This window comes from Cibotium barometz, chromosome 12, assembly GCF_041138505.1.
Source record: "Cibotium barometz isolate CiBa-2024 chromosome 12, ASM4113850v1, whole genome shotgun sequence".
Classification (NCBI taxonomy): Eukaryota; Viridiplantae; Streptophyta; class Polypodiopsida; order Cyatheales; family Cibotiaceae; genus Cibotium; species Cibotium barometz.
The window spans coordinates 8054306-8198484 of record NC_141057.1 but is presented as its reverse complement, the minus strand read 5'-3'; the positions used below and the strand labels follow the sequence as shown (position 1 = coordinate 8198484).

The window sequence follows — 144179 nt, the reverse complement described above, 5'->3', positions numbered from 1 at the left end:
GAAAAAAGCGTTGTCTCTAGGAATCAAAGACTAGTAGTTGCCCAAATTATGATCAATTACCCTATGGGTGATTTGATTTTTAGAAGACCATGCTCCCCCTGCGGGATAGAACTAGGTCTTACCTATGAATCGTATCCTTGAATCTCTGTATGGTCAAGGTGTCGATGAGTAGGAAATTTTCTCTAAGATAAGACTTAGTAGACTATCTTAAGTGTTTTCCCTATTTGTGGAAGGGGGGAACCTTACAAGTGGTATCAGAGCCGATCTTAGTTCCTAGGATTTATTTTTCAAAGGTTAACTATCAAGGGATTAAAACAAGTGATTGTTTATCATATGAGGACGAATCAATCATCTCTACTGGCCATAGAAGTGATTCGAATATCCTCACATGTTGAGACAATCATCCTATGAAATTGTGCTTGTATCTTGGGGGTGCACACGCAAGATATTTGTACAATAAATTTAAGAAATGAGATTGGGGAGAAAACCTTTTATGAGAAAAAAAAAATAGGGTGATCAAATTAAGAAACTAGTGAGAGATTGAATGACTAGAAGGATAGACCGAAACTTGTTTAGAGAAAATTTCAGGATATATCTCATCAACTTACATATTATAAATTATTAAGATTATAACTCCATTAAGGTTTGAATAGTTGACGTGTGAATGCCATCCATTGGATGCTTTACACTCCAAGATCTTGAATCCATCTCAGACAATGGGTCTAACTTCGGATGTGTAATTCCCAGAGGATCATGCTCTTAGATGTGTTAATCCCTAGATACTAGGTGTGTAATTTTCAGAAAACTAATCATCTCAGATATGTCAATCCTGATAATCTTTGGATGTGTCAATCCCAAGGCACCAGACGTGTAATTCTCAAAAAAATGAAGATCTCAGATGTATTAATCCTGACTGCCTTCAAATGTGGTGCTATGATAAGTATTTGATAGTTTTGAACTTTTAATGGATACAATGAAAGAAGCAAGCTCACCCTTGCTCGCGTCTACAAATCGTAAGAAATGCCAAATTAGTTGGAAGCATTGTTGTCAATCTAACCATTGGAGCTAAAAAGTTAGAAGCATTGTTGTCAATCTAACCACTGGAGCTAGAATCAGTTATGAGATGCCATGAAAGTACACCTTCGTGAAAGGTTTTGTCCTCTAGGATTTCGAGAGGATAAAATGAACGAATTTTTGGAGCTAACCCAAGAAGGAAAGACCCTAAAAGAATACCACCAATAAACTTCTCCGATTTGCTCTAGATGGATGAGGTAACTCTTCTCTCCATCGATTCATTTAGAAGCTTAATCTATCTTTGAATAACCTCATCAAGAATGTGAAACCATCCTCTATATCAGAAGCCATAATTATAGCCAGAGACTGTGATAAAGTTTTTTTATAGAAAGTATCGAGAAGGTCATGAGTCCTTCCATGTTAATCAAGAAGAGGTCTCCTAATTCAAGAGAAATTCCAAGCCCACCCCTGGCTACAAGGAATCATGAGCTAGAGCAAAAATTAGGTCAAGAAATAGGAATAGCAGGGTTAAAGATAACTGAATTTAACAAGTATTTCTATGAGTAAATAGAAGAGGATTGGTGTAAGATTCATGTGAAGTAATGTGCATGATGAATAGAGGTATTCTACAAGACGATACTAAGATTATGAAATTGCTATCATAGATTAGATTGCGTAAAGGATTGATTCTCTTATATTTTTCCATGACAATTTGTTAAGTACTATATTACATGGGGGTATAGAATAAGGATTTCGAAGGTTCATATCATATGAGAGGTATATGGATGCATGAATTTAGGATAATAAGGCCTATTAACTTTAGAATGATAGACATTTTGGAGGCACAACAAAACAAGCCAAACACATAAAATAAGGGTCTCGGAACAGTGTTTAGATAAAAGAAGATTTCTACCTAGTGGGGACACCAATTTTGAAGAGACAGGAGGATTTACTTAGATACTACCCTGGCTCGCGAGATGAGGACATCTCGAATCTTTTAAGTGGGGGAGATTGTAACGGCCCTCCCAAGCCATGTATGTATGTGTCTCTTTTAATATAGATTTCAATAAGAAAAGAGAGTGTGATTAGAAAGAGTGAGACAATAAGGCTAGAAACATTAGAAAAGTGTTAGAATAAAAATATTAGCTCCAAAAATCCTAAAAGAAATAAGAACATAAGAATAGTTCTATTAAGAGATAAGTATCCCCAAAAATAGAATTTCGAGTTTAGGTGATAAGAGGTCATATTTAGAGTACTTTTACACATTTAGAGTCCATGCATACTAAAAATGTGAAAAAACAACGCGTTTCTAAAGATGGTGCGTTTGTGGCTATATACAGACGTTTTTGCCTATTCTGCCCGCGATGGCTTGTAGACCAGATGTCTTCCCGTTCTTTTGACTGGCTACATGACCATATTCTGAGTTTTTATCAGAGAGTTATGACCGAAACAGTTTGCTGTTTCTGTCAGGGCCTCTACATAGAGAAAACTGTGAGAAGACAGCAAGTAGCCTCAAGGTAATCCTAGAGTTTGAGATGCATATATCCCTTCATTCTTATCTAATATCTCAGAAAAGAAGCTTAGATTGCTATAGTCTTTTGGAGGAAGAGACCAAAACTCCATAGCTTTTCTTTTAGAGAAAGAATAGTATGCCGGAGCCCTGTAAGAGAAGGCTATTTTGCCATAGATCTTAGAAAGAGAGAAGAGTCACAGTATGAGTAAGAGGAGATAAAGCTTGGGGATGATTGGATGATTTCAATCATAAGACAAGGTATGAGAAGACTCTATTCTCATATGTCAAGTTCTAAAGCTCTTGTACGAGCAAAGGTAACGATAAACGATAAATTTCTATAAGGTATATACATATTTTGTTTTTCAATTATATATCATTCTTAGGGGTTGAGGTATGGCCCCGGCTTCTCTATTGATTGTTACAGTGATCTATTTGATTGATTTACCATTTAAAGTTTGTATTCTTTAACATATGTCTTAATAAAGAATGTCTTATCTGGCAATCTCAAGTCGAAATGCTAAAATCTTTGTGAAAAGGATTGTTTTCTTAAAAAGGTGACATGGATTCTAGTCCTATGGTTCAGTTGGGTAAATGGATTGCTATCTTGGTTAAATTAAGGTACAGGTACAACTTCTCCCTGCCTTGACGCTGCCCCGTTCTTGTGCTTGTGTAGCCGGACGGCGGAGACGTTAGTAAGGCCCGGAGTTGGCCCATGGTATCCCTCATACCATCGGGAGAATGAGGTTTTCCGATTGAGGCAAGTGATTGTGATGATGCTGCCTAGTTCTGAGGGCCCAGGCTAGTGCGGTAAATTAGCCCACCCTAGTGCGCAGACATCCCTCTGAGGGGCGGGAGGATCGAGCGATGGAGCCTGAGAGGGCGACAGGCCGGCTTGAGTCCTCGCCAGCGGCCGACGATGAGGTGTATGGTCCCGTAGGGTTTTGCCCAGCATGTGGAGGCTAGAAGGCCGAATTCTAGATCATCGACGGTATAAAGGAAAAGAATAAGAGAGCTAGTTTGGCTTGTATGAAATTGATTCACACCATGGGGGCAATCTACCCCACTTGGCCAGTTGGGGCCTCGACCACGCCTTTGATAGGCATGGGGCCGAGTGGTACATGCCTATCACGATATGGTTGTGATGAGACTACACCACATTCCTTGACTAGACCCACCTTGGTCCCTCTCACATCTGTCTTCACAAAATGATGACGACATAGTAGGGAGTCTGAGGGCATAGTAGACGTGCTAGCGGGGCGGTGCAGGCTGCTTTTACTTTGGCAAGAAGCAGCAGAAGGTCTTCGATGTGTCACCCCCATAGGGGGCCTCTTCATCTATACATTATGTGCTAGCCCCTAGGAGACCCATTCCACCATTCAATCCACGCACCCTACCATACAAAGTGGATGCGGATGGTGCCCTCTTAAATGGAGTTGCTGAGTGGAAAAATAAGAACATTGCAGAGATAGCACAAGCATTGATGGTGGCAAAGAAGAATATGCCACATAGCTATTGGGTTGAGGCTATGTCTATAGTAGTTTATATCATGAACATGACTCTTGATGCAGCCATACATGATGTAATGCCAAAGGAGAAGTTTATTGGCAAGAAACTTGATCTGTCTCACTTGAAAGCTTTTGGATGTATTGCATATATGCATGTGCCAGATGAGTTGCATAATAAGCTAGATCCAAAAGTAGAAAAATGTGTGTTTATTGGGTATTCCCTTGACCAACAGGGATATAGATATTATAATCCTACTACACATGAATTGAGGGTAAGAAAGGATGATGTATTTGATGAGATCAGTAGCTGGGATGCTGCTAAAAAAGATGTTGTTGGGGTTGATGTAAGTGAAAATGTGGTTGCACAGAATGCAACTCAGCAATCATAGTCATTGAGTGGACTAGGAGAGTCCTCATCTAGCGGTTCCATTGATAGAACATGGAGTGCTTATAATACCAATCCTAAAAATGTAGTTGGCACATCACATAAAGGCAAAGAGAAAGTGGTTGAGCCTTGAAAGATCCCTGTCCCCTCCGCGCGCAATGAATTCCAAGGTGCTAGCAGCGGAAGTAGCACTTCTTGCGTAGAATAGAGCCTCTCACTCGAGGCCTCGCCCATGGATATCCAGACAAGAGACTAATCCCTCGATTTTTCCAAAACCCAACCCGAAAAAACTTCCCTCGCCCAGCAGACAGGCGATTCCTCCAAGATATTTTATTTTAACATAGTCAAGGTCTTAACTAACCAAACTAATCCAGCGACCGAACCCGTAAGTCACGTAGTCAGATCAAGGAAAAGACTTGCACTTGGATCATAGAGACCAACACGTTTTTTCTCATCAAGAGGCATATCCGTTGATTCTTTTCCATAGAACAAGGATTATCCGGGATTTACTTTAACTATTGTAACTTAACAGAATTGAGTCTCATTTTTGGGATCCATCAGTCCAGCCTAGCCCCATCCAATCCCATGGGTTAGCCAACTGCCCAACCACTATAGTGATAGGATCCATTTAAAATTTGGTTATTTTTTACCCTGGGTACAAGGGAAAAGAGTTCCCAGGCCCCCTAGCCAGCACTTTAAGCAAACTTCAAGATAGTCACACCACTTACAGACCCAATATGAAATTGCCTGTTTCACAGATTCAGTTGTCTTTAAAACAATCGTCTAAATGAAACAATAGTATCACTGATCATAATCCTCCAAAATATCTAGCTTGAATTCTAATTTTCAATCCATTAGGACCTCAATGGAGTCTTCTTGGGCCCTTTTATTTGGCAGTTTAAGGAGTCAAACCTTTTCTCTTAAGAAGAAACGTTTTCTAATTAGAAGCTTCAAAACGGCTACTTTATTCGAATTTGAATTTTGGGGGAAAAATGGAATTTAAAATCTAGCGGATAAAACCATATCATGTAACATATCTATGGAAAGCTCTTGATGCGTAGATCATGGATCTATAATGTCCGCTCAAATCGGAGCTTGTATGTAGAAGTTATGGAGGTCCGAAAATTGTAAAATTGCCTCCCCTCTTTTTGGGGGGAAAAGTGCACCCTTTGACCACTCTTACACCTCTCTTACAAACCCAACATTTCAGTCCACATGGCAACTCCCCATTTGGCTATTCCTTAATCACCTTGATTAGGCTTGGGCAAATTAAAGGGCCCAAGAAGACCCCATTCACTTCCTAATGATTCCTTCATCGGTGTACTTATGGCATCATTGGAAACTAGAACGCTCACCACCTGTTCACTCCGGGGACTTGTCAATAGTTCTTAGCTCATAATATCCAAAAATATAATCACATATGAAAAATCTAGATGGACTCTCCGTTGAAGATCAGCAAGATCAACCAACAGATCCATATAAAGAGTCATGGACTCATCCATTGAGGACCAGCAAGGCTGTTGCAACTTTATCACTTAGGTCTCCACGATCTCATTCCCAAGATGATCAAAATGCTTCCCCAACATTCTTGACATAAAACAATAATTTAAAAATAGGGTACATAAATACAGTTTCTAACGAAATCTCATCTTTCCACATTGTTCCACATCATTTCTTGTTATTCCACATTATTCTACATCAATTCACATTACTTATTCCACATTATTTTACATCAATTCACATTACTTATTCCACATCCAGTTATGTATTCCCATCGTCCTCCTTCATCCATTCTCATCCAATCACAGCATATTACATCTCATCACATCACATCACAACATATCCACATCACATCTCATCCATTTATATCACATCACATCCATCTACATTCATTCAGATCCACATCACATCCATATATCATTACATCACGTTCACATCTATTTACATCACTTCACATCCATTCACATCTACCCAAGTCCACATCACATCACATCTCATCTATCCACATCATATCTCATCCATTCAATCCACATTACATCACATCCACATCTATCCATATCACACCACATCCATTCATAGCTCATCACATTCATCCACATCCATTCATTCATTCACATTCACATCTATCCACATCCATTCATTCATTCACATGCATATCTATCACATCACATCTCATCCTCATCCATTTACATCACATCACATCCTTTCACATATCATCACATCTCATTCTCATCCATTTCTATCACATCACATCTTTTCACATCTCATTCTCATCCAATTACATCACGTCACTTCCTTTGACATATCATCACATCTCATTCTCATCCATTTACATCACATCACATCCTTGAACATATCATCACATTCACATCCACATCCATTTACATAACATCGCATCTCATCCACATCTCATCACATTCACATCCTCATCCATTTACATCATATCACATCTCATCACATTCATATCCACATCCATTTACATCACATCACATCTCATCACATCACATTCACATCTTATCACATTCCACTTTTAGTACCGTTTTCTACTTTCGATACTGATAGGACTTTTCTTACTTGGTGCCAATTGCTTAGCCTAGTTTAAAGGTACTTTTTCTCGATCCCATGGAATCTACGTATTAGAGTGTTGTTGAAGGTTTAAAAAAGAAAAATAAACCTTATCAAAATTAAATAGTAAAAACTCAGAAAGAGCATTTACGTATTGTATTTTCATTCCTTAAGCTTTGTAAGATTCCTCCCCCAACCCCTTTTTGATGTCTAGTATCTTCCCCTGTAATCAACCCTCTTCATAAATATAAAGATCCTGTTGCTAACTATTTTAGCCTAGAGAGAGAAAAATTATTCTAGAAAGAGAATATTCAAATTTTGAATATTTTTGGATAGAAAAATATCTCTTATAATTCAGATGAGTTCCCCTGAAACAGAAATTCAAAAAGAATTTTCCAATGTGCAATTGGAATTAATTGGAAATAGGTATAAAGAACCTTAGTCTAAGGGTTTAGATTTTCAGAAATCTTTAGACTATGGTCCAATTAAGGTTCCTATGGGCCAATAGCATCAATCCATGTGTAGGGAAGAGATAAATCCAAATTTGTAAAAAGAAGATACCCAAAAATGAGTAAATGCTCACATAAGATGAAGAGTTGAAAATGTACAAGGTTTATTAGTAAAAAACTATGAGCAATATTAAAAATATGAGATATTTTGGGTATCCAAAAATGAGTAAATGCTCACATAAGATGAAGAGTTGAAAATGTACAAGGTTTATTAGTAAAAAACTATGAGCAATATTAAAATGATTCCATTATGACACATATGTAAGGAAGGGGAATTCTTTAAAGGAGGTGCATATTTCACATAAGATGAAGAGTTGAAAATGTACAAGGTTTATTAGTAAAAAAACTATGAGCAATATTAAAATGATTCCATTATGACACATATGTAAGGAAGGGGAGTTCTTTAAAGGAGGTGCATATTTCACATGCTTGAATGAGTTTTAAACTCATAAAAATTGAGATATTTCATCTCTCCTCTCTCCTCATTCAAGTCTAGTTCCAAAAAGTTAGCTTAACTGACCTAAAAATGGTCAAATATTGACCAAACTGATTTAGAAAATTCTAGAATCAGTTGTTTGGTTAGGAGCTCAATTTTTCCTATAAATAGAAGCCTCCCCCTTGTTGAAAAATAGATAGTGTTTATGCATCGTTACTCTACTCCACCTAAGCCAAGAACTGTGAATTCATTTAATAATTCACTAGTTTTTGGAGCTTCCCTCTTTCTTCAATCCCCATTAGTGGCTCCATCAACATACTTAACCAATTGATTGGTTGGGGGCCTCTACCGTGAACAAAGAATCAAGCAATTTGTAAGGTAATTAGTGAATATTGATCTTTCTATAATTTCTCAATGTTTCTCTCTTCTCAACCCCTCTCAAGCTTGAGAAGTTTAATTGGTATGGTTTTTTTTAAATGCTAATGAAGTTTGAATAGTAGTGAAGAGTTACATAATGCTATTGAAGTTAATTTTTATTTATGTTTAAATTCTAATGATTTTTATGTAAATTCCCTCTCTCACTCAAGAAATGGTCATACTCATGACCCATTCTCAATCCAAATCAAGCTTTTCATAAAGCTTTTCCTTAACCCAAGATTAAGCTATGCTTGAGGCCAAATTATTGGCTTTTTTCTATGCTTTTAGTTTATGTATATTAATGATTCAATCCATTATGGATTAATAATCCAATTAGAGATTATTTTAATTATTCCTTAATGATAAGCATTATCCCTTAGAAAAATTGAGATTTATCAGTCATAGCAGCGGAGCTATGGCAAAATTTTTATAAAAATTATGCATAAAATAATCTCATTCAAAGCATAAAAAGAGGACTTCCTACCATATTCTAGGAATTATCATCCTAGATTAATTGAAAGAATTTCATTACAATCATGGAGAAATTGAATTTTAATATCATGCATAAAGGATAAGTTTTTATATCAAAAGTGTTATTTTTACCATTTTTATTTCATGCATAGAAGTATGCATAATGGATAAATTTTTATATCAAAAGTGTTATTTTTATCATTTTTAATTTTCATGCATAGAAGTATGCATAAAGGAAAAATTTTTATGTCAAAAGTGTTACTTTTATCATTTTTAATTTTCATGCATAGAAGTATGCATAAAGGAAAAATTTTTATATCAAAAGTGTTACTTTTATCATTTTTAATTTTCATGTATAAAAGTATGCATAAAGAAAAATTTTTATATCAAAAGTGTTACTTTTATCATTTTTAATTTTCATGCATAGAAGTATGCATAAAGGAAAAAATTTTATATCAAAAGTGTTACTTTTATCATTTTTAATTTTCATGCATAGAAGTATGCATAAAGGAAAAAAATTTTATATCAAAAGTGTTACTTTTATCATTTTTAATTTTCATGCATAGAAGTATGCATAAAGGAAAAATTTTTATATCAAAAGTGTTACTTTTATCATATTGGATTTCATGCATATGGGTATGCATAAAAGATATTCTTTTTATACTAAAAGTGTGATTTTCCTCATAAATGGATTTTATGCTTAACTTAGTTGCATAAGAGAAATTCTTTTATTCTAAAAGTGTAATTTCCTACCAAACTGAATTTATGCATAAGAAGATGCATAAAAGATTGATTTTAATTTCGAAAGTGTTAGTCTCCTTAAATGGAATTTTTGTATAAATAAATGTGTAGAGAAATCTTATATTAAATATAAGAATTCTCTTTTAAAAAAAAAGATATGAAATGTGATAAGATGTGATAAGAGGTGTATGAGATGTGATAAGAATTGATAAGATGCATATGGAAAGTGATAGGATGTGATAAGATGTGTATGGGATGAGGTAAGAAGTGTATGTGATAGAATAGGATGTATATGGTTGTGATAGGGTGAGAATGGATGTGATGTAAAAGATTAGATGTGAATACATATGGGGTTACATGAATGGGAATGTGGAAATGGATGTATGTATGTGGATGTGTGGATGTGGAGATGGGAGTATGGATGTATGAATGTGAAAGTGGATATATGAATGTGAAAATGGATGTATGCATGAAGATGTATATGCATAGATGTGAATGTGGATGTAGATGTGGATGTATAGATGTGAATGGGAATGTGGATGTGGATGTATGTATGTGGATGTGTGGATGTGGAGATGGGAGTATGGATGTATGAATGTGAAAGTGGATGTATGAATGTGAAAATGGATGTATGCATGAAGATGTATATGCATAGATGTGAATGTGGATGTAGATGTGGATGTATAGATGTGAATGGGAATGTGGATGTGGATGTATATGAATGTGGATGTAGATGTGGATGTATAGATGTGAATGGGAATGTGGATGTGGATGTATGTATGTATGTGGATGTAGATGTGGATGTATAGATGTGAATGGGAATGTGGATGTGGATGTATGTATGTATGTGGATGTGGATGTATGTATGTATGTGGATGTGGATGTATGAATGAGGACGTGATAATGGATGTATGCATGTAGATGTGGATATATGGATGTGAATATGAATGTGGATGTGGATGTGGATGTATGGATGTGGATATGGATGTGTATGTATGAATGTAGATAAGGGACGTGGATGTATAAATGAGGATGTGAAAATGGAGGTATGCATGTAGATGTGGATGTATGGATGTGAATATGGATGTGGATGTGGATGTATAAATGAGGATGTGAAAATGGATGTATCCATGTAAATGTGGATGTATGAATGTGAATGTGAATTAATGTGTCGTCGATATGAGGAAATGGATGAGAATGAGTACACATTGAATGGAATGTGGAATAAGTAATGTGGACTAAGGAGGGATAATGTGGAAAGACGAGAGTTTGATTTAGAAACTGTATTTTGTGACTGTTTGTAAATGACTGTTTTATGTCAAGAATGCTGGGGAAGCATTTTGACCATCTTGTGGATTAAGGTCATGAAGACCTAACTGTTAAAGTTGCAGCTGCTGACGGAGAGTCAATGGAGGACGTCTCGCGTAGCAAGGTCGACCGAGGTCTTGACCAGCCTCGGTTCGATTTAAATGGTGAGCTTCCGTTACGGTGGATGAGGGACCAAGGAAGCGGCCTATGAGTGAAGCGCTAGGTCACCTGCGAAGGATCCTAGAGGGTGCTGACCATACGGTGCTCGGGCTCTGGGTCGCCCAGGATACCCACGCGTGCGTCGAGGAAGATATTGGAACAAGGAGTAAGAGTTGTTTTGTGAAACCGGGCATGGATCTGGTTGATTGACCTTGCTGGTCTTCAATGGATGAGTCCATGGCTCTTTATATGGATCTGTTGGTTGATCTTGCTGATCTTCAACGAGAGTCCATCTTGATTTTTATAAGTGATTATATTGCCGAGTATTATGGGCTAGGAACTATTGAAAAGGCCCCCTGTGTGGACAGGTGGTGAGCGTTCTAGTTGCCAATGATGCCATAGATACTCTGATGAAGGAATGATGGGAAATTATGAATCAACCGGATAAATTGGAAGATTATGATCAGTAGTACTATGGTTTCATTAAAGGATTGTTTTAAAGTTAGTTGATGCTAAGAAAAAGGCAATTTCATATTGGGTGTGTAAGTGGTGTGGCTAGTTCTATGTTTGCATGAACTTCCGGCTAGGGGGCCTTGGAACTTTTTTCCTTGGTACCCGGGACAAAACCTAACCAAATTCCAAAATTGGATCCCATCACTACAGTGGTTGGGCGGTTGGCTAACCCATGGGATCGGATGGGGTTAGGCTGGACTGATGGATCCGTAAATCGAGATTTAATTTCTATTATTACGATAGATGAAGTAAATCCCGGATAGAAATTGTTCTATGGATAGGAATCAACGGCTGTGCCTCTTGATGGGGAAAAAAGCGTTGATCCCAATGATCCAAGTGCAAGTTCTTCCTTGATTTGACCAAGTACCGTTAAAGGTGCAGTCAGATCAGTTTGATCAGTAATGATCTTGACTACGTTAGAGTAAAGAGTTATCCTGGTGGAATCGCCCGTGCTTTCCGGGTAAAGGAAGTTTTTCCGGTTTCGGTTTTGGACAAACCGACGGATTAGTCTCTTGTCCGGATATCCGTGGGCGAGGCCCCGAGTGTTGGACCCCTGTCCCGCGCGAGAAGTGCTACTTCCGCTGCTAGTACCCCGAATCCGTTGCTCGGTGGGAATAGGGATCTTACAGTTGGTATCAGAGCGAAATTGAAAGCTAATAAAGATAATTAAATTCTTATCTGAAATTGGTAAAAAGAATTCAGAAATAGCATTTTCATAATGTATTTTCATTCCGTAAGCTTCTTTAATGAAGAAATTTTAATCAAAAAGAAAATTTGTTTTTATAGATGAAAGTTCCCCATTTATCTGGTATTCCCGACCTCACCCAGTCTCAAGATATGATTGCGTTTGCCTTCGAGCATCTCATCTCTTCCGCTTCAACTCAAACAAGCCGAGCAAGACTCGCATGCCATTTCGCAGATTTATGTTTTCCTACCCCAGCGGAGAGAATACAACATAAGTGGTTTGCAGGGCAATATGTCCACGCCCATTGCAACCGCCATACAATGCTGTGGCAGAATCTTTCATTGACTATGATCCTGTTAAAGCTAAAAATGGTGCGTGGTGTCATTCTATATCATTCGACACCTCGAAATTTCAGACTTATGCTAATGAAGTTTGAATAGTAGTGAAGAGTTACATAATGCTATTGAAGTTAATTTTCATTTATGTTTAAATTCTAATGATTTTTATGTAAATTCCCTCTCTCACTCAAGAAATGGTCATACTCATGACCCATTCTCAATCCAAATCAAGCTTTTCATAAAGCTTTTTCTTAACCCAAGATTAAGCTATGCTTGAGGCCAAATTATTGGCTTTTTTCTATGCTTTTAGTTTATGTATATTAATGATTCAATCCATTATGGATTAATAATCCAATTAGAGATTATTTTAATTATTCCTTAATGATAAGCATTATCCCTTAGAAAAATTGAGATTTATCAGTCATAGCAGCGGAGCTATGGCAAAATTTTTATAAAAATTATGCATAAAATAATCTCATTCAAAGCATAAAAAGAGGACTTCCTACCATATTCTAGGAATTATCATCCTAGATTAATTGAAAGAATTTCATTACAATCATGGAGAAATTGAATTTTAATATCATGCATAAAGGATAAGTTTTTATATCAAAAGTGTTATTTTTACCATTTTTATTTCATGCATAGAAGTATGCATAATGGATAAATTTTTATATCAAAAGTGTTATTTTTATCATTTTTAATTTTCATGCATAGAAGTATGCATAAAGGAAAAAATTTTATGTCAAAAGTGTTACTTTTATCATTTTTAATTTTCATGCATAGAAGTATGCATAAAGGAAAAATTTTTATATCAAAAGTGTTACTTTTATCATTTTTAATTTTCATGTATAAAAGTATGCATAAAGAAAAATTTTTATATCAAAAGTGTTACTTTTATCATTTTTAATTTTCATGCATAGAAGTATGCATAAAGGAAAAAATTTTATATCAAAAGTGTTACTTTTATCATTTTTAATTTTCATGCATAGAAGTATGCATAAAGGAAAATTTTTTTATATCAAAAGTGTTACTTTTATCATTTTCTAGGAAGTATGCATAATGAATGGATGTGAATATGAATGTGGATGTGGATGTGGATGTATGGATGTGGATATGGATGTGTATGTATGAATGTAGATAAGGGATGTGGATGTATAAATGAGGATGTGAATGTGGATGTGAATGTGAAGGTGGATGTGAATGTGGATGTAGATGTGGATGTATAGATGTGAATGGGAATGTGGATGTGGATGTATGTATGTATGTGGATGTAGATGTGGATGTATAGATGTGAATGGGAATGTGGATGTGGATGTATGTATGTATGTGGATGTGGATGTATGTATGCATGTGGATGTGGATGTATGAATGAGGACGTGATAATGGATGTATGCATGTAGATGTGGATATATGGATGTGAATATGAATGTGGATGTGGATGTGGATGTATGGATGTGGATGTATGGATGTGGATATGGATGTGTATGTATGAATGTAGATAAGGGATGTGGATGTATAAATGAGGATGTGAAAATGGAGGTATGCATGTAGATGTGGACGTATGGATGTGAATATGGATGTGGATGTGGATGTATAAATGAGGATGTGAATGTGGATGTGAATGTGAAGGTGAATGTGAATGTGGATGTATGGATGTGGATATGGATGTGTATGTATGAATGTGGATATGGGATGTGGATGTATAAATGAGGATGTGAAAATGGATGTATCCATGTAAATGTGGATTTATGAATGTGAATGTGAATTAATGTGTCGTCGATATGAGGAAATGGATGAGAATGAGTACACATATAAATGGAATGAGGAATAAGTAATGTGGATTATATGAGGGATAATGTGGAAAAATTAGAGTTAATATAGAAATTGTATTTGTAAACTGCTTGTAAATGCTGTTTGTAAATGGCTGTTTTATGTCAAGAATGCTGGGAAAGCATTTTGACCATCTTGTGATTAAGGTAGAATGAATAAAGTTTAAATCTTGTTCTTATCTTGAATCTTGCTCTCTTTGAGACTTTTTCTTGGTGGTTAATCTTGATTAAAATTTTTCTCTAAGTCTCATATTCGTGAATCTTGCGAAATTATCACAAGTTGCGAGATGAGGACATCTCGCGTTTTTTTAAGTGGGGTAGAATGTAAGATTCCTCCACCAAACCCCTTTTTGATGTCTAGTATCTTCTTCTATAATCAATCCCTCTTCAGAAATATAATATCAAAAGTGTTACTTTTATCATTTTTAATTTTCATGCATAGAAGTATGCATAAAGGAAAATTTTTTTATATCAAAAGTGTTACATTTATGCATAGAAGTATGCATAAAGGAAAATTTTTTTATATCAAAAGTGTTACTTTTATCATTTTTAATTTTCATGCATAGAAGTATGCATAAAGGAAAAATTTTTATATCAAAAGTGTTACTTTTATCATATTGGATTTCATGCATATGGGTATGCATAAAAGATATTCTTTTTATACTAAAACTGTGATTTTCCTCATAAATGGATTTTATGCTTAACTTAGTTGCATAAGAGAAATTCTTTTATTCTAAAAGTGTAATTTCCTACCAAACTGAATTTATGCATAAGAAGATGCATAAAAGATTGATTTTAATTTCGAAAGTGTTAGTCTCCTTAAATGGAATTTTTGTATAAATAAATGTGTAGAGAAATCTTATATTAAATATAAGAATTCTCTTTTAAAAAAAAAGATATGAAATGTGATAAGATGTGATAAGAGGTGTATGAGATGTGATAAGAATTGATAAGATGCGTATGGAAAGTGATAGGATGTGATAAGATGTGTATGGGATGAGGTAAGAAGTGTATGTGATAGAATAGGATGTATATGGTTGTGATAGGGTGAGAATGGATGTGATGTAAAAGATTAGATGTGAATACATATGGGGTTACATGAATGGGAATGTGGAAATGGATGTATGTATGTGGATGTGTGGTTGTGGAGATGGGAGTATGGATGTATGAATGTGAAAGTGGATGTATGAATGTGAAAATGGATGTATGCATGAAGATGTATATGCATAGATGTGAATGTGGATGTAGATGTGGATGTATAGATGTGAATGGGAATGTGGATGTGGATGTATGTATGTGGATGTGTGGATGTGGAGATGGGAGTATGGATGTATGAATGTGAAAGTGGATGTATGAATGTGAAAATGGATGTATGCATGAAGATGTATATGCATAGATGTGAATGTGGATGTAGATGTGGATGTATAGATGTGAATGGGAATGTGGATGTGGATGTATATGAATGTGGATGTAGATGTGGATGTATAGATGTGAATGGGAATGTGGATGTGGATGTATGTATGTATGTGGATGTAGATGTGGATGTATAGATGTGAATGGGAATGTGGATGTGGATGTATGTATGTATGTGGATGTGGATGTATGTATGTATGTGGATGTGGATGTATGAATGAGGACGTGATAATGGATGTATGCATGTAGATGTGGATATATGGATGTGAATATGAATGTGGATGTGGATGTGGATGTATGGATGTGGATATGGATGTGTATGTATGAATGTAGATAAGGGATGTGGATGTATAAATGAGGATGTGAAAATGGAGGTATGCATGTAGATGTGGATGTATGGATGTGAATATGGATGTGGATGTGGATGTATAAATGAGGATGTGAAAATGGATGTATCCATGTAAATGTGGATGTATGAATGTGAATGTGAATTAATGTGTCGTCGATATGAGGAAATGGATGAGAATGAGTACACATTGAATGGAATGTGGAATAAGTAATGTGGACTAAGGAGGGATAATGTGGAAAGACGAGAGTTTGATTTAGAAACTGTATTTTGTGACTGTTTGTAAATGACTGTTTTATGTCAAGAATGCTGGGGAAGCATTTTGACCATCTTGTGGATTAAGGTCATGAAGACCTAACTGTTAAAGTTGCAACTGCTGACGGAGAGTCAATGGAGGACGTCTCGCGTAGCAAGGTCGACCGAGGTCTTGACCAGCCTCGGTTCGATTTAAATGGTGAGCTTCCGGTACGGTGGATGAGGGACCAAGGAAGCGGCCTATGAGTGAAGCGCTAGGTCACCTGCGAAGGATCCTAGAGGGTGCTGACCATACGGTGCTCGGGCTCTGGGTCGCCCAGGATACCCACGCGTGCGTCGAGGAAGATATTGGAACAAGGAGTAAGAGTTGTTTTGTGAAACCGGGCATGGATCTGGTTGATTGACCTTGCTGGTCTTCAATGGATGAGTCCATGGCTCTTTATATGGATCTGTTGGTTGATCTTGCTGATCTTCAACGAGAGTCCATCTTGATTTTTATAAGTGATTATATTGCCGAGTATTATGGGCTAGGAACTATTGAAAAGGCCCCCTGTGTGGACAGGTGGTGAGCGTTCTAGTTGCCAATGATGCCATAGATACTCTGATGAAGGAATGATGGGAAATTATGAATCAACCGGATAAATTGGAAGATTATGATCAATAGTACTATGGTTTCATTAAAGGATTGTTTTAAAGTTAGTTGATGCTAAGAAAAAGGCAATTTCATATTGGGTGTGTAAGTGGTGTGGCTAGTTCTATGTTTGCATGAACTTCCGGCTAGGGGGCCTTGGAACTTTTTTCCTTGGTACCCGGGACAAAACCTAACCAAATTCCAAAATTGGATCCCATCACTACAGTGGTTGGGCGGTTGGCTAACCCATGGGATCGGATGGGGTTAGGCTGGACTGATGGATCCGTAAATCGAGATTTAATTTCTATTATTACGATAGATGAAGTAAATCCCGGATAGAAATTGTTCTATGGATAGGAATCAACGGCTGTGCCTCTTGATGGGGAAAAAAGCGTTGATCCCAATGATCCAAGTGCAAGTTCTTCCTTGATTTGACCAAGTACCGTTAAAGGTGCAGTCAGATCAGTTTGATCAGTAATGATCTTGACTACGTTAGAGTAAAGAGTTATCCTGGTGGAATCGCCCGTGCTTTCCGGGTAAAGGAAGTTTTTCCGGTTTCGGTTTTGGACAAACCGACGGATTAGTCTCTTGTCCGGATATCCGTGGGCGAGGCCCCGAGTGTTGGACCCCTGTCCCGCGCGAGAAGTGCTACTTCCGCTGCTAGTACCCCGAATCCGTTGCTCGGTGGGAATAGGGATCTTACAGTTGGTATCAGAGCGAAATTGAAAGCTAATAAAGATAATTAAATTCTTATCTGAAATTGGTAAAAAGAATTCAGAAATAGCATTTTCATAATGTATTTTCATTCCGTAAGCTTCTTTAATGAAGAAATTTTAATCAAAAAGAAAATTTGTTTTTTATAGATGGAAGTTCCCCATTTATCTGGTATTCCCGACCTCACCCAGTCTCAAGATATGATTGCGTTTGCCTTCGAGCATCTCATCTCTTCCGCTTCAACTCAAACAAGCCGAGCAAGACTCGCATGCCATTTCGCAGATTTATGTTTTCCTACCCCAGCGGAGAGAATACAACATAAGTGGTTTGCAGGGCAATATGTCCACGCCCATTGCAACCGCCATACAATGCTGTGGCAGAATCTTTCATTGACTATGATCCTGTTAAAGCTAAAAATGGTGCGTGGTGTCATTCTATATCATTCGACACCTCGAAATTTCAGACTTTCATGTCGAATTTATAGACTCCTTAGTTGATTTATCCCTAAGGAGAAAATAATAACTCCCTTCGCAGTTAGAGAACTTATGTAACAGGGCATGACTATGGCCCAGTACCATCGTCTTATGCGTCTCTCGAAGAGATTTTGAATTTTGGAGCCGAGCCACTCTATGTAATTATTGCAACTTGTATATAAATATACAAATGTTTTTTTCGGACGATCGGATAAAGAAAAATCTATTTATCAGACTTAAGTCATAGATCTCCAATAAGATCAACTGAGGAGCCAATTATGTCAAAAATTTATCAAGACGCACAAAAAGGTTGTAATTGTTTGATATAATTCATACAAATTGTTAATTCAAATTGAAATTCGTAAATTAGTAATTGGGTCTTCAATTGGAAGTACCGCAATTGTATGGAACCCTGACTTGCTTGAGACCTAGACATGATGGTATTTACCTTATAGTTTCGAGTATCATGACTATCCGTATATACCGAGGGTATAACTGCAGCTCTTTACCGACAGTATATACGAGTAAATCTAAGACTTGAAATTATAAGCGTTAATGCTATCCAGATGATGATTTTGAATGTGGTTGATATGATTTTTAATTCTGTTTGGGAACTGATGAATTGATTTGGATTCTGATTGAAAAATGATGATCCTTGAAAATGGGTTGAAATGTAATAAGCTAAGCGAAACCACAATGTGGATGATTGGGACGAGTCCCTGTAATGATAAATGATGAAAATGATTCAGCAAATCACTATGAGATTAGTGGATTATGTTGTCAAATTGCTACTGTTAATACTTGAGACGGTAGATCAAGTTAAGGGATGACAAATTGAGAACTTGCTTAACTTAAATTCCGTGGAGGAATGTTCAGAAGGAAATTTTCGGTCTAATGGACCATTATCGTGTTAAAGATATGAATGATATGATCTGAATGAATTGTTATTTAATGATGAATTCTATATAAGGGATATTTATCCCCATATTCTGTTGGGTTGACCGGAATATAAGGAACCCCAGAATAAATTGGATATTAAGCAAAAAAGTTGTCATCTACTTGCGAGATGAGGACATCTTGCACCTTTTAAGTGGGGTAGAATGTAAGATTCCTCCCCCAGCCTTAGAGGTATACAGGAGTAAGAATCTTCCTTTCTGATCTCATAATTATTCTCTCTCTAAAATAAAAGAAAGATTCTGTTTAAAAAAGGAAGAACCTTTTTCTGAATACTTCTCAAGAGTCCCACTTGTTTTAAGGATTCAGAACAACGAGTTCAGAAGTGAGAATCGATGTTTTGGATATCAAGGTTTTGGTCTCGAGTACGGCCCAAAAGAAGTTCTTTATCTCTTGGAGAGTATAAGAAGTTATCTCCTAGATATTGTGGACCAAAGAAAGTAGGTGATTTAGCTTACGAACTTCTTTTATCTCCTCATCTCAAAGTTCTGAATGCCTTCTATAGAAAAATGTGCCAAACCCAAATCATAGAAAGACGGTAAAACTTCAGTGGCAAGTTACCGTTGGCTTCTAAGTTATGCTAGCTCCTTCCTTTATATAAATCGTAACTTTTACTTGTCGTTCACAGTAATCTTACTTCCATTGATCTTCTTTCTTTCTTAATCTCCTTCATGGCTTGGCAACAAGAATTAGTTTTATCCATAATGATTCCTCACCTTCAAGACGCAAGTGAGTCTGTGAAGAAGGATTTTATAGAACAGTATGAGCGCTCACTTTTCCCTCACTTGGGAACTTCTGTAGCGCAAACAAAATGGCGGACCTATCAAGACATAACTAGGGTAACACCCTAGGGACAGCAGCACTTTCGTAACAATGTCCGCTTGGCCATGGTTATTGAAGCTTTGGGTTTGGGTCCCCGATACTACTGCGTCATGAGATCAAGGCATCCTGGGTTTTCTGAGCGGGTCTTCTTACTGGCGTGTTTTCTTCCTCATGAGAAGATATGCCTTTACCCCGTTTTTGGCTTACCTCTCAGATGTCCTTTTGTTAGAACACCTCATACCACTGAGATAGGCGCAGCAATAATCCACAAAATCATTCCCATAGATGAGTTACCTTATACTTGTGCAGCTTGTGAGGACTGCTTTTGTGACCATATGATGGACGGGCTTATGGAAGTGTAAAGAGTTCCTCTATCTTTACTGTATAAGTTCCGAGAATGAATAAAGTTTAAATCTTGTTCGTATTTTGAATCTTGCTCTCTTTAAGACTTATCTTGGTGGTTAATCTTGATTAAAATTTTTCTCTAAGTCTCATATTCGTGAATCTTGCGAAATTATCACAAGTTGCGAGATGAGGACATCTCGCGTTTTTTAAGTGGGGTAGAATGTAAGATTCCTCCCCCAACCCCTTTTTGATGTCTAGTATCTTCCCCTGTAATCAACCCTCTTCATAAATATAAAGATCCTGTTGCTAACTATTTTAGCCTAGAGAGAGAAAAATTATTCTAGAAAGAGAATATTCAGATTTTGAATATTTTTGGATAGAAAAATATCTCTTATAATTCAGATGAGTTCCCCTGAAACAGAAATTCAAAAAGAATTTTCCAATGTGCAATTGGAATTAATTGGAAATAGGTATAAAGAACCTTAGTCTAAGGGTTTAGATTTTCAGAAATCTTTAGACTATGGTCCAATTAAGGTTCCTATGGGCCAATAGCATCAATCCATGTGTAGGGAAGAGATAAATCCAAATTTGTAAAAAGAAGATACCCAAAAATGAGTAAATGCTCACATAAGATGAAGAGTTGAAAATGTACAAGGTTTATTAGTAAAAAACTATGAGCAATATTAAAAATATGAGATATTTTGGGTATCCAAAAATGAGTAAATGCTCACATAAGATGAAGAGTTGAAAATGTACAAGGTTTATTAGTAAAAAACTATGAGCAATATTAAAATGATTCCATTATGACACATATGTAAGGAAGGGGAATTCTTTAAAGGAGGTGCATATTTCACATAAGATGAAGAGTTGAAAATGTACAAGGTTTATTAGTAAAAAAACTATGAGCAATATTAAAATGATTCCATTATGACACATATGTAAGGAAGGGGAGTTCTTTAAAGGAGGTGCATATTTCACATGCTTGAATGAGTTTTAAACTCATAAAAATTGAGATATTTCATCTCTCCTCTCTCCTCATTCAAGTCTAGTTCCAAAAAGTTAGCTTAACTGACCTAAAAATGGTCAAATATTGACCAAACTGATTTAGAAAATTCTAGAATCAGTTGTTTGGTTAGGAGCTCAATTTTTCCTATAAATAGAAGCCTCCCCCTTGTTGAAAAATAGATAGTGTTTATGCATCGTTACTCTACTCCACCTAAGCCAAGAACTGTGAATTCATTTAATAATTCACTAGTTTTTGGAGCTTCCCTCTTTCTTCAATCCCCATTAGTGGCTCCATCAACATACTTAACCAATTGATTGGTTGGGGGCCTCTACCGTGAACAAAGAATCAAGCAATTTGTAAGGTAATTAGTGAATATTGATCTTTCTATAATTTCTCAATGTTTCTCTCTTCTCAACCCCTCTCAAGCTTGAGAAGTTTAATTGGTATGGTTTTTTTTAAATGCTAATGAAGTTTGAATAGTAGTGAAGAGTTACATAATGCTATTGAAGTTAATTTTCATTTATGTTTAAATTCTAATGATTTTTATGTAAATTCCCTCTCTCACTCAAGAAATGGTCATACTCATGACCCATTCTCAATCCAAATCAAGCTTTTCATAAAGCTTTTCCTTAACCCAAGATTAAGCTATGCTTGAGGCCAAATTATTGGCTTTTTTCTATGCTTTTAGTTTATGTATATTAATGATTCAATCCATTATGGATTAATAATCCAATTAGAGATTATTTTAATTATTCCTTAATGATAAGCATTATCCCTTAGAAAAATTGAGATTTATCAGTCATAGCAGCGGAGCTATGGCAAAATTTTTATAAAAATTATGCATAAAATAATCTCATTCAAAGCATAAAAAGAGGACTTCCTACCATATTCTAGGAATTATCATCCTAGATTAATTGAAAGAATTTCATTACAATCATGGAGAAATTGAATTTTAATATCATGCATAAAGGATAAGTTTTTATATCAAAAGTGTTATTTTTACCATTTTTATTTCATGCATAGAAGTATGCATAATGGATAAATTTTTATATCAAAAGTGTTATTTTTATCATTTTTAATTTTCATGCATAGAAGTATGCATAAAGGAAAAATTTTTATGTCAAAAGTGTTACTTTTATCATTTTTAATTTTCATGCATAGAAGTATGCACAAAGGAAAAATTTTTATATCAAAAGTGTTACTTTTATCATTTTTAATTTTCATGTATAAAAGTATGCATAAAGAAAAATTTTTATATCAAAAGTGTTACTTTTATCATTTTTAATTTTCATGCATAGAAGTATGCATAAAGGAAAAAATTTTATATCAAAAGTGTTACTTTTATCATTTTTAATTTTCATGCATAGAAGTATGCATAAAGGAAAAAATTTTTATATCAAAAGTGTTACTTTTATCATTTTTAATTTTCATGCATAGAAGTATGCATAAAGGAAAAATTTTTATATCAAAAGTGTTACTTTTATCATATTGGATTTCATGCATATGGGTATGCATAAAAGATATTCTTTTTATACTAAAAGTGTGATTTTCCTCATAAATGGATTTTATGCTTAACTTAGTTGCATAAGAGAAATTCTTTTATTCTAAAAGTGTAATTTCCTACCAAACTGAATTTATGCATAAGAAGATGCATAAAAGATTGATTTTAATTTCGAAAGTGTTAGTCTCCTTAAATGGAATTTTTGTATAAATAAATGTGTAGAGAAATCTTATATTTAATATAAGAATTCTCTTTTTAAAAAAAAGATATGAAATGTGATAAGATGTGATAAGAGGTGTATGAGATGTGATAAGAATTGATAAGATGCGTATGGAAAGTGATAGGATGTGATAAGATGTGTATGGGATGAGGTAAGAAGTGTATGTGATAGAATAGGATGTATATGGTTGTGATAGGGTGAGAATGGATGTGATGTAAAAGATTAGATGTGAATACATATGGGGTTACATGAATGGGAATGTGAAAATGGATGTATGTATGTGGATGTGTGGATGTGGAGATGGGAGTATGGATGTATGAATGTGAAAGTGGATGTATGAATGTGAAAATGGATGTATGCATGAAGATATATATGCATAGATGTGAATGTGGATGTAGATGTGGATGTATAGATGTGAATGGGAATGTGGATGTGGATGTATGTATGTGGATGTGTGGATGTGGAGATGGGAGTATGGATGTATGAATGTGAAAGTGGATGTATGAATGTGAAAATGGATGTATGCATGAAGATGTATATGCATAGATGTGAATGTGGATGTAGATGTGGATGTATAGATGTGAATGGGAATGTGGATGTGGATGTATATGAATGTGGATGTAGATGTGGATGTATAGATGTGAATGGGAATGTGGATGTGGATGTATGTATGTATGTGGATGTAGATGTGGATGTATAGATGTGAATGGGAATGTGGATGTGGATGTATGTATGTATGTGGATGTGGATGTATGTATGTATGTGGATGTGGATGTATGAATGAGGACGTGATAATGGATGTATGCATGTAGATGTGGATATATGGATGTGAATATGAATGTGGATGTGGATGTGGATGTATGGATGTGGATATGGATGTGTATGTATGAATGTAGATAAGGGATGTGGATGTATAAATGAGGATGTGAAAATGGAGGTATGCATGTAGATGTGGATGTATGGATGTGAATATGGATGTGGATGCGGATGTATAAATGAGGATGTGAAAATGGATGTATCCATGTAAATGTGGATGTATGAATGTGAATGTGAATTAATGTGTCGTCGATATGAGGAAATGGATGAGAATGAGTACACATTGAATGGAATGTGGAATAAGTAATGTGGACTAAGGAGGGATAATGTGGAAAGACGAGAGTTTGATTTAGAAACTGTATTTTGTGACTGTTTGTAAATGACTGTTTTATGTCAAGAATGCTGGGGAAGCATTTTGACCATCTTGTGGATTAAGGTCATGAAGACCTAACTGTTAAAGTTGCAACTGCTGACGGAGAGTCAATGGAGGACGTCTCGCGTAGCAAGGTCGACCGAGGTCTTGACCAGCCTCGGTTCGATTTAAATGGTGAGCTTCCGTTACGGTGGATGAGGGACCAAGGAAGCGGCCTATGAGTGAAGCGCTAGGTCACCTGCGAAGGATCCTAGAGGGTGCTGACCATACGGTGCTCGGGCTCTGGGTCGCCCAGGATACCCACGCGTGCGTCGAGGAAGATATTGGAACAAGGAGTAAGAGTTGTTTTGTGAAACCGGGCATGGATCTGGTTGATTGACCTTGCTGGTCTTCAATGGATGAGTCCATGGCTCTTTATATGGATCTGTTGGTTGATCTTGCTGATCTTCAACGAGAGTCCATCTTGATTTTTATAAGTGATTATATTGCCGAGTATTATGGGCTAGGAACTATTGAAAAGGCCCCCTGTGTGGACAGGTGGTGAGCGTTCTAGTTGCCAATGATGCCATAGATACTCTGATGAAGGAATGATGGGAAATTATGAATCAACCGGATAAATTGGAAGATTATGATCAGTAGTACTATGGTTTCATTAAAGGATTGTTTTAAAGTTAGTTGATGCTAAGAAAAAGGCAATTTCATATTGGGTGTGTAAGTGGTGTGGCTAGTTCTATGTTTGCATGAACTTCCGGCTAGGGGGCCTTGGAACTTTTTTCCTTGGTACCCGGGACAAAACCTAACCAAATTCCAAAATTGGATCCCATCACTACAGTGGTTGGGCGGTTGGCTAACCCATGGGATCGGATGGGGTTAGGCTGGACTGATGGATCCGTAAATCGAGATTTAATTTCTATTATTACGATAGATGAAGTAAATCCCGGATAGAAATTGTTCTATGGATAGGAATCAACGGCTGTGCCTCTTGATGGGGAAAAAAGCGTTGATCCCAATGATCCAAGTGCAAGTTCTTCCTTGATTTGACCAAGTACCGTTAAAGGTGCAGTCAGATCAGTTTGATCAGTAATGATCTTGACTACGTTAGAGTAAAGAGTTATCCTGGTGGAATCGCCCGTGCTTTCCGGGTAAAGGAAGTTTTTCCGGTTTTGGTTTTGGACAAACCGACGGATTAGTCTCTTGTCCGGATATCCGTGGGCGAGGCCCCGAGTGTTGGACCCCTGTCCCGCGCGAGAAGTGCTACTTCCGCTGCTAGTACCCCGAATCCGTTGCTCGGTGGGAATAGGGATCTTACAAGCTTCATTAATTTGAGAACTAATTCTAAACTTTCGTTTACTCAATTGGATCCTCGATCCTTCCAGGGAATCCAGATTCTCTTTTCTGAATAAGAATTATGCAAGTTTTCTCGATGGATATTTTCATATTCTTTCTCAAATTTCTCAAGTGAAATATATTCAATATTCTTCTTTTTGAGTAAAAGATTCATGGGATTTACAAAAATCAATTCTACTCATATTTCCCAACAAAATTAATAATACTCAAAATTCCACTTTTGATAAATACTCATAATTTGGATTATGCCAAAAATTCCTCTTTTACCATTTAATTACTTGGATCTCAATTATCATGGGAATTTCTCTTTTTGCATAAAAATAAATTTATCAAAAATTTCTCTTTTACCATTTAATTACTTGGATCTCAAATATCATGGGAATTCCTCTTTTTGCATAAAAATAAATTTACCAGAAATTACTCTTTTCTCATAATCAATTAATTATGCATAATTACAAAAAACTTTATTTCACATGAATAAGATGAAAATCATTCTTTTTGCATAGGATGTCCAATCCTAGAATATAGTAGGAAGTCCTCTTTTAGCATTATGCATAAAAATAAGATATGTATTATTTTTTAAAAATTTTGTCATAGCTTTTTAACCATAAAATTAAATATAACTATGATTATCTCACTAGATTAAGCTAATTTAAACATTCCTCTTTTCCCAAATTGCTATGATAATCCATTTCTCATTTAGAATGAATTAGAGTAGTTTTCAACTCCTCATAAACAATCTAGAAGAATTTACCACTATTTTAATAGCACAAAATCATGAAAATGTTATTTTTTCAATCTCTAGCTTATCAAGCCTAGAGTTTAGCTTTGAATTAAGACACTATCATTGAGAAGCATCCTTTTCCAAGGGATTTAGCCATAAGGATGCATATTCTTTTAGAGACAGAGATTTACTTAAAGAAAGTATTATAATTTAAGCATAAAGGTTAGCTTAATGCTAATTTAACATTAAGAAACTTAGGAAAAACTTGATTTGAATTAAAACAATCATTTTGAAAGCTCTCAAGCTTGAGAAGGGTTGAGATGAAGAAAGTTATTGAGAAAATTAGAAAAAACCATAAAACTTGATTTTACCTCCAAGTTTGGCTTAATTCTCTAATTGCACAGTGAAGCCCCCGAATAATCAATTGGTCCACCAAGAGGAGAAGAGCAACTCCAAGAGTTGTTGTAGAGAGAGAGAGCTCCAAGCTCCCAAGAGAGAGAAAAATTTAAGGGATAATAGAAAATATGATTATTTTAATATAATACTAGCATGGTATAGCTCCAATATCCAATTACAAATGAGTGAGGGTCTATTTATAGATGAGGAAAACCACTAACCAAGTCCAACTGGGTTCTAGAATTTTCTAGGTTCAGTTGGATTCAATTTGGACAAGATTTAGAGTAGTTTGGCTTCTTTTTTTATTTGGTTTGATCCAGAAGAGAGGAGAGATAAGAATATCACAAAATTTTTGATTTAAAAACCCTTCCACATGTGAAAGAGGCGCCTACCTCAAGAGTCCCCCTTTCCTTACCAAGGTGTCAAGAATGCATAATTATTCCAAAATATCTCATTTTTTTAGTAATATCTCTTAATTTTTAACTAATAAAACTTTTACTCTGTCAACTCTTCATCTTATGTGAGCATTTACTCATTTTTGGGTATTTTCTTTTATTCTTTGGATTTATCTCATCCCAACACTTGGATTAAATTCAATTGGCCCTGGCGGGTTTGGTAGTAGCTGGCACCACCGACATATCTTTGCCAGAGATGTTACAACTGGACTACACCAACAAGTCCACATCTACCCACTCCTCTTAGTGTGTTTACATTATGGACCACTTGTATATACTCTATTATGTGTGTTAGTCTCTTTATCTTCTTTTTGTAGACCTCTTTTTTTGTGTGAAGAAGAAGAAGAATTTTTAGCCTCTCACCTTGTGTGTTCTCTTTTAGGGTTTGTGTAAGTGTGTGTGTGTGCTGCAAGAGCTCAAGCTCTCTCCTCCCCTGCATCTTTTCACTACTAGTACTAGAAAGCATCCTTCACAATCCCAATAGCACAAAATCGTCAACTGACAGTGACGAGCAGGAGTAGGAGCAGGGTCCTCCACCATGGGAAGGATAAAATATTCCACCTTCATAAGGGCAATGTTCTAGGAAGACCCTGCTTACCAATAAGGGTCACCTTCCAACATGAGAGGAAGTCCAACAACAAGAAGGCAAAGGAAAAGGAGGCTCTACAAGTGAGGGTAGCACGCCTGGTATTTTATATTTACAAGCACCACCACAGTAGGAGAGGTAGTAGAACCTCCACCAGAAACTCATCGTGCTGCCCCAAGGGACCTATGACTAGAAGAAGGTTTCTTATCCTCCAAGGCCTCAGAACCCGAATGTACCTCCATGTGCACCAAGGAGGAGGATGAAATATGGAGTCAGGGCACTCCAAGAGATACAAAGATTTCAAAAAAATGTAGATCTCCTTATTCCCAAGGCACCTTTCACATGTCTTGTAAAAGAAATCCTATATAGATACTCTCAAGACTATCGTGTGCAAAGCCTTGCATTAGGAGATTTATAAGAAGATGTAAAAGAGTTTTTGGTGACCTTTTTTGAGGATGCAAACCTCTATGCTATGCATGCCAAGAGGGCTACTATAATGACAAAGGATCTTAAATTAGCTAGACTTTTGCATCGTAGACTTGTAATCAGTCGTGTTTCTATGTAAGAATTTATCTTTAAAAAGCTCAAGTTTTTTTGTCTTATCTCATTTTAAGCTTGTATAGTCATGGATTTTCGTTTTAGGACACATTTTGAAATATGTAAGTTTGAAATATATTTTATTAATGTACCATGTGCAAAATTGAACTAGATTACACATGATTCTCACAACAAGTTATAAAACACCTAAGTGTAATTTTTTGGTAAATTCTTCTACAGAGTTTATAGGTTTACATTTTTTTGTTCACTGGAATTGCAAAATTAAATTCTAAATTTATAACAAAACTTTTGAGAAAAAATGAGATTTTTTTTTGAAAGAATCAAAAACAATGTTTTTGACCTTGTGCAGGCCTTCCAAGTTCTCCCCTAGGCCTCGGGGAGCTGCATGGGCCCAGAAGGCCCCAGGCGAGCACGGGGCGACCTAGAGCTAGGCCCCTCAAGGCCTAGGGGAGGGCTTGGAAGGCCTACACAGGGCAAAAAAAATGTTTTCGATTGTTTAATTTTTTTGGAATTGATTTCAAAAATAATTACAAAATTTCAGCTAATTAATACAAACTCAACTACAAAATTAAACTCACTCCATTCAACTGCAAATTCATCCTCAACTGTAAATTCATACTTAATTACACACTTAAAAAATTCACTTCATGTGAAATTCAACTATAAAAATAAAATTGGCCCTAGCATAGATACTTCAAAAAAAGTGTATTTTTATTACCAAAAAAGGGGATTACATGATAAGCATTACAATTTACATCCCAATTTTTTCCTTGCACCTTCTCTTGTGGAGGGGAAGAGTGCTCGACATGATGGAATCTACAATACACTCAGCATCTCTCTCTCCTACACTTTTGGCGATGGTTGTAGTAACAAGGACCTTAGTAGCGCATCCTCCTTGAAAGGTTGAAAAATGGCCGACTTGTTGATGAGGATTTTTTTCTCTGCTCTCTTCAAAATACTAGACATTTGAGAGAAAAAAGTTGGAATCCTCCTATAGGGCTAAAAGCATTGTGGACAACCGCAATGTCTTTAGTTCGAATACAGCCCATGTAACGGGCCAATGTTGAATTAGTTCCAAAGGGATCCCTTATGCCACCTTACAATGTGCTCAAGCATCCAACTCGATGACATGCTGCATACAAACCACATTTTAGTAATCAATTATGCCATGAATAAGATTAAAAAGCTACGGATTATTAACTTACTGAGTGTAGTTCATAAGATGCTATCACATCTGGCTGCTGAATGTTAATTAACTACTTGTGCTCCTCTAATTGTTCAGAAGGCAAATTCACCAAGATGACTTAATCCAAGTAATATATTTAAAATACTTAATCCAAGTAATATATTTAATCAAAAATATCCACATAATAATTTTGTACAAACTTATCCAAATTGAACCTATTTTGATCATTCAAGCTTGATCCAAATAGTCTATACCATTCATTACATTATCGACAAAAAGGGAAAAGTTCGATTACAGCAAACAAACCCAATTAAACTCCTAATTGCAATTCCACACCCCCGTCCCTCCAAGAATCACGAACCATAAAAGACTTCTCCATACGTCTCCCAATCTACACAAACACACATGAACAAATATCACCAGAGAATGGATGGTGAAGATAAATCAACTGAAAAATCAATGAGGAAAAAACTAATACCTTTCAATGTTCTATCTTGAAGCTTGCATCTTGTACTTCTTAAAACCCCATGATTAGTAGGTGTTTTCGAATGTCTGCTGTAAGCTCCATTCTTTTCTAGCATTGACAAGGTCAATGGTGCCATTGGGTAGTTTGACCAATAGTTCTATGGGTGAATTAACACCCTCACATGATTGCAATGGTATCCACCCCCCATTTTTCTTCATCCCTCGCTCGTAAAATAATCAGATGTATAAATTTGAGCATGCTCTCAAGTATCAAAGTGTGATACTTGAAATCACAACTCTATAATAATATACATCTCACTATATCCCATGCATTTCCAAGTAAACCATTCATTTTTTGAGATTGCAATTTCTTGCAAATGAACATTTCTGGAGTGGCTTATGTAGGAGCTTACAAAAAATTTACATAAAAAGATGGGTGGGAGCATACAACTAAGACCTACTGATCGAGAGGGCTTTGTAAATTTTAAAGAGGATTATATATCACTAATCATATTTTGTTTGAAGGCATCTACACTCCATTTGTCTAGGATTGGCCACTCAATATGGCCTAATGAGGGAAATGGAAGCTTTTCAAGTCTTCCATAGTCTTTACGCCTAGAGGGAACTATGTAAGAGTGTATGAAAAAGAATATTCTACTGCCAAGAAGTGTCCTAGGGTTCTTGTTGGGAAATAAAACCTCACTAGATGGTGGAATGGAAAGCATTGAAGGTCCCTCTTATGCTCTTCAATGGTTGTTCCTCTATGTAACTTGATGGGAATATGTTTACATACACAAAACCACAAAAAAAGTGAACAACAAGGGTATAGCAAAATGTTTTTAATAGAACCACATTAGTAACAAAATACTTACCAGTACAAGGAAACTTGGTTTTTTCCATTTGAGGAGGAAGATGAATGCCTTACGCCATGTAGACATGTTGAACCATTTCTACCATGCCTCGACCGCTCAAAAAGTTGAAGGAAAATAGCATGCAAATTGATTGGGAGATCACCGAGGATGGTGAAATAAAAAACATTAAGGGCTTTGAAATTTTATATGATACAAATGTGATGCAAGATGGTGCATGTGATAGTATGGTTTGCAATGATGTATGATGTATGTGTTGTGATTCTTTGGATAAGCAACAGAGTTTGATGTCTGATGTATGTGATGATAATGGATCATGTGATGGCAAGAAGCATTGCATATATAGCATTCATAAGATGGAGTATGAACTTATCTTGAAGCTCATTGATTGGATCGAGCACAAGCATGTGTACTCAGTAGGTTCTAGGTTTGACACCCCAGTAGCATTTCATGGTGGAGGCAGAATGGTATGTTAATGATGTACCTTAATTACTGGATGTCTCGGGGCAACAGCAGCTGGTGAAGTTGCACAAGATGAGATTGATCTATTTCTGACTCGATGATGATGATGATGATGAAGGCAATTTATAGCTGCAATTTCAATTGTGATCCCGACGAAAATATTAGTGCGATCCGAGTTGGTGGTACAATTTGAATATAAACTGCCTATACTAACTTTATAAAGTACCCTCGAGTAACAAACTCGTTTTAAACAATGCCTCCTAAGTGCGTTGAATGATGGTAGAAGGTCCACTTATTAGAGAAGAATTGGAATCCTCAACGCTCAGGCTATAATAAATAGGTTAGGGTCCAAGGACAAAAGTTAAAATTACTTCAGGTGGTCAGGTGAATTTATAGTCCAGACGACCTAAAAGGTGGTCAGGTAGCTCAAGGTTGATTTGCGACGCGCAGGTGGTGCCAGGGTCCTTTTTAAAATAGCCTGATTGCACAAAACTTCTAAAACGTTTTTTGTGGGTTTAAATGTGATGTTTGATGACCCAACAATCCATCCATCGTGTACTACTTCATTACCTTAGTTTCGGTACTTTTACCTTGAGATTTTCTCTCTCTCTCTCTCTCTCTCTCTCCCTCGCTCTCTACTCACAAAATAAATATTGTCTCCATTTCTATAAGAAAGAAAAACATTATTCGCTAATCAAGCATGTCCAAGACAAAGAAAGATGGAGAAGAGACAAGGAATTATATTCAAAGCCTTGTCGTAAACTCTTAACTTCTAATTCCTAACCTTTCTGTCATATCAAGACATATTTGGGTTTAAGGAGGATCTAATTTGGATCTAATCCCTAATCCAGTTGCTCTGATACCAAGGCATATTTTGGATCAAAGGAGAATGGTAATTACGCGGATTTAAACAAGAACTCAAATTACTACAATTAACCCTCCACTTTAATCACCTCAAACTCATATATTTGAAATCTTATGATCATCTAATGAATCCATTGGCATTATCTCCTCAAATACTTCCATAAATTCCAATGAGCTAAATTTTAATGACATCTTGGAAGATACAGGAGAATGGAAATAGCATTACAAATTGATCTCTTTAGAGCCATAAAGATGAAAAATTATAAATATATCTTTATATTTACAATATATACAATATATCTTTATATTTACAATATATCTTTATACAATATATCTTTATATTTACAATATATCTTTATACAATATATCTTTATATCTTTATATTTACAATATATTTTTTTCATCTATGATGTAGAGACTATTATAAAAATATTAAACTATCTTTCAAATACTATCAAAAGTGGATGAACCTCTTGTAGTGAAACATGCCCATTTGCCATCTATTCACACAAATTTACCATAGATTGAAGTGATAACTTGTTTGGTTCACCAAAAAAATGGGGCACCAAAAGGATAGATGTGGCTTGTCCATGATTGATTGTAAGATGTTGTTTATGGAGGTCACAAAATGAAGGATGTTGTTTATGATTGATTGTAAGATGTTGTTTATGGAGGTCACAAAATGAAGGATGTCATTTTGCTCCATTCCATCACAAAATGTGGCTTGTCCATGATTGATTGTAAGATGTTGTTTATGGACGTCACAAAATGAGGATCTCATTTTGCTCCATTCCAACATAAAAACACTAAACTTTCTCAATGTTGGAAGAGACTAGTTTTGTTGGGGTTGATTGGGATTGATTTTGCTTGTCGTTGTTTTGCTTCAAGTGTTGACAATTTTTCCTTTTGCAGCGCACTCCACTGTGCTAGTTATTTTGCTAAAGTAGACTATTAACATGAGGAGCTCATTCTAGAGAAGAATTCAATATAAAGTGTGTTTAAGGGTTATATTAAAAATCCCTTAAAATGATTCCTTTTTCTATCCAGAATTACATCATTTTTTCTATACAAACACAATTTTTTAAAATACATTTAAAAAGCCCTTATGTAAGTACAATCTTGTAGTACAAAGCCCGATTTGAATAAAGTGGTTACGCGTGTTTGAGGAGTTTCAAGCCGAGGCCAACCCTTCGATCACAAACTTTTGCACATGTGACAGCTAGCATTGCCATTGCCTACTATGACTATAAATATTGAGCCATTGCCGTTTTTTTTCTATACAAACATAATTTTTTAAAATACATTAAAAAAGCCCTTATGTAAGTACATTAAAATACACCATTAAAAAAATCCATTAAAGAAGTCCTTATGTAAGTACTTGATTTTGTAAATTTATCTCCAAAATGTGAATTTAAAAATACTTCTAGTAGACTCACGGGATACATTAACATATTTTTTAGTGAACCCCTTCAGATTGTGAGAGTGGATGGCACCAAAGTACTCTAACCTTTGTTGGATAAAATCCAGTTAGATTTGCATATGTGCGAAATTAAGAAATGATGTGGATGCAACCACTCAATGTTGAACATAGGTACAACAAAGAGAGATAATGCCATGTCCGTGTTTTAAGGTCTCCGCACTTGCTACCCAATAAGAGCTCTATTCACTCTTTAGCATGCACACACACAACTTCTTGCTTTGCTAGTTTTGCTAAGAAAGTTCATTGAGATGAACCTTCCCCCTTCCTATGTATCTATGTGTGTATGTGCATGTGTGTGTGTGTGATGTTGAGATTGATTGCGCTTGTTGTTGTTTTGCTTTAGGTGTTGACAATTTTGCCTTTTGGAGCCTGCCCTACTATGCTAGTTATTTTGCTAATGTAGACTATTAACTCGAGGATTCATTCTATAGAAGACTTGAATATATAAAGCGTGTTTAAGGGTTATATTGAAAATCCCTTAAAATGATTCCTTTTTCTATCCAAGATTACACCATTTTTTTTCTATACGAACATAACTTTTTAAAATACATTAAAAAAGCCCTAACATAAGTACACTATTTTTTCTATACAAACATAATTTTTAAAAATACATTAAAACACCCTTATGTAAGTACATTAAAATACACCATTTTCTAAAAAAATCCATTTAAAAATCCCTTATGTAAGTACAATTTTATAAATTTATCTCCAAAATGTGAATTTAAAAAATACTTGCAGTAAACTCACGTGATGCATTAAAATATTTTTTAGTGAAACCCTTGAGATTGTGAGAGTGGATGGCAGCAAACTACTCTAACCTTTGTTGGAAAAAATCCAATTGTATTTGCACATATGTGTGAAATTGAGAAATGATGTGGATGCAACAACTCAATCTTGAACATAGGTACAACAAAAAGAGATAATGCCATGTCCTTGTTTTAAGGTCTCTGCACTTGCTACCCAATGAGAGCTCTATTCAATCTTTAGCATCTACACACATAGCTTACTACTTTGCTAGTTTTGCTCACAAAGTTCATTGAGATGAAACTCCCCCCTTCCTCTGTCTCTATGTGCGTGTGTGTGTTGTGTATTTAAAAATATGCCGAGATAAAGTGTACTGAACGATGCTCAAAACTCCTCCTTTTATTACAAGATTACTAAGGGGATGATGATGCTTCTCTCTCTCTCTCTCTCTCTCTCTCTCTTCTCACAAAATAAATATTCTCTCCATTTCTATAAGAAGAAAAGCATTATTCCCTAATTAGGCATGTGGAAGACAAAAAAAAGATGGAGGAAATATAAGGAATTCTATTTAAAGCCTTGTCTGAAACTCTTAACTTCTAATTCGGAGCCTTTCTGTGACATCGAGACATATTTTGGATCTAAGGAGAATGATAATTATGCAAGGAACTAAACAAGAACTAAAATTATTACAATTAACCCTCCACTTTAGTTACCTCAAGCTCATACATTTGAAAGCTTATCTATCCTAGTCACCACCTACACAAGTGGCCTACCCATTTGGTTCATGAGCTCCCCTACAACACCTCATCCACAACATAATTTGGGATTTACACTTTCAACTACTCCATTTACAATTAACACGAAATCTAACCTTGGAATAATACAACTTAAAATGCAACTTGGCATTACACCCATGGTCCTAAAAATCAATATAGGGGCAGTATAACTCAAAATGCAATGCACCTTGCCATTTCAACCATGCTCCTAAAAATAAGTAGGTTGATGCTAGAAGATCATTCTCTAATAGTGTTGTTTTATGGTTGTGTATGAACCTCAATGGTATGGTCTTTTTTGGTTGGTGGTAGAGAAGACCTCCTTCTTTATCATGTGGGGTTTCTCTAAAATACTAAATAATGGTATTATAAGGGTGAGGGTTGTGTAACCCTTCAACTCTAGTTCATATGCATGCATAAGTTTTTTACACATTGCACATTTATAAATGTTTAAATATCTTTACACACTCGTGAATGTTTCATGCCTCAGTGACTATTGGATCAATTGTGCAATAGAAGGTTTTTGATATATATGAACTTCTTGGCTATGAATGCAAGCTAAATGCATTTATCGTTGAAAGGGACATAACGGAGAGATTCTTAGATAGTTTACTTAATAAGCCCTTAATAATGTGAATATTAAAGAGATGCACATGTTGTTTTATGGTTGTGTATGAACCTTTGATACATTCTTGAGATGTAAAGACCCTTGGCACCCAGCAAGATAGAGTAGGTTGAGGTCAACATAGAACTATATACAAATTAGAGTTTGAACACTAGAAACTGATTGGTCACAAAGGAAATAACATTGCCTTGTTAAAATAGTATGTGAGTTCCTACTCATGGAATTATATTATGGCATTGTCATATGCAAGAATCTTCTTGAAAGAATCATTTGCAAGTGAGGAAAGTTCAAAGCGCCTTTGTGTCACAAAGATTGGGTTAGTTGTTTGGAAGTTGTTGGAATAGCCTTAGAGTTGTTGACTAACCAACCGCCCTAGGAATGAAAGGATGTAGATCTGTTTCAACGGAGGATGCTTAAGGATGTAGATCCGTTTCAACGGAGGATGATTAGTTATAAATCCATTGGCTTTTTGTTGGAGTCACTTTTGTGTAAATCCATTGTTGGAGTCACTGTTGTGTAAAAGGGGATCTGGGACGTTCCAATGCACTAAAAGTTGCGGCTAGTCTTGGCTCTCCTTGTTGGGGGCATGGGCGTCAACGGCTCATGATTACTACACGCAGACTCTGGTAGAAAGCCTAATTTGAATAAAGTAACTAGTTACGCGTGTTTGAGGAGTTTCAAGCCGAGACAAACCGCACTCGCCGACGACCCTTCGATCACAAACACGTGCGCATGTGACAGCCGCCACCATTGCCATTGCCTACTATGACCATAAATATTGAGCCATTGCCATGGCCGTGAACTGAGCTCACTGGGCCTGCTATTCTCTCTCACAAATTTGTGTAGATTGAAGTGATAAACTAGGGCTCATAGTCTGTCTGTCTCTCTCTCTCTCTCTCTCTCTCACACACACACACACAGAGTGTCAATCGCAGCCCACAATGAAGCGCGCCGTTCTAATCGCAGCTTTTCTAGTAGTTATGTACTGCAACTTGCTCCCTGCTGCTACAAGTGCAACCAACACTTCTGTTGTGTCCGCAGCTTGCGACAAGCTTGGCATCCCGCAGGGCAGTGCCTTCTGGAGCCACCTGGGCTTTCTATTTACCCGGCTGGTGGAGAACACCCCCTACACGGAGGGCTACTCCTTCAAGACCCGCACGGGCGGTGGCGACGATCCCGCCTTCGGCGAGGCCTGCTGCAAAGCTTCCTGCTCGCCTTCGCAATGCGACGAATGCCTTCGGCAGCTCTCTAGCGACATATGGCGAATCTGCAACAGTGCTCTCGGAGCCCGCGTTGAGTACCCTGATTGCTGGATCCACTATGAATGCTACAACTTCTAAGGGACCCTTCGAGATCAGGTCGCTGCTCTATAGTATTAGAAAGTTCGCCATGATATTCTCTCTCGCACACACATTTATTATCGTCATAATCCACCACTGTTGGTGTTCTAGCTTAATGCATACGAGATATTGTTGTTCTATAGATATGTCACCTTGGGTCTTGAACCTCAAGGTCCTATACTTTATGGAATAAACACTTGGAATTGAACACACAAAATGCGATGGCATGGGAAAATGGTTATTTCCTACTTGGCTTTGTTCTTTTGGTAATTCGAAAGCTTGAAACCAGTGCATTAAGAGAATTGTTTGTTGTCCTCACAAGAAAGGAGCAACACCCTCGGAAAAGCAGAAACTCAGCATGCAAAATGATAGCCTACCAAATTACTTTAATTCGCAAACTTGGCAAGGTCATCTCTAGATGCGAATAATGTTTTGTTCTTTTCATTGAATTGCCTTATAATACTTGATTTAAACCGAAAGGATTTCCAATGATGTGTTTAAGAAGCTCCATAGCATTAAACATTCCAAAATCGTGCGTGGGGCACAAAATGCATGAAGTTTTATAGATAAATATTACGATGCTTTTGAGTAATATCGAGTCAATGAACATATCAAAAGTATACAAAGGATGAAAGCTTAATGAAAACGAGAATGACCTCATTTTTCCACGTCTATAGTCGATTAAATGACAAATATGAAAAGTTTTTATGGGAGCTTAATTCTTCTTCTAATATCATAACACGAGAGAGAGAGAGAGAGAGAGAGAGAGAGAGAACACAAAATGAGTAATGCATGTACCTTCACAAATAAAGACTTATCTGGCACTTGCACATAGTGCTTCACAACATTGAACCTTACATGTGTATGTTTTACACCTACTAAAGTTACTTCTTGAAATGCCATTGAAGAGTTTGATATTTATACTCTTGATGGCATACATATGTACAGTGGTCCTAGATATCCAAGAAAACAATATACAAAAGTTTTAAATGTGTGAGTCCATACTTTTAGTTTTTCATGCATGGCAATACCACATAAGTGTTTTTTTAATGAATACATCAAATGAATGATATCGTCTATTAATGAAAAACATATGGCATTTTTTTGAGAATATATATTGCAAATTTTAGAGCATTTTTTTCTAAGGAAATCTTTTAGGAAATGCCAAATTAAAATATTCGGTATTTCCAAAAGGTTTTTTTTTCTAGTAGGGATATTTAAAGAGAACTTGGAAAACTCTTTACTCAAGAGGAAAGGTTTTTCCAAAATGACACAAAAATGTGGCTTTAAAAAAAAGAGAACATTAACAGCCTAAGAGGTGGGATATGAATACTCATAGTCTTCTCATAAAACAAAATAAAATGCATACTTTCAGAATTCTAAATATGATCAGAGATTCAAATTGTCAAATGATCATGTTTATAAAATAAAAAAATCTATGCTAGAGAAAAAGGTCTATAGCTAAGTCATGGATAAAAATTGTACTATCATAATTGAATTTAAGCACTCTACATCCATGTTTACACCATCACTATCTTGAACATGATGCATCACTTGCATCCTAGGATGATTTAGATCTATAAAGCATATTTCTTTGATCTATCCATAAGATCACATTGAGTCTATCACATTGTATGTACTTTTGGTTACACCACCAGAAAATTATATTTTAAACTATAACACATCGAGGGCATAACAACGTTTATTTTGTCAGGATGTCGGGGATTCTATTTGTTGCACCGCAGCAAAATTTCACTGCTCAGCAGCGCTTCTAGCAACAAAATTTCGCTGCTCCACAATGCTTATAGCAGCAAAATTTCGCTACTATGGGCCGCGCCTATATCAGTGAAATTTCACTGTTGTACAGTGAAATTACGCTGCTATTTTTTCACTGCATGAAATTCTAAAGAGTTGTTGGATGTTGAATTTTAGAAACACGTTACATTTAAAAAATATCCATTAGAACCCTTGGAGCCACGTTTCGAGCAAAAATAAAAGATAATTGAAAACTTTTGAGAAGCGAAACAATGTCAAGATCATGAATCTATCCCATCTTGTAATAAATCCATATGTGTTGCTTCATCAATGTCTATATCTAATGGAAGCTCAATAAATCCATATGTGTTGCTTCATCAATGTCTATATCTAATGGAAGCTCAATGAAAAGATGGGGTTCCATATTAGTATCAATATCACTATCATGATCCAATGAAGCACTGTCAACGATTCATAGGTGACTCATCATCTTCATCGGATTGATGTTCCTCATGCTCTTGATCGGCTCCCTCCAAAATGTTTTCTTCATTGTCTTCTTCCAATGAGCCGATTTGAGGTAGTACTTGCACCTCATCCAGAGATTCGGCGTCCATATCTTGATCTTGAAAGATATGTTTTGATCAAGGGGAATATCACCACTTTGGATCGATTCGATCCGCATGAAACACAACCTAATATCACAAAGAAAAGGGGTTACACTTTTATTATACTACATCAAGATTTAATTTGGGATTGGTTGGATTACTAACTTGTTGACATTCAGTGAAGTAGAAGGATCTATACGAGGTAGATGTTTTGAGATTTACACAAGAGACTCTTTAAGTCCTTTAAGGTTTTCATGAACCTTTCAAGGAAAAAGATCCATCGAACATGAACAACACCACACAATGCCACTTCATTAACCAAATGGACCACAAGATGCAATTGGCTAGTGAGAATTGTTCTACTGAGAAAAGTTATCCTCAATCATATACACTCCCTCAATAGCATTGAGATGAGCCAGCTCAATGGATGTAGGATCCATCTCCTTTAAGGATAAGTACCTACATACATAGCAATCGTGTGTGCTATTTACCAATACATAACTTGTGAGTGAATGAGAATACCAAATAAGCAATATAACTTAGGGAATTGAAGAGAATCATTTTGTGTAATCCATACCTAGCATAGAGAGCGCATAGAAATAATATGTCAAAATATTAGTAAGGAGAGTATATAGAACATGAAACATTTTCTATTTGAGAGAATAGAATGAGGTAGTCTTACCAAAGAAGATTTGTGACACTTGCATCACTCCATCCATAAGTTGTTTGCAAGTTCAATAGCTCCAAGTTTGCTCACAATGTGGAGTATGAACATCCCTCATACAAAGGGGTGCTTATGCATAGCCTATGCATACCCTATGCATAGTTGTTATGCATAGGGTATGCATACCCTATGTATAGTTCTTATGCATAGTCTATGCATAGTGCTAATGAATTAATGTTTTGATTTATTATGATCATTTTTTGTAGGTATATTCAAGAAAACGTGCCAAGGGTTCCGCTACGCAATGGTTCATACGGATTCGGCTAGAAGAGGTAAGCCCTCTTTTTCCATTCTTTATTTATTCTTCTTCTCTTTGTGTTTAGCTATCATCCGAAAGTGGCACTTCCACCCTGCTTGTCTGAGTAGTATTGTAGGAGGTCTTAACAATTTTCTAATATCACATGTTGCCTTTATTGTCTAAGCTTTGTGTTTTTGTTTTTTCTTGGTTGGCTTGACATTGTTGAGGTAAGCTCTCTTATTCATTCAACCTCATGTTTATTTCACCCTTGGGTGCCGAGTTTAGGGTTTAGACTTATGCATAGAGATATCACTACAAGGGATCGGGCTCATACCTGCGCTCCTAGTCGCGAAAAATGACTTGTGAAAAAAAAGTAGCGGGCCTGTGTATCATCGCGGCCAGAGACATGCGTGTAAAAGCGCATGTATAGACACAGTCAGACGCACTGATACGAGGGCTTTTACACTCATTTTGTCAGTTTAGCTGCGCTTATACACGCGCATGTCACAGAGTATCCACGTATATACACGCGACTTTTACAAAGTTGACGCGTCTATACACGCGAACAGAGAGTAAAAAAAAAATCTAGAGAGTGCTATTTGGTACCTGAATGCTGTTCCAACATTCCAGCACCCAATAGCACTCTCTGGATTTTTTTTTGGTGCATTGCACCATCCACGAGGAAGATTTAGTGCATTGTCAATACACGATTCAAGAACGACATGAATGCATACATTGTCAATACACGATTGAAGACAGACATGAATGCAATACTATCAATTCACGATTCAATATTACTATCAAAATTTTATGTGTACACATATATACAAGGGATCCACATGTCGAAGTAGCCCATGGCTTCAATTATAAACAAATATATACAAAATCAAATTGGTTTGTCTAAAAAAGCCCACGGCTTCAGTTACAAAAATATATATACAACCAAATCCTCAATATGGAATGTGATACTATAAGTCTGAGTACTACTCAGATCCAGATGATGACCCGCTGCTCCCTCCATGATTAGATGAGCTCACATCGGTATACATGTCTGATGAGTAGTGCTCATGTCCAGCAGGAGCAGTGGCGGCGAGTGGATCATCAGTGCAGGAGCATCAGCAGGCAGGTGCAGCAACAGCTTGTGCCTGTTCAAGTAATATATCGTATATAAGTATATATATATGTAATTCAAAAAACCAAAATCATTCGCTTAGAGTTTTCAAGTACCTGTCGACCGTATGGTCTCATGGCCATCTCAAACTACACGTCCATAATACATCCCTCGGTTCTGAAGAGGGCCCACATGTCACGTCTGCTATGCCAGCGAGCATACCCAGTATTGTGGGCTATGGGCTTTCTCCCCATAACCCGTCACTGTAACATAATCAACACAATTTGTAAGATTAAAACAATCATAGAATCAATGAATTAAGTAAACAATCAAATAAAGTGGCAAGATACTTACAAACTCTGCCTCCCATGACTTGATGCCGCCAAATCCGAAATGCGAAGATCCAATGGTCTCCATCTAGATCCATCGTGCCTCCGCATGCTGCTTGGTCTTCACACCACCCTTTGCTCATTTCTTTGCCTCCTTCCACTCACATTTGTGCGCAGTGCTAGGTTTCTCGGTAGGATAGCCACCCGCAGCTACATTTAGCCCATCATCGTATGCGAGTTTCTTAAGGTGAGATCTTTTATTACTTAAGATCTCCCTTATTCGCGTCCTTCCCCATACATCCGAGAATGTCTCATGTGGGGGATTGGGGTACCGACTATGTACAGCATCTATCACCTCCCTAACTAATCGGCTATTTTGATCTTTAAATTTAATAAAACAATTTCTGTACAAGTTTGAAACTACACCACGCATGTACTCCATTACCTCTTTCCCCCTCGCATCCATCACTACCCCGCCCCTATCCATCACATCATAGTAAATCACTCCCTCCACCTCTCTGACCTCCTCATCATCCTCACTGTCTCCTCTAACTCTTCTCCCTCTATCTCCTCTCTCACCGCGTGCCGTACTACCTCCCCCACCAAAGCACCCGCTGCATCCTCCACTCCCACTCTTTTTACTACGGCGTTTTCTCTACTCTGTACTGTGGGTGGAGTCACGACTGGGGGATTGTGTACGTGACTGTGTACGTGACTATGGCTGTAAGGGAGTACGTGATGGTAGCTGTGAGCCTTGATGTGACGGTGCTTGGGAGGGTGTGCGTGAGTGTGTCTGGGATGGGGTATGTCTCCTCGGTGGGCGTGGAAGAGGAGAAGTTGCATGCCGTCTCGCCGAACTCGTAGGCATAGACGGCAGTGGAGTGACATGGATACTCAGGGGCGGGGTGACCATACCAGGGAATCCAGGAGGGGGATGGGCATACATGTACTCTGTAGGCTCAATTGGACCAGGATGGCGCCCAAAATGATTTAGCATCTCCATCATCCAAGTGCCGTACGCAAATGGATCGGATGAAGAACCTGGATCCATGAAGAATTTGCAAAAATAAAAGTATATACATGAAGAATCTGCTTTGGATGACCAAACATGCAAGCTGGACAAGAGGACAAGCAAGACACGCAAGCATGGGTGAACTTTAAGGACTGTTGAAGCTGTGGCTTCAACAAGATTTCCACAAACACACACACAAGAGACTCTCATTGGAGCATTCCTCAGAGAGACGAGAAAGAGAGAGAGAGACAAAACTGAAAACTGAAACTGATAAAACTGATTCTTGATTTCTCACACCCACACTTACTTGCTTGCTTCCAGGATTACAAGAAGGCTATGCCTTTTAAATAGACTCCTAGGTGACTCTTCATATTCAAAATGACTCTTGACCTTTCGATTCCTAAGTAACTATTCAAATCCTAACCGACTCTTCAAATCCCAACGTAAATGACACTTCTGATGATAACTTGAATGACACTTTTGATGACAACTCAAATGACAATTCTGATGACAGTTTTATGACACTGTAAATGACACTTTTCTCCACCCTTATACACTGGCATGCACGAGGGAACATTTGTGTGGCACGCACGAGGGAACATTTGCGTAGCAATTGAGAACCCACAAATTCCCTTGAGAGAGGTCAAATGCCTTTTCCCAGGGTTTACATTGAATTTTGAGACAATAATTGAAAATCTCTCTTGGCATTGATTCACCAAAAGACTCCTCCATCAGCTTTTCGAAGATTCGTGCTTCTTGCCGGCTTCGCATTGCTAGGTAGTACATCCAATCTTCTCTTTATCGGTATGCCTCCTTTGGAACACTCCATCCTTGCAAAAAGTCTTCTTGAATCCACTTCAAAAAGCTTCTCTTGATGTCAACACTTTGAAAGACTCCATCTTCATCAACTCCTCACACTGATTTTCTTTGCACGACTCCCTTGAATGCATTAAAACTCTCCTTAACCAATTGCAATAGGTCCTCATCTGTAACTTCACCATTACCGCACATGAACAGCCTCCTGAATTGCTACCATAAAAACAGCCATACGAAATTAGAAAAGAAAACGCCCCTCTGATGATTCACCCTTCTGCAACATCTGTGTCTCCTCCATTTTGAAATCTAGCAACGTGAACCCGCTCCGGTGTAACCATAGCATATGGCATGAAAAGAAATGAAGCTTCTGCTGCATATACAGTCGAACCATTGACAAAAAATAATGTGCATATGAAATTATCGATGGTGGCCTTTATTAAGACAAAAAATATTGATTACTTCTGGCATCCGCCCTTTTGCAAAATATTCTCACATTCGGCTGCACCAGTGCTCCTCTCTTGACGCCTGATGTAACCCCTTTGAGCCGTGTATTCTGAACCGCCGCCATGAGCGCCGAACTGCCCACCTTGAATGAACTTTGAACAGCAAAAGAAATCGCTTCCTCCTCGGAATTAGCCAAATTGCTCACAGAAAATAGCACGATAATTGAGCCTTGCACTTGCCATCTCCACACAGCAACGATATCTGCATAGGTGCTGAAATCAGCTAGCCAAACTGCTTCCCTGGTTAATGGATTCGCCCTGGTGTCACTGAATAAAGAATTCCTGATTGAATTGCAACATTCAAGAACCTCCTGACTACTATGATTTGCGCCTTTGGCTTGGTGCCATCCACACCAACCTTCCTGATGCCTTCTACAATCAGCCATGTGTATGCTTCACTGCTTCTGCTTGCTAACCTCCGCCAGCAAGAGACAGGATACCCACCGTGTTGATCGCCAAGTGTTGAAGCTGTGGCTTCAACATTTCCACAAACACACACAAGAGACTCTCATTGGAGCATTCCTCAGAGAGACGAGAAAGAGAGAGAGACGAAACTGAAAACTGAAACTGATAAACTGATTCTTGATTTCTCACACCCACACTTACTTGCTTGCTTCCACGTGCTTTCTTCCACCATTACAAGAAGGCTATGTCTTTTAAAAAGACTCCTAGACGACTCTTCATATTCAAAATGACTCTTGACCTTTCGATTCCTAAGTAACTATTCAAATCCTAACCGACTCTTCAAATCCCAACCTAAATGACACTTCTGATGACAACTTGAATGACACTTTTGATGACAACTCAGATGACAATTCTGATGACAATTTTATGACACTATAAATGACACTTTTCTGCACCCTTATACAAGGACAAACACAGTCGCGTGTAAAAACCCGTCCAAAAATGCGTGTATCTGCGCGTGAACAATCTGTGCAAACAGGGTACAGGTAGACATACACGAGCTCGTACACGCAGTCTGCGCAAAAACGTTTTCAAACACGACAGACCACCAACAAGTCTTTCTTAAAAAGAAAGCCGAGACTGTCACTATCGTTCACAAAAATACTGAAGCAGGCACGACGAGAGAAGGACGGAGACAATCGCATAAGGAAAAGAGACAATCCCATAAACAAATGGAAGGAAAGAGACATGACAAATGGCAAACTGACTCACCTCTGGAAAAGTGAGTCTTGTTTTTGGCTGGTTTCCTTCACCTGTGTCTGCTCCTTGCACCCGTGTCTGCTCCTTGCACTTGGCTTTAGTTCTTTGTTGCAGAGGGAAGATTTGGCGATGACGAAGGAGAGGAAAGATGGAGTTTGAAAATTGTTTTTGGAGAAGGCGGCGGGTTATGTGTTAGGTATAGACAGGTGGTCGCGTGTAGGAGCACGTGTATATGCGCATGTATAATAAACAGCCGCGTTTATACATGCAATTGTTTTTGGAGAAGGCGGCAGGTTATGTCACCTCTGCCTTGAAATTGTAGTATAACTCAAAGGAAGCCTTTGCACAAATTTCTAAAAAACTTAAGAGATTTTTTTCCCCCTATTTTTGTCAAAGGAAAAGGAAACTTTTGTACTAAAAGAACATAAAAGAATAGGGGGGGGCCGAGAGAGAGAGAGAGAGAGAGAGAGAGAGAGAGAGAGAGAGAGAGAGAGAGAGAGAGAGAGAGAGGAGGGGGGGCAGGGGCTTTTAATGTCGTAGGAACAATCCCAAGAAACCACAATGATCTATCTGACAAGAGGTGATATTTGAACAAACAACGTGTCCAAATTCACTTCCATGAACAAATTGGGCTAACCAACCTACCACCACCCTTGAGTGATAGAAAGGTGAGCCTGATTTGTCCATTTATTATTCACACACACGCACCCAGGAGATAAAGGCTTTTAACATCGTAGGAGTGCGAAAGAGAGAGAGTTGATGTGGCATATACACAAAAGTTAAAAAGAGGATCCACCTCGTGCTAGAGGCGACGGGAAACACTACTAGTATATATTAAAATGACAAACTTGAGGTATCCCATGTGTCATGATTTGATTAAAGCATAATTTTTATTTTAAGTATGCGTTATTTAATTGTGTGTGTTTATTTTCCTTCCACGAAACGAAAAGCTCTAAAACTCTTCTTTCCTTCTCATTAATTAACCCCATATCGTGGACAGAATCCTAGACCTCTTCTTCTCTGTGTACATTCCGCGCAAGCTGCATGCGCTGCTGGCCTTTCTCAAGAAATGCTTCTTCTCTCCTCACGACAGAAGCCTTTATTACTCGTTTGCAAAGCAAACTTTAGTTAATTAGTTTTGGTTGAAGCGCGATTGACATGGAGCCTCGCATTAATGATGTGACGATCATAGAGGATCCAGATAGCAATGACAGAAATCGAAGTGAAGACCTGCAGCTCGCCGATCAGTTCTTGTCGCGAGAATCAATTCCTGATAATAGCGATCGCCGATCAGTTCTTGTCGCGAGAATCAATTCCTGATAATAGCGATCCTATCTCGCGACAAGAACTGATCGGCGAGGCTGTAGTTAGATTTCGGGTTGATTGCCAGCGTGGAGGTTTTTTGGCCACGCTGGCAATTTTGCTTTGAATGCGCCGCTGGACGCCGCCGTCACCGCAAACGGAAGCGACAAACGCACGGTGCAGAGCAGAACCATCCGCCCCTCTTTGTAGCCAAGTTGCTTGCATTCGTAAAAGGATAGTACAACGCAACGTATCTGGGTTCCCCCTCACCTCCATCGGCTAGTCATCAACATAGCAGTCGAAGCAGAGGAGGAGGAGCCTCCACGGGCAGAGAGCTAAAATATTTGAAATTCATGGCATTTTAGGTATACTTTTAGCTCAATAATTTGCAAATTTTTAAGAAATTTTTTTAACATTTTAAGGCTCCAAGTTTTTTGATCCTTTGGAAAAAATAGTTTCTGTGAACACTCAACTTGATGAAAAAGGTTTAAATATCGAAATTGATTTTGGTCACTCGCACAAGTGGCAGATTATGTGTAATGTGTGAGAGTCTCCACCACGTAGACATATTTGAATCATATGTATTGTGTGTGTGTGTGTGTTGTGCGTGCACCCCATGTGAACCAGCCTTAGCCGCCATACCCTTTTACCTACCCTTAGTTGCCACTACCCTTCACCCGTGTGGATGTTTATGTTTTTGAAGCTTTGACAGTAATGTTTATCACTACTAGATGATGCAATATTGGTGCAAGTTTGCTTATGCTCCACTATGGTTTCTTATTTATCTTAAACATGGCCATTCTCATTGTCACTTGTATATAATATAAAATAATGACTTATATAAAATACCACCATTTGATAGAGGAGTCACTTGTATAACATACCACCATTTTGATATTCAACACCTCCACACACCACCTTTGAACCATTTGACATCAAAGGTAAATAAGCTGAATGTTCTAACTCCAACTCCTTTGAACCATTTGACATCAAAGGTAGATTAGCTGAATGTTCTAACTCCAACCCCTAAGACGTTTTTTGAATAGTTTCGTAATAATCAAGTTTGTTGACTACAATATTGGTATCCCATCTACTAGGTCAATGACTCAGTGCAAAAGGGTCTTTCTTTTCAACCATGCACTTTTTATACTACCACCAAACAAACTTAAAAAACATATGTATATGTTAAGCATATGCCTATAATTACTATAATTAAAGGAGAATTTCAAATTTACTTATATTGAAATTCAAATTTACTTATATTGAAATTCACAACCTCATGTGAATGAAGGCTTGGATTTGAACGACGACGCTTTTGTGGAGACTATTCTAGGGAAGAACACATGAGCTTAAGGGCTGCCTATCTCCATTTATGGCATTTTGACATTATGATGACATTATGAACTTTTTGCCATGGGGTTTACGTTTTGGATGACATTTTGAAGACCCTACTTTTTTGACGACATTTTGACATTTTCAGTTTTCATTTTTATGGTTCAGATCAGTTTTCAATTTTCAGAATGTAGACAAGGGAGATAGAGAGAGCCTACATTGTACATTACCAAACCTTAGAACAACAATTTGTAAATCACAATAGAGAGCATATATAGATTTGAAAATCCACCTTCATGTAATATGGGCTTCATGATACAATGGTTATACATTCATACATATAGATGCCATCATGTAATCTGGGCGTCATTGCCCTCTAGCTCAATTGTTGCTTGCATCGACTCTTTAACTGCACGTGCATCCAATTTGGCTTGCATGGAGGGGCGTCTACCCTTAACTGTAGCAATGAAGGAGGTGCCAACTTGATTGCCATACATTGTTTTGTGCTTCTTCCTGTTGATCCCTTTCTCAATGAAAGACTTTGCTCTCTTCAAGCTATTCCCAAAGCCATCTCTAGTTCGTACAAAAGACTTTGCAAGCTCAATGCCCTCCTCTCTTTGTGCTTTCAATGTATGTAGTTGCCCAAGTGTCTTCTTCATGCTAGTGGTAGCCTCATGAATAAGCTCGGCATCATCCTGTACAAAATCCACAAGTTGTTGGAAAGTGTCATGTAAATGATTCAAGCTTGACCTCTTTGTAGACTTTGAAGATGCAGCCTCACAATTGTGCCCTTCCTCCAAGCTCGCATCATCCTCAATGTTGAGGTCATCAGGCTTAATCTCAAGTAGTCTCCTCGGGACCATCTCCAAGGCACTATCTTCATACATGCTCACACAATGTGACACCATACCTTGCTCCTGAACACCGGCCATGAGCATCACCTTGATTTGATGCTTGCATATGTTGCCAAGCTCGGACCAATGGCATGTACAACATGCCCATTGACAATCTGAGTTGTAGACAGTGTACACTTGGTTTGGATTGGAGAGGCTTCGAACGTAAGCATCTGCCTTCATGTTGCTACCAATGAATGACACATAATCATCTGGAATTTTGAGAGCTCGTTCACGCGAGCTCTCCACTACATTCTCAATGGCATTGTTTCTCTTAAATCCCCCTTCCTTCACAACTTGTATGTACCAATAATGAGGTACACAAGCTGTTGTTAGCTTGTAAAGAAGCCAATCCACTCGACGCCCCACCATTTTCTTAGAAGATCCTAGAAATCTGTACTTCAAAATCCCTCACCTTTGGACATTTGGGCTCAAGACACGAATGGTGCAATCGAGGCGTACCATGGAGTTTTGAAGTACAGATTTCTAGGATCTTCTAAGAAAATGGTGGGGCGTCGAGTGGATTGGCTTCTTTACAAGCTAACAACAGCTTGTGTACCTCATTATTGGTACATACAAGTTGTGAAGGAAGGGGGATTTAAGAGAAACAATGCCATTGAGAATGTAGTGGAGAGCTCGCGTGAACGAGCTCTCAAAATTCCAGATGATTATGTGTCATTCATTGGTAGCAACATGAAGGCAGATGCTTACGTTCGAAGCCTCTCCAATCCAAACCAAGTGTACACTGTCTACAACTCAGATTGTCAATGGGCATGTTGTACATGCCATTGGTCCGAGCTTGGCAACATATGCAAGCATCAAATCAAGGTGATGCTCATGGCCGGTGTTCAGGAGCAAGGTATGGTGTCACATTGTGTGAGCATGTATGAAGATAGTGCCTTGGAGATGGTCCCGAGGAGACTACTTGAGATTAAGCCTGATGACCTCAACATTGAGGATGATGCGAGCTTGGAGGAAGGGCACAATTGTGAGGCTGCATCTTCAAAGTCTACAAAGAGGTCAAGCTTGAATCATTTACATGACACTTTCCAACAACTTGTGGATTTTGTACAGGATGATGCCGAGCTTATTCATGAGGCTACCACTAGCATGAAGAAGACACTTGGGCAACTACATACATTGAAAGCACAAAGAGAGGAGGGCATTGAGCTTGCAAAGTCTTTTGTACGAACTAGAGATGGCTTTGGGAATAGCTTGAAGAGAGCAAAGTCTTTCATTGAGAAAGGGATCAACAGGAAGAAGCACAAAACAATGTATGGCAATCAAGTTGGCACCTCCTTCATTGCTACAGTTAAGGGTAGACGCCCCTCCATGCAAGCCAAATTGGATGCACGTGCAGTTAAAGAGTCGATGCAAGCAACAATTGAGCTAGAGGGCAATGACGCCCAGATTACATGATGGCATCTATATGTATGAATGTATAACCATTGTATCATGAAGCCCATATTACATGAAGGTGGATTTTCAAATCTATATATGCTCTCTATTGTGATTTACAAATTGTTGTTCTAAGGTTTGGTAATGTACAATGTAGGCTCTCTCTATCTCCCTTGTCTACATTCTGAAAATTGAAAACTGATCTGAACCATAAAAATGAAAACTGAAAATGTCAAAATGTCGTCAAAAAAGTAGGGTCTTCAAAATGTCATCCAAAACGTAAACCCCATGGCAAAAAGTTCATAATGTCATCATAATGTCAAAATGCCATAAATGGAGATAGGCAGCCCTTAAGCTCATGTGTTCTTCCCTAGAATAGTCTCCACAAAAGCGTCGTCGTTCAAATCCAAGCCTTCATTCACATGAGGTTGTGAATTTCAATATAAGTAAATTTGAATTTCAATATAAGTAAATTTGAAATTCTCCTTTAATTATAGTAATTATAGGCATATGCTTAACATATACATATGTTTTTTAAGTTTGTTTGGTGGTAGTATAAAAAGTGCATGGTTGAAAAGAAAGACCCTTTTGCACTGAGTCATTGACCTAGTAGATGGGATACCAATATTGTAGTCAACAAACTTGATTATTACGAAACTATTCAAAAAACGTCTTAGGGGTTGGAGTTAGAACATTCAGCTAATCTACCTTTGATGTCAAATGGTTCAAAGGAGTTGGAGTTAGAACATTCAGCTTATTTACCTTTGATGTCAAATGGTTCAAAGGTGGTGTGTGGAGGTGTTGAATATCAAAATGGTGGTATGTTATACAAGTGACTCCTCTATCAAATGGTGGTATTTTATATAAGTCATTATTTTATATTATATACAAGTGACAATGAGAATGGCCATGTTTAAGATAAATAAGAAACCATAGTGGAGCATAAGCAAACTTGCACCAATATTGCATCATCTAGTAGTGATAAACATTACTGTCAAAGCTTCAAAAACATAAACATCCACACGGGTGAAGGGTAGTGGCAACTAAGGGTAGGTAAAAGGGTATGGCGGCTAAGGCTGGTTCACATGGGGTGCACGCACAACACACACACACACACAATACATATGATTCAAATATGTCTACGTGGTGGAGACTCTCACACATTACACATAATCTGCCACTTGTGCGAGTGACCAAAATCAATTTCGATATTTAAACCTTTTTCATCAAGTTGAGTGTTCACAGAAACTATTTTTTCCAAAGGATCAAAAAACTTGGAGCCTTAAAATGTTAAAAAAATTTCTTAAAAATTTGCAAATTATTGAGCTAAAAGTATACCTAAAATGCCATGAATTTCAAATATTTTAGCTCTCTGCCCGTGGAGGCTCCTCCTCCTCTGCTTCGACTGCTATGTTGATGACTAGCCGATGGAGGTGAGGGGGAACCCAGATACGTTGCGTTGTACTATCCTTTTACGAATGCAAGCAACTTGGCTACAAAGAGGGGCGGATGGTTCTGCTCTGCACCGTGCGTTTGTCGCTTCCGTTTGCGGTGACGGCGGCGTCCAGCGGCGCATTCAAAGCAAAATTGCCAGCGTGGCCAAAAAACCTCCACGCTGGCAATCAACCCGAAATCTAACTACAGCCCTTGCAAGTCGGCAAAATTATATGCACCAGAGGAGGGTGGTGGGCTATTGTTAAAGCTTCAGCTAGGAAGCCCCGGTACTAAGGTTGATTCCCAGCAATTGATGAATCAAGGTTCATCGATCAGGAATAGTGATCAGAAAACTGCAGACTACACCGACTTGAAACTAGATCTGAAGCTTGCTTTGATTGATCATGATCCTTGGTCTACTGCAATCGATCAACAGGTTCCTACTGCTCTCATAATTTTCAACCGTTTTCACGCAAATTGTACATATTTGAGTTCAACAGTGTAAGGACAGCTAGTGACAAAACATCGGTGAGGAAATTGTTGAACATTTTAGCTAGGGTTAATGCAATGATGTATGCAACCTCATTAAAATTTGATGAATGACCTAATTAGCATGCGGTGATGACTTGAATTAGATAACCCCACATATGTGTGTCGTTTAATTAATATAACAGGTTACGGTGCTACAAATGGAGGTGGACCAAATGAAGGAAGAGAATGAGAGGCTGAGATCTGCTTTGTTGCAAATAATGGCCGAGTATGGGAAATTGGAAGCGCAGCTCAGCTCTTTCGACTCTACAGAGGGAGTACATGATAACGCCATGAATGCAAATGGCCGCGGGGGCGCCGCACAGCGTTTGGTTAGTAATTAATTTTTCTACTCAAAAGGCCGGTTTCTGATCTAATATTGCTTAGAATTACATGTTTTTTGTCCGGCCATTAATGTTGACAAGGTCTGATTAAGATTGCTTTAGTAACAAATCAAGACTATTGTGGTAATTTTGCTTCATTTCGCCTCAATGATCTGTTAACTAACCCCTTCACAATGCTACGGATTCGCTTCAATTCGCCTTGATGCATGGTCTTAGAATTCAGTTTAATTAGTCCGGTGATTCATCTGGTCTTTAAGCATAGTTGCATCATTGTTTCTAACCCTATAAAACTCGTGGTCGTCAATGACCTAAGTTATTTGTATGGATAATCTATTCACTCTCCTATTCGGAAAAAATCATAACTCTCGATTCAAAAAGAGGACAAAAAGAGGACGACAAAAAGATAACCATAGATATTTTTTATTTTTCAAGACAAAAATTCCTATGGATTCACATTTGAGAAAAACATAATAAAAATGTCATTTATTGATATTTCAAGTGATTACAATACCAATATTTTTTTCTGTAATAAAGGAATATATTCTAGCTTGTGGATGTTCTCCTCATTGTCACTATCATCAACTTCGATATCAATTGGAATGTCTTTATCTTTTTCAATTTCTTTACCCGGTCTATGTGTTTGCTCTTCCTCCATTATTTCAATTGTTTGCTTATTTGTCTTATAAGAATTCTCTACTATTTCATCTTCATTAAAGGCATACCTCAAATCGTCAACTTCATTCTCATTTCTTTTCCATCTGTTCATAAACCAATCTAATCTTGGATGTGAAGCATCAAAATTTTGTTTATTAATAAAAATATCATAGATATCTTTCATTGTTGTGTTTGATGGGTATACCATTGTCCTCCATAAAGCATCAACTTTTTGAAGCTCCATTCCTCTTCCTTGATATGGTGTTATCCAATTAGAAGACGGGTAGTACTTTCCTGTCTTGATCATTTTATGAATGGTGGTGCAGAAATTATTGCCTGAAGGATGCTTTAAATAGAACTTCCAAAACATCAATGCTCTATCAAAAATGTTTGTTGGAGTAAGACAAACTTTGTTCTTCAAATCATCTGCACCATATTGCATGTAAATTTCTATTCCCTTTGAAATATCTTCAGCACTAATATTATGCGACACATTTTTGTAATGAGGCTTATCAATATCTTTCATACAATAGCCTATCATACCATGAAATGTGTGCATGTTCTTCTGCCTTAATGCTCTACACATTACAATGCCACCAATGGGATTATTCTTATCCCAACCAAGATACTTTTTTATGAGCTTATTAACTGCAATTATTGACTTTGCATGAATTCTAATGACCATTTGATAATGTAAATGGAAAACTGTGCCTCCTCTTTCCAATGAGCAACTACCAACAAGGCATTCCTTAGTGATAAATTCATGAAGATTATTTAGTAATGCTTCATCAATGTCACTACCACCTAATGATATTGTCACACTTAGCTCAAGCACTTTCAAGTTGACATTGGATTGATCTAACATTGCATCTTCATTAGATAACTTCTTTGGTCTTCCACGATTTTTCTTAGGTTCTATGCTTGAAACTTCATGGCCTTCATTAGTTGAATTTATAAATTTTCCAGTTGTTGATTCTCTTGCTCTTTTTTTCATTTTTGACATTTCACTACATAAAAAATAAGAAAAAATAGGTTAATATTTCAGAATACATATAGTCAAATTAGTGAAAAAACAAAAATAAATGAATAAATTAAAAATTTATATTGTTTGTTATCAAGCGGCAGATAGCTTTCCTAATCAGTGCGGAACAGAAAAATTCCATAAATGCTTGCCGGAAAGAATACTAACCCTACAGAAAAATCGCCCAAAAGCAAAGAATGGATCCAACTGCTGCAAAATGCTATTCTCAAAAGAAAAAAAAATGGAGAAGCGAGACGGATTCAGCGAGCGTCAAAAATGGGCCGTTTGAAGCGTAATCATGACGGATACGGCCAGACGGGGAAATCTTCATGGAGATCAGCTTACGGAGTGCAAATCCGAGGCCTGCACAGGCGCCTGCTCAAACAGCATAATCTTGGAATCGTGAATCCGTGATGGGCCGGCCTTGCCATACAGGCAGCACTGCCGCAGCAACAGAAGCTCATGCTTGACGAGGCGCTCTACTCTACGCTCTCTATTAATGAATTTTATTTATCGTTAATTGTGTGCCCCTATTAGCGAGAGCGTACCAGACGCAGTTGCAGTATTACGGTGAAGACGGTAAAAGATCCGAATCCGGACTTGAGACCCCTTCAAATCTGACGCCTTGCCTGCTTCATGTCATCCCATGCACACGAGTCACGTCGTCCTAGGCTTTCCGTCCTCCCTCGGTCATCTCGTCCGTGGGTGACGCCTCTCTTTACGTAAAAAGGAGGGGAAAATGACCAGAAGGGCGCACAGAGAGAGAAAGAGAGAGAGGGGGAGAGAAAGGGGTGGCGATAGCGGTTGAGAGGGGGAGAGAGAGGGGTGCCAAAAAGTTACGGTTGGAGAAAAACCTCAATTAATAAGGTTACTAAAAATTTAAATATTTGAGATTTTTTGAACCTTAGGTTTTTAGATTCCACTAATTAATGAATTTTATTTATCGTTCATTGTGTGCCCCTATTCAGGCTTTAAATAAATAACCCCGTGATCCGTATGGTCTTCATAGTTTGATCATTAATAACCTAATGATGAAGTGTGATCATTACCGAATGTTAATTTGCCTAATCAAACTTGTGATTTGCACGGTACATAAACGTATTGTAATCTCTTAAGTTAATCTAGTGATCGTTTGAAAGTTGTTTTATCCACATTAATATAGTTTTACTTGCATGATCAGACAACTACGTCCACTACGGAAGGGATCTATACACAGCTTCATCCACATCTGAAATCCGCAATGAGGCACATTAGAGATCCTAGCTCGGCCTCTAATGAGAGTCCTTATCCAGGACGTTATGAGGGTGAAGGGGCGGTATGATTAGATCAGTTAATCTCGTCCATGCACAAACGGAGCTACTGGAAAATTGAAGAGACAAAACCCAACGAGTTGTTGCTGGCGAATGAGGGTTATAATGAGTTGGATGAGAGAAAAGGCACCAATTCTCATAAAATAAGACTAGAAGGGAGATTAACGTTCACCGAAGAAGATAAAATGCATTCCTTTAGAGAAATTTATGGAGGGGATCAGAGATTGCACAGATGGAGCTCCGCACCGATATATTCTAAAAGATGTTCATCTCCTCCAATATCCATGGAAGACTCTTTGGTAACTACAAGCAAAAATACATGTTTAGTTGGCAAATTAGGGACAGCCATGAATCTGCGAACAGCTGCTACCTATACGTCTACCGGTACTGCAAGCGCTCTTGGTAATGTTGATCCCTTGCAGGCTCAGAAGCCCCGAGTATCAGTTCGCGCAAGATGCAATGCCCCCACCGTGAGTTCACCCTCCTTTTTATTTTTATTTTTTTTGGTTCAACTCTTACATGCACTTCCACCCTTGTAGTGAAGTTTAGATCCACTCGGAGGTTACTAAAAAGCAATTCAATCCACCTAAAAAATTATTCATAGACATCGGACCTCTTGAAAGCATTATATTTCAGGTAATGAAGTCATATTCTGAAATATTGTGAGGGTGTTGGTGCACCTTTACACTTGGCGGTCCTGCTAATAAGTATCCTTGGGAGAAGACAAAGGATCAGAATTAGGTTGGGAATGTGGAAGCGCAAAGATACCAACCTGCAAAATGGAACAATGGCTCATAAGTCAATGATACTATAACATCATGGTTATACTTATTTCTAATAAAGGGTAAAGGCTTGCCAAATACCTTTTTGGGCCAAGGCAGTAAACACAGCGGTGCATATCCTTAATAGGAGTTACACCAAGGCAGTAAAGGGCAAGACTCCTTAAGAAGCATGGTCTGGTAAGAAACCTTCAGTTGCATATTTTTGAACCTTTGGGTGTGTGAATGTTTTATGCATGTTCCAGATGCATCCAGGACCAAGTGGGATTCCAAAAGCAGAAAGTGTATCTTCTTGGGGTATAGTATGGAGTCAAAGGGTTACCGTCTATACAACCCTGACGCAAAGAAAAACATGTGATTGAGGATGCTTGTATGTGTCTTAGAGATGAAGAGAAGTATGGGCATGATTGCCTTAGAAATGGTCTATAAAAGGTTGAGAGTGAGCCGCATGTGAAGCCTTCCAACTACCCCAGTGCCATAGGTTACTCCAAGATGATTGGGTCTTACCTTTCATGTAGTCTCATAGGCTTGGGAGACTACACATAGCTACCACCACCCTAGGGACTGGATATTCCCCGCCCCGGTGCATCCAATTCATCAGCTCCTACAATTCATGAGCCATGGTGGGAAAGGTACAAGGAGAAGGGGATGAAGAAGTACGTATCTAGCTAACACAATAGAATGTGTGCGCAGCACTACATCTGCCCTACCAGGAGGAGAAATATAGGCAATACAAGAACGTAAACCCAATCATCCAACATGCAGTTGACATAAGGAGGACCAAGAGTGCAGCTGTGAAGTGGGAGGATATTCACATGCCCGAATTGGTGCTCCCAGCCCAAGTCCTCACCATGATCACTCATCAACAGTGGCCTGACAGGTTTAATGTATGCAAGACAAGCATAGTAGGCAAGGTTGGTGCTAAGAAAAACATGTATTCCATCTCCTCCATGTTAAATAGAAGAATTTTTGGCACGTGACTTACCTAAAGGGACGCTAGCCTTAAAAGCCAAAAATCAACTAATTTCGCATGAAAATTTTCATCTAGTAAGAGGTTAATTGTCTTGGCATCTCATTGAAAAATAGTACATGGAGAGAGGGAGTTTTAAAGAACTAGGAAATGGCCATTGGGGAGTCCTTTTTCCATGAAAGAGCGACCATGGCAATCAGAAGCGCTTTTCGAAAAACAAGAGAATCTCGACCATTCCCAACCATCATAAATGAAGAGAGCGCCAACTCAACCACCAAGCGAGCAAAATTTTGGAGTATGCAACCAAGTGGAGACACACTTCATGTAATAGAATATGGAAAATTCAAGCTTACAACTTGTGGTGTAATGCTAGTGGAAATACATTTTAGCAATCGAGCTTATAACATGTGTAATGCTAGTGTGCAAACTAGCTAAAACTAGGCCTAAGAGATAAGTTTTGGGCCCCATGGACATTCCATGGGGCAGTTGGATAGAGTATAATGGGTATACATCTCATCATTATGCTTACATGGTGAAAGCTATACAAGAGGTAGAGCCCACTTCTTTTGAACAGGCACTTGGAAATCAGAAATGGGAGCATGCCATGTATGAGGAGATGGCAGCATTGGATGCCAATGAGACATGGGAGCTTGTGCCTTTGCCTAAGGAAAATAAGGCAATTGGATGTAAGTGGCTGAGAGAGGGGCTGTTTGGCTTTAAGAAAAGCTTCCCCGCAACATCAGTGCATGGTGTCTCTAGAGGAGTACACTAGTAGGAAACCAGATTTGTCACACTTGAAAGTGTTTAGATGCATTGCATATGTACATGTCCCTGATGAGCTACATACAAAGCTAGATCTGAAGGCTGAAAAATGTATTTTCATTGGGTACTCACTTGAGCAGAAAGGGTACAGATGTTATAATCCTGTCACACGTGAGATGAGGGTGAGCAAGGATGTTGTGTTTGATGAGATGACCAGCTGGTATGCTGATGTAAAAGACTCTATTGGGGTTGATGCACACGAGCATGTGGTTGCAAAACAATGCAGGTCAGCAATCACAGACATTGAGTGGACTAGGAGAGTCCTCTAGTAGTGGGTCTACTGATAGACCATGGAGTGGCAAGTTGCGTCAAAATACTAGCCCTGCAAATACAAGTGATGCATCATTTAAAGGAAAAGCAAAGGTTATGAGGCTGGTGCACAGTTGTTGGTGTATGGATACTACACAGTTGTTGGTGTATGGATACTACACTGATGCAAATTGGGCCAGTAGACAGGAGATCTACTATAGCGGGTTTATGTTTTCTTTTAGGAGCACTGCTATTACATGGAGCAATAAGAAGCAGCCGCCGCCGTCAGTTGCCTTGTCCAGCACAGAGGCAGAGTATAGGGGCGTTGCGATGGCAGCATGTGAGGTAGCTTGGCTTTGCAAGCTACATGGAGATTTGGGGTTGCATGTGGACAGGCAGGTTATCATTTATGTTGAGATGTCAAGCTCAACATGAGCTGGCATCCACGATGAGCCTAGGCAATCATTACGCATTTACATCACTGGCGCCGGTTGGTAGCTGACACTAGGATCTATGCCAGTGATTCTACAGCTGGACTACACTGACTAGTCCACACCCACTACTTTATGTTAGTGTGTTCACATTATGGACCACTTGTACATACTCTAGTATTTTGTATGTTGGTCATTCTTATCTTTTGTAGACCTCTTTTGTGAAGAAGAAGAAGAACAAATTTTCAACCTCTCATCTTGTGTGTTCTCTTCTAGGGTTTGTGTGTGTGTGTGCTTGCAAGAGCTCAAGCTCTCTTCTCCCCCTACATCTTTTCATTTATTGCGACGACAACCTTAGTAGCATACAATTGTCCAGGAACCCAGTGTTTCATGCAAGGATTGAGGTCCATTACCACTTCATAAGAGAGAAGATCTTGGCAGGTGAGATTGATCTCGTGTACATCAACATAGAGGATCAAGCTACTAACATTTTCACCAAGGCCTTGGGAGAGTTGAGAAGCTTTGTAGATTCTGCAGCATGCTTGGAGTGATGGAGATGGAGTTGAGCTTGAGGGGGACTGTTGAGATGTCAAGCTCAACTAGAGCTGACACTCACGACATGCCTAGGTGACCATTCTACATTCACATCGACTGGCAAATTTGGTATAGCCGACACGATGGATCTTCGCCAGTGATTCTATAGCTGGATTACGACTACACTACCTAGTCCACTCGTTGAGTCCACCCGCTGAGTTATGGCGCCATACTTATCATGCCAACTCACCTATCTGGTGTGTTCACATTATGGAACACATGTACATAGTACTCTAGTACTTATGTTTGGTTTTCACTTATCTTTTGTAGACCTCTTTTGAGTAGAGAAGAAGGAGAAGACTCTTCTAGGGTTGTGTGTGTGTGCTTGCAAGAGCTCAAGATCTCTTCCCTCCCCCCAATCTTTTCAGATGATGGACCAAGGGGCTGGTCGAGATGTGACACACGCATGTGATTCTCCATACAAGTCCCCTTGCCGCTCAATATGATCCGGTATCATAGTGCTCTATCATGCCAAATCTATGCCCCAACTGGAGGCGATTGAAGCCAACACAATGTGGTTCTCATAGCACCATGGACCAGACCATGTGGCCTATCCAAAATTTATCTAGCTAAAGGGTGACCAGACACTGGACTTCATTGATGATCTAGCAAGGTAGGAGAATGAGGACTGCAATAGAAGGAACATGGATAACCAACCTGCCACCACCACCGCCAAGACCTGAGCAGCCAGATGACCAAACCCGTGAGAGGCCCCTGAGATACCCTTGAGAGGCTCCTGAGAGGCAAGCCCCAAGGCTCAAGACCCCATTAATCTAGATACCCCTAAGGATGCCCAGGAGGTGAAACAGAAGGATGAGGAGCCCTAGAAGGAGGCAGATACTCAAAAGCTGGTCGATGAAGCTACAGGAGGAGACACTCCAACCAGTGTAGGAGAAGGTTGCCTAGGAGACCCCAAAGGTTGCCCAGGAGACCCCAAAGGTTGCCCAGGAGACCCCAAAGGCACAAAAAATAGAGCTAAGTAAACAAAATGATGAGGCAAGACCCAGTGGGACAAAAGTAGTAGAGGTCATGATGTAAGAGCTAGGACGCACAACACTAGAATGCATGAGGGAGGAGCTCAATTCATATTTTAATCCCGATGACCACTTCTTTGAAGCTCATGAGATCACAAGGCCTATGAAAGAGAAATGATGCCAATCCTTCATATCAAACAGATCCAAGATTTTGATGCAGTGATTTATAAGTTGTCCTAGAAGATACCCACCAATAGAACCCCATCAATGAGTTCCATAGGCTAGACATAGTCCAAATGAACTTCTACCTGAAGGATGTTTTCAAGAAATGGAGAGAAAGGATGCCAGTGGAACAATCACAGTGGAACAGTGAGGTGGGAATAGTGAGGTGGGTACCATAGGCCAGACCCCACAAAATCTTTTAACAATGTCAAAATGAAGAATTAGCCAAAGTGGAGGTTACTGTACTCCAGGACCCCGCACATATGGTACTGTACTCCAGGACCCCGCACATATGGTACATGTACTGCAAAGCCCCCTCATATAAAAGAGTCATTTCGAATTACTTACTTGTGGTGTTGCATGATTCTTGAAAGGACTACGAATGGAAGAAGAAGTTGAACCCACACCTCCTTAACTTTTTGAGGTCTGCCGGATTTATAGAGGCCGTCAAAGATGTGCCAGATCCTCATATACAGCTTACAATCAAATTCGCCAACCTCCATGATGTAATTTTTATGGAGGTCGGCAACCTCCATGTGATTCTTATGGAGGATTTCAAGGAAGAGAAGAGGTGAATGGGTTGGCACAAGTATGACAAATCACCCATTCAGGGATTGGCATTTGACCTCAACATAGGACCAATGCTTAATCAAATCATGGGAATATATGTACGGGTCCACTTTTTGGAAGCTTACAAAATGAGGAATTTTAAAGAGATTCTTGATAGGATTCATCTTATTAGGCTCAGAGAACATATGGATATGATATGATAGCTAGGCAAGGGGGATTTGTTCCCTCTTTTTTGCAAATTCATTTTTGTATTCTCAATTCATATAGGCCCTAGGCCATAGCCAATCAAAGGCTTGTAAATTGTAAATAGAAGAGTTTAGGAATGGTTGTGTGGCCACAAGCCTATGGTGGGCAGCTGGGCAATGCCCAAAGTTGTATATAAGCCTTTTTTGAGAATATGAAAGGACCCACCATTTTCATTTGCAAGGGTCTTCATGTCTTCTTCTTCTTACTCTATACTATCTTGTTCTTGCTTTTGAGTGCTTGAGTGCTTGCTTGCATGTTGGTGTGTTCTAAGTGAGCTTGAATGCTTGGAGTGCTTGAGTAAGGTAGAGAGTGTGGAGGAGTGAATTAAGAGGAGAGGAGTCAATCTTGCTAGCTTCTCCTTGGCTCTTATTGGAGGGTAGATCCATGGAAAAGGAGAGAATGGGAGATGAGCTGCAACTAAAGAGCTACAACTAAGGGATTGATAAACCTCTTGGGCTATCTCAACCTTCTCACAATCTCAATGGGTTTCCACAAGGCAATGTTAGGGATCAAAGGCATAACAATGGGGCTTGAGAGAGCACACAATTATATTACTCAAGTATTATCTCTTAGATAGATTTTACCTCTTTACATCTACACACCATTGGATGTGAATTGAGGCTTTCCATGGGTTCTAGGCATATGCTCCATCTATACGGATTGCGACATGTCTATCTTATGGTTTTGAAGATGAAACCTACTGGGTGTGGATGGTTTGTAACATGGTGGACACCATGTATTTGTACATATGAATGCCATGGGCATGGAAAATGGGCCACTGGACATGGACATGGGCATGGGCCATAGGCCATGTAAATAGTGTGTATGGGCCAAAGACCATGGGCGTAATTAAGATTTACATCTTCTTACTCAAGCAAGCTTCCATGGTAAGCTCTCCTATAGAGATACAGATGTTTTTATAAATCTTATCTTTGGCATTATTGTATTGTGGAAAAAGGCAAGGGCTATCTTAATAAACCTTGTGAAAGGGCCTTAATTAAGGAACATGTTTGTTTATGTCAAACAGTGTGGTAGGATTAATTAGAAAACAAATTGACACGTGAGTAGGGTGGAAAGTGGGAGGATGGAATGCCCCGACGGCACCATCCTACGGACGGGTGGACCCGATTAGTCGGGTAGCTTTCCAACATATTAAGTGAAAGCCCTACGTTAGATAAACAGGTTCTCGAGCAATTCTATTCTAGAAGACTAGGCCAACGGCTGTGCCTTGCATGGATGAGGAAAAAAGCGTTGTCTCTAGGAATCAAGACTAGTAGTTGCCCAAATTATGATCAATTACCCTATGGGTGATTTGATTTTTAGAAGACCATGCTCCCCCTGCGGGATAGAACTAGGTCTTACCTATGAATCGTATCCTTGAATCTCTGTATGGTCAAGGTGTCGATGAGTAGGAAATTTTCTCTAAGATAAGACTTAGTAGACTATCTTAAGTGTTTCCCCTATTTGTGGAAGGGGGGAACCTTACAATAAACAGAACAGAACCACGCCGGGGTTCTTTTGTTTTCCCGGTGGGCCCGCCAGGATATCTGGTATCGCGGTGGGCCCGTCGGGAAAGCCAAAAGCCCAGAGGTGTTACGGGACTAGTGGGTTCAGGCAGGTCATTGCTCAGGTCATGTGAATATACAATGTGATCACAAGTTTTAATATGTTAACAATAGGTTTTGTTAACGTATCACGAAATTGTGAAGATGTTAATGAAATCCCTGTTAGTAACAACTATAGCTAGAGAAAACAGCATCCACAATAAGCTCATAGACCCACATTGACTTCTTCTACACAACATAGTGCAGTCCGCTTCCTACTAAAAGAAAGAAACATTGTTGGCGCGACATAGAGAAGCAGGAACTGCAGCAGCCAGAACGACCTGGAGCAGCTCGTGCAAATGTTCAAGAGACTAAGAAGCACAACTGTTTGAGACAGCGCTCATCATTGGTGTTCTGTAGCTTAACAAGAGACTCATATACACCACACCAGCAACACAAGAAGCTCGCTCACAACTTTGTGAGAAGGAGTCAAACAAGGAGCATGTGAGTAACGAAGCAACCATTGTAAATCTCCACTCATCTCATACCAAACCAGTAGTCGCACATCATGATAGCGGCAAACGACAACACCACAATACAAAGATAAGGTTGATTTTTTTTCTTAAAGAAAAAAAGAAAAGAAAAGAAAGCCTAAGGTTTAAAAACCTTATCCCTTTCCAAGAGGTGTTCACGCGATTTGTAAAGCCAACATAAAAATGCGCTCTTTTTTGGGATCACGCGGATCTCCATGGGTTTCTGAAGTAATGACATCATCAAAATCATCCTCAATAAAGTATTTTCATAACAAATTAGTAACTCTTGTAAGCGGCCAAATGAGCATGCTAATGCATATGTATGAAAAAAAAAAGAAAAGAGTGACAACTTCCAAAGAGAGACAATAAAAAAGAAGCTTCGCAAAGCACAAGAGCTCGAACATGAAGACAAAGGACATACCCACCTCACTACCAAAAATTTGTAAAAATCCTACTTCCTACAAAAGTGTTTGTAGCCTCTGGGAGACCAATGATGTACCCAAGCTAGAAATTCATCCCTCACCTAAGAGCCAAAGTAGCATTAAGGGGGGAAGTTCCAAAGTAGCATTAAGGGGGGAAGTGCCAAAGTAACACATGGGACAAAGTTGCTCATAGCACATAGGGGAATGTAGAAAGGAAAAAATTCAAACAACCACCTTGAGTAGCCCAAAGATTTGGCACCAAGGGGGGGGGTTTTGAGATATGTGGCGCCAAAGAGCACAAGGAGTGTATGGAGTGAGTGTGAGAGGCCACATCACCAAGTGAGAATTATCCCACATAGAAGAGAAAATCTAAGTTGTACTCTCCTCATATAAAAGGAGGACATTTCAAGCAATGCAAATATATCACTTGCACTTATCTCAAGTCTCTTTATGTATCCAAGCTAATTCATCTTGGTGTCTAATTGTACTTGAGTGCATCTTAAACAGCACACTGAGATTTTTTCATTTCTATCCACCTTAGTTTAGCTTTGTGATTAGCATAGGATTAGTTGATCTTTAGGTAAATGTCTTGTCATTAGTAGAGCTTGATCCATGATTCTCAAAACTTTCTTCGATCCAATCTACATTTATGAGGATTGAGACATCCATTTACATCATAAAAACATTTTAAGGCTTTCTGTAACTTCCCTAGGTGGTCCATGCACCTAGAGCAATCAAAAAAGTCATCTAAAAATACCCATATGAACTTACCTAAGTATTTTGCAAATATTCGACTCATGAGCCACTGGAATGTTGCTGGTGCATTGGTTAGATCACATGGCATGACCCTAACCCGATAAGTATACACCTCCCAAGGTGTAACAAATGAAGTCTTGTTTTGATCCTTAGCCTGGATCCTAACCCATCACACACTTGATAAAGTTTATGACTTTCAACTTAATCCAAGATTTCATCCTAAAATTGTAGAGGAAAGTGATCCTGTTGAAATATACAAGTGAATGGGTGTGTGTGCAGGAACAAGCCCTTAGCAAGAGGCTGTAAAAGAGATTTTGTAAAAATGAGTGGGTAGCAGTGAAAAGGTGAGAGGTATCTACTAGGAGATAATAAAGGGTAGCATGAGAAGATCTAGGATGTGTGGAGATATTTTGGGAAAAGTGAAGAGGTGGAGAGAATCAAGCAAAAGAGGTGGAGTGAATCAAGGATGAGGTGTCCCCCCCAGATGTAGGGGAGGTGGCACAAATCAAGGAGCAGATCATGGATGTAAACACTATAAATTGAGGCATTGGCCTAATGAGTATTTGCTGTTTTTAAAGTATTTATGCCTACATTAAGCTACCAAACTAATCTCATCTTAATCATTGTCTAATCACTTGCTAATGATTTTGATTCTTGGATTTGATCCACCATAGCTCATCACTTTGCTTGCATTTAAATTTGGTATCAGAGCCAGTACCTCATTAGGGTTTGGTGAGATTTGTGAGAAAGAGGGAAGAAGAAGCTGTGAAGCTTTGTGAAGCTGTGGAGCACACACTTCAAAAATTCTGGTTTTTGAAGATTTCCATGGAAGCGTTGAGCTGTGTTGCTCATTTCTGGCAAATGTATTGGATGTCTAGTGGAGTGAGCAATTGTACCGTTGTTTTGGCATGACACTAATGCATTTTGGGGGTTGTCAAGCATTGAATTAAAGCACAAGGGCTACAAATGCTGTAAAAATAGGGCATGTAGTTATTTAGCTTCAATTAAGCTCAATAGAGTGTGTATGAGGATTATCAAAAGCTACAGCAGCTCCATTTGGCAGGAATAAGCAAAAATGACCTGCAAATAGCTTCAATTTGACTTGCAAATGCCAATTTGAGCTACTTTTGGGTGTCTTTGGTGTTAATTAGTGCTAATTGACCTTGATTAAGGTGTGGCATAGCTAATCAAAGTTCATTGGAGCTTGGTGTGATCAATTACAACTTGCAACTGAAGATTTAAAGGCTGTAAAACCTACAAATAAAGAAAAAGAGCGGAAAACAGATCATTTTTGGGCCAAAAATAGTAAGGTTGATGATGTATGGATACATGTGGTTGATGTGGATGATGTTTTGATGCATCTAGGACATTTTGGGATGCAATCGAGTAGTTTTTGAGCAAAGTACAAAACCTACAATTTTTTCTGTGAAATGCCAAAAGCGGTGTTTGGGTAAATTTTGTGAAGCAGTACATCAGTGGTTGATGTGTGGGTGCATACCATGTGTGGTTGAGCATTGAGCATGTATATTTGGCTTTGATTGTGTGACATTTTGGTTGTCAGAATGGGTGATGGTCCCATTCAAATTGTTGGTGAAATACGCGACCGCAAAAACTTCCAAGTGTGGAAGTACAAGATGACAAATGAAGAGAAGAAAGGAGTGGACCCAACAACTGGAGAGGAAAAAGCATTCTACACCCGAGGAGAATTCTCACGAGGATGATGATGAGGAAGAGGCAAGGGAGGAGGAAAGACCTTCACTTGCCATGTGGGAAGCCAGGACACATGGCAAGAGAGTCTGACTGCTACTACAGAAAACCCAGTGAAGAAGGATCTACATGGGCACACTTCATGGAGACTCCTAAGGAAGTGGAGTTAGGACATATTTTTTGAGAGAGAAAGAGAGAGAAACCCCACAACCCAATGTAACCTGCCCCAACAGAGTAAAACCACCTCTGAGCCACCAATGATGTATGCCATGTGGTAGATGTATGTGTGAGCACTTTAGTCAAGGTCACGGGCACTTATAGAGTAAGCCTTGGACACATAGAGAGAGAGAGTGTCAAGGACTATGAGTTAGGGACTTGAGGCACTAGTCGCGGGCTACCAAGTAAGAGGGAAACTAGGTATAAGGTACAGGTGTGCTAGGATTATTCACTTGGGAGGTGTTGAAATATACAAGTGAATGGGTGTGCGTGCGAGAACAAGCCCTTAGCAAGAGGCTATAAAAGAGAGTCTGAAAATGAGTGGGTAGTAGGGAAAAGGTGAGAGGTATCTATTGGGAGAGAATAAAGGGTAGCATGAGAATATCTAGGATGTGTGGAGATATTCTAGGAAAAGTGAAGAGGTGGAGAGAATTAGGCAAAAGAGGTGGAGTGAATCAAGGATGAGGTGTCCCCAGATGCAAGGGAGGCGGCACAAATCAAGGAACAAATCAAGGAGCAGATCATGGATGTAAAAACTATAAATTGAGGCATTGGCCTAATGAGTATTGTTAACCTATGACGGACATTGAGACGTACTATGTTTTACGTCATTAATTTAAATATTCTGAGTCATGGGCCGGACTTGTCGGCACCATATGTTAAGGATGAAGGGATTGGGTGATCGCCGATGAGAGGCGCACCTTGAATATCAGTAGGATAAGGGTTAGGGTCGGCCGGCCATGTATGGGCGCCTAAGTGTGAACGGCCAAGTCACCTATAAGAGTCAAATGTAACCCTAAAATCCTCATTCTCATGTGTTGTGAATACAAGAGTGCTCTTGCCTTATCTCTTTGGTTTCCTTCTCTTGCGTGTGTGAGAGAGAGAGAGAGAGAGAGAGAGAGTGAGAGAGCGATCAAGCGCACTGTGTAGCGGCACGGGGGCCGCGGCAAGGCGGTAAACCGACGCGACGGCGGCTCCTCCTTCACGGCTGCGATGCGGGAATCCTTCAAGGCGGCAGTCAAGCGGTGAGTGACACACCTTTTGCATTCTGTTTTGAGCTTGCCTTCTTGGTTGTATGCTTGCAGCCATTCGTGGTTCGCATACGGTGTCCGGCAAGTCCCCAACTACAACCTGTGCGGCAAAAGCGCACATTTTTGGCGCCGCTGCCGGGGAGTTGCCCTGCACCAAGCTCCAGTTTGCAGCTCGGGCTGCTGCGTGAAGTTTAATTCACACTGTAGGAAAGGCGTCTGTGTTGCTGTTGAGTTGTTTCTGTGGTTTTCAATCTCTGTTGCTGCAATTTGTCTTCTGCATTTCTGTTTCTTTTGTTATTTTTTCGCTCCGCGTGTGGGCGTGCATTCTGTTATCTGGTTTTTTACGTGTGAGGAGGGATTTCTGAATCCCTAGACCTATGCTGTGTGCAAACTGCGCCACGGCCAAGGCTGAACCCTAAAGAAACCCTAGAAAACTTATCTTTAAAAAAATAGAAAATAAAAATTTAAAAAAAATATAAAAAATAAAAAATAAAAAATTAAATTTTATTTTTAAAGAAAGAACCAAACGTGTGGAGAGGAAAGATTTTCTAATTGGAGAAAATTTTTTTTGAAAAGAAAGAACCCCAATTGACCCATGACCCACGGCCCCGGCCTCGGTCTCGGTCTTTTGATATATATATATATAGGAGAGTGAGCCTCCATAGCTTTCTTTCAAGTGAGAGCTTATGGGAAGTCGTGCCCTATATGTAGCCCACTCCCCAAGGAGTAAAGTGAGCATGTGGGATAAAGCCCTCACCCTTTCCTCCACAAGCAAATAGGCTTTTGCCCCTTCCCCCCAAAGGAAACGGACTGTTTTGAGGACTACAGGAGCTCTAGATAGGCGAATACGGTGCTGTAAAGCACACTAGGACCCTTTAAATGATACGCTCATTTCGAGCTATCACACGCCCTAGTCCAGGTTCGACCATAAGTAAGGGGGTCAAAAATGGGCTAAAAACAATCTAAAAACAAGTAAAAACGGGGTACGAAACACATAAGAAACCACTTCTGTGAGTTTCAAGGGTAGTTACCAATGCACGTAGGGTACCCACGTCACATGCATCTACGTTCTGGTCGGGTGCTAGAGCCTGAACCACTAGAAAGTGTTTGAGTTTACGCAGGCTCACACCATCCCTCCACGTTAGCATCTTGGCCTTCGGCTGGAACCCAAGGGAGTGCAACCCAAGATCCACGAATAGTGGATAGTGACTCGTCCTCTGACTCAGAAGCCATGGAAGGACACCCTACCAAGAACCCTGAGGAGACAAGCCAAAACATGCCAGGTTGGGCCCCACAACCTGGATCTAGCATGTTTAGTCGTCTAATAGAGACCCTTAGTAGAGCTACACGCTCTGAACATGCGACAAGCGAAGTAAATGAAGAAGGTGGGGTAGTGGATTCGCCATTTACATCTCATGTAGACCCTACCCTCCCAAAGAGTGTCCATGTGGATATTCTACCCACTTCGTTTAATGAGGGCCCTACTGAGCTACCACATTCCGATGCTCTTCCTAAAGTAGAGGTCCCTAGAAGCCAATCCATAAGAAGTGACATTGCGTCCACTTCAAGAGAACCGTTTGGCACACCAAGTCTAGATGGGATATTTCTCAATGAAAATTGGGAATATGATCTACACACAGAGACTCTAACTGACCTATACACGGGTTACACATACCATGTAGGTTGGTTAGAAGTCCTACGATCTACATCTAGCGCCACTAATCTAGAAGAGCAACAGCAAATGATATGTGAGGTTATTCATAGAATTATCCAAATTGAGAGGCAAAATAGGGGAGTGAACCTAGTTTCCACTGGCCCTATGAGATTTTTGGATACAGGCAAGGCCAAACAACCAACCCTATCACAATTGGAGACTCCCTCGGTGAGTCCCATAGACCCTTCGTATGTTGTTTTGCCTGGAGTCTCAATGCAGGTTGAGCCCACGAGCAGTAACTTTAGCTTTCCAACCTTGGCTCAACTTTCCATTAAGGAATCCACAATGCCTACCCCAATGATGAGCATAGCAAAAAATGCACCTGTTACCGCTGTAGTTAGTACAACACCGCTACCTAGTGGAACAGTACCTACAACAGTGCGTGCCAGTGCCTATCAACCATATGTACCTATCGCTACTCATGCTCATGTAGCTCCTACGCCTCTTAGTATGCCAATGGCGTATGCTCCACGACCATCTTATCATAACCATTATCCAAGGGGAGCTAGGCCTAGTCAAATATCATATCCTACGTCATTTGCCAACATACTCAGACCAACGCCAACTCCTATCAGCCAGGCTATCCCAGAAGTGCCTCCACCAACTATGCCTGCTCACTTAGGTGATCTCGCAGCATTTGCTCAGACGATCGGATGATCCATTGCGGAAAACATGCGGGGCATGCCTGAGAGAGAACCTAGAAGCAAGGCAGTACAAGTGGCTAAGCTCACTCAAAACTTCAGTGGTAACGAGGATGTTAGGAAGCACATTGAAGTCTTTGAACACGTGTGTGATTCTTTGGAAGAGCACAATGAGTTGCATAAGTGTAAAGCCTTAGGCTTAACCTTGAGGGGGAAGGCCGGAGATTGTTATCGAACCTTAAGGGTTGAAGAGCGCACTCACTACCCCACTCTCAAGAGATTGTTCTTGAAAGAATACATACGAGAGGGTGTGCTTTGGGAGTAGCATCTCAACTCCAAAAAGCTGAGCGCGAGGAAGGGGAGTCAGTGAGAGACTTTATAAGTCGATTGAAGCATCTAAATTCTCGCTGCACTCCCGATGAACGCTTCAATAACAACCAACTCCTCGATAGATTCATCCAAGGATTGCGCCACGAGGACATTTACAATGGCCTAGTCATTAGAGGTCTTACAACGTGGGAAGCAGTCACTGCCAATGCAATCCAGTTAGAAGACAACTTGATGATTGCAGGTAAAAAGGTGTCTTCAGAAACAAAATCCGTTAGTTCGCAAGTATCTGGGCACGAGCCAATGACGGTAAAACCTATTGCCAAGGAGCCCAAGATATCTGAAATGTCTGTGACCGACCTTACTAAGACTCTCCAAGAATACTTTAGGGGTAATCGAGCTCCTCAGAATAGCCATATGTACCCAAGGAGAGAGCAACAATGGTGTTCGGTGTGCTTAGGACCACATAGCCCTAGTGAATGTTCCACATTCAGAGTCAAATTCAATGGGAATTGCAATGCATGTGGTAAGTACGGCCATCAATCTAAGGATTGCCTAGTACTTAAGCGAATGTTGGCAAATCAGGCACCACTAGCCTGGTCAAACACACCTCAAGTATCCGCGCTAATGCCTGCACAACCTGTCGAGCAACCGTCATACAGCACATAGTTCCAAGGAATCCGAATGTAGTCCAGTCTATGTCGTTACCACCGCCAGTGCTAGGACCACAACCTCCACATCCAAGGATTACCCCAATAAACCAGATGGGTTGTGAGTCACATAGTGCATGCGGGGATTATGAAGAGGAGATAGACCCCACTGCTCCATACGGGATTGATATGTTTGAAATGATTCCCCAGTACTACATGGAGGATCATTTCGAGCAAGTTAAGCCTGTATATCAAGCGGCTGCTCTCGCCACAAGAGGGCAAAACCTTAATACCTTGGCGAGGAGACCACCTTTTCAATGCTATGAGTGTGGTGGACCGCATCGTGTAGCGGAGTGTCCTAATAGGCTACAGAAGATTGCTACTCAAATGCAACCAAATCAAGGGAGCACATCGGGAATGCCGGTACTTACATGTAATCGTTGTGGCATAGATCATTTGATTGCTCAATGTCCACATACTCCTAATGCACCCAAGATTACCCATTGTACCCGCGAATGTAGTTACACGATCAATGCTTCAAAATCAAAACTACATTCTTGAAGAGAGGGATACTGCATCAATCGCTCAGGCAAAGAAAAAGAAAACACGACGAAAGAGATCGCTTAATGCCACGAGCTCCAAGCCCAGTTCAAAGACTAACATAGGGACAGGAGACGACCCCGTGTATATGAATGATCCTGAAGATGATTCTGATTCAATAGAAACCATGGGGACCAAAGCCACTACCTTAAGGGAGGAAGCCACTCGGGAGCTCAATGAAGGAGAATCAAGCGAGTACATAAATAAGGGAAAACAGAAGGAAACTTCCTCGGCCCCACAACCAAGTCAGTTAATGCCCTCTCTGTTGAGATATCGAGCTCTAGTGAGGCGGTGGACACTGATGACCCGCCTGGGGGATAGGCCCCGCACTTACACCACTGGCATGGTTGGTGAGACCTTGGGTGATATGCGGCCAATGGGATGACAGGCTGTGTGACAACCACTCTAGAGACTGGCATAGTTATAGCGCCAGCTCATTTAGTCGGGTTCACACTATAGAGAACCCGTGTATGTATTTGGTTGAGTACCTTTCATATTGTGTGTACTCTTATTCTTGTATATGGTGTGTTGAGTGTTGAGTAGAGAAGAAGAAGATTTTCAGCCTCTCACCTTGTGTGTTCTCTATTAGGGTTTTGTGAGTGTGTGTGTGTGCTTGCAAGAGCTCAAGCTCTCTTCCCCCCTGCATCTTTTCATGGTATCAGAGCCTAGTTCGTGCTAAGGGCTGAGCTGCAAGCAAGAGAACCACAGAAAGCGGTACGAGGGTAAGAGCTGCAACTACGGACTGAAATTTCGGGCCGAAAACGCGTTTCGGCGCGTCTGGACCTCCGTTTTTCAGAAAGCAGGCGATTTCGAGCACTGCGGGTAAGTCATCGATTCTCTGCAGAACTCTGTTTTAAGAACTGCAGGAAGACAGATTGACTGTGCAGACACTGTGGGTGCTGCAAAGAGGTCTACAGTTGCCATTGGGTGTATGTATGCACATTGAAGTCACTGTTGGTGACATTTGAGAGTACTATAGTACCGCTGTGCAGAAAATACAGCAGTTGTGCAGGAAAAACCAGAGTGCAGTTTCTGGTAAAATTGTGTGTTTGGCAAGATGTCTAATGATGGCATAACACAGATTGTGGCTGAGAAGCTGGACAAGAATAACTTCCATGCTTGGAGGTTCAGGTTGACTAATTTCCTGATGGGAAAAGGCTATTGGGACTACATAGAAGGTGAGCATGAAGAGGCACCGGAGATACCGGATATAAATCCAACTGCTGCAGATGTAAAAGAGTTTAAAGACTGGAACCAAGGAGCCAGGAAGGTTATGTATTGGCTTTCCATTAGTATACAGGACACCATGATTGGGCACATTCAGGATGCCAAGTCCCCCAAGGAGGCGTGGGACACCTTGGTAAAGCTTTATGAAACAAACACCAAGGCACGTAAGATACAGTTGAAGAATGAACTTCATACTGTGGAGAAAAAGAGCATGTCTGTGAATGACTATGCGCTGAAGATAAAGGGTATTGTGGAATCCCTTGCATCTATTGGTGTGTCAGTAGATGATGATGACAAGGTGGAAGTCTGTCTACGTGGTCTCGGGCCACAATACAAGGCGTTTAAGACGTCTATTCAGACTCGGGAAAACATTCCCAACTTTACAAATTTGGTGTCTATGCTGATTATCGAAGAGAAGAGCTTGGGTGAAGACCAACAGTCTTCACAAAGCAAAAACAGTTCAGAGCAACAGGCCTTCTACACGAGTTCAGGAGGAGGACGAGTTAGAGGAGGCCGTGGACGCGGTCAAGGAGGTGGCCGAATAGGTAATCAGAATTATGGCCAGCAGCAGCAGCAACAACAACAACAGTCCCAGAATCAACAACAACAACAACAACACGCAGGTGGAAGAGGCAGATTCAGAGGTAGGGGGAGTCAAAGAGGCCGTGGAAATTGGCAAAGACAATATAATGATGCACGTGAATGCTATTATTGTGGTAAGCCTGGACATGTGCAGTCAGAATGTTATAAGAAGCAGGCTGACATGCAAAATGGGAAAGTGCAGCAAAACAACTATGCATCCTCAAGCAGAAATAATGAGGATAATGAAAGGTTGTTTGTTATGCAGCATGTTGTGAATGCCATGTCTGAAAATGTTGATGTAGCACAAAAAGATAATGTATGGTATGTGGATTCAGGCGCTTCGAACCACATGACAAGTCATGGGGAGTGGTTCAAGGAGATGAAAAACCCAAAAAGACCAGGTTTTGTGGAAACAGGGGATGACCCTGCTCATCCAATCGCCCACGTTGGAGATGTGCCAGTATCTATGCAGGATGGCAAAGTGAAGTACCTTGCAGATGTACTTCATGTACCGAACATAACAAAGAATCTGGTTTCAGTTGGCCAGATGATTGAGCAGGGTTTGCAGGTTAGGTTTAACCCTGATGGGTTTTATGTCGAAGACTTTAAAGACAAGTGCAGGTTGGTTGCAAAAGGCAACAGAGTGGGCAGAATGTTTACGTTGAATGTAGACATGCCTGAAATGAGTGCTGCGATGTTTGCAAATGGTTCAGGAGTTGTTGCAGACATAGACATATGGCATAAAAGAATTGGACATGTAAATGTGCAGAGATTGAAGTCTATGTAGACAAAAGGAATTGTGACAGGGCTGCCAAAATTTAAAGTGGAAGGTATGCAGAAAATATGTGAAGCATGCCAATTTGGGAAGCAAACAAAGCATGTGTTTCCACGTAACAGATATGTGAGCAGAAATGCACTAGATGTTGTGCATTCAGATGTATGGGGTCCTACGAAGACCGTGTCTATGGGAGGCTGCAGGTACTATGTCACTTTCATTGATGACCACACAAGGAAAGTGTGGGTATATTTCATGAAGGAGAAGAGTGAGGTTTTCACTCACTTTCAGAATTTCAGAGTTTTGGTTGAAAAGCAAACAGGAAAATATGTCAAGTGCCTAAGGTCAGATGGAGGGGGAGAATACTTCTCCAATGAGTTCTCTGAATTTCTGAAGAAGAATGGAATTCGGAGACAGTATACATGCAGATACACTCCGCAGCAAAATGGAGTTGCTGAGCGGAAAAACAGGCACATTGCTGAGATTGCGCGGGCGTTGATGGAAGAGAAAAATATGCCGCATTGCTATTGGGCTGAGGCTGTTTCTACAGCAGTATACATCATGAACAGGACTCCAACTGCAGCCATACATGATGTAACTCCAGAGGAGAGGTTTACTGGCAGAAAACCAGATTTATCTCATCTGAAAGTTTTTGGATGCATTGCATATGTGCATGTGCCAGATGAACTGAGAACCAAGCTGGATCCGAAAGCTGAAAAATGTGTGTTTATTGGATATTCCCTTGAGCAAAAGGGATACAGGTGTTATAACCCTGCTACACGTAAGTTGAGGGTAAGCAGGGATGTTGTCTTTGATGAGATGAGCAGCTGGTATGCTGCTGAAAAAGAAGCTGTTGGGGCTGATTTGAGTGGAAGTGTGGTTGCACAGAATGCAGGTCAGCAATCACAGTCTTTGAGTGGACCAGCAGAGTCCTCATCTAGTGGGTTTGTTGATAGACCATGGAGTGGCAGGCTGCGTCATAATACCAGCCCTGCAAATGTGATTAGTACATCACGTAAAGGAAAAGAGAAAGTGGTTGAGCCCCTTGGTATGCCTGACATTTCTGCAGGGCATTCTCATGTTGATGGAGAGTCTAGTGGCTCAGATATGAGCCTTGATGAGGAGCTTGGGATCCTAGCTATGAGAACACCTGGTGTAAAGAAGGCTATGGAAGCCATGAATGAAAAGCTGCGAAGATCAGGGAGAGTGAAGAACCCTGTGCAGAGATTTACATATGATGGTTATGTGGCACATCACTATGCATATATGGCAAAGGTTGTGCAGGTTGTTGAGCCCACATGCATTGATGAGGCTGTTGGAAATGTGTGTTGGGAGAAAGAAGCTATGGATGAGGAGATGGATGCACTATATGGAAATGAAACTTGGGATTTAGTGCAATTGCCTGAAGGCAAGAAAGCCATTGGATGCAAGTGGGTGTACAAAGTTAAACATAACAGTGATGGAAGCATAAACAGGTACAAGGCTAGATTGGTAGCCAAAGGATATGCGCAGACATATGGGATTGATTATGAGGAAACTTTCAGCCCAGTTGCCAAGATGGCAACGGTGAGAGTTGTGATAGCAGTGGCTGCGTCAAAGCAATGGTCTTTACATCAGATGGATGTAAAGAATGCATTCTTGCATGGGGATTTGCAAGAAGAGGTGTATATGTTGCAGCCACCTGGTTATGAGGATGTGAGTCACCCCGAGCATGTTTGCAGGTTGAAGAAAGCCTTGTATGGCTTAAAGCAAGCACCAAGAGCATGGTCTGACAAGATTTTTGAATATCTTGTCACTATTGGCTTTCATGTAGCCAATGCAGATTTCTCATTGTATGTGAGACATGGTGATAGAGGAGTTGTGCTTGTTGTCATCTATGTAGATGACTTGATCATTACGGGGGACCATGATGCAGAGATCTTTGATGTAAAGATCTTGCTTAGACAGAAGTTTGAGATGCAGGATCTGGGGGAGCTCAGATATTTCTTGGGCATTGAGGTGATTAGGTCACCACATGGTATTGGATTACTGCAGAGACAGTATGGCTTGGACATGTTGTCCAAGTATGGTATGACAGGCTGTAAGCTTATTTCTGTGCCATTGGATCAGAATGGCAAGTTGAGTGCAGATTCAGGAGAGATCTTGGAGGATCCTACTATGTACAGGAGCATAGTAGGAAGTTTGATCTACATGACGATCACCAGACCAGATTTGAGCTATGCTGTTGGGTTGGTGAGTCAGTTTATGCAGGTTCCACGGAAACCGCATTTGGATGCAGTGAGACGCATACTGAGGTATGTGAGGTCTACTTTGCATTGTGGACTATTCTATGAGACTGGGACAGAGATATGTGTACATGGGTACACAGATGCTGATTGGGCTGGTAGTATCTCAAACAGAAGATCTACCAGTGGATTCATGTTTTCTTTGGGGAGTGCTGCTGTGACTTGGAGCAACAAGAAGCAGCCTACGGTTGCTCTATCGAGTACGGAGGCTGAGTACAGAGGAGCTGCTATGGCAGCATGTGAGGTAGCTTGGTTGAGAAAGCTACTTGCAGATTTGGGTCTATCAGTGGATAGACAAGTTGTCATTTTCTGTGACAACATTAGTAGTATACAGTTGGCCAGGAACCCAGTCTTTCATGCTTGTACGAAGCACATAGAGGTCCACTACCACTTCGTCAGAGAGAAGGTCTTGGCAGGAGACCTTGACCTTGTTTATGTCAGCACAGAGGATCAGGTAGCTGACATCTTCACCAAAGCATTGGGTACAGAGAAGCTCCGCAGATTCAGGGCTTCGCTTGGTGTACATGAGATGGAGTTGAGCTCGAGGGGGAGTGTTGAGATATCGAGCTCTAGTGAGGCGGTGGACACTGATGACCCGCCTGGGGGATAGGCCCCGCACTTACACCACTGGCATGGTTGGTGAGACCTTGGGTGATATGCGGCCAATGGGATGACAGGCTGTGTGACAGCCACTCTAGAGACTGGCATAGTTATAGCGCCAGCTCATTTAGTCGGGTTCACACTATAGAGAACCCGTGTATGTATTTGGTTGAGTACCTTTCATATTGTGTGTACTCTTATTCTTGTATATGGTGTGTTGAGTGTTGAGTAGAGAAGAAGAAGATTTTCAGCCTCTCACCTTGTGTGTTCTCTATTAGGGTTTTGTGAGTGTGTGTGTGTGCTTGCAAGAGCTCAAGCTCTCTTCCCCCCTGCATCTTTTCACTCTCGACCACCCAAACTGACTGAGACTCCCCCAAGACAAGCCGCGTGGGCCAAAAACCCTCAAGAAAAAGATTGGAACTTACCCGAACCCAGTTGAGGAGATTGAACAAGTGCAACACTTAAGGGGTTTGGTGGAAGAAACACAAAGAGAACTGGAGCCAAACATGAGAAAAATCAAAATTCCAGACACAGTGTTTCCTACGCAAGTTCAGCCTCACAGGAACCATAAACCGTTAGCTATACCTAGTATCATTCGGGAAGAAAGTGAGGACAGGACATCAGGAATTGGGCAACCACCCTTTTTGCTTGAAAGAATGTTTAGTGAGGGAATGCCTGACCCCATCGAAGAGGAAGCAATTCCATCTTCACCAGTCCCTAGTCAAGGGGCGATGTCTCGAAAAATACCATTGAATGTGTCCAAGCTAATGGATTTCATGTCCTCTGAGATCAGAACCACGATCATATCCAAATTATATGGAGATCCTGAGCTATTCTTAGCTCTTCGGGCATTTCTCAATGGAGAACTAAAGGCGGGGCTACCACAATTTGTAAATATGGATAGACCCGACACGCTTCAAGATGAAGGAGAACATTGGGATCTACAACCCAACCTAGAGGAAGATTCAGTCGTTGAAATACCTGTTAACAAGTTGGGACAGTACTTTGAAGGTGACGAATCTAATGCAACCCTTCCCATTACTACCAAGGGATTAACTCTAAAGCAAATCCTTGATGGTGGTGCTGGCGTGAGCATTGTGACTAAAAACTGTTGGGAATCTATGGGAAGACCTCACCTTGAAGTCACAAACATAGTGGTTAAGATGGCAAACGGAACCATAGCTAAACCTATTGGAATGTTAAGGGACCTTAAGATCAAGGTCCTGGGATACAAGGTAAAACATACCTTCATTGTAATGGATTTCTTCAAGCATCCTATGTCATATCAAATGATCTTAGGATGTCCTTTCATGAGGGAAGCACAAATGGTACATGACTGGTCGAAAAACCATGTCTACCTACAATTCCAGGACTCTGTCATTCGAGTTGATCTTGAGAATGGTCGTGCACATCCTTTAGGAAGCAAGGTTATCATCGATACCACTATTCACTCCGCCCCATTAAGGTATTGCTATACATGCAAAAAAGGGACTGATGATGGGAAAGATTCTCCTTATATGGATGTCCTACCAGGTATGACTGAGTCGGATAACGTGGATTGGGTACACCTAGCGGCAACCATAGACACATGGGAAAATAGAGGCACAAGCTGGGTAACACCTGAGGGGCAAGATATGCCACTGTTAGTGCCAATAAACATGATAGGTGTTATGCACTTGTTGACTTCTGATGGCAAGAAAGTGGCAAACTCAACTGACAGTAGCGAAGACTCTGACCAATGTAACTCTGACTATGAATCTCAAGAAGAAACTGACCCTGAGCCTTATGGGGAAAATGAATCAAATATTCACCCAAATGTGGAAGCAAGGTGCTCAAGGCCTAGGACAGTGGCCTCCTGCAGTTCATCCGAAAGTGAAGATCGACCAAGTGAGTTCGAATCTGACAGAAACAAAAATCAAAAACTTGGTAAGAAGAAAACGAGACATAAGCGCCAACGCTATCGAGCTAATGTACGAACTGCAATAAATAAGGAGAGATCCACTGCAAAATGGCTTAGTTATGTAGGAGCCATTGACGCTCATCGGAAGATAGCGGATAATTGGGGACAATACCTCCAAAGTGTCATGTGGTGTATTCCGCAACCTCATGATGTCACCCAATTAGAAATCGAAGAGAAGCCAAAACTAAGTCGTACTGCAAGAAGGCGACAAAACCAAGAGTTGGCTCAACAACAAAAGGAGGCGGAATTAAAAAGAAAAAATCGGGCACAACAAGAACCAGTAGACTTACACCCCGCACCCGAGCATTTCAAATCATTCACCACAGGGGAACGTAAAGTAGTCTACACAAAAGCCCACCCAACGAACGCCTACCAATGGAAGTAGCGGTGTCTATGATGGCCTTGCGGTAGTTAAGGAGATAGACTTAGCAGATCCGGGTGAGGAGTCTAAACCAGTTTTTATTGCTCAAGACATCACCAAGGCGGAAGAAGCTACACTTACGAAGCTTCTTAAAGAATTCAAGGACATATTTGCTTGGACATATCATGATATGAAGGGTGTTCCACCCTCGGTGGTGCAACACACGATTCCAATGATTAGCACTGCTAAACCAATCCAGCAACGTCCCTACCCAATGAATCCTAAGTATGCAAAGATTGTACAAGAGAAAATTGAAAAGCTGGTAAAATGTGGATTCATATACCCAATTGAGCACTCAGAATGGGTTTCTCCGATAGTCATCGTGCCAAAGAAGAATGGGAAACTCAGAGTGTGCGTTGATCTCAAAAAGGTTAATGCAGCTACCAGAAGGGATCATTACCCCTTGCCATATTCTGAACATGTGCTTGAAAGAGTGGCAGGCAAAGAGGCATATAGCTTTTTAGATGGGTACTCGGGTTTTAATCAGATCACAATTGCAGTCGAGGACCAAGCTAAAAGAGCATTTATCGCGGAGTTTGGAGTGTTTGCCTTTCGCGTCATGGCTTTTGGCTTGACCAATGCACCTGCAACATTCCAACGATTGATAAACACGGCCTTTAAGGAATATCTAAGGGACTTCTGTGAAGCTTTCTTAGATGATCTTTGTGTTCATTCCTCTTGGGATGAGCACTTGATGTGTTTACGAAAAATATTTGAAAGGTGTAGATTATATCGCATCTCCTTGAATCCTTTCAAATGCCAATTCTGGGTTAAACACGGAGTTATCTTAGGGCATATAGTGTCCAAAAATGGGATTTCCACGGACGAGAGTAAAATCAAGGTCATTCTGGAACTGCCACCACCCACCAACTACAAGGGAGTCCAACGCTTTATGGGCCACGTTGGTTATTATCGAAGATTTATTCTATTCTTCGCCGAGATAGCTCGACCATTGTATAAGCTTCTCATCGAGTTTATTTGGACCGAAGAATGTGACCGTGCCTATGAGCTATTAAAGAAGGCCTTGGCGAGTGCTCCAATCTTGAGAATGCCTAACTGGGATTTACTCTTCCATGTGCATATTGATGCATCAAACTTTGCTATTGTGTTAACTCAACCTGGAGAACACAAGCTAGACTACCCCATTAGCTTTGCCAGTCGCCAGTTGAACGATGCTGAGATGAACTACACCACTACGGAGCGAGAAGGCTTGGCAATGATATATGCAGTAAGGAAATTTCATTATTACCTCCTTTCCACCAAGTTTGTTTTCTATGTGGATCATCAAGCATTGTTGTATCTGGTAAACAAACCATGCTCCACAGGAAGAATCACACGATGGCTATTGATTCTTCTTGAGTTTGATTTCACGGTTGTTGTGAGACCTGGCAAGAAACATGTTATGGCTGATCATTTGTCTCGCATACCCAATGGTGAGGCTCCTACAGGGGTTGATGATGACTTACCTGACACTTCCCTGTTCATGGTGGAGACAATGCCTGAATGGAGTGAGAAGATTGTTAACTTTTTGGTTAATGGCTTTCCACCCAAGGAGCTTCGTAAAGATCTAGCTCGAAAGCTGATCAAAGAATGCGAACCCTATTGCCTGATAGCCAGGACTCTTTATAAAAGAGGAAAGGATGACATTCTTAGGCGTTGTGCCCGAGAGGATGAGTATCTATACATTTTGCAAGAGGCACATATGGGCGTAGCCGGTGGTCACTTCTCAGGAGACTTAACTGCGCGAAAGATCTTACAATCAGGGTATTGGTGGCCCACTATGTTCCAAGATGCATCACTCTTTGTGAAGGGTTGCGATGAATGCCAACGATACAAGAAACCCTAGAGGAAAGATCAGATGCCCCTACATCCAATCAAAGTAAACCAACCATTTGAAAAGTGGGGTTTAGACTTTGTGGGTCCAATTAGTCCAGCGCCCTGAAACACACAATCTCGCTATATTATTGTGGCCACTGACTATATGACCAAATGGGCTGAAGCGAAAGCGACACGTAAGGCAGATGCAAGGACAACAGCCAAGTTCCTCTTTGAAAATATAATCACACGCTTCGGTTGTCCTTTTGAACTTGTGAGCGACAATGGTACGCATTTTATAAATGAAGTGATTAAGGAGCTCACAACAAATTTCATGATATCCCATCATAAATCTACTCCTTATTATCCGCAAGCGAATGGCCAAGCCGAGAGTACAAACAAGACATTAATCTCTGTTTTGACAAAGACAGTTGAAGCTCATCGCACGGATTGGGATCTAAAGCTTACGACAGCTTTATGGGCCTATCGTACTGCGTACAAAGTGGCTATTAATTGCACACCATTCAAAATGGTATATGGCCAAGAAGCAGTCATGCCGTGGGAATTCGTCATTCCTAGTCTTCGTGTTGCTACTCAAGAGGGTTGGGATGGTAATCCCTTAGCAGAGCGTCTGTATATCCTTGAGCGGCTAAACGAAGAAAGACAATTGGCTGTGTACAATGCCCTTGTGGAGAAGGATAGAAGGAAAAAATGGTTTGATCGCCACCTAAAGGACAAGGACATCAAGGTTGGGGATAAAGTCCTGATGTATGGAGTGTGTAACGAAAAGAAGAAGCTCAAATATGCTGGTAAGGGGCCATATAGAGTATGTGAAATTACCCCGCAAGGTACCATCAGAGTGGAGACTCTCAACGGAGTTGAAACCATTGGATTCCTTAATGGGAGTAAATTCAAAAGATACTATGACCCCCTGAGCCAGGAGGAGTTACATGCAATCCATCAAAAGAAGGCAGCTAAAGAACAAGCTGAGCTTAAAAAGATACAAGCGAGAGTCGAAGCCAAAGAACGTCAACAGCATGCTAGGAGACAACGAGAAGCCAACTTGGGAATTACGCAAGTATTTTTCGAGGAAGCAGAGGAGGATGCACTGGAATCTGACCCACCTCTAAGATACCCAATTGAGTTACAGAGTCCTTACGGGGAGGTGCTGTATAATGCATTATTGGATACAGGAGCTCAACACAATTTGCTATCATATGGCGTGTGGTGTCAAGGAATCAACAAGAAAACCACCTTTATCCAAGAGTTCTATCCAAGTTCAAGGAATCAACAAGAAGAAAACCCCTGTCTCAGGAATTCTGCACACTCCGGTTGCTTATGACAAGGGAACCATAATTCAAAGCTTTTTGGTTATGCCTGCTGGTACCATGGAAGGGACTGTAATCTTAGGGCGCAAATGGATGATGGCCACCAACAAGTGCAATATCGATTGGGCAACCAGACAAGTCACAACGCAAGAACCAACACTAGGTCTGACCGCTCAAAATCCCGCACCTAAGTCATCCACTCAAATATTAGATAACGAAAAATCACAAAGTCCAATGGCAAAACCATCTTCGATTGTTGGCCACCCTTCTAACGCTTCAACGCCAAGAGTGGAAACAGGCAAGATGGTCCCTAAAGCTTCGCTTACTATGCCAAAGAGTACATACAAATGGGTCCCCAAAGCTTCATTAACAGCTACTTCCCCTGCTCAATCTCGTTCAGCCACCAAGAATCCTCGTAAAAGGAAAGCAGCTACCCACCCGAGAAAGGGCAATGTAACATCGCGATGGATCCCTAAAAATTTATTAGTAGCCCAAGGGTACTACGAGGGGAATGACCAGATTTGGGTCCCTAAACATAAGCTGAATCCCTCTACATCACCTATAAAAACTTGCAAACCAATTGCCACCCCAATGACAATTCAAGACCGTGGTAAGAAAAAGGTAACAGAGTGCTCCGCACCACTTCTTCCAGAGCTAGTTTGGATTCCCAAACGATATCGATCAATACCACCTAGCTCAGGAAGGGGGGAGTCACATGAAGCTTCTAGCTCTTCATGCCAAACACACATTGATATAGAAGTTTCTTCATGCTCTACACCTACTCTTGTCAACACCCAACAAAAAACCGATGAGTCTACGTCTCCCCTTGTAATAGTATCGTCGGAAACCATTTCCTCCATTCGTCAATGGGAGCGTACACTACCATCTCTGCAATTGGATGTGGCCACAAGAGTCATAAAAAGCTATCTGCCCACATCACAACCTGTGACCCGCTGGACAAATTGGTTCCAAGAGGCTGCAACATCATTGCAAATAATATGATCTACCCAAGGAAAGGGGGAGCATGTACTCACGCTCGACATTCTAATGCTTCCTCCTTAACCTTCTCCCCTGACCATGTAATTGCCAAATTCAAGGGGATGTATATATATAGCTTCATACATTTTTTTTTAAAAAAAACAAAGAAAAGAAAAACAAAAAATAGTAAAAAGAGCAAGAGCACAAAAACAAGAGAAATATCCGTATACAATCAAGAACTAGATTGACCTGTCATAAACCTATTGATGCTATATCTGTGTTTTCAGATATGGCAGATGCCCGATCATCATACACTTCATCCACTCCTACCTTTGGTGAGAGGTATCATCTATACCTTTCTCAGATATTCCACATGTGTTATCCTGTAATTGAAACTGAATGGGATCATATAGATGTACTAGCCAGAGAAGAAAATATTGAGTAATTAGAATGGCTAATTCGCCTATTGACCATGACTGACCCCTACTCCGTAGAGGACATATCCCCGATAGCCCAATGCTTTCCTTTTCCACAAGATGACTATCCTCGCATGGTTACATTTTTGATGAGTTTATGTGGATGGAAAAATGAAAAGGAAATATCTGACAATGATGAATGGACGGATGAAACTCATGGCACTACTGAGGTTGACTTTATTTGTTTGGATGATGCGGATAGAGACTTAGCCTTAGGGCTAGAGCCAGGACTCTACAACATCCTCTTACCATATCCTCAGTAGTAGTGTGGTGACTGGTAGGTAGGTTAGTGTTTTCAAGTTTTTTCTAGTTTAGATTCCTTAAACAAGTCTTGAAATTTTCACACTGATGTGCCTCTCGAGGTATAGTGCTTGTTAGTTGATTGTACAGGTTGAAAAGTTTGAGGTGGGTTCGCTTTCAAGTCTTGAGACTGCCGCAACGTTCATCAAAATATATCTACATCAAATTGCAAGCTGTCTCGTCAAATCAAGGAGATCTTCAATTATAGGTGTAATTCTTCCATACCCACTCTCTTTCATTTTTACTATTCAATTAATTGCATAAACTATAATGCATGACCACATGGAAATTATCAATGTACTACTTAGTTTTTGAAGTTGCTTGCATGCTAGTGTAAATCATTAATGAGCTTAACTTTATTGAAAATATTCCTAGGTAGCATGACGTCTTTAGTTAACCTTGGAATACGATTGTCTTAGGTCTAGGGTCAAACCATCTTAATGTTTGACACCTGGCCATGTGTGTGTTGACCTCTAGGACATAGCTATTACCCCTTTGTCGAAAGGATGCAAGACAAATTATAGTTCAGGAGCGAAGATCAAAAGAAATAGATTTTTTAAAAAAAAGCCTACAATAAATGGCAATACAAGTCTATGATGTGCTTTAATGTTGGCCTATTGCCTTATTGATACTTGGTAGGCGAGGAGTATTCTACTCTAGACCGATACCTTGGTTGGTAGGGATAGCCTTGCCTAAAGTGAGCTAATAGATTCCTGGATAATGCCTTGTGTTAAAAAGCTCCTGTAACTCTGATGTTTCTTGTTTCCCTAGGCTTGTGGTATTAACTTGTTCTTAGAGTAGACACAGTGTGGTCATGTGTTTATTTATTAAGCTTGGTTATTTTCCTTGACTTAGGCCAATTATAAACCTTGATTAACCTTTGACACCTTGCTTACTCTTGATTTACTTTCAATAATTTTAAACTCCTGTTAATTTGCTACACTAGCTCATTCATGTGACCCTTAAACTAAGTTCTCATAGCAACATCCATTGTGGTCTAACATGCTTGAATTTATACACTTTATATCTTTTGCATTCCAGCATACCTTCACTCTACTTCCCTGTTTTGCAGACAGTCTACCACAACAACCCTCTCGAGCTTACCATACCATAGCTTCCGAGGACGGAATCTACATCAGGAAGGGAGGCATGTTAACCTATGACGGACATTGAGACGTACTATGTTTTACGTCATTAATTTAAATATTCTGAGTCATGGGCCGGGCTTGTCGACACCATATGTTAAGGATGAAGGGATTGGGTGATCGCCAATGAGAGGCGCACCTTGAATATCAGTAGGATAAGGGTTAGGGTCGGTCGGCCATGTATGGGCGCCTAAGTGTGAACGGCCAAGTCACCTATAAGAGTCAAATGTAACCCTAAAATCCTCATTCTCATGTGTTGTGAATACAAGAGTGCTCTTGCCTTATCTCTTTGGTTTCCTTCTCCTGCGTGTGTGTGAGAGAGAGAGTGAGAGAGTGATCGAGCACTGTGTAGCGGCACGGCGGCGGAGAGGCGGTAGAGCGGCGACGGCGGCTCCTTCTTCACTGCGACGCGGGAATCCTTCAAGGCGGTGGTTGAGCGGTGAGTGACACACCCTTTGGCATTCTGTTTGAGCTTGCTTTCCTTGTTGTATGCTTGCAGCCATTCGTGGCTCGCATACGGTGTCTGGCAAGTCCCCAGCTACGACCTGTGCGGCAAAAGCGCACAAGTATTTATTGGTTTTTGAGTATCCATGCCTACATTAAGCTATCAGTTAATTTCTCAGTAATCTCATCTTAATCATCGCCTAATCACTTGCTAATGATGTTGACTCTTGGATTTGATCCACCATAGCTCATCACTTTGCTTGCATTTTAACTGATCCCTCTTTATACATGCATTTAATGGTAAAACATCCACACAAAGCCTCATCATTTTTCTTCTTTGGTGTGACTATGACTGGATAGACTCACTCTGAATCTTCAACTAGAAAAATGAATTTTCCTCAAGTAAGTTGGTTATGTATTTCTTAAGTTCTTCTGCATGGATGATTCCCAACCTCCTCAACCTTTGCACCATTGGTTTGCTTTGGGGTTTGAGATCAGTTTTGTGCTCCACTAAAGTAACATGGCAAACCTAAGAATAGGTCTCTATAGTAGAAAGGTTTGGAAAGCCATCTAGCTTTTGTAGATACTCTTCCCTTTACTTATTTATTAAGGAATCATCAAGAAATCCATCACTTCATTGCCGAAGGAGGCTATTACGATCCACATCTTCATAAGTTCGATGTTGAAGCTTCTCTTACTAAAGTTCCCTCTAGGACTTCTTGATCCCTGCTAAAGCCAAGACCAAATGCAAAACCTTCCACCTCTCCCTTTGAGATCGATTCTTATCAGTTGTAAGAGTTTTCCTGCTCATGAGGGGAGTCATCAAAATTTGAAGAGTCTTCTCTTATCACTTCCTTACATCGGCTCTTAATGTTGTAGCGCACCTTCTTGTTGTATTCACCTTGAAGAATAAGATTGCGGGTATCCCACTTTGGAACTAGTTTCACTTTGTCGATCCAAGGGCTTCCCAAACTTTGTGGGATAAGCCCTTACATCTAGCTTAGTGGGATAATCTCTTGCATCTAGCTTACTGGGAATTACCTTTTCACCCTAACCTAGTTCTATCTGCAAGTTTGATGTGATATGGGGCACACTTATAGAAGAAAGATTCAAATCTACACCCTTAATGGTATTCTTTCTCATTACATTAATGACTTAACTCATCACTCAAGCCAAAGTTCTGGTGGCTCGACTTCCCCCCCAAGATCTCGGACTCCGGAGATTACACGTTACAGTAGTGGGTCCTTCGTGGTCTAATGAGACACATCCATCAATGTATGCATTGGAAATTGATTGCACATTAGTGAAGACATCAACCATTAGCACCTTGTCTCCCATATATGTATGAACCTTTTGGGCCAAAGGCACTCCATTCTTCCTTTTCTTCTTCTTTTTACCTTCCGTGGTGCTTGTTAATTAACCCCATTCCTTTCTGATATTTTAAGATAGAGCATTTAATATACCAAATGTGATTTGGGATAAATCTGTGAGTAGATCATAGCTAAGGGATCCATGTCCCAAGAGGAAAATTGGATTGACTATTTTTTTTCTCCTAGATGACTTCTTATTCTTCCTATGTTTCTCCTCCTCTTCAAGCCTTTCCTCTACTTCCTCTTCTTCAAGCCTTTCCTTTTCTTCATCTTCTTCAAGCCTTTCCTCTACTTCCTCTTCTTGTTTCTCTTCTTAACTTAGTTCTCTGGTCCCTCTTTGCCACTATAGGTAGCATCAAGGTTTCCTCTTTAGAATCTGAGCGTGAACTTTTAATAATGCTTTCCCCTTATCATCCCTTGGATTTAATTTTGGACACTCCATGCCATATTCCCCTTATCTTTCACTCATATCATGTGATGTTTCTCCTATTTCTAGGCCTTTCCTTAACCCATGGGACCCGCTATGACCCTGTTATAATATGAACTAATAGAGTTGATGAAGATTTAATGTTGAAGGTGCTTCAACTTGACGAGATAGTTTTGGTACAGCCATTGAAGTTTGAAAACATGATTCAATTTGCAAGGTTGCCTTCTTCTTTAAGGAAATGTGGAGGGTCTCTTGAAAGCTTGTAGGTTCCTTGGTCAAGACCTTTCCCCATAGGCAAGGATCGATGTCATCATAAACATGCTCATCTTAAGGTGTTCAATTTCCATAGAGAGCTCTCCAAATCCACCATGGTAAAGGGAGAAGAAGAAGCAAATAGCAACATGTAAAGAGGCATGCTAGTACTTCGTAAATATAATTTTTCATACCTTACTGAAAAAGCGAAATTGATTTTCATTCCTTCTGGGAAAGTCAAATCTAATTGCAAGACCAAGGCGTTTTACGACTTCACTATCACAAACCTTTCCTTCATTGCCTTTGTCAACCTCTCCCAACAATTCTTGGAGTTTTTTGGAAAAGCCTCATGCCATGTGAAAGTCAAGCTCTCTAAGAAATCAAGAAATATTTTTGTTTTCTCCTTCATAGACTACATAGTTATCCCACATGCCCCTGTGGAATACATGAATATTAGATATCTTGGAAATTTCAAGCTAAACACCCTTTGTTTTTTTAATTTAGTCGGAACTCTGAGGTTAAAAAAACCTTTCTTAGCTATACGTACCTATTGTCTCAACCAAAAGGTGTGCCACAAAGATGGGGGTTTACTTTGACCACTTCATAGAATCCAAAACACATTTATATGAAACCTCACTTCCTCCTCACCTCTCTTACCCATAAGTTAAGATAAAAATGAACACATTAAATGTCAGATCATAATTCATGAAGTGGAAGATAAATGGTTTAGGAGAAGCAAGGATTTCAGCTCATGAATGGCCACACTCAAATTAAAATATATAGGTGCATAGATTTCAAAGAGAGCTTCGCATCCATATAAAATAGAGATCCGAGTCAAAAGTTATGAACATTTTACTACAGGGGTATAGCTAGCCAAATTTCATAATACTTAGCAATTTTGGGAAGATCCCTGTTTACAAATGAAATATAGGATTGGAGACTTAAGGATTAAAATGGAAATAGCATTGAAAATGTTTTTTACCCAATGTATAAATAATTATAAAAATAAATTCCCAAGCAAATAGAAATCACACTCCTCTTCTCATTTGCATGAGGCTTTAAATGAAAAATCATTCATGCCTTTCATCCCTTGATGATTCAAACTAGATACTAAGGGTTAACATTGTTGAATGACTCGTCTACCCATGGTTCCAAAAGTCTTTCCACATGCTCATTATACTGCTAAAACCATTTTGGTGCGCCTCCAAATGAGAGTGGTAATAAGATAAGGGCTACCTTGCGAGATAACATTGGGCCCACTAAAACCATTTTGGTGCCTCCAAAATGAGAGTAGTAATAAGATAAGGGCTACCACTAAAACCATTTTGGTGCCTCCAAAATGAGAGTAGTAATAAGATAAGGGCTACCACTAAAACCATTTTGGTGCCTCCAAAATGAGAGTAAAAATAATATAAGAGCTACCTCGAGAGATCATGGGCCACCTAAGATAATAACTCCTTATCTCACTCACTTGGATTCATTAAGAGGTCTAGAATTATTGGGGGGTGCACTAATAAGAAACCCTATGTATCACGTGTGTTCAAGGGGTATTTAAAAAACCCCTTACCTGTGATTTTTTCACGAATAAAATAACCCCTTTTTCTTTATAGACTTATGGGTTTTTTTTAAATCTATTTAAAAACCATTTTGAAAATGTATTTACTTAAATATACCATAAAATGTTGAATTAAAAAACCCCTTCATTTGAACTCACGTGCTATACTTATATATTTTTAGGTGAACCCCTCAAGGAGAATTAAAGGAGGCTTCAAAGAATACTGCTAATGAGACCATTGGAAACAAAGAGAATGCTTCAATAATAGTATAGTGATAATGACATAAGAACACACAATTTACGAGGATTCACTCATTGATTTGAAAGGAACAAGAGGACTCCTTAATTACCCTCTCTCTCCTTGTTATAAGTTACAAATATATAATTCTTCCACCTCAAATTACATATGGGGCATGCCACCATCAATTGTTGTTAAGTGTTGTCGAAGGCTTCTATGACCCCACGGCATCGGCGGCCACCACATATCTTGACTAACCTAGGCACTAGAGAATTCATATTTCTCTTGCAAAATGGATTATTTTATATGTGAGAGATCACTACTTGTATATGAAATGTGCACCATGGGATAATATGGTTAGAGTTACTAGCTAGGAAAAGGTGTTTGCACTAGTGTAGGAAGCCTTGGATACTCTAGGACCTCATTTTTAGCATTTGTCCAGCCAAGTGTGAACACTATAAGCCAAGTATAAAGGTCAAATTGTAACTCTAAATCCTCATTCTTGTATGCATTCTTGCATACACTCTTATATGCTCTCTGAAAATATGTAGGGGAGAACAGAGCTTGAGCTCTTGCAAGCACACACACACTCACACAAACCCTAGAAGAGAACACACAAGGTGAGAGGCTGAAAATTCTTCTTCTTCTTCACACAACAAAAGAGGTCTACAAAGAAGATAAAGTGACTAACACACATAACACACTGTTATATGCTCTCTAAAAATATGTAGGAGAGAACAGAGCTTGAGCTTGAGTTCTTGCAAGCACACACACACTCACACAAACCCTAGAAGAGAACACACAAGGTGAGAGGCTGAAAATTCTTCTTCTTCTTCACACAACAAAAGAGGTCTACAAAGAAGATAAAGTGACTAACACACATAATAGAGTATATACAAGCGGTCCATAATGTGAACATGCTAAGAGGAGTGGGTAGATGTGGACTAGTTGGTGTAGTCCAGCTGTAGAATCTCTGGCAAAGATATGTCAGTGCCATCTACCAAACCCACCAGTGATATAAATGACAAACGATCATGCAGGCGCCTCGTGAGTGTCAGCTTATGTTAAGCTTGACATCTCAACACTCCCTCTCAAGCTCAACTCCGGCTCATGAACTCAAAGCATATCTCGATATCTACGGAGCTTCTCAGCTCCCAAGGCCTCATGAAGATGTTGTTGAAATATCAAGCTCGTATACAGCTGGAGGATAGCACATGGGTGCTGACAGACTGACAGTATGGTAGATAGATATCGTGTGGTGTGTTTATGACCGCGTCCAGCTGGTCATGTGTGTGTGGACATTACATTAGGTTTATCTTGTAGTGTGGACATAACACTATGTTGTGTTCTCCTTTGTGTGTGTGAGAGAGATGGTGACTATGGCTTCTCTCCTTCTTTATGGTTGATGATTATGGATTAGGGTTTGCTTCTCTTGTGTGTGTTACATCCTGCTCCTGTTTTTTATCATGGTATCAGAGCCAAGAGCTCATTAGCTGAGTTGTGTGAGTGAGTGAGAGAAGAGGGAAGAAGAAGAAAAAGCTGTGAAGGAAGCCATTGGAGCTTGAAGCAAAGGAAAAGCTGTGGAGCACACACCGGCATCAGATCTGAGAGCTAAGGACCATTGGTAAGTGTAGCAAGACCCCCTCTGCGGATTGCAGGTGCCAAAGAGCAGGTTCAGTGAAGATTGAAGTGCATAAAGCAAGTGAAAAATTCTGGTTTTTTCTCTAAGCTTTCATGGAAAGCTTGAAGTGAATGTATACTCTTGGCAAATGTATACACAAAGGCACATGTATTTGGGCTTGCAAATGTATTAACAAAGTGGGCACAAGCAACATACAGAATCTTGAAGCAGATTGATGCATACAGATTTGATTAAAATCAAGAGAAAGTGGATTTATGTAAAAGTTTCTGGTTTTTCACAAAACCAGTGGACATACCCCCCGTGGAGGATCAATTGCTGGAGCTAGAGGCAAAATTGAGCTAAACCCTTCATACCCAAGGTAGATTAGGTCATTGCTAACAAGCCTATCAAGTCAATTGAGATTTCCCCTCTCTCTACAGCCCACAACAGCAGGCGGCGTTTTCTGGATGAGTTTCTTGGAAAGTTTGCAATGAATTTGCTCTAATTCACTCATTTGGACACCAAATTGAATGCTTTAAAGCTTTGAGAGTTTAGCAAAGACATTGCTAAGGCCTTATGATGATTGGTTGCAGCTAATTTCATGCATTTGGAGCTCATTGAAGTGATTTATCAGAGGTGTGCAGGTTTGCAGAAATTCTGTCCAGAAATAGAGCATTTTTAATCAAGGCATTAATCTTTGCCTATATCAAATTGGCCAAATTCCTCTGGTACAAGTAGAGTCCTATGAGTTGCTAAACTTTTGAATCAAAAAGTTTTGGATTTGGAGAAGATTTGAAGGAGATAGAGCATTTTTAGTGAGAGGTGGTACCTGACAGGTGCAGAAAAATTCAAACCAGAGGTTACAGAAATTGATGGTTCTCATTTATCTTGAAGAATTGGATCAAACCCTTCTAGGATATGTTGGAGAAATGTGTTGGGAAGCTAATGCAAGTTGAATCATTGCATTTGGACAAGATTTGAAGGATTTAGAGCATAATCTTGACTGGTTACTGGCGAGAATTTACTGGCGAGAAAAAAACCAGAAATTTTTTTGTGAAGGAGTTTCATTTGATTTCAACTTTGATCGAGTGTACATTGTTGGTGAATCATTGTGGGATGTTAATGCACACAATTTGCAAGCATTTGATGTGATTTGGAGAGATTTGGAGCATTACAGGTACTTCGTACATTGTAATCGAAAGGGTACATCTACTCTATTTTTTTGCAACAATGGTCCGATACAGATTGTTGGAGAGAAGCTTGATCGCACTAACTTTCAAGTGTGGAAGTTTCGAATGAAGAGTTTTTTGAAAGGCAAAGGTTTATGGAGTCTTGTCTCGGAGGAAGATCCGGAGCCATACTTACCTCCTCAACCAAATAATGCTCAGTTACTGGCTCACAAGCAATGGGTAGAGCGATCTTCGAAGGTGTTGCATTATTTTTCAATATGTGTAACAGATGCCTTGCTCATTCACATCCAAGATACAGATGCACCGAAAGAAGCATGGGGTATATTGTGCCGAATGTATGAGACAGACACTGGTGCAAGGAAGATACAACTAAAGCAACAGATTCACAGTGTAACACGAAGGAATAGGAGTATACATGAGTATGTTCAGGAAATCAAGGGTTATGCTGATTCCTTGTCATCGATCCATGCCCCAATGGATGATGATGATTTGGTTGCTCTCACATTGCGTGGTTTAGGCAAAGAATACAAATCTTTTGACACTTCCATCTCAGTAAGATTGGGAGGAATGCCAGACTTTAATGAGCTTGTGTCATTGCTCATAGTGGAAGAATTGAAGCTTGGACTTGGTGGTATGAGTCTTACAGGTGCTGCATCCTCGTCAAGCAATGATGAACATGCAAGAAATCAGGCTTTTTACTCATCTAGAGGCTCTCGAGGTAGGGGGAGATTTACCCCTCGAGGCCGTGGAGGACGTGGTTGGAATGACAGGCAACCACAATCAAATCAGAATTTTCAGAATTCACAGTCATCATTTGGATCACGTGGAGGTCGTGGATTTCAATCCCATAGGGGGAGATTTGGAACAGGTGCTCGTGGTAGAGGACGATGGCAAGGTCCTCAACAAAATTTGAATGGGATTGAATGTTACTATTGTGGCAAACTTGGACATTTGGCAAAAGATTGTTACAAAAAGCAGAATGATGCGAGGAATGGAAGACCACAACATGGAAATTATGCATCTACCAGTAACAATGATGGGAGTTCAAACCATCTTTTTGCAATGAAGCATGTTATGGGGACAATGGATTCTCAGAATGCTCGAGATGAGTCATGGTATATGGATTCAGGTGCCTCAAACCACATGACATGTCATGGTGAGTGGTTTGAGAAGATGCAACCATTGGATACAAATGGTTATGTGGTCACAGGAGATGATACTCAGCATCTTATAACACATGTTGGCAGTGTGCCTTTGAAGATGCATGATGGAAATGTGAAAAATATGTCAGAAGTGTTATATGTACCATCCATTACAAAGAGTTTGGCATCAGTAGGACAAATGGTTGAGCAGGGACTACAAGTCAGATTCAATGAGAAAGGCTGTTTTGTGGAAGATTTTAAGCATGGCTGTAGATTGGTTGCCAAGGGCAAGAAGGAAGGAAGGTTGTTCAAATTGGATGCAGGCATACCAGAATTGAGCTCTGCCATGTTTTCAAAGAGCAATGGGATTGTGCAGGACATTGACATGTGGCACAAGCGGATTGGACATGTCAATATACAGAGATTAAAGAACATGCAAACAAGGGGCATTGTCAGTGGATTGCCTCGATTCAAATATGATGGTCATATGCATGTTTGTGAAGCCTGTCAGTTTGGGAAGCAGGCAAGGTTGAGGTTTCCTAGAGAAGGAAACATGAGTAATAGACCACTTGAAATAGTGCACAGTGATGTATGGGGCCCAGCACAAAACCCATCTATCAAAGGAAGTCTATACTATGTGACATTTATAGATGACTTCAGCAGGATGACATGGATATATTTTTTGAGAGAGAAGAGTGAAGTGTTGGAAAAATTGATGGATTTCAAAGCTCTTGTAGAAAAACAATATGGCTGTTGGATTAAGTGTCTGAGAACAGATGGAGGTGGTGAATACACCTCAAAAGCATTTGAGCATTTCTTGCGGAAGCATGGGATAAGAAGACAGTTGACATGCAGGTATACACCTCAGCAGAATGGTGTGGCTGAGAGAAAGAATCGTGTCATATGTGAAGTGGCAAGGGCAATGCTCAATGAAAAGAGCATGCCAGATTACTATTGGGCAGAAGCATGTGCTACTGCAGTGTATATCCTGAACAAATCACCTACAGCAGCCATTCATGGAAGCACGCCTGAGATGCGGCTTACAGGTTACAGGCCAGATATTGGACATCTGAAAGTCTTTGGATGTGTAGCTTATGTTCATGTGCCTGATGAAAGAAGACGGAAGTTGGATCCTAAAGCAGAGAAATGTGTCTTTGTTGGATATGCACAGGATCGAAAGGCTTACAAATGCTATAACCCTCAAACTAGACAAGTAGTCATCTCACGAGATGTTGTATTCGATGAGCTTGCTAGTTGGTATAAAGCCAAAGATGAGGGAGTCATTGACACACTTGAGGCGAATGTGCCTGTGAACTTGCCATCACAAGCAAGTTCTAGTTCTACTACTATGTCTGGGCCAGCAGCAGAAGCTGAGAGTAGTAGCAGTGTACGTCCATGGTCAGGACGTCTGAGACATGAGAGTGTGAGCACTGGGAGTAGTGCTATGGATAAAGGCAAGAAGAAAGTCGAGGGAATTGGGATCACAGGTTATGAGTCTTCTAGCTCAGAGAGTTTGGATGAGGAGCTCGGGATACCTGTTGTACGCACCCCGGGTGCTAGGCAGGACAGATATGTGCCACCACATGCAAGAGTTACAGGTGTACAGAGTGACCCGCATGCATTGCGGAGATCCCAGAGAGTCAGATATCCAGTGGAAAGATTGACATATAGAGATTTTGCTATGCACTATGCATACATGACATCTATGGTAAAGCATGTGGAACCTACATGCTATACAGAGGCTGTTGGAGAGCCTGTATGGGAGAAAGCCATGGATGAAGAGATGAATGCTTTGGACAAAAATGATACATGGGAATTGGCTGAGTTACCTAAAGGAAAGAATGCAATTGGATGCAAATGGGTGTATAAGGTAAAGTGCAAGTCAGATGGCAGCCTAGAGAGACATAAGGCAAGGCTGGTCGCTAAAGGATATGCACAAACTTATGGTCTTGATTATGATGAAACTTTCAGCCCAGTGGCTAAGATGGCTACAGTGAGGTCTATCATTGCATTAGCAGCACAAAAAGGTTGGGCTTTACATCAAATGGATGTAAAGAATGCTTTCTTGAATGGTAATCTACAAGAAGAGGTGTACATGGAACAGCCAGAAGGATATGTACATCCAAAATATCCTACTTTCGTTTGTAGGTTAAAGAAAGCACTTTATGGTTTGAAGCAAGCACCTCGTGCTTGGAGTGACAAAATCAGCAGATATCTTGTCAGTATTGGATTTGTGGTTGGAAATGCAGACTCTTCACTTTATGTGAAGAAGACACATGATGGTATTGTGATGATAGTCATTTATGTTGATGATCTGATTATCACAGGTGATTGTGGGAAAGGCATTGATGAGGTTAAGGCCTCTTTATGCAAAGAGTTTGATATGAAAGACCTTGGTGATTTGAGGTTCTTTCTTGGCATTGAGGTGATTAGAACAGGCAAGGGTATATGGTTGGTGCAAAGGCAATATGCACTTGACATGCTGGCAAAGTATGGTATGACAGCATGCAAACCAATGTTGACACCATTAGAGCAAAACATGAAGCTTAGGGCTGATTTGGGTGATGAGCTTGATGATATCACCATGTACAGGCAAATGGTTGGTAGCCTTATCTACATGACCATTACGAGGCCAGATCTCAGTTATGCAGTTCGTTTAGTGAGTCAGTTTATGCAGAGTCCTCGTAAATCTCACTTGGATGCTGTGAGACGGATTCTGAGATATGTCAAAACTACCGCGCATTATGGTCTTTTCTATGAGGCAGGAAAAGACATGCATGTCTATGGATATACAGATGCAGATTGGGCCGGTAGTGCATATGACAGGAGATCTACCAGTGGCTATGTTTTCAGCCTTGGTAGTGGAGCTGTGAGTTGGAGCAGTAAAAAGCAACCTACAGTTGCTTTATCTACCACAGAGGCAGAGTATCGTGGAGCAGCCATAGCTGCATGTGAGGCTATGTGGTTGAAAAAGTTGCTAGATGATGTCAGGCTACAGAGTGATATGAGCGTTGTCATTCATTGTGACAACATGAGTAGTATTCAGCTTGCTAGCAACCCAGTTTATCATGCCAGGACCAAACATATTGAGGTCCATTATCATTTCATCAGAGAGAAGGTGCTCGATGGGCATGTTGATTTGACATATGTGCAGACAGATGAGCAGGTTGCAGATATCTTTACCAAAGCACTTGGTAAGGATAAGTTCGAGTATTTCCGTACTCAATTGGGAGTCCTAGAGATGGACATGTCAAGCTTGAGGGGGAGTGTTGAAATATCAAGCTCGTATACAGCTGGAGGATAGCACATGGGTGCTGACAGACTGACAGTATGGTAGATAGATATCGTGTGGTGTGTTTATGACCGCGTCCAGCTGGTCATGTGTGTGTGGACATTACATTAGGTTTATCTTGTAGTGTGGACATAACACTATGTTGTGTTCTCCTTTGTGTGTGTGAGAGAGATGGTGACTATGGCTTCTCTCCTTCTTTATGGTTGATGATTATGGATTAGGGTTTGCTTCTCTTGTGTGTGTTACATCCTGCTCCTGTTTTTTATCAAATGTCAGCCAACCTGATCCTGTGTGCTGACCACGTAGGCCAATTTGATGTTACCTGCCCCAAAACTCTATTCCCTAATGAAGTGGTAATGTACCTCAATGTGTTTCATCGCGCATGGAAAAGAGGGTTCGTGGCCAGCTGTATACTACTAAGATTGTCACAATATATGATAACCTTTCTCTTCACATGCAACCCCAAATCAGCAAGTAGCTTGCGTAACCAAGCTACCTCACATGCTATCACTGCATCTCCTCTATACTCTACCTCTATGCTCGACAAGGCAACTGTGGGCTACTTCTTGTTGCTCCATGTCATAGCAACAGTCCTGAATGAAAACATAAATCCACTGGTAGATCTCCTGTCTGAGATGCTACCTACCAAATCTGCATATGTGTACCCATATAGCTCTAATGGTACTGCTACTTAAAACAATGCATAATCAACAATAGCCCTCAAATACCGAAGTGTGCGTCGCACATTGTCAAGATGTGGTCTGCGTGGAACCTTCATAAACTGGCTCTCTAAGCCGACAGTGTAGCTCAAATATGGCCTACTGATCGTGACATAGATCAAACTCCTCACAATCTTCCTGTGCATAGTGGAATCCTCTAACACATAACCTGCTTCTCCACTAAGCTTGCCATTTTGATCTAATGGCACCAAGATTGGCTCACAATCAGCCATCCCATACTTGGACAACATGTCCAATGCATACTGTCTCTATGATAACCAAATACCCTCAGGTGTGTGAATGACCTCAATTCCCAAAAAGTAGGGCAAATATCCCAAATCCTTCATCTCAAACTTCCTTTTGAGAAGACTTTTCACATGCTCAATCTCTTACAAATTGTCACCCCCAACAATAAGATCATCTACATATATGGTGATGAATCACAATACCCTTATCACTCTTTTGCACATACAAAGAGTGATCTGCATTTTTCATATGAAAACCAATAGTGACAAGATACTCAGCAATCTTGTCATGTCATGATCGTGGAGCTTGCTTCAGCCCATACAAGGCCTTACGAAGCTTACACACATACTATGGGTGACCTATATCCTCAAAACCGGGTGGATGATCCATATACACCACTTCTTGCAAGTCACCATGGAAGAACGCATTTTTGACATCCATTTTATGTAAAGACCAACCTTTAGCTGTAGCCACCGCATCACAACTCTCAGAGATGCCATCTTTGCAACTGGGGCAATTGTCTCCTCATAATCAATCCCATGTGCGCATTTCGTTTGGCTACCAATCCAGCCTTGTACATGTTTATGCTACCATCACTATTATGTTTCACCTTATACACCCACTTACAGCCAATAGCTTTCTTGCCTTTAGGCAATGCCACCAAATCCCAAGTCCCATTTCCATACAATGCATCCATCTCTTCATCCATAGCTTTCTCCCAACACACATTTCCCATAGCCTCATCAAAGCATGTGGGTTCTACAACCTGCACAACTTTTGCCATATATGCATAGTGATGTGCCACATAACCATCATAAGTCAACCTTTGCACATGATTTTTGACTCTTCCAGCTCTTCGTAACTTTGCATTCATGGCTTCAATAGCCTTATTCACACCAGGGGTCCTCATTGTTGGAATCCCAAGCTCCTAATCAAGGCTCATCTCCGAGCCACTAGAATTTCCATCAACAAGAGAATGACATCCTGCAAAAATATTAGGCATACCAAGGGTCTCAACCACTTTCTCTTTACCTTTATGTGATGTACCAACTACATTTTTCAAGACTGGTATTATGACATAGCTTGCCACTCCATGGTCTATCAACAGAACCGCTGGATGAGGACTCTCGTGGTCCACTCAATGACTGTGATTGCTGACTTGCATTCTGTGCAACCACATCTCCACTTACATCAGTCCCAACAACATCCTTTACGAGCTACTCTTCTCATCAAATACAACATTCCTGCTTACCCTCAATTCACGTGTAGCAGGATTATAACATCTATATCCCTTTTGCTCAAGGGAATACCCAATAAACACACTTTTTTTTTTCTTTTGGATCCAGCTTGGTACGTAACTCATCTGGCACATGTACATATGCAATACATCCAAAAGCTTTCAAGTGAGATGAATCAGGTTTCTTGCCAGTAAACTTCTCTTGTGGTGTTACATCATGTATGGCTGCAGTAGTAGGAGTCCTGTTCATAATATAAACTACTATAGACACAGCCTCAGCCCAATAGCTATGTGGCATATTCTTCTCAGCCATCAATGCTCTTGCTATCTCTGCAATGTGCCTGTTTTTTCGCTCAGCAACTCCATTTTGCTGTGGAGTGTATATACATGTAAACTATCTTTGAATGTCATTCTTTCGCAAGAATTCAAAGAACTCATTGGAGACGTATTTCTCCCCCTCCATCTAACCTTAGGCACTTCACATGCTTCCCTGTCTGTTTTTCAGCCCATAACTCCAAAATTTTAAAAATGAGTGAACACTTCACTCTTCTCCTTCATGAAGTAAACCCACACTTTCCTCGTGTGGTCATCACTCATCAATTAATGTTACTCCACAACAGGTGGGTAATCCACCTCTCCAACCACATTGTTGGGGACGGGGTCCCGCCCTTCCACTAGTTTGGTATGTACTTCTTGGTACTCGTCTTCCAGAATAGCAGTGTTGTGGTCTTGTTCAAAATCCTCATTGACAAGGGCCACAGTTGCATAGAAACACTATCTTTGAGGGGCAAGAGCTTGTCACCAAGTGTGTCATCTTCATTGTCGCATAGCTAGACACTCATCCAATCTAAGGTCTAGCACCTTTTCTAGATCGTGCATGAAGATATATGGGATGCCCTCGATGATGATGGTGCCAAGGTTATTGATCTCCACCTCTCAGGTATGGTGTCGTCGGGGGGGTGTCTTCCTCCTTCCCTGGCTCTTTAGATGGCCCGGCCTCTTGCATTAGTTTCTCCTCCTTTTTCTTGTTTGTGGGCTCCATTCTCACATCCTTATCATCCCTCACTATGCCACCAAGATGCAAATGTGGAAGCCCATGGGAGGGGGAGTAGGTAGCTCACTAACATGAAACACGAGGCATGCTCTAAGAAGGTATTTCCCAATTTGCCTTTTTTCAGTGATGATACCATCCTTTTTGGGATGGTCACACGTTGCATCATTGGTTTGCAAATTTCCACAAAGCGGCCTAGCCTCTGTAAGTAGTAGGGAGCAATCATCTTTGTGGATGTAGTGCAGGAGGTCTGTGGGCACCCATAGTCTGATGTATCGTGGAAGCTCCACCATGTGCTTGTAGAGGTATTGGTTGATGTAATCAGCCATAGCTACAAAGTGGCAGTCATGCAGAAGGATGGTGGTGTGCCAATCAGGCACCTGAGCAAACATGTTATACAAATCTTCACAGGATCTGCATGCTCTGTGGTGGAAAGCCACTCTAAGAAGCGTACACGGGGATCCATGGGGGCTAATATTGCTCGAGAGTGTGTAAAGAGTGCAATAGTGGGTGTTTGCTATTAGAGATCCTGGAACTTGTGAACTGAGGAATGAGGAGAGGGTCCCTTTTATAGACCAAAAAGCCCTAAAATCCTAAATTTTTGAGGCCCCACCCTCAAATTTGTACCTGTACCATAACTTTGATACTAAAATTTTATAGACTTAAAATAATAAATATTCCAAAGCCACGCTTGGAAGCATTAGAAAGAGCCAAACATCAAAAAAACCAACCTCTTACTTGTTGCAATTAAACAGAGTCATTGATCACAATGTTGAAAATTCATATATCAATAATTTGTGGTACAAAATGTGGCAAATGCCAGTTGATCCCATAGAGAAAGATTCATATACAAATGACATGGCTATCATTATGCTGACAAATAAGGTCATTGGGACTCCAAGACTCTTGAACCATTAATGTTGCCTCCAATAGTCTCCCAATCGAGCAAAATAAAAAAACCCTTTAATGTTAGATAATGACACATGAGTTTTATGTCCAAATGTCATGCTAGTAATTGGCATACCTTGCCACACCTTCTCAGCACCCATAATTTTGAGATGGTCACAAACATTTGCCAAACTCCAATGCTTGCTCGCTCGCACGGTCTCAACAAAGCCATTGCTCATTGTGTGACAGTTATGTCGAAGTGCTCTACAACTTCTTTTGAGACTTGGAGAGGTATCCACTTGCTTCCCTTTTTCATCCAACGTTCATAATGGAAGCGTATATACAGTGTGGTTTGCAATTTCAAATATCTGATGGATATCCCTAATTGAGCTACTTTACAACTGTAGATGTCCCCATCATGCAAACCTTCTACAATGTCCCATTTTTCACCAAGTAAGCAATCTAGGGCTTCATGACCTATTTCCTTACACCACACAAACATTGTGGGAGCTTACGTGAATGGCAGGGTATGAAACATATGCACAAACACATGGATAGGGTAGCACCAACAACTGAGACCAACAGACCTACATGCTTTCCCAAATTTTAATGAAGTATGAATGTCCGAAACTATCTTGTGCTTAAGGGCCATTAGTGACCAAACATCAGCAGGCTCTGGCCATTCAGAACTTTGAAGGGAGGGTGCAGTTATGGGTTCGAGTTTCCCATATCCACCATCATGAGACTAGGAACAATGTAAGTATGAGAGTAGAGGAAAATTCTACCTTGAGCAAGATGTGAAGGGGTCCTGCCGTCAGAATAACCTTTCCAATGGTTGCATGAAGTGCTAAAAATGTCCCTGAGAGACTACGCAAGGGTTGTTCCTCAATTAAAGTAGATGGAAAGACGTCTATATCATAAAAATAATGGAGAAATCAACAGTAAATAGAGTGGCACAAATTTTTAATAAGATAAATTTACAATGTGACTCAAGGGCTTACAATTGGAAGTGAAGCCCTTTTGTTCACCCTCGGAGTGAAGATGGATATCTGAAAGCAAATAAACATGTTGCACAATAGCCACCGTGCCTTCTACCTTCTTCTTTTTGAACCCAAGGAGCCTTCCTTTCCAATGTTGTTCAAGAACACCCCTCCTCCGACCACGGTGAGGGCCAATAGCAGTGGGCTGCATAAAGATCCACCCACCCTTGTGGAATCGCTCCCCCACCCACTCATTGTTATCATTCCTTGTGTTATGTAGGACTAATTCCTCAATCTCTTCTTTAGGCATCTTGTGGCCCTGCATGGACACCATCAAGAGGCGAAGAGAATGATAGTGTTTGTAGTTTTGGGGAATGCGAAAGAGAAAAGCTAATTTGGTGCAGCCATGGAGAGCTTGGGAGGGGATTCCAGAGAGTGGTTTGAAGAGTACCATGGAGAGCTTGGGAGAGGGATTCTAGAGAGTGCATTGGAGATGAGGAGATGTTGAAGAGTATTTCTTGGGAGAGGCAAAGGAAAGTAGTTTGGGAGAGGAGGAAGAGAAGAGTGAAGCCATGGAAAGCTTTGGTGAGGAGAAGGGGATGGAAATCTTCAGAGAGGTAGAGAAGGGTTAGAAGCAACAATGCTAGTTTGCTGCAGCCATGGACATACTGGGAGAGGGGGAGGAGGGGATCGAAATCTTGAGGGAGGTAGAGAAGGATTGAAAGCATTAATGCTAGTTTGCTGCTCTGCAGCCATGGAAAGCTTGGGAGAGGGGGAGGAGGGGATGGAAAACTTGAGAGAGGTGGAGGAGGGGATGGAAATCTTGAGAGAGGTAGAGAAGGATGGAAAGCAACAATGCTAGTTTGCTGCTCTGCAGCCATGAAAAGCTTAGGAGAGGGGGAGGAGGGGATGGAAAGCTTGAGAGCAGGGATTTCACTGACGCAAACGAGAACATGTGAACATGTTAATAACATATGTTAATAACACAAAAAATCTTGTGATCACATGTTATATTCATAAAGCTTTCACAAGGGCCTAAAAAAATGATCTTTGTCGGGCATAAAAAATCTTCTTAGGTGGCCACTGACCTGCTATTATGTGAAGATGGTAACATGAGAACATGTGAATAGCTTATTCCCATGTGTAGCCAAGCTTTTAAGGGGTTCCCAAATGGCAAGTGACCTGTTATTTTGTGAACGGTAACATGAGAACATATGAATAACTTGTTCACATGTGTTATTATCACAAAAAATCTTGTGATCACGTGAATATTAAATCCCTGCTTGAGAGAGGTGGAGGAGGGGATGGAAATCTTGAGAGAGGTAGAGAAGGATGGAAAGCAACAATACTAGTTAGATGCAACCATGGGAAAGCAACAATACTAGTTAGATGCAACCATGGGAAAGCTTGGAAAAGGTATTGTAGAGAGATAAAATGGTTTTTTCATCATAGTATAGGTTGGGGGGAGGTTTGAGAGGGAAAAGAGATTTGGGAAACTTTTGAAAATTTCAAATATTTAGGGTATTTTGACCCATGAGATTCTTTTTGTGGGACAAATCTAGCTGGGGAAAAGTAGGAGGAGCCTAAAAGTAAGGGACCCCCCTTTACCCTCTCTCACTAGGGACAATGTAGTAATGAGGGGGACAAACTAGCCTCTCCTCTACTTTTAGAAGGGGCCAAATTTGCATCACAAACCTCTTCCTATTGGTCCATTGTTGCTAATTACTTTCTTAATCAAAAGGGCCCTTCATAGTCCAAAAAAACTCCTAATGGGAAGCTACCAGCATGCATTGTTAGCTACTAGCATGCATAGGAAGCTATCGGCATGCCTAGAAAGCTATCAGCATGCATTGGAAACTACCGGCATGCCTAGGTTGCTACCGACATACATTGGAAGCTATCGGTATTCCTAGGTTGTTATCGGCATGCATTGGAAGCTACCGGTATGCATTGGTAAGCTATTGGCATACATAGGTATCTACTGGCATGCATTGGTAGCTACTGGCATGCATTGGTAGCTACCCGCATGCATAGGAAGTTCCTAGCATGCCTTGGAAGCTATTGGCATGCATAGGTAGCTACCCGCATGCATAGGAAGTTCCTAGCATGCCTTGGAAGCTATTGGTATGCCTAGGTATTTACCAGCATGCATAGGAAGCTACTGGCATGCATAGGTAGCCATCGGCATGCCTAGGTTAGTACTGGCATGCCTAGGTAGCTAAAGGGATGCCTAGGAAGATATCAGCATACCTAGGTAGCTACCGATATGCATAGGAAGCTACCAACATTGCATTGGAGCATAGAGCATGGAAGAAATAATAAACCCTAAAGTTACAAACCCTATACCATCATGTAAAAGCATAAGAGAAGAAACATACAAGAAAGAGATCTCTTACCTTGTGAAGTTTGTATGTGTTGAAAACCTACCCAATCAAACCAAAATAAGAAAAAAAAGTATTAATAATAACAAACCCTAATCTTAAAAGCCGTAAAACTTACAAACCCTAAAAACATGTAAAAGCATGAAAGAAGAAACATACAAGAAAGAGATCTCTTATTATGAGGCTTGTATGTGTTGAAAATCTACAAAATTAAACCAAGTCAAGAAAAAAAGTATTAAGAAAAATCAAGATCTCTTACCTTATAAAGCTTTAAAGGAGAGCTCTTAATTAGGAAAAAAGAAGAAGGAAAAATACTCGTAATGGTTAAGCTTCAATAAGAAGGGAAAAAGAAGAAAAAAAAACTTAAAAGAGAAAGGAAATATTCATAAGAAAGCTTTCATGGAAAGCTTATTTATATAGGAGATAACTGAAAAGAGTAGACATACCTTGCTTGAGGAGGATAGGATAGCAGAGGTAGAAGTGATAGATAAGGCATAAACCTGCAAAAAACGTAGACTACAAGTTTATTGTATTCAAAAGATAAAAACTACACTGAGGCAGCAAAAAAAGTGGCAAAAACATATTTTTATAGTATAGCAGCGTTGTTTCACTGCTATACACACTGCTAGGCAGCGATAATATCGTTAGGCAATTTCACTCTGTAAAAAACGCTGCTTAGCAATGAAAAACACTATGCGGAGCAGTGTTAAATCATTACTTTTAGCATCATGAAAACCCTTGATATTTTCCTTCTGAAAATGATGCTAGAAATCAAATGCAATGCTTCTAACGTGTTCTAGTGAATCCTCTATAGAAATATCCTTTTCCTCTTGAAGAATCAAACTTGCCTTAAAATTTGTGGCATCAAAATCCCCCTAGTCTTTATTGCTTCTTTCTCTTTATCCCCACCCACGACCATTTCTACATCCTCAATTTCTTCTTGATTTTCAATTTCTCCTAGAAATACTATACGATGCTGGACACTAGAACTCTCCAGGCTATTCCTTTCAGCATCTTCAATTCCTAATTGTACATGAAGATAGAAAAGAAAAGCCACATAATGCTAAAGAAGCTCACATTTCCTACTCTCTGTAATAACGAGCAATGCTCCATACTTAGCATCATATGGTTAGGAAGTATGTCATACGTTTTTCGTAATCTCCCTTTTCCTGAAGTTGTCTATGACAACATGCTGAGATGATCAAACCTTACACCCTCAATGAGAATTCTACTATCATCTGTCAATGCACAAAAAGTTTGCATCTCCTCTTCATAATATTCGTTGAAGTGATCAATCACTGAACTCACTTCAAATTTGACATTGAAAGATTCCCTGTAGTAATTAAATAAACTTTCTGCACCTGCAAGCTGTAAGATGTCAAAGAGTATCTTTGCTGGTGTTTCTTCTATCACACAAGATCACCTTCATCACCTAAAGCCATCTCTTTATAGTTAAAAGCTATCAGTATAACTGTAAGATCCCAGACCCCACTGCGCAAAGAATTCTGGGTTGCTAGTAGTGGAAGTAGCACTTCTTGCGCGGGGTAGGGTCCCACACTCGGGGCCTCGCCCACGGATATCCGGACAAGAGACTAATCCATCGGTTTTTCCAAAACCGAACCCGGAAAAACTTCCTTTGCCCGGAAAGCACAGGCGATTCCACCAGGATACCTTTTCTCTAACGTAGTCAAAAGCCTTAACTAACTGAACTGATCTGATATTGAACTCGTAAGTTCCATAGTCAGATCAAGGGACAGATTGCACTTGGATCAAGAGACCAACGCTTTTTTCCTCATCGAGAGGCACAGCCGTTGATTCTTTTTCCATGGAACAATTTTTGTCTAGGATTAACTTCATCTATCAAACTAAACAGAAATTGAGTCTCGATTCACGGATCCATCAGTCCAGCCTAACCCCATCCAGTCCCATGGGTTAGCCAACCGCCTAACCACTGTAGTGATAGGATCCAATTAGGAATTTTGTTAGGTTTTGTCCCGAGTACCAGGGAAAAGAGTTCCCTGGCCCCCTAGCCGGATGTTCATGCAAACATAAAACTAGTCACACCACTTACACACCCAATATGAAATTGTCTTTTTCTGAGCATAAGCTATCTTTAAAACAATCCTTTAATGAAACCATTGTGTCACTGATCACAATCCTCAAAATCTCTGGTTGAATCATTATTTCCAATCATTCCTTCATCGGTGTACTTATGGCATCATTGGCAACAACTAGAACTCTTACCACGTGTTCACATAACAGGGGCCTTTTCGATAGTTCACATATAAAAATCAAGATGGAATCCTCGTTGAAGATCAACAAGATCAACCAACAGATCCATATAAGAGAGCTATGGACTCATCAGTTGAGGACCAGCAAGGTCAATCAATCAGATCCATACTCGGTTTCAGAAAACAACTCTTACTCCTTGTTTCAATATCTTCCATGACGCACGTGTGGGTATCTTCGACGACCGAGCACCATATGGTCAGCACCCTCTAGGATCCTTCGCAGGTCACCTAGCACTTCACTCATAGGCCGCTTCCTTGGTCCCTCATCCACCATACTGGAAGCTCACCATTTAAATCAGACCGAGCCTGCTGGTCAAGACCTCGGCCGACCTTGCTACACGAGACGTCCTCCGTTGACTCTCCGTCAGCTATTGCAACTTTATCAGTTAGGTCTCCACGACCTTATTCACAAGACGGTCAAAATGCTTCCCCAACATTCTTGACATAAAACAGTCATTTATAAACAGGTCACAAATACAGTTTCTATAATGAACTCTCGTCTTTCCACATTATCCCTCATCAGTCCACATTACTTATTCCACATTCAATTCATATGTGTACCCATTCTCATCCAATCACATCATTTTCCATCTCATCACATCAGATTCATTCACATCCCATAACATTCATTCACATCCCATAACATTCATTCACATCCCATCAGATTCATTCACGTCCCATAACATTCATTCACATCCCATTTCATTCATTCACGTCCTGATTCGCATGTCATCACATCTCATCCATTCACTCATATCGACGTCACATCCTTTCACATACACGTTAGCATTCATTATTCCACATACACATCCACATCCATACATCCACATCCACATCCACATCCACATCCACATCCACATCCACATCCACATCCACATCCAGATCCACATCCACATCCACATCCACATTTGTACATCCACATCCACATCCACATTCGTACATCCACATCCACATCCACATCCACATCCATACATCCACATCCACATCTACATCCATACATCCATTTTCACATCCACATCCACATTCATACATCCACATCTACATCTACATTCATACATCCACATCCATATCTACATCCACATCCACATCTACATCCATACAACCACATCCACATCTACATCCATACATCCACATTCACATCTACATCCATACATCCACATCCACATCTACATCCATACATCCATTTTCACATCCACATTCATACATCCATATCCACATCCACATTCATACATCCACATCCACATCCACATTCATACATCCACATCCACATCCACATCCATACATCCACATTCACATCTACATCCATACATCCACATCCACATCCACATCCATACATCCATTTTCACATCCACGTCCACATTCATACATCCACATCCACATCTACATCCATACATCCACATCCACATCTACATCCATACATCCATTTTCACATCCACATTCATACATCCATATCCACATCCACATCCACATTCATACATCCACATCCACATCCACATCCACATCCATTCATCCATTTTCACATCCACATCCACATTCATACATCCACATCTACATTCATACATCTACATCCACATCCACATCTACATCCATACATCCACATCCACATCTACATCCATACATCCACATTCACATCTACATCCATACATGCACATCCACATCTACATCCATACATCCATTTTCACATCCACATTCATACATCCACATCCACATCCACATCCACATCCATACATCCACATTCACATCTACATCCATACATCCATTTTCACATCCACATCCTTATTCATACATCCACATCCACATCTACATTCATACATCCACATCCATATCTACATCCACATCCACTTATAGAATGTAAGAGAATTCTAATTTTTCGATATAAAGATTCTTTACGCATCTAATTAGGCATAAAGACAACTTTAGTAGGAATAACACTTTTATAAAAATCCTTTTATACATCTATTTATGCATAAATTCAATTTTAAGAAAAATAACACTTTCGAATTAAAAATAAACCTTTTATGCATTTTACTATGCATAAATTCCATTTTAATGAGAATAACACTTTCAAAATAAAAATAAATCTTTTATGCATCTATCTATGCATAAATCAAAATTGATGAGAACAACACTTTTGGATTAAAATAAATTCTTTATGCATCTTTCCATGGATGAATTTAATTTAGTAGGAATTACACTTTTAGAATAAAAGAATTTCTCTTATGCATCTAATTTATGCATAAAATCCATTTATGATGAAAATCACGCTTTTTATATAAAAAATCTTTTATGCATACAAATCATTTATGAATGAAAATCACTCTTTTAATATAAAAGAATTTCTTTTATGCATCTAATTTATGCATAAATTCCATTTATGATGAAAATCATGCTTTTAATATTAAAAAAATCTTTTATGCATACAAATCATTTATGATGAAAATAACACTTTTATAATCAAAATAACAATTTCAATATGCTTCCTTCTATGCATAGAATTTAATTCTAAAGAAAGTAACACTTTTTTAATAAAATATTTTTAGTATGCATTTTTCTATACCTAGGATGAAAAATAACACTTTAAGAATACATATACGATGGGAATTACTCTTTTTGAATAAAAAAGTAAAACTTATTTTACACAATTTTAGAAAATTTTCGCCATAACCTCCTTTGTATGGCTGACCATTTTTCAATTTTTAACTCTCTAAAATTAATTAGAATTTCAGGTCCAAGAGTATTTAAATCATTCTAATGTAAACATCTTCTACTTATTTAAGAGAAACATTATGAAAAACTTGATTTTGTCCATTAATCATTCATCTAGGATAAAGAATGGTTGGATTTACTAAATAAGAGAGGGGAATACCTTTTTTCAATGAGGCATAACATCATATTCATTTTAGAGAAGACAAAAATCCTAAAAACCATAAAAATTAAGCATACATGGGAATTTATGTATTTCCTTACTTCCATTCATCAATTAACTTCAATAGCATTAAAAAGCCATTCCAATTAAGCTTCTCAAGCTTGAGAGGGGTTGAGAAGAGAGAAACATTGAGAAATTATGAAAAAAGATCAAAATTCACACTTTACCTTACAAATTGCTTGATTCTTTGATCACGGTAGAGGCCCCCAACCAATCAATTGTTTTGGTATGCTGATGGAGCCACCAATGGAGATTGAAGAAGGAGGGAAGCTCCAATTTCTTCAATTTGGAGAGAATTTTAGAGAATAGTAAAAGTTATCATTATTTCAGCATAATTCTGGCATAGTATAATTCTCCTATTTTTTTACAAAGGCTCAGGTTCTATTTATAGGAGAGGGAGGCTCTAACCAAGACCAACTGATTTCTAAAATTTTCCAGATTCAATTTGGTTGAATTTGGACCAGATTTGGACCTAGTTTGGTTCCTTTTTGATTCTTAATGAGGGAAAAAGTTCCCAGGGCGACCCTAAGTGTGTTCACACATATTACTACCATATAATGCTACAAGTCCCCCCTCGAGTGATGATGTGAGCATGTATAGGGTATGGCCAATCAATCTTGAAAAGGCAGTAAGCCCAAAGCTTTATGAAAAGCTTCGAACTTTTCACAAGGAAGAGCCTTTGTGAATAAATCTGCCATGTTGTCATGTGTAGGCACATAGACCAAGCTGATCTCTGCTGCACAGAGAGTCTTTAGGAGAGATAAAAATATCACATTATTTTTTAGTTTAAAACTCATTCAAGCATGTGAAGTAGGCGCCTCCTTGAAGGGACTCCCCTTCCTTACACTTGTCAAAATGGAATCATTATACCCAAAATATCTCATTTTTTTAGTAATACTCATATAGTCAACTCTTCATCTTATGTGAGCATTTACTCATTTTTGGGGGGATTTTCTTTATTTCTTTCATTTTTCTCCTCCACACATTTGGATGAATCTGAGTGGCCCCTCAAAACCTTAATTTAAAATTTTTAGAAAATCTGGACCCCAGGATAAGGCCTTTTGAACAGATTATAATTTATTTTGAATGCACCTTCTGAAAATCTTTTTGAACTTCTGTTTCGGGGGAACTTATTTAAATACGAAGAGATATTTTTCCATCCAAAAATATCCAAAATCTAAATATTCTCTCTCTAGAACATTTTCTATCTCTAGGCGAAAACAGGTAGAAACAAGATCTTTGATATTTCTGAAGAGGGATTTGACTACAGGGGAAGATATTGGACCTCCTGAGAGGTTGGGGAGGAATCTTTTAGTAACTAAGGATTTTACATCCAAGAACAAATTGTGAGGCTTGGGGGCAGTTGGAGGAAGCTATGTTATGCAACGAAAAGAAATTGTGAGGAAGTAGGGTTATACAAAAGGAAATTCTAGGGTCTCGAAAAACAATGCGATATGCGCAATCCAATTCAGTCAGGTTGATCTACTCGTGTTGTTTTTCCACTGGGCTATATCAACAAGATAACGGGCTATATCAGGGAGATGAGGGACACCACATAGTGCTAGGGCAACTTAGGGGTTGGGGGAAGTTAGGGGCAGAGAGAAGATTCAACGATGTGTGCCTTGATTGCCTGCGATGCAAGGAGCAGAGGAGAGTCGGGCTTTGCACACACAAAGACAGCACAAGTATGGCCTTGCCGGTTGCCACCCTCTAGATAAGGCTATAGATCAAGGTTAAGACAAGGAAAGAAGCGGAAGCATCATCGTGAGCTCAGAGGAGGACCAGCATGAGCATAGCAAAACATGGAAAGACAACGCAAGGGGGTGTCAAAAGATCGATGATGATATCACATTGCCTTTCCTAGTCTGGTGCATGGAGCCTAAGCTAAAGATTCTCATCACTCAAGAAAGTCACAAGTGTTATTATCCTCCCCAAATCTAACCAAATCCAACTACATCCCGACCTCTACGATCAGTCAGCCATTCCATACCTACCTTTGTAACATACTCCAAGGAAATAATAGATTGTTCTCTTGTGGACAATCTCATTTCACTGGATTTGGCCCATGGTTTTGTACCTCCCATGCCAAAACTCATCAATGGGCCAAGATTATTAGCATGTAGCAAGTATCACATTCTCTAGCAAAAAAAGATCCCATAAGCCCAAATGCATACATCAAGAAGAGGGTTGTAAGCTTAGCCATTCCCTTCCCCAAGAAAAGGGATGTCGAGTGAATGTCAAAGAAGGAAACCAAAAGATTCAAAAAAGCGATTGAGAGTTAGAGAGATGAGTTGGAGAAGTCTTTGTGTTCGAGGACTGCACACACATGGCACACACTCTTCCCATTTCCCATTCACATCACTTTCTACCTATTTCCCATGTATTGTCACCTTTTCCCATTGCCCATGCTTGTTACTATGTATTTCACTATGGGTATCATAATGTTTTCACATCTTGCATATCAAGATTCGCAAGCACATATTTACTTGCACCTAACCTCATCAATGCCAATCATCCAGGTATATCTATGGATAGGGGGACCATGGCATGGGCACAACCCTGCCCGAACCTCTACTACTTTGACTACATTAGCAGGAGAAGAACCTCTACTGTGACTACATTAGCATGAAGAACCTCTCCATCAACTATCACCATCCATGCTTGTTAACGTGTCGCCTCTGGGAAGATGTCCTGGTGTGAACAGTCTTACACATGGGAACTTTTTGCCTTATGCTGGCAAGGGTTTTGTACCCATGTGAACACACTCGAATGTGTTTGACACGTTAGCACTATGACTACAAGTACCTTGTACTCCACTCATTTCTTATCATTCTATCAAGAACTTAGAGTTATGACATCTCATGTCTCTCTTGGTCTCTCTGAGCTTGATATGATTGTGTGTGCATGTGTGCATGTGTGTGTATGTGTGTGTATGCTTGATATGATTGTGTGTGCATGTGTGTGTATGTGTGTGCAGAGAATCTACTCCCTCGTTCAACATTGGTATTAGAGCTTGGTTTCAGAGACAATAACTCCATGCCATTATTCTTTGAATGGTGAAGAAAATGGTAAAATACTATCATTATTTTACGCTAGCGTACATCCTGGAACACCCAGCCATTTGAAAATACAACTCGTCCTGAGTTGTAGTTTTGAGAGACCAAAAAAATCCTTTAAAAACAATCCAAATCTAGCACCAAAAGAATCTTTGACGTGCCCAATAAAGTAGAACTTTAAAAAGAGACTTTTTTGCTTAACTTAAAACATACCTGCAAGTGATTCATTCGCTAAATTAAAAATTTACCAAATTTTCCACTATTTAATGTCTAAGTACAAGCCTATCAACTACAAAATCTTAGAATATTTCAAACAAAAAAACATAACACAAAAGTTGCATTAGAGACTCACAAACAAAGAGTTTCACTTTGAATACAAAATTATTGCTATCGTTACTAGAAAGAAAAATATAACTACTTTTACCGCACAACTTCAGTGTCATGATTAAATTAATCTTCATTGATTAAAAAAACAAGTCTAATTACGAGACAATTCCTATAAATGCTTCAATACATTTGACCAATTTTTTGAACCAATCTCAAAATGCAAGCTCCTCAAAAAGATTTGTGATGCTAGTTCTGAATACAAACAAACGTTGTTCAAAACACTCTCAAAACCTAGAAATCCTTGAACATCCCCAATCAGGATTTAAATACCAAAAATTGTTTGAAACTACAAGTGTCTAAGTCTATTCTAGCACAGTAAATTCCTCCTCTTCTCATGACTAACTTCTTCATCAGTTTGCTCGCGTCCTACAATGAGTGGTGTTGACTCCGTAAGAGGAATATCAATATCCACAGTATATGGATCTTCATAAGGCTCAAGATCTGCAAACTGCATTTCATCATCAGGTCCAAAGGGAGGCTGAGGTTCTCGAGATGCATCCACCACTCTTGGGTTTGCTACCATGTTTTTCATTCCAACCTCTTGAAACTCGTCTGGCAATTCTTTCATTGCAGTGACTCGTTGTTGAATAAAACAAGCTTGAACTGGATCTAGCTCAGCAACAGCAACATTCCTTTCTTTTTTAAAAGCACTAATAGTGGTTGTTCCTAAGAAAAAAAGAATCAACATGGTAAAGCTCACTTAAATGAGCAATATAAAATATGTAAAAAGTTGAGGTTGCATGATTACCTGTCCTCGCCCGCAAAAAGATCCATGATCCACTCTCCTTTTAAAGATAGAAGCTCAATTAAATCCATCATCAAAAGTTGTGGTTTTTGATAAGGATTCATGATCTCATTTGAATCACCAGAAAGATCCCTAAGCTTTCGACACACGCCCTCAAAAATATTTGTTCGGTTAGGTTTCGAAGCAAAATTAAAATTTTCTTTAGTGTTCAAACCCGCAAGAGACTAGAAACCAATGGTAGCAAACTCAGCAGTAAAAGAAAGTCTGTCAAGCTTATAGCCTTTGATGTTAGGCTTTGTCCTATAAAAGAAAAAGTTAGGCTTTAACTTAAGCTTTTATAACTTGCAAAATAATCCTTGAAATTTAACATACCATATGCATAGCTGATGGACCATTTGATTGTCAACGAATGCTTTCTCTGTGCACAGCAGTAGAGATTTCATCATGAATATGAAAAATTACCAGTGCCCATGATTCAGCTGTTGTGACCTTCTTGAAAGCGTTGATGACTCTTTCATATGCACTTACACCGTACTTTACTTTGTCGTGTATTGAGTGTGGTGCCTTAAATCCATACGGAGCATCAGCATTGGCTAAAGTAAAATGTTGTGCAGTCACAAACGATTCCATGTTCTCTACTTTGCCTTATGAACAAAATATCACTACTACATGTTAGCCTAATACCGGCGCTTATACCGACGTCATTCAACGAGGTCTAAAAAAGCCCCGTCATCGGTATAAACGCCGGTATAAGCACCGAAACCACAGCGTCAGTATAAGCGTCGGGTAACAATATCGGTGCCTATACCGGTGTCTATACCGACGCTCATCGGGGATAATACCGACGGCTATTCCGGCGTCTATACCGGTGCATATACCGGGGTGTATACCGGGATGTATACCAGGTTCTATACCGACGCCAATACCGAGAGATATACCAATGAGTATACCGATGCCAGTACCGAGGAATATACCGACGCTGTACCAGATTTTTTTTTTTTGCAGAATAGTGCTGCCTGGCTGTTGCGTGGCTGCCTGCAATGAACAGGATCAATAGACAGCACCATTCTGTCTAAAATAGAGCACAAAAACAACCGTGCTCGTTTTTTTATTTTCCTGATCGACAAACAAGAAATTAAATTAAACATTAATACTCAAGAATGTTTTGATCATATACCATTAGTTTGAAGGTCATCTTACATCATGGTAATGCCTCCCAATTGACGGTCTCTCCTTCTTCTTCAAGCATCTCAAATAAGGCCACAAGGCCATGTTTGTGAGCATACTTCTCCTCTCGCCTACTTGGTGGGCGATTCATGGCCAACTCCTACACAAACGATTAACAATTATAACTTTTAGAAATCAACATTTAGCCCACATACATACATTTACATAAATAAAATTGCTACAAATACTTACGAATTCATGGCGCATGGTTTCATAACCACCCCAAGATGAGAAGCCCCTACTGTTTGGAGTCTTGCCCTTGCCGCCTCTCTTTGTTGTTGAAACCTCTCTGGTGTCTCGGTGAGCTCCTGAGCAATGGCTGCCCACTCCCTGTCATCTAGCCAAACAGGTTTCTCTTTCCCCTCTCTAAATGCGTCCCTCGCCTCTGACCTATGATGCCCCATCAAAATGCGAGCTGTATACTGTATCCACTCATTAGAGACGACATTCATAGGGTCAGATGGCTGAAACTCTTGCTTTATCTCTGGTGTCTCGATGAGCTCCTGAGCAATGGCTGCCCACTCCCTGTCATCTAGCCAAACAGGTTTCTCTTTCCCCTCTCTAAATGCGTCCCTCGCCTCTGACCTACGATGCCCCATCAAAATGCGAGCTGTATATTGTATCCACTCATTAGAGACGACATTCATAGGGTCAGATGGCTGAAACTCTTGCTTTATCTTTGTATTTATATAATTTTTCTTCCCCTTATCTTGCTGATCCCATTTAGTCCACAAGATGCGTAACTCATCAATAAGTGGTGCCAAATATACATCCATGTTCTTCACCTTGTACTTTCCTGGAACTATTAATGAGAGCAACAAATGACCTTTCTTTATTACTAACCATGGCGGAAGATTATAATTCACAAGGCAAACAGGCCATGTGCTCCATGAAGAGCTCCTTAAACCAAAAGGGTTTACACCATCCATTGCTAGGCCAAGACGGAGGTTTCGAGGTTCTTCCTTAAAAGCCGGCTATTTCTCTTCAATGTGTCTCCATGCGGGTGAGTCAGCAGGCACACGCATCACTTCATCTGTGGATCGAGTTGTGGCATGCCATGTCATCAAGCTTGCTATAGATTTGCACCTGAACATGCTTTTTATTCTTGGGATGATTGGAAAGTGCCTGAGAACCTTTACCGGGACAGCTTCCCCCTGAACATCTTCTCTATATTTGTTAGAGCCACAATGGGGACATTCTTGCAAATGCTCATATTCATGGCGGAAGAGGCAACAATCATTGCGACAAGCATGAATATTATTGTAATCCATGCCTATGGATTTCAATAACTTCTTGGCATCTGCATGAGATGGAGGCATCTCGTTGCCAGGGGGCAATATCTGGTCTTTCAAAAGCCTGCAAGTATGGCAATATCTGATCGTTACTATTAAGATTTTCTCAAATACAAGTTGATAATTTATCATTTCAACAGTAGGTGTAATCTTCAAAAAAAGTCCTTACTTGAATAGTTCAGTGACACTTGTATTAGACCATCCAAAAATTGACTGCAAATTTAGCATCGTAAGAGATACACGCAATACAGATATGTTGGCACCATTGTATAATGGAAGGCATGCAAGTTTACGCATGGCCTCTTCCTCTGGTTCATAATTTGACCGTTGAGAATGTCGTGGTTGATGATCTTCATGTTCATGCTCCTCGAAGAGAGTTTCTTGTTGCTCGATGAAGGCATCCAACATTTCTTCCATTGGACCTTCTTCCATTTCCTGACCTTCTTCCATTTCCTCGTGTGCTGTTAATTGAGCTCCATCTGTCACTCCCTCCTACGATATCCTCATCCTTTGTTGGGGACGAGAATTCACAGGTGCAATGTTATCAAGATGCGGCTGCACACTTGCTTGGTTGTACGATTGAAACCGTAAATTTTGCAAGCGCTCCATTGGAAATATGCCAGCATCATCATGAACATGCTGGTTGCAAATCCTTCGTTTTCGAAAGATTTGGTACTTACATCGCATGCATGGACACGCTATTCTCTCTTCAAGATTGAGAGGCTCCATCTAGCAGGATAACATGTATATGCAACTCATTAAACACAAATCATTATGCATTACACAAAGCACTATGTAAACCATAAAACAGGGCTTCTTTTCCCCAGCCGTGAGGGAGATTTTAAAAAATAACATTTAAAGCGTCAAACGGGCTTCTTTTCCCCAGCCGTTGAGGGAGACTTTAAAAATATTTAAAAAAGCGTCAAACGGGCTTCTTTTCCCCAGCCGTTGAGGGAGATTTTAAAAATAACTCATACATTGCTTATCTTCTCTCCATACAAAATTAAGATGAATTTGAACAAGGATGGAGAGAGAAGCTATCTCTATTCATAAATAGCTATTTATAAACGCCTTATGCAAAAATCTAAATGTATAGATTCTGTAAATAGAGCCTACACATTGAGCTCTATACGTAAGTCTTATGCAAGCTTTATGAATAAGGTTTATGCAATCGTATGCATAGTAAGGCTTGTAAGCCTTAAGTATAAGCTTGCATAATAAGGCTGCAAGACTTATGCATAAGCTCTATGCATAAGCCAACTGCATAAGTCTTATGCATAAGCTCTATGCATAAGCCTTATGCATAAGCTCTATGCATAAGCCATATGCATAAGTCTTATGTATAAGCTCTATGCATAAGTCTTATGCATACGCTCTATGCATAAGCTCTATGCATAAGTCTTATGCATACGCTCTATGCATAAGCCATATGCATAAGTCTTATGCATAAGCTCTATGCAAGACTTATGCATAAGCTCTATGCTATAAGCCTTATGCACTATGCTAACCCTTAATCCCATCACCCAATGGTGTAATAAACATGATCTTGTTTTACATGGATAAGAGATCTTACCTTGATAACATATATAAACTCTATGAATAAAGAGAATACCTTATGCATAGAAAAACAGAGCATAAGAAATATATGTTATATGTATAAGAGAGTATAAACATTCAAAAAGCTTATGCTTTCCATCCATGCAAGGCACTCTATATCAAAAAAAGCTTTATGCAAAAAAACATAACGCATTGGAAGCCTTATGCATAAAGCTCATCCATAAGATTTATACATAAAACATTATGTATTAAGCTTTATGCATAGATCCTAATTCATGCATTCAGCTAGATTCATATAGCTCTATGCATAAACTCTATGTATAGAGCTTGCATAAGCTTACAAGCCCTATGTATAGAGCTTTCATAATCTTACAACCTCTATGTATAAAGCCTATACATAGAGCATATGCATTGAGCTTTTACAAGAAGGCTATACATAGAGCTTTCAACAAGAAGGCTATGCAAGCTCTATGTACAATGTCCATGCAAGCTTCCAAGAAACCTATGCATAGAGATTTTATAAGATTGCAAACTCTATGCATAAAGCTTATGCATAGAGATTTCACAAGCTCGCAAGCTCTATGAATAGAGCTTATGCATAAAGCTTGCAAGAAGGCTATGCATAGAGATTGCAAGCTTATGATAGGTTTTATGCATAGATATTGAATTAATCCTATGTATAAGCTTACAAGAACCCTAAACTAATCCTAAACCATAAAACAGGGATGCAATAATACATAGAAAAAAGCATAAACAAGAAAAATCGAAAGAGGATCTACCTCTTTTTTGCGAAGCTGAAGGAGAGGATTGGTGAAAGATTGGTGAAAGAGCTGCAAAACAAAATATTAAACAAAATAATTAGTAAATTAAACACAAGAATAAGAACTAATACAAAACCCTAAAATCTCTATGCATGCATTAGGAGATCTATGCATACATAGAGAGCTCTCAACATGCATAGAGAGCCAAAAAAACACAAAACCCTAAACATCCTAATTCCTAAATTAAAAAGTAAAAGCAAGAACATATTAGGAGAAGGAGAAGAGGAGAAAAGAAGAAAGGAGAAAAGAGGAGAGAGGAAAAAAGAGGAGAGGGAGAGAAAGAGACGTTGCATACCTTCTCTGCAACGCTGCGAAAAAATCAGAAAATACGCTCTCGGCTGTAAAAAACTTACGAGCGTCGGTATATGCTCCGGAATATGCGTCGGTATATGCTTCGGAATATGCGTCGGTATATGCTTCGGAATAACCGTCGGTATGTACTTCGTATACGCGTCGGTAAACGAAAATTTGAAAATACCCCGCCCGACTTGTCTCCTCCAACATTACGACGAGCATACCGACGTTCCACATTTGCGTCGGTATTTTAGCGTCGGTATGCCCTCAAGCTCTTGTAGTGTATATAACTGGTTGTGCAGACACATCATCAGAAATGAAAATATTTGCCTCTTGAATGGTCTCCAAAGTTTGTGCCTCTTCTAATCTCTTCAGCTCTGCCCTTGCGTAACTCAAATGTTGCTCAAACTCTTGAGTAATGCTCTTTATGGGAGCACGAGGTGCTCGAGACTTGTTAAAATAAAAATAAGTAAACATTAAATGTATTCTAGAATACACATTGACTGGATTACAAAAATCAAAATCAAAATTTTAAAATATTTGATCTGAATTTTTACAAAACCTTCAAAAACACTCAAATTAAAAAAAATTTCAAATATGTAGTTTACTTACCACATTTTTGAAAAGATAAATGAAACGCTCTAAGGAGCTTGGCTAACTAGTGATGGGATAAAACATTTGAACATTTGAACCTCGTTCTAATCCTTGCAATTAAGTTTTTCAATCATGATTCTTTGCATGTACAAGAAAGTCTTTTGCCTATTTCAAAAAAACACAAATGAAAAAACAACTTTAGATGAAATAAAATAAGTAGATTTAAAAAGAAGAATTAGCAACGTACTATTCTAATTCCTTTGCCATTTCATCGAGTGTCAAAGAACCTCCTTTCACTCGTGCCAAGATGGGTATGATAATATTTTTTTCGCGTATTCCTTGCATTGCTCGCCAATTTGTGATACGCATTTCTTCACGAATTGGCTTCAAAGTGTCCTCATTCCCTGTTCCTTTGCCCTTTTGACTTCCAGGTGGGAGCTTTACTTTTTGCCCTTTAATTTTACCTTCCTCCCAAAGCTTGAAAATATCTTCTTGTAGATCCCATATCTCTCCATCACGAAAGGTCAACTGAAAGAAATTGTCATGATTCGAACATTTGTCTTTCCAGAGCGTCCAGCTTTGCTTGACTTCTTTGTGACAAGGCCAACTTGCTCACAAAGCTTGATTTTGAAACCTTCATTAATTTTATGATCTTGTTGAATATGATTGATCCACTCGTTGTGAAAAAATCTTATCTTTTGTAAGAAATACATGGATAGTCGCATCTCGGAATCAATGTTGTGATTAATTTTATGATCTTGTTGAATATGATTGATCCACTCGTTGTGAAAAAATCTTATCTTTTGTAAGAAATACATGGATAGTCGCATCTCGGAATCAATGTTGTGATCAAGGGCAAGTAGCTTTGCATCATCATCACTTAACCCAGCATAGACCCATGCTAGGACTGTCTTATAGCTCTCTACATGAGGATACGCAGCACATAACTCCTTTTTAGCAATGAGAGAGTGAGTTCCCCCCCAAGACAAAGTATTTGTATTGATTGATTTTTGATCTCTCAAAACTCTCTTTGTTAACACAAGAAGACTTATCCACAAGAACAAGAAGGGGTAAAACATTTGTTGATGGTTTCTCCTTCATCTCATTACTTTAAGATTACTCACATGTCCAAGGACAATGGTCCGAACTTCTAGTGGTCTCTTATTTGAAACACGATCCAATGGAGGACGTTCTATGTTAGACACTAGTAAAATTAAGGGTCTCTCATCAACCATATGAAACCTTTTGGCTTTATTTCTTATGGTATTAAGACCAAAAGATTTTGAAGGATCAGACTTTGGAGCTCCAGGTCCAAAAAGCAAAGTATCACTTACATCTTGAGACTTTGACCCATAAATCCCTTCAAGAACTTTAACATCTTCCTCTGAGTCATCTATGTCTATACCTTCATTCTCTTCATAATCAAAATCATCAGTGGAGTGGTTGGTATTGTACAAATTGTCATGATGCTCTTGAAATGCTTCAAAAAAAGACTACATAAAAAAATAGAAAAAATCATTCTAAGTAGAAGAGGATTTGAAGACTTGATAGAGTGAACTTAAAAGTAAGAACCAAAGCGTAACTTATGCAAAAGTAAGAACACTATAACCATCTCTCTGTATACTAGAATACATGGTAAACTCATTAAACCAGACATAAAAAGTAAGTCAAACTTTCTTCTTGCTAAACTTCATTCAAACTAAACAAGACAAACTTCTTGTATACTAGAATGCATTCTAGCATATGCTAGAGCAGACAAACTTCTTGTATACTAGAATACATGCAAACTAGACTTGACTAGACCTCTAAGTGTTTCAAGATATGAGCTAGAAAGACAAGAATTAAATAGACTAAAAAACAAAGAATAGTTCTCAACGTATTCTGGAATACACAAAAACAAGAAGTTTTATGAACTACGCGTACACTAGAATACATACAAACTAGATTAGACAAACTTCATGTATATTAGAATACATGCAAACTAGAGTTGACTAGACCTCTATGTATTCTAATATATTAGTTGGAAAGACATGACTCAAACAAACTTGAAAAAGAATAACAGTTCTCTACATATTCCAGAATACACAAAGATAATAAATTTTTTTAGCACTAATGAAAAAAAGGTCAAGAGAAAGACATCCATACCCGTTTGCCAGTAATCATTGCATCTTTAAACTCTTGCTGGGTAGAAACAGGATTCATCTCTTCAAGCCAAAAATCTACAGATAAAACTCTAACTGCAAGAAACTTCCCTTTGTTGTTGTCTACCAGATGATGAATGATCCCACGAGATATACTTTCTTTGACTTCAACAATGCGACCATAAGTTAAATACTTTGTACTTTCAGAGTAGTCTCCTTTTTCTTCAGCAATAGAAAGAAAAGGTGTTTTTGACTCAACGATTGGCTTGTGCTTACCTACCATGCCAAAGTGAATTCTCCAAGCAAATCCTTCTCGTGCTTTACCTCTTGCACTACTCCAAAGAGTTGTAGCTTCAATTCTTGGAGACTTTTTCTGCTAATGTTGAGTTAAAAGTGTGCTTCCTTGAGATGATGGAGGAAGTCCATGAGTAGCTAAAACCATTCTCCTTGATGGTGGTTGATCTTGTAACTCTAGAAACTAGTGAGCTGCTAAAAGTTGTCTTCTTGGCTCACTTGGATGCCTATCAGGGTTTGGAAGAGTCACAGTCACTCTGGAAACTCTGGAAACTAGTGAGCTGCTAAAATTTGTCTTCTTGGCTCACTTGGATGCCTATCAGGGTTCAGAAGAGTCACAGTCACTCGAGGTGCCTGCTAAAAGTGAGGACTAACTTGTACAAGAAATGGATTCTGGAATACAACCTCAAAGTGCATAAGTGTTAAATTTTTAAAAATGTGACTTCAAGCTTTGTATTCTAGAATACAAACTACTTAATACACAAGAAACATAGAAACTTATCGTTTTTTGTGTTGTATTCCAGAATACAACACAAGAATTAGCTTTTTTTTAAATGAATTCATTATAATTTTTTTAAAAATTGATTAAATCTTTATTTTATAAAATATTATTTTTTTAATATCTTTTTTTTTTAATTTACATATGAAATCTTTTTTTTGGTATTTTTGTGTATTTAAAAGACAAACAATTCTTTCAAAAAAATATCTTTTTAAAAAAAGTCTATTTTTGAAATCACTTACCTCCTTAGATAATGTTTTTGTTTTTCTTCCTAGCCATAATTTTCTCGTAGCAAACTTTGAACAAAATGACAATGAAAGAAAAAATCAAAATTGTAGCAAATAACAAAGTAATCAAGAAAATGCATACCTTACAGAATTAAACTCAAGAAAAATGCTCCAAATTTAAAAAAACACTCTTGTGGCTCTCTTAGCGGCAGCGGCGGCGGCAGACCCTTGGAATGTGTGTCTAAAAAGGACTTCCTCTCATCTTTTAAGTTCCATTTTCTATAATAATTAATAATTTTTAATATTTAAATTAATATTATTATTTTTAAATTCAACCATTAAAAGTAAGTTATTTGGATTTGAGATTACACTCCACTTTATAGCTTAGACCATTGTTTTTTAGAGAAACTTAGAGGTTTAAAGTTCCTAGTCATGGCAGGGTAACAAAATTCTCTCTCAAGCTCGTTTTGCTCTTTTCAAGTGCTTGTATCCGTACTCATTCCTAAAAGTCTGAGCCAATCTATCAGTGATGATGATGTTACAAGCCCACTATTTACTAATTTATCAAATTTTAATACCGATGTTCCAGTTTCTCCATCATTAGTTCAGTCTATTCGTGTGGAGACAACCGCTCTCCCTTGAGAAGAAAAGACAAGTTTTTGCATTGCAATGCATTGAGAGAGGCATGTAGGGTGTATTGTTGTAAAAAAAACTGCTTGAGGACACTTGGATTCAGAAAAATTAAGCAGGAACGTGAAAACTTTTTTGCTTTAAAACGTGCTCAACAGAATATAGCATTACATGTTTTTTATTAAGGTCTGGAGAGAAGATAAAATATACAGTTTTCGGCACGATTGTGTGTCGAAAGTGTTTTCTTCAAGTGTTTTGTTTAAGTAATCAGCGGATGCAAAAGATCTTAAAGTGGTTGCAACGGGTGGAAGAAGATTCACGGTACTCATTTAGTACACGTGACACTCCTCCAGCTGTGTTTTCTCAAGAGCTGGATGAAACAATTTGTCACTTACAATGGTGAGCGCATGCCAAATTCAAAATTCATCCATTTGCCTGATAATTTTTCAAAGGGAGAAGTTTACAACCTCTACGTGGAAACGTTGAAAGGAAGGAACATGTCATTTCTTTCATTAACTTCATTTCTTAGAGTTTGGAGACAATATTTTGTTGATGTGAAAATTCCCAAGAAAACTAGAATGGGGGTTTGTCAAATTTGTGCAGAGCTCAAAGCCAAAAGAGATGTTGTAAAGACATTTGAAGAAAAAGGTATGTTTGATTTGTGTTTTTTGTACGTTTTAATTTACGAATGAGAATTCAAAGTGGTATAATTTAAACTAGCTTTACATTGTTTTGAGTTTTCAGGTCCTATTCTACAAGCACTTAAAGCTCATCGAGAACAACAAAGTACAGAGCGTCAAAAGCTATAGCAAAGCATCGAAAGAAGTGCCTTGAGTAGAAACAAATGTATTTGGGATTAGTCATAGATGGAATGGATCAAAAGAAGACGTTGATACCCCATTTTATGCGTGCTCCAAAGAATTTGAAGGAAGAGAATTTCATACAACTACACGTTGTTGGAGCCCTCATCTTTAACGACATCATGACGTCAAAAGTTTTTATAAACTTTCCAAATTTACACAACGACCCTAACTTGACCATCACCATAATTGAGAAAATAGTAAGTGAATGGCAAGGAGAACTACCTGGCACACTTTATGTGCAGCTAGATAATACGGCAAGGGAAAACAAAAATCAAATAGTGCTTGCTTATTTGAGTATGTTGGTGCAGCAGAAAGTTTTCAAAAAGGTCAAACTTGGATTTTTGTTGGTGGATCACACTCATGATCAAATTGATCAAATGTTTAGCAGGTTTTCAGTCAAACTTGCTAAGAAAAATGCATTTGACCTTCCAGAGGTGTGCACAATTCTTAAAGAAGCTTATGATCCTGCACCAGAAATTCATGTTTTGAAAGGCACCTATGATTTTAGAGAGTTTGCAATAGGTGGAGATTTTGCAAGCCCTGCATTCGCTCAGCTTAATGACCATAGTTTCCAACATCAATTCAAAATAAAAGAAAAAGAAGCTGAAACACATTTGTGGTGTAAGAAGTACTCTAACTCTCAGAGGCATGGCATCCTCGGGATGGTTTGAAGTTTTTACTCAGTGTCCCAGAATGACAAATTCTTTAGGCAGCAAAAATACTTTTGGCATCAAGCATTGAAGCAAAAAAAGCTCAAAAAGAAAAGCGAGCTATCAATTATCAGCAATGTTATAGAAATTAAAGAGACCATACAATCAGCACATGTGTATTTTCTAGCTTGCTCACTTGGATGGTGGAATACATTTTTTCATGAGCAAGAAATCTTGATTGAGGAAGTTCAAAGCAACTCAAGATCACTGATGAATCTGGAGCCCTTTCTTTGGAGGGTACAAGAACTTGAAGACCGTGATGATAATATTCAAATGCCAAATCAAACAGAATTGCCTAAAGAATTGCAAACATTGGTGCATGGGGAGACTCGCGAAGCGTATGTTGGTGCTAGAAGAACTAGTCAATGACAGCTGCAAGAGAAGGAAATGTGGGAAGGAAATATTGAGGAGCTCACTGTAGGTGCAATGATTGCAGTGTTAGCAACAGCAGATGATGAAAGCGGATGTCCTTTTTGGTTGGCAAAGGTACTTAAAGTCCTTGAGGAAAATGGAAAAGTAAGCTCAATTGAGGTCCACTCGTACAAGGTCAATGGAGATGATGCATTATCAGGAAAATATTATCTAGAGATGATTCGAGTAAATAAAAAGGGAAAGAAAGCAAATCGTAGTCAACGTCACATGGATAGGAGGATGTGGAAGTTCTTGTTTATGGTTTTACCTTGAAAAAGTCGGGTCATCTACGAGAACAAACCAAGAAAAATCTTCTGGAGAAAGTCAAAGATTTAACACGAGAGGCATAAGACCTCTCATTGTAACTAATTTTGTGGACATTATTATTTTATTGCACATTGAGTATTTTTTTTCTCAAAAAATGTGTGATTTTATGAGCAACTCTATCATCTTTCAAAGTATTGAAGTGTAAAACTTGCACTTTTTAACAGTTTTTTTGACCTTTTTTACAAGCTCATGCTCTTTTTGGTTTAAAAAATAGTGTTTTGAAATATTTTAGCATTTTCAAAAATGGGTTATATTTTTGATGGTTTAGTTGTACTTTTAAATGGCTGGATGTTTTGGGTAAGATCTCGCACTTCTCATAGATCTAGGGTTTCTACTTCCTCCTGTACATTGTTGGTGTTGTTAGTTGTCGCCATGCTATGCATCCTAGGTACGCTATCGCATCTCACACTTTACACGGCTTTAGGGTTTCTTCCTTCTTCTATACATTGGTGTCATTCAATTATGTTGCCATACATTCTAGGCGTGCCCTCACACTACACTCAACTCACATCGGACTTTTGTTTTTGCTAATTTCTACTAGTTTTGTTGTTGGTCGCTTCTATTTGAGTACCATCTTCAACTTTGGGCATTGGACTTCTATGTCCATCGGCTTTGCCTAGTTGGTCATTAAGTTGCGTCCATTGGCTTTGCTCGGTCAGGCATTCAGCCTTCGACTTTTAGCTTTCCACATCGTCATCAGACTTTTGTGTCCATCAATTTTGCTCAGTTAGCCATTTAGTTGCGTCCGTTGATTTTGCCTGGTTAGCCATTCAGCCTTCAACTTTCATCTTTCTGAATCGGACTTTTGGGTTCATCTACTTTGCCTAGTAAGCATTCAACATTTGGTTTTCTGCATTTAGCATTCAGCTTCAGCATTCAAACTTTCAGTATTTGACTTTCTCTTTCTGCATTCAGCAGCAGTCAGCTTTCTACATTTGGAAATCAGCTTTCATCATTCAACATTTTGTATTCAGTAGTTAGATTTCAGGTTCGGCCTTTCGCATTCATCATTTAGCACTCTGTGTTCGGATTTTTGCATTTGGATTTTAGATTTCTACATTCGACATTCGGCATTTAGTCTGCCCTTGATAGTCTGCCCTTGGTGTTCGGCATTTAGGTTGCAGATTCAGCATCACCTCTGCCTACAAATTCTGATTTAGAGATTTAGCATTAGCTTGTTGCTTCTGTGTGTAGACTTTGATTTGCATAGTCCGCATCAGCCATTCTGACTTGTTGACTCCACGTCAGCAATTTTGACGTGTTGAACTTCATCAACTTCTGGCCTCCTAATTCCACGTCATCTTGTGACCTTTTAATTCCTATTGAGCTTCTGACCTGCAAATTCCACGTCAACTTCTGACCTGCTGATTCCAAGTCGTCGGACCGATTCCACCCCGCACTTGCCAATTTCGCCTACATCTCTTTCGACCTACAGACTGCTGGTTTGGTGACTTTGCACATGAATTGAGCAAGCATTTGAGGTACTCTGAGTCACATTCAGCTACTTCTTGTGTCAAATATACTTCAAATTTCACATTAATTTGCTAAATAAAATGTATGGAAACACCAATGACTTGTTTGGTATGTTGTTCATTTTTTGCCGACAAGTTGGATGGAACTAACTATCCCTTGTGGGAATATATTATGAAGCATGTACTAATGCCAAAGAATTTGTGGGCGTATGTATCTGGTGCTGAATTAAGTCTTGCTAGTTCCGTTGGTGCTAACACAAGGCTTGCTGGTTTTGCATCTACAACTAGCACGTCATGCGGATCCATTGTTGGAATGGGTGATCTTGGTTCCAGTGGAAGTGCACCACCTGCACCTGTTCCTTCTACACAAGAACAAGTCTATTGGGATGCTATACTAGCCACATCTAAGTGTGGCTTCCTAGGGTCCTGCATAAACTAACTCACAAGTCCAACAACGTAGCTCAAGTCTGGCCTAGTAATGGTCATGTAGATTAAACTGCCCACGATGCGCTTGTACTAGTGGGGTCCTCTAAACGCTCATATGTATCTGTGGAAAGCTTTGTGTTCTTCTCTAATGGCACTAAAATAGGCTTACAACTTGTCATACCATATTTGGACAACATGTCCAAGCTATGCATACTACCTCTCAATAACAAAATGCCATGAGGTGATCTCACCACCTCTAGGCCCAAGAAATACCGTAGCTCACCCAAATCCTTCATCTCAAAATTATGCAACTGATCTCGTCTTATACCTTCTCACTAAACCATCTACGTTATGCTTGACCTTATACACCCACCCTTTTCTTTTCGTTAGGCAGAAGCACTAACTCCCACATGACATTGTTGCATTCAATGCTTCTATCTCCTCATTCATGGCATCTTACCATTTTTTATTTCCAAGTGCCTAATCAAAACAAGTACCCTCCAATTTCTTTATTGATTTAACCATGTAAGCATAATGATGGGTTGTAAATTCATCATATCGCAACCTATCAATAGGGTACCTAACCCTTGTAGACCTGTGTACACCTGGATCACTACCATGTGTCCTTAAAACAACCCTAGCTCTCTTTACACTACAAGTGACCATACAAGGAATGCCAAGCTCTTCATGAAGGCTCTACTCAAAGCCACTAGAGTCAACATATGAGTGACTGACAGATTAAGAGAAAAAGGTTGATCTACTTTTTCCTTCCCTTTGCATGATACATGTGCACCTACATCTATCTTCAACCTGTCTGCTGACCATTGACTAACACTGGATCCATGATACATGTGCAACTGCATCTACTTTTTCCTTCCCTTTGCATGATACATGTGCACCTGCATCTATCCTCAACCTGTCTGACCATTGACTAACACTGGATCCACTACTAGAGGACTCTCTAGGTCCACTAAGCACCTATGATTACTACTCTACATATGGTGCAACATTATTACTTCTTAAATTTGCATCTCTTGTTGCCTTTCAAACTACTATTGGTGTGCATACCAACTACTCATCTCATCAAAGATAACGTCTCTGCTTACTCGCACCTCACGAGTGGTAGGGTTATAGCATCTATAAACCCACACTTTCCTAGTGTGATCACATCAATGAATGTAACATAATACCCTCAACCTATAATTGTTGTAGTCTTGGTCGATTCCCCATACACCTTAATGTATAACATCTAATGGCCTTGCACTAACATGATTTTCATGTGGAAAGCATGTTTGGCCTCCTTACCAATCTGGCATGCTTCAAATACTTTATGCATTCGATTAACCTTAAACTTTGGCAAACTTGGGTCTACATAGACTTTAGTTGTATATTTACATGGCCAATGCACTTGTGCCCTATGTTAATATCTACAATGAAACCTGTTCCATGCACAACATGGTTGCCTTTACCTCAGCCATGTTCAAATCCAAAGTAAAAATCCTGCCATTTCTTTTCCCCTTTGAAATCAAGCGATACTAATTTTTGAAGTCTTCCATAAAAGATCCTTGAGGACTAAACCTCACTTGCACAACTTGCTCAACTATCCGTCTAATAGCAACCAAGTTCTTTATAATATTCAAAACTTAGAGTACATCTACCCAAGTACTTGTGTTATGAATCTGAGCAAGCTCACTTCTATCAGGACCACCATGTTTACGAGATGATGCATAACTTTGCCTTACTGCAACTTTCTACTTTTATTGTCATTCTTCTTTTTAAAGAAGTCCCATGTTCCCTAGTTTGCCACAATAATAGCACTCTATGCTATTTGTACTCTGATTTATTTTCCAACCACCTTGGCCCCTCTAGCTTCCTCTACCTCTAGACTAGCCTCTTCCACATGTATATGATTGTTTCCTGCTCCTACTGCTTGTGAATCATTGAACTATTATTGTCCATAATTCTTATTTCCATGTCATCCACCACCTTGGCCTCGATCACAACCTCTACCTAAATTGGAGTAGAAGGCATGTTTTATGATGTGTTCTTACTTTGTGAAGAAGAGTCCTCACCCAAACCACTCTTCTTCTATGATCAGTATAGAAACTAAGTCCCGAAAGTTGGAAACATTCTCTCTCTGACTGAAATAGAGGTTTTGAATGGTTTGGAATCTTTACCAAGTCCTCACCCAAAGAATTTTCTTCTATGATCAATATGATCGTATAGACACTAACTCCTGAAAGTTGGAAACATTCTCTTTGACTGCAATGGAAGTTTTGAATGGTTTGTACTCTTTGCCAATCCCATTTAAGTAGACGCTCACTAAATCATCATCATCCACTGATACATCAATAGAACCAAGGGATTCAATAATTCCCTTGATCTTTAAATCATACTCATTGATAGGCATGCTTTTCTTCTCCATAGTCTACAGCTTTTGTTTTAGCTACAGTTTCATTGCCAAAATATGCACACCAAGTTCTTCCATGCAACTACTGGAGTGTTGGCATCCTATATGTGTCTTATTATTGTGTCTGTGACACTAATTGAAAGCTAATACATGACTTTCCTCGCACCCTGATTCCACTCCTTAAATGCCTTTACATCTATTAGAGTGACATTGTATCAGACAACTCTGGAGGCTCCTCATTGTCTCCTCGACATAGTCCCATAATCCTTTAACCATCGAGAAATTGGTCATTCTGACCTTCCAAGCATGGAATTTGTTCTTGTGTAGCTTCTCATTGATAATCTGATTGATTCCATCAGACATGTTTGGCTATAGTAATGAAAAATCTACAAACTAATAATTTTTGTATGTAAATTGTAACATAGCACTATCTTCTGTGACTACCATAGTGGTGTTGAGATATCGAGCTCGTCTAGTGAGGCGGTGGACACTGATGACCCGCCTGGGATAGGCCCCACACTTACACCACTGGCATGGTTGGTGAGATCATGGGTGATATGCGGCTAGTGGGATCACTACTAGCCATTGGGGATTGTAGCGAGGGTGTTAAAAATATACACCGTCGCTTACACAATGACGAATGCATCGCTAAGCGATTTTACGTCGCTTAAGCGATGTAAAAAAATTATTTAAAAAAAAATATCGCTTATGCGATGCTTTTTTTTAAATCACTTATGCGATGCTATTGAACGACGTTTTTTACGACACTTGCAAACTGACTAGCATCGCATAAGCGACGTTAAAATTTAAAAAAAAAACCGCGCTTATGCGATGTTTTTTTGCTATCGCTTAAGCGACGCTAGGCATTTTTATACTCCCGCGCTCACCGAGAACCTCATTTCTTTTTCGACGGGAGAGCATGGAGAGGTATGTCTATCTGTGTGTGTCTTTCTTTCTCTCTCTCTCTCTCTCTCTCTCTCTCTCTCTATATATATATATATATATATATATATATATATATATAGAGAGAGAGAGAGAGAGAGAGAGACTCTCTCTCTCTCTCTCTATATATATATATATATATATATGCTCAGAAGCTCTGTCATGTTTGTAGATACCAAGCGCTGGACACCTTTAGAACATAAAACTTCTTCTTTCAAGGACTTTATGCTCTTGGCTGATAATGACTGCTTTAAACTATAGCCCTTGGCAATGGTGTTGCCACTTCAAATGCTAGTATCCCAATTTTGTTTCCTTTTGATGCAGCTGTAGATGCAAACCCACTTCCAAGGTTAAAGTTTGTATATATATATATATATATATATATAGAGAGAGAGAGAGAGAGAGAGAGAGTGCGTCTCTCTCTCTCTCTCTCTCTCTCTATATATATATATATATATATATATATATATATAGTCAAGTGCATCCTCAGCAAGCCCATGTGCCACTATATCTGCACTAAATAGGCAATCCCTTTTCTCACTCACCCCACAACAGCCAAGCCTTTACTAAGCAATGGCCAATAGTGTTTTCTTTTAGAGAATTGTGCTGCTAGCTAAGACAAAAGAAAAATCCACTATTTAAATATCTTCCTTGGATGTGGATAAAGAGAGCTTCTATGTTGGTTTTGCGTCTCCTTGGGCAAAAGACCCTTAGCCATGGAGGCTGTGGAGCATGCCAAATGGACCGTGTATATATATATATATATATATATATAGAGAGAGAGAGAGAGAGAGGCTGGGATAGGGCAGACATAGCTCAAGAGCTTCGAGAAGACTACATATTAGATACAGATGTACTTACAGCACAACTGAGCAAAGTAGTCCCCTTCGTGGACTTAGGAGACCCTATCTCTATTATTGTAAAGGGTACACAGGCAAAAGTCTCCTATATGGACAAGAAATATAGCTATTTTTATTTTGAACCTCAATTTCGAACTAGATGCAATAGAACCCATTGTAATTTAAACTCTTAAGAGTCTTAAGAGTTCATTTTCAGTTATTTTTTTTCAATTTTATGCCTCTTTGGCGCATCGATACCCAGAGTGGAATGTAAATAGTATAGACATGGGCAGTCTCCCTAGTGAAGTGGTATCTAGGATGCCTCGATCTTTGATGTCTCATAGGCTGTGTGGAGTAGTAACAGTCCAGGGAGAAAGAGAGGTATGCATGATCTGCAGCTACTCCAATAGGGCATGCTAAGACTATACTAGATGCTGTACATGAGGTATGAGAGATAGAGGAGCTAGTACATAGTGTTCTGTGCTGGCACCATGTCGTATAGGATAGCACGTGAAATCCCTGAAAGAGGCCATCTGGGGTCCTCTCGGTCGTAGCTGTTTGGATCTCTGGATCTGAGTAGCTCTCTCCGGAAACACTCAAGGCTTGTATACATTGCATGGTTAATCTTAGCGGCGGTTGGTCAAAGAAGCTCGTGATGGGTTAACTGGGATGTGTATGTGGGCTGCCTGTCTCATGTGAAGTAAATGGTTTTTGTGCCACCTGATCTCTAGTAGGTAAAGCCACAAGCATCTCTAATCTAGATAGTCTGGAACTCTTGTGAGTGGCCCAAACCCCTCAAGGAAAAGACAGTAAAATTTCCCTCTAATCTCACAATACACTGAGTATCTGCATATGTAGTGCCCCCCCGTCTCCACCTCCCCAATGTGCATAGAAAGCAGATCATCCTGTCCTCTCTGGGGATATTTGTTGCTCTCCCTGTCTCCACCCTGATGAGCTAGTGAAACGAAATTCTGATCTGGCCAATAGCAATCCTCATGTCATGTGAAATGTGGCTGAGGATGTAACGGGGCTCCCGGAAGCCACCTCGCGTGAACTGTTGGCAACATATACATACATACTGTTGATCCAAGAGGCACCTCCCTTCTCCCCCTTTTCATAGAGTCGACCTCCTCTATTTTCAGCATGTGCTTGCTTTTCCCTTAGCTAAAAGTGGCCTTCCCTCATAAAAATATCCAAGGGATTACAGGTTCGTTTCAAGGAGCATGGTTGCTTCGTTGAGGACTTCAAACATGGATGTAGAGTCATTGCTAAAGGCAAGAAAGAAGGCAGATTGTTTAAGCTAGATGCTAGAATTCCTGAGCTAAAATCAGCCATGTGTTCTCCAAAAGTAAAAATGTGGTACAGGACATTGATATGTGGCATAAGAGGATTGGACATGTCAATATACAGAGATTAAAGAACATGCAAACAAGAGGCATTGTTAGTGGATTGCCTAGATTCAAATCTAAGGGGACCTGGGTGTGTAGAAACTAGGCCAAAACGAGAACGGCCCTCGAGGAAATTTCCCAAATTGGAGCCATGCAGGCAATTCATGTCCATATCTTTCCATGAGGAGTGTCCAATGCTTTGTTGAGGACATGGAAGGGATGCTAATGCACTCTTGTGAGCTAGACTCCAATGAATAGGCACTGGACGTAAGTTTCATGACTTCTATGTAGTACAAGATAGGGGTTGAAACGATATGTCCACAAGGATGTAGAGTCTTTCATCATCATGGCCAACCTGCTTGCATTGGTATGGATTTGGAGTTATGAGCCAGGGCACACCATTGAGTGGTACATTAAAAAATACTTTCCAATAGCAAAGAAGTATATTGCAAGCTAGTGTGGGTGGAAGCGTTTTTGGGTGGCCACCTTCAAAAATCTTGGTAGGTTTTCAATCTTTTTAAGCAAATGATGAGTAGTTTTTTGGATAGAGTTCCAACTTCCAATGCATCTAACACGCTGTTGTTGGGATGATACTCTATACAGATGCTTGATGAACTTCTAGGCATGTACTTAATAGTCCTAAGAATTGAAGACATGAATTTGAGCAGGAAAATTCTTTCTTGCTGCACATGAGCTTGGCATGTAGCTTTACTAGTGGGTGTAAGCATAAACTGCCTTGATTTTGCAACTATGGATACCTTTGACGCCAAGGAGAGTGAAGAGAATAAGAATCGAGAGCACTACATCAATGAACACTTGATGAAGGGAGGGTGCATAGTGTCACACAAAGAGTGGGTGGACAATAAGAACCCATAAACGTTTGCCCATTCAAATCAGCCTTCTCCTTTTTGCCTTAGCCTTTTTGTATTTACCATCCAAAAATTATCAATATTGATATATAGAGTCACATTTATAATAACATTATTCGAAAATCTCAATTTTTATAATAACATTTTTGTAATTGTCTATACACATAAACATCATGGGAGAGCTGGTGAAATTGTACTTAATGGATACAAGGAAATACGATTGGATTTTGGCACATAGTTGTTGAGTACTTTTATGTTTATTTGTTTCCATTAAAGGAGTTAGAGGGGATTGAATATCAAGCAATAGAGCTCCATGTACCACTACAAATACCATGGGACTATTGCTACAAGTACTTTGGAAGTACTTTCATGTAGTTTCAAGCACTTTAGACTTGTTGTTAAAGAGCTTGTGTTGAGTAGTAAAAAGTACATGAAAGAACTTTTAATACATTTAGTACTTCATAGTTTTCAAAGTACTTCCTTTTAGTACTATCAAATGAGAGTACTTGAAAGAACTTTCAGAGTCCTAAAAACAAATGATGATACTTAAAAGAACTTGCGAGTACTTGAAACAAATGACAATACTTGGATAAACTTTTAAAGTACCACTTGATTACTTTTGAGGTGCTTTAAGGCCCTAGTGCCATAGTACTTGCATACTTTAAAAAGTACTATGTGATTGGTTTACGAGCACTTGGAACATCAAACATTATTTGAATATACTTTCATTGTAATGTCAAAATACTTTTAAAGCGCTTTAAAATAATGTGGTTAGTTTACTAGTGCTTGGAAAGTCAAAGAGTGTGATTTGAATGCACTAACACATCGGGAGCACAACAGCGTTTTCGGAAGGAAACTATTGGGGGTTTTCACAATGCTCAGCAGCGATCTATCGCTTCTCCACAACACTTTTGGCTGCCAAGCAATGCTCTTAGCAGCGAAATATTGCTTCCCAGCAGCAGGAATATAATGTTCCTAGCAGAGCAAGAAAACACTACTATACTGTAAAATTATCCCACTTCTTTTGCCACCATGTAGTTTTATCTTTTGAATACAATAAACTTGTACTCTGAGTTTTTTTTTATAGGTTTATGCCTTGTCTATCACTTCTACCTCTCCTACCCTAACCTCCTCAAGCAGCTCAAGCAAGGTATGTCTACTGTTTTCATTTATCTCCTACGCAAACAAGCTTTCCATGAAAGCTTTTGTTTTAGTATTTTCTTTATCTTTCCTCTCTTTTAAGTTTTTCTTTTGTTCGTTTTCCCTAATTAAGAGCTCTCCATGAAAGCTTCATATGGTAAGAGATCTTGATTTTTCTTAATACTTTTTTTTTCTTGACTTGGTTTAATTTTGTAGGTTTTCAACAAATACAAGCCTTACAAGAGATCTCTTTCTTGTATGTTTCTTCTTTCATGCTTTTACATGTTTATAGGGTTTGTAAGTTTTAGGATTTTAAGATTAGGGTTTGTTATTAATACATTTTTTTCTTATTTAGGTTTGATTTTGTAAGTTTTCAACACATACAAGCCTCGCAAGGTAAGAGATCTCTTTCTTGTATGTTTCTTCTCTTATTCTTTTATAAAAAGATGCTGGGAAGAAGAGAGCTTGAGCTCTTGTTGCAAGCACACACACTCACACAAACACTAGAAGGGAACACAAGGTGAGAGGCTGAAAATATTTCTTCTTCTACACACAACAAAAGAGGTCTACAAATAAGACAAAGTGACTAACACACATAATATAGTATATACAAGAGGTCCAAAATGTGAACATGCTAAGTCTAGTGGGTAGGTGTGGACTAGTCAGTGTAGTCCAGCTATAGAATCTCTGTGGCGAAGATATGTCGGTTGCCAGCTATACCAAACCCGCCAGTGATGTAAATGTTGAATGGTCATGCAGGCACCTCATAAGTGTTAGCTCATGTTGAGCTTGACATCTCAACACTCCCTCTCAAGCTCGACTCCATCTCATGAACTCCAAGCATATCTCAAAATCTAGCTTCTCAGCTCCCAAGGCCTTTGTGAAGATGTCAGCGACCTGATCCTATATGTTTTGATGCAAGCCAAGTCGATGTCGCTTACCAAGACTCTCTCCCTGATGAAGTGGTAATGTACCTCAATGTGTTTTGTTTGCACATGGAAAACTAGGTTCTTTGCCAACTGTATACTGCTAATATTATCACAATATATAACAACCTTTCTCTCCACATGCAACCCCAAATCAACAAGCAGCTTGCGTAACCAAGGTACCTCACATGCTGCCACCGCAACTCATCTGTACTCAACAAGGCAATTGTGGGTTGCTTTTTGTTGCTCCATGTCACAGCAGCACTCCACAATGAAAATATAAATCCACATCTAGATCTCTTGTCCGGGATGCTACCTGCCCAATCTGCATCTATGTACCCATATAGCTCCAATGGTACACCTGCTGCATAAAACAATGCATAATCAATAATGGCCCTCAAATACCAAAGTGTGCATCACACACTATCAAAATGTGGCTTGTGTGGAACCTACATAAGCTGGTTCTCTAAGCCAACAATGTAACTCAAATCTGGCCTATTGATCGTGACATAGATCAAACTCCCCACAATCTTCTTTTACATAGTGGAGTCCTCCAACACATAGCCTGCATCCGCACTAAGCTTGCCATTATGATCTAATGGCACCAAGATTTCCTTACAATCAACCATCCCATGCTTGGACAACATGTCCAATACATATTGTCTCTGTGGACAGCCAAATACCCTCAGGTGTGCGAATGACCTCAGTTCCCAAAAAGTAGCGTAGATCTCCCAAATCCTTCATCTCAAACTTCCTTTTGAGAAGACTTTTCACATGCTCAATCTCATCCAAGTTGTCACCCCCCAACAATAAGATCATCTACATAAATAGTGATGATCACAATACCCTTATCACTATTGTGCATATATAAGGAGTGATATGCATCTGCCATATGAAAACCAATAGTGACAAAATACTAAGCAATCTTGTCATGCCATGCTCATGGAGCCTACTTTACCCCATACAAAGCCTTATGAAGCGTACATACATACTCTAGGTGACCTGTATCCTCAAAACGTGGTGTGGCTGATCCATATAGTCACCATGCAAGAACGCATTTTTTATATCCATATGTAAAAATCGGTCTTTAGCTGTAGCCACCACCGCAATCACAACTCTCAGAGTTGCCATCTTTGCAACCAGGGGCAAATGTCTCCTCATAATCAATCCCATGTGTCTGCGCACATCCTTTCGCTACCAATCTAGCCTTGTACCTGCTTATGCTACCATCACTATTATCTTTCACTTTATACACCCACTTACAGCCAATAGCTTTCTTGCCTTTAGGAAATGGCACCAAATCCCAAGTCTCATTTTCATACAATACATCCATCTCCTCATCCATAGCCTTTTTTCCCAACACACATTTCTAATAGCCTCATTAAAACATGTGGTTTCTACAACCTGCACAACTTTTGCCATATAAGCATAGTGATGTGCCACATAACCATCATAAGTCAGCCTCTATACAAGGTTTTCGATTCTTCCAGATCTTTGTAGCTTTGCATTCATGGCTTCCATAACCTTCTTTGCACCATGTGTCCTCATTGTTGGAATCCCAAGCTCCTCATCAAGGCTCATCTCCGAGCGACTAGAATCTCCATCAACCAGAGAATGCCCTGCAAAAACATCAAGCATACCAAGGGACTCAACCACTTTCTCTCCCCTGTAATCATTCCCTATTTCTAAATACAAGAAAATATTATTTTTTCGGGTTTTTCCCTAGACAGAAGAAAAATTCTAGAGAGAGACCTTACTCGATTGTTTGGTTCATGAGTTTACCCCATGTGTGTGTGCAAGAGCTTGTGAGCTCTAGTTTCCCCTCATCTCATAATTTCAATTGGGGGGAGGGTATGGAGGGAGAGTTTTTATTTAAAGGACTTGTAGACATATAGAAGGAGATTAAACAAGAGTTGTTTAATGTAATTCATGTATGTAAATTTACATAGGGGATCATGGATTCTCTAGGAAATTTAGAGGGTATGGAGGGAGGGTTTTTATTTGGACTTACATGTAGACATATAGAAGGAGATTGTTGTTTAATCTAATTTATGTATGTAAATTCCCCTAGCCTTTAGACCCCACATTATTTTTCCACCCCAAAGCGCTTCAACGTTAGTCCCCCTTCCACCCTGTTCAGAAATAGTAGTTCTCGTAGCGGAGTCTTGGTAGCAGACCTGGGCTCCGATGGCGCCGTTGCAGATGCTCCAGATGTCCGTGGAGAGCTGCTTGAGGCACTGCTCGCAGTTGGAGGGGCTGGACACGGGGGCCGGGCATCCGGCCTGGCCGAAGGCGCGCATTGCCGCCGTCCCAACGGGTCTTGAAGGAGTAGCACTCCGTGTACGAGGTGTTCTCCACAAGCCGGCTAGCAGGGCGCCAAAAAGCGATCCCCTGTAGAATGGCCTGCGTGTTGCACATGCTCGACACGTACGAGGTGTCCGCCGCTGCGGCCGTAGCAGGAGGCCACCCAGCCGCCCAAAGCAAGCCGCCTGATACCACGAGGAGCAGAATCGCCACTGCGTTGATTTACCTTAATTACTGGATGACGCGGGGCAGCAGATGGTGATGTGCACTAGACGAGATTTATTTATTTCTCGCTCCATGATGATGACGATGAATCAGAATCGGATGATGCAGGCAATGGCAGACTGTAGCACCACATATTTATAGCTGCAATTTCTTTCAAATGTGACTCTGGATCCCGATCTCCGACGAAAATATTAGTGCGATCCGAGTATGTGTTACAGTTTGAATATAAACTACCTACTAACTTTATAAAGTAGCCTCCTATGTGCGTTCAATGATGGTACTCGGAATCTTCAACGCTCAGCCTATAACAGGTTAGGGGCAAAAGTTAAAATTACTTAAGGTGGTCGGGTGATTTTTTTTTTGTTTTTTTTGTAAAACAGTAGAATATATTAAAAAAATGTGAGATTACAGTGCCCCATGAGGAAGGTCCATGGGGGACCGTGAAGACAGCTAAATAGCTAAATAAGGGATTTAGCTACACACCAGAAGCACTTAAAACTGGAAATATAGAGACCGAAGGCCCCAAACCTGAGCGCAATTGAAAAGGAGGATAGCCTGTACATGATCCAACCCTCAAAAAGCAAACTAAGACTGAACACGATGTACATAGGTGAAAAGACTATAAAGGTTGCCATGGGCCTGACCGAAAGGGTTTAATGTACCCCTCCAAAACCATCCGAGGACTGAATATGATGAACAGCATATTGAAGCCTTCTGTATTATAGTCAAGAAAAAAAACATTTTTGCCATATTTAGTCAAGACGACCTAAAAGCCCGATTGCACAAAAATTTTAAAACATTTTTACTCATCTAAATGTGATTACACCGCCGCTAGGAATGAAAGGATGTTAGATCTGTTTCAACGGAGGATGATTAGTTATAAATCCATTGGCTTTTTGTTGGAGTCACTTTTGTGTAAATCCATTGTTGGAGTCACTGTTGTGTAAAAGGGGATCTGGGACGTTCAAATGAACTAAAAGTTGCGGCTAGTCTTGGCTCTCCTTGTTGGGGGCATGGGCGTCAACGGCTCATGATTACTACACGCAGACTCTGGTAGAAAGCCTAATTTGAATAAAGTAACTAGTTACGCGTGTTTGAGGAGTTTCAAGCCGAGACAAACCGCACTCGCCGACCCCCCTTCGATCACAAACACGTGCGCATGTGACAGCCACCATTGCCATTGCCTACTATGACCATAAATATTGAGCCATTGCCATGGCCGTGAGCTGAACTCACTGGACCTTCTATTCTCTCTCACAGATTTGTGTAGATTGAAGTGATAAACTAGGGCTCATAGTCTCTCTCTCTCTCTCTCTCTCTCTCTCTCTCTCTCTCTCTCTCAGTCCACAATGAATCGCGCCGTTCTAATCGCAGCTTTTCTAGCAGTTATGTACTGCAACTTGCTCCCTGCTGCTACAAGTGCAACCAAGACTTCTGTTGTGTCAGCAGCTTGCGACAAGCTTGGCATCCCGCAGGGCAGTGCCTTCTGGAGCCACCTAGGCTACCTGTTTACCCGGCTGGTGGAGAACACCCCCTACACGGAGGGCTACTCCTTCAAGACCCGCACGGGCGGCGGCGACGATCCCGCCTATGGCGAGGCCTGCTGCAAAGCTTCCTGCTCGCCTTCGCAATGCGACGAATGCCTTCGGCAGCTCTCTAGCGAATCTGCAACAGTGCTCTCGGAGCCCGCGTTGAGGACCCTGATTGCTGGATCCACTACGAATGCTACAACTTCTAAGGACCCTTAGAGATCAGGTCCTGCTCTATAGTACTAGAAAGTTTGCTATGATATTCTCTCTCACACGCACAAACATTTATTATCTCGAAGAGTTTCAAGAAGAGTTTCACAAAGCTGCCATGTAGCAAGAATTTGAATTTGAAGGATCAGGAAGGGAAGGAGAATGTTTGAGTAGAATTTGAATTTGGAGTCTCAAAAGACGTGCAAAGCACAGGTTGCCTACTAGTCGTAATAATCCACCACTATTTATGTTGTAGCTTAATGCATACAAGATATTGGTGTTCTATCTCGTAGTAATGCATACTAGATATGTAAGAAGGCTCACTGAGGCCTCACCTTGGCCAAGTCTTGAACCTCAAGGTCCTATACTTTATGGCATAAACACTTGGAATTGAGCACACAAAATGTGATGGCATGTGAGAATGTTTATTTCCTACTAGGCTTTGTTTTGTATTTGCATTGGTTACTTTCTTTCTTTTGGTAATGCAAAAGTTTGAAATTAGTGCATTAAGGGAATTGTTTGTTATCCTCACAAGAAAGGAGCGACACTCTCTAAAAACTAGAAACTAAGCATACAAAACGATATCCCACCAAATTGATTTTCTCAAACTTGGCAAGGTCATCTCTAGATGCGAATGATGTTTTGTTCTTTTCATTGAAATGCCTTCTACTTGATTTAAACCAAACGGATTTCTAATGATGTGTTTAAGAAGCTCCATAGCATTAAACATTCCAACAGCGTGCATAGGGCACAAAACGCATGCAAATTTTTACATATAATATGACTTTTGATTACACCACTTAAGAGAAAATTCTGTACATATGATGCTTTTGAGAAATCTCGAGTCAATGAACACATCAAAAGTATACAAAAGATGATAGCTTAACGAAAACAAGTTTGACCTAATTTTTCCATGTCTATAGTCGATTAAATAGTCCATTAAATGATAAATATGAAAAGTTTTTAGGGGAGTTTGATTCTTCTTCTAATATTATAACATGAGAGAGAGAGAGAGAGAGAGAGAGAGAGAGAGAGAGAGCACAAAATGAGTACTGCATGTACCTTCACAAATAAAGACTTATGTGGCACTTACACATAGTGCTTCACGTTGAACCTTACATGTGTATGTTTTACACCTACTTTAAAAGCCAATTTTTGAAATGCCATGTGTATGTTTTGCACCTACTTTAAAAGTCAATTTTTGAAATGCCATGTGAAGAGTTCAATATTTTAGAATTATATATTGGATATTTTAGAACACTTTATTCTAAGGGAATCTTTGAGGAAATTGCAAATTCAAATATTTGGTTGGTTTTCTAAAAGGTTTCCTTTAAAAAAAATAGGGATTTTTCAAGATAATTTGGAAAACTCTTTACTCAAGAAGAGTAAAGGTTTTTTGAAAATGACACAAAAATATGGCTTTTAAAAAAAAGGACATTAACAACCTAAGAGGTGGCACAAAATTTGGGATATGAGTACTCATAGTCTTCTCATAGAACAAAATAAAATGCATACTTTTAGAATTCTAAAAATGATAAGAGATTCAAATTGTCAAATGATCATGTTGATAAAATAAAAAAATCTATGCTAGAGAAAAAGTTCTATAGTTACAAGTCATTGTACTGTCACAATTGAATTTAAGTACTCTACATCCATGTTTACACCATCACTATCTTGAACATGATGCATCACTTGCATCCTAGGATGATTTATATCTATGAAGCATCTTTCTTTGATCTATCCATAAGATCATTGTCTTCATCACATTGAGGTTATCACATTGTATGCACTTTTGGTTACACCACCAAAAATTTTTATTTTAGTCACCCTCAGAGTCTTCTCCTATCATATCTTTAGTTCACCTTCTTAAATACCTAAATTCTACTAGAGTCAAATCATAAGTAAGTGTATTAACATTAGCCTTGTAACTAAGCCACAAATCATAAATAAGTATATTGACATTAGTCTAACTAAGCCACAATGGCTTAATACTAGTTTTTAAATTTTAAAAAAATGAAAGGCAAATCAGTTGGAAACTCCATGAAACTTCTTGCCACCAATGCTTACTTAGAATGCAAGAAAATCATAAAACAAGCAAAGTTATGATTTTCAAACTCACTAGAAATAGCATAAAATTGTTGTAATAGCCTTAACAAGAAGGAGACATGCTTAAAAAGTTGTGTCTTTAGTTAATGGTGGAAAGTACATGCCAATGGCAAATACATGTAGAGAAAAAAAATGTATTTGTAGGGTGATTCAAACTCACTAGAAATAGCATAAAACTGTTGTAATAACCTTAACAACAAGGAGACATGCTCAAAAAGTTGTGTCTTTAGTTAATGGTGGAAAGTACATGCCAATGGCAAATACATGTAGAGAAAAAAAATGTATTTGTAGGGTGATTCAAAGATTTCATAAAAAAGTGTATAAATGATAACCATGGAAGTCAATGTTTTTTAATAACTTTTTACAAAAAGTGCCTAAATAACCATGGAAGACAATGTTTTTTATATATTTTTGGGGACTTGCTACTATCTATTTTCAACTAGTTGAGACTAGTATCTGTTTTCAACTAGTTGAGACCTGGGAGAGACCACGTCCCTGCTATAGTACTAGAAAGTTAGCTTTGATATTCCTAATATGATGTGGATGAGTGTAAATTCCTAATTCAAGGCACCTGTGCAACCCACACACACACATTTATTATCATGATAATCCACCACTATTGGTGATTTAGATGAATGCATACGACATATTGGTGTCTATCTTGTAATAATGCATACAAGATATGTAAGGCTCATCTTGGGTCTTGAACCTCAAGATTCTATGCTTTATGGCATAAACACTTGGAATTGGACACAACAAATGTGATCGCATGGGAAAATGTTAATTTCCTGCTAGGCTTGTTTTGTATTTACATTCGTTACTTTCTTTCTTTTGTTAATGCAAAATCTTGAGTGCATTAAGAGAATTGTCTGTTGTCCTCACAAGAAAGGAGCGGAACCCTTAGAAAACCACAAACTCAGCATGCAAAATGATATTCCACCAAATTACTTTTCTCAAACTTGGTAAGGTCATCTCTAGATGAAAATGATGTTTTTTTCATTTCATTGAATTGCCTTATGCTTGATTTAAAACAAAAGGATTTCTAATGATGTGTTTAAGAAGGTCCATAGTATTAAACATTACATGCAAAGTTTTACATATGAATACTACGACTTTCGAATACAACATTTTGGAGAAAAACATGTACATACGATGCGTTTGAGAAATCTGAGTCAATGAGCACATCAAAAGCATATAAAAGACGAAAGCTTAACGAAAATGAGTTTCTCCTCATTTTTCCATGTCTATAGTCAAGTAAATGAAAAATATGAAATTTAAAGATTTTGTGGGAGTTTAATTCTTCTTCTAATATCATAACACGAGAGAGAGAGAGAGAGAGAGAGAGAGAGAGAGAGAGAGAGAGAGAGAGAGAGAGAGAGAGAGAGAGAGTAAAATGAGTACTGCATCTACCTTCACAAATAAAGACTTATGTGGCACTTACACATAGTGCTTCATGTTGAACTTTACATGTGTATCTTTTACACCTACTTTAAAAGTCAAATTTTTAAATGCTATGTGAAGAGTTCAATATTTATACTCTTAATGGCATACATATGTATAGTAAAATGCAATTG

The 144179-nt window shown here is 39.4% G+C and overlaps 1 protein-coding gene and 1 pseudogene across 2 annotated transcripts; one reads left to right on the top strand and one right to left on the bottom strand.

Moving 5' to 3' along the window:
- The first annotated feature begins 36590 nt into the window (after positions 1 to 36590).
- LOC147633018 (antifungal protein ginkbilobin-like protein pseudogene) lies at positions 36591 to 140780 on the top strand (annotated as a pseudogene). The gene is made up of 2 exons (XR_015267038.1): positions 36591 to 37149; positions 140516 to 140780. The product of XR_015267038.1 is annotated as an antifungal protein ginkbilobin-like protein pseudogene (transcript).
- LOC147633019 (uncharacterized) lies at positions 53122 to 54138 on the bottom strand. Its single transcript, XM_086806828.1, has one exon. The coding sequence runs from the start codon at positions 54136 to 54138 to the stop codon at positions 53122 to 53124; it is 1017 nt and encodes a 338-aa protein (XP_086662954.1).
- Positions 140781 to 144179: the final 3399 nt, after the last annotated feature.

Coding starts and splice junctions, on each gene's coding strand:
- LOC147633019 (XM_086806828.1), bottom strand. CDS start 54,138: ATGTTAGATCAATCCAATGTCAACTTGAAAGTGCTTGAGCTAAGTGTG.